Raw genomic sequence first — 144,179 nt, 5'->3', positions numbered from 1 at the left:
CGTACTATTCCAGACAATACTTTATCATTCTACCAAATTCATATATATATATATATATATATATATATATATATATATATATATATATATATATATATATATATATAAAGTAATACTTATATATATATATATATATATATATATATATATAAAGTAATACTTATATATATATATATATATATATATATATATATATATATATATAATTATATTATATTATTTTATATTATATTATATATTATATTATATTATACTATATTATATTACATTATATTAATTTGATATATTAATACGTTGTGGTAATACATAATTTAATATAATTGATATGTCATTTATCTAACAAATAAGATAACACACAATTTCTTTTAATCGATATTTATATAAATGTTTTAAAGTTAAAATGATAATGTTTTAATGACCGTGCCTGTACAATATCTGTCAATACCCAGTGTAAGGAGAAACCAAATTCAATGTATTCCTTCAGATTATGATTCAATTGAATTGTCAATGAATTAAAATTTATTCCACCAGAAAATGAAAACAAAATATATATTCTTTGAAAGTAATACAAAATATTGACCCGGGGGAAATTATACGTTATGACTAGAACTATGGTCTCAGGTCAAAAGAATTTGGAATTTACATCTTTTTGGAAGTGACTAATGAGTTTGTTTATTATTTGATACTGTGTTATTAATGTTGTTCTCAGAAAGTCACTGGTTGTGTTTATAAAGTGTAACTGAGTAAAGAGAGATATCGTTTTGGCACTACTTAATTGTTTTCCTCTTTGTGATGCTTCTTTAGTATTTCATTTGGTTTTTTTTAATTAGTTATTAATATTAGTGTGTTTTTCTGCTTAGGCACTTCTTCACACCATTTAATATTTTTAAGGTTATTGTTTTGTGTTCACGTACCCTGTGGCTGCTGTACCACTCGGACGAAGAATGACAGTTTCCTAAGAATGTTCGCACGCAATTTGAAACAGCACACGAAGATACAGATTACTGCACCGAGCTCAGTGCTCATCACTTCCTTGATAGCTAATTTGCATGAGTTCGATTGAGCATGATCGTTACTTTGCTTTATTATCATGTATTTTATATATTATATTATTTAAAGGGTTTCCACAGAGTGTCAATCAATCACCACAAGGACACAATTGTACATGTACTAATTTTCTTTTTATTTCTTTTGCTATTCTTAATTATTATTTTCATTTTTTTTGTTTTTTTTTGTTTGTTGTGTTTCATAACTATTCATTCTCAATTAACCCCTTCCAGAAGTAAGAATGGATTCCTTCGTTCAGAGGTAGAATTTTAAAGGTAAATATTCTCACTTGGTTGAACTTTGATTATCTTTTTTATGAATATATTTTCCTTCCTCTATGGTACCAGCCACCGCCACGCAAAGAAAAACCTGTGATAAAAGGTGGTGATGTCGGCGGTAAATTGGAGAAATTTGGTGCAACCGAATAATATACACAGTAAGCTATGTACATGGAAGGCCTAAGGTAGCAGTGGATTTTTATTTTACTTACTGGTTATCTTTTACTTTCAGCATTAGGGGAGAGCTGACAGGTGTAGTCTTGTCGTGACAGGGAGCTGCAGAGTTTTTAGTCATGGAAAATCTATTTCATTTATTTGAACGAAACCTGTAATGTCTTATAAAAATTGAATCCATAAAGATTCCCTGTAGCTTGTCAGCTTGTTTTCCCTGCATGAGTCGAACTTTTCCTGCTAGTGGAATCGTTGAATGTTTTCATATAGCATGCTGTTAGATGGAAGTTAGAACCCTCTCTCCCTGCCCCTATAGTCTCCTGACTCTTTGAGAATGTGAGTATGCACAAGCATTCTTTTGAGTTCTGGTGTTCATTAACAACAATATGTTCTACATATACCACGTACCTCTAATGTTTACCAAATATTTTCTAACAACTCAAGGTGAAATATCCAATCAAAATTATTCACATTTTCAGTGTGCGTATTACGTGAAGATACTGTGACTTCAAGATAGTTTGACTAACTTCGTAATTGAAATTTGTTCTCAAGTCGAATGGGAAAATGTTGAATGTTTGTTTTGTAGTTTTCGTCTAAATCGAGATTGTCACAAGACAAAGAGTATGCAAATATCGTATTCAAATGGTATTTTCATTTTATTTTCCTTAATTTCTAATACTGGTTGCTGTGCTCGTTTGTATGAATAAGACACGTTTGGAAATGTTCGTAATTGGCACATGTTATAAAGTACGAATTTGCGTAACGTATAAAAGTTTGTATTTATAAATACAAAAGTGACGTCACATCTTGAAGCGTGTTCTAACTTGTTAATCATAGCATGGACTCTCGTTTTATAACACTGATATTTTCATTTTCATTCACAGATACTGTCAATTTATTTCTGTTCTAGTTAAAAGAGTCATTGTTGCTTGTTCCCACCTCTCACTCCAACCTAGTTAATATCTGAACTGGCACCCAAATAAAGAGTAAAAACAAAACACGATGTCTGTACGATCAAAGCTATACGATACAAAACATTCTATATATAACAACCGCCTTATCTTATCTACTAGGCACAAAGATATGTTGATTATTCTGGAAATATTTATAGAGCCAAGATTAACTTTCTGTCTCAGTGTCTGTGTTGTATCTATTCACTGATAAAATGTATCTGCAAATGAAATTCCAGAAGTAAAGTTCGTATACACTACTACTAGGGATAATATGTTTTGTTTGAAGTTTGAGAAAGCCAATGGTGGCGATCCAGGAAATGCATTCGAGGTATTAACTGGCCATTTAATTTCTGTCAATTGCTTTAACGTCCTAAATTTAAGAACGAGTTACAAACATTTGAGAAAACTATGAAAGCATTAACGAAAATGTGTCACTAAAATACATTTGTCAAAGTCCAAGCAAGTTGTTCCCGGTTGTTTTAAGAATCGATATGCAGTGAATAAAAAGGCAAATTGTAACAGATAGTTTAAATGACTTGACTTGAGTGTTACGGTTGTATAAAATGAAAGTAAAATGTAACTGTGATGGATACCTGTTCAGATGTAACTGGGTCTATATATTAAACTTAGCAAAACAATCCAAAAGTATTAATACTCTTTATTTTCATTTTATATAATTTACAATAACTTAATTTCATTAATTTATTTATTTATTTATTTATTTATTTTTTCATTTATTTATTTTTATTTTTAGTGTCACACTGGTCCATTGTAATTTTTAATTAACTATACTTTCTTTCAGCTTTGGGTGGATTGAGATTGGCATTATTTAACCTACATATAATGACCACTGAGTGTATTGTTTGGACATCATCTAAATCTTGAAGCTTTATGTTCCTTTTGCAGGCTTAACGACAGTATTCTTCTGAAATCTCAACTAATTTGAAGCGAGCATCCAGGGCTTATTTCTGAAATCCAGGCAACATTTTCGTAGGAGAACAGAGGCCAGAGAAGATCTTGACGAATCCTACCCTGTGTAGATTAGATGGAAAAAAGCATTCAAAATGAAAAAGACAAAAACAAAGATTTCCTCCGACAAAACTGTTCAAAAGGGCTTGTTCATGTTACTAGTCTCCTTATTAGTCGGCATGGCTGACAAAGAGCAGGTTACCATGGTGATTATTAAGTTTGATTGTTTGTACTGCTTTCCTATTAGCCACCTATTTGATACCTATTTGATACATGATACTTGCTACCACCTGTCTTTCAGACTTCTTATCTTGCCCTATCACCAATAGAAGTTTGTTTTTCTGAGTTCCTTTCTTCAAGATTGCACAGGACCACATCTTAAGAAGCCAAAGCTTGTAAAATCAGTTCTTCTTGGGAGCATGTATAAAATGACAACTGTGGAATTTGTTTTCCGTGAAAAGTGGAACTTTTTGATAAACGTTAAACCATGAGAAGTCATACAATACACAGACCAGCTTGTGTTAATATCTTGTAAGACAATGCCCTCCCCGCTGCGAAAATAAGGTAGTCCAATATACTTCAGGAGATAAGTACTGGAAGGTTCCATATTTTCTGAAAAATGGGGAAAAAGCATTGCACTTTCCTATTGAGTCAGCTGTCCTTTCGAAAAGTTTTGTCATGAAGGGACACTATTTGAATCTTAAAGTGAAAGTACTCGAACCACTGCACGCAGGTTATATCAAATGCCAAGAGAGCAATTTTCAACTTTTTATTTATGTATGTTTACTTCAGAGAAAGTAGAGAAAACAAAGTTTGGATGAGGAAGTTTAGTACTAGTTATGTCTACTTTCTTGCTTTGTACAGTTTAGTGTAATGACATGTATAGTTTTTATAAAACCTTTGTAGAATGCTGCAACCAAGATATTAAGTTGACCAGTAAGTGATGTACAAGCTTACTAAGATACACATGCAATGAAGCCTTATTCAGTACCTTCAGTAGTTATTAGGTAAATTTAGACATTTGTGCATTTTTAATTTCATTGAATTAACCTATCATTATTTGTAGCATCTTCAATGAACTGGCCTGAGATATACTCATGTGTAACTGGTAATAAAGTTACATTTCTGCTAATTCACATAGTTTGTGTGTAATGTTTTTGTGAGTGAGTGAGTGAGTGAGTGAGTGAGTGAGTGAGTGAGTGAGTGAGTGAGTGCGTACGAGTGTGTGTATGTGTCTGTGTGTGTGTATGTACGTACGTACGTACGTATGTATGTATGTATGTATGTATGTATGTATGTATGTATGTACGTACACGTACGTACGTATGTATGTATGTATGTATGTATGTATGTATGTATGTATGAGTGTATGTATGTATGTATGTATGTATGTATGTATGTATGTATGTATGTATGTATGTATGTATGTGTGCATGTATGTATGTATGTATGTATGTATGTATGTACGTACGTACGTACGTACGTACGTACGTACGTACGTATGTATGTATGTATGTACGTACGTATGTATGTATGTATGTATGTGTGTGTGTGTGTATGTATGTAATTGTGAGTGCATGTGAGTGTGTATGTGAAGCTAAAGATGACATAAATACATTAAATATTCAGCCGAGTCACTACGTTTAACACCACTCCATGAAATAAAGGCAATTTCGCAATCGTTGGGTTCTGGAGAGTAATTTCATGATTTTAAATCACGTACAAATTTTTATGCGATTGCCAATAAACGACATATTGTAAATTGCTTCACATTCATTTTGTTAGCGGTGGTCCAGCATTGCCTTATGGTATTTAGCAGACATGCATAATGTATTTGATGAAAAAAGAAAATATATATATGACTGTATATCTGTGGTTAATGAACACTTAGGAGTGATAAATATGTATTGTTCATCGAATACACATGCATGTCTGCTGACTGCTATAAGGCAATGACGAATCACTGCTAAGAAAGTCACAGAGCAATGAATGTAATACAAGTTTCAATTTGGTGTTTCTGGGCAATTCCGCGAAAGACATGTGATGTAAAATTATGAAATGACTGGCCAGATCCCAAAGTTTATAAAAATGCCGTTACTATTTCATGGAAAGGTATTACCCTTTAAATGTATATCACAACTATGTCAATCATTCGCCGTTGCCATTGGCGAATATATTAGCAGCATAATGGTTAGCATCATAATGGTTTATGCATTAATGCTTTATCAATTAATGATTCAGAACAATGCCCCCACCCCACCCCACCCCACCCCAGCCCAGCCCCACCCCACCCCACCCCACCCCACCCCACCCCAGCCCCACCCCCACCCTGCCCGCAAAAAGCGTATTATGTTTGATGTGTAATTTCTTATATTGATACAAACTACTTATAAGAAGACAGGTAACGAGATTTGGCAATTCATGTACCATATTCCGTAACGCTTACTTGCTACTGATATGTGTTTGAGGGCGCATTTCACCATACGTGCGTAACACAGGTAGCAGTCTTGTTTGTCACTTTACTATAAAAAACATTCATATACCATACACTCGGAGTACATGATTAGTAAAGTACATTCACACTCAAAGTGACCAAGTGTGCTTTGGAAACTAGTATTTGCCGAAGAATGTTTGATACAGTCCTATATATATCACCACAGGTATTCCAGTCACCTGGAAAACTTCTGATGTGTTATCTAAAGAGTCGTTATCTGAAGTTCCAGTGTTTGGTTACACTGAATAGAACATCTATATGGTAGTGAGATGTGACATTCTCGTAACATAGTATGCCATACCTCCGGGATCCTCTACTCTAAGTTTTTGTTTATTCCTTCGATTTCTTCCCTCTTGTGTGTTTTGCATACCATTCTTACTTTAGGAGAAAATGAATTAACATGGGGAGGGGATAAGTTTAATGGGGTATAAAACTAAGTTTGCGTGGGGGATGGGGTGGTGGGAAGTTTTGCAACATTTTAAACGACATCTGTAGACTGTCAATATATCTAAGGATTCTCTAATACAACTTGCTAATGGCAAAACTCAAATCTGGTGTTCGTGAATACATGTACTACATGAACAGTTCGATTATATTATTTATCAGGTGATATTATAGAGTACATCATACAATCAACCATGCTAACAATGCAAGGAGATACATTCATCGAAATTAGCATTATAAGATTATCTTAATCGAGGTCTTATCTTGGGACACTTTAAATCATTTGGCCAATTACAAAACCATAGATGTATATATAAATGAGTGAGCACGGAACTGATCTATGTTTCACGTCTTGCTTTGGCTAAAGTCGGTTGTATTTGGAGTTCATATTGAATGCTCTCTGCTGAGTCCTCTTGATTACCTGAACCTCAGCATGTGCACAAATTAACGGGTCAAGAATTCCACCTCATAAACTATAAATCTGTTTTTTGAAAAGGTGATTAATACCGCTTTCCGCCCATTGCTCGGAGTCTAAATACTTTCGCTGCCGGTAATTTACATGACAATGTCTCAAGAACAATGAACCAATCAGAACGTCCGCGTTCCATAATACGTGACAGTGTGGCAGGGAAAGACGCCGTCAACTCAAAGGTCCCCGTCGATGCAAACACTGGTCACTGACGCTGCCTGAACAGTTTATAGGACAGTCACATCTTTGAAGAGAAACATTTCAGTGTCAAGTGTTGTGGTAAGTGCAACCTGTAATGTTTTCAAGTACCTGATATTGTTGTTAACAGGTATCATAGAGTGCTTCATGGAGAACGTACTGACTGGCTTAACACTACTGTTAAATAACATTACAGCACAACCCTACTACTAGCAGCTGTATACGTCAATGAAGTCGTTATAATACTAAAGGTGCTCAACAGCGTCAAGGTAAATTTATTCGGATGAAGAAAGTGTTGGTGTTGTCTTGGAGTTTGTTCTCAATGTAATTTCATTTATAATATAGTAGGATTGTGCTTCATGGCTATGCCATGAGGATGATGGTAACACCTTCAGACAGAACCCCAAGTCCCGGATGTCAGTACACCCCAGTTACCTACACAAATCAATTTTGACTGGGGAAAACGCTAAACATATGCAAATTATAGTGAAAGTCTTAAAGCGGCTTTCAATGTGGACTCAAGGAAAGTCATTACGATTCTACCATTGTTTGGCTTATATTGGGCATCCAGAAGCGTATTCATTAAGCTCAATATGCTATTCATAGGTCCTAGTGAAGACGTGAAGTTCTAAGGGTGTTTTGTTACAATGAAAAGGTGCACAGTGGATTTTAATTCGTCCGACTTACCATTGAAACACTTCGGAGTGCCTTGGAATGTGTGCACGTAATTCTTAAAAAGGTGGAGTTTTCTGTAATCCTGGTGTTGTGGGGCTATTAGCGTCATAAACACACCATATACATCCACGTAACAATCTCAGAGATTACGAAGAAGTTGGAGTTTTTACCTTGTTGAAAGTTCATAAATAAATGCACAACATGTAAGCAGACTCTCAAAATGGCGAAGTTTCGAAAATAACATGAACTAGACGATAATAATAAGAAAACTTAGAGTATCTCGACAACACCCATGACCTGACCCAAGGCCTTAAAATGTGTACTTTCCATTCCTTTAGATATACTAAGAGCAGTAATGATACGGTTTTAAATCTTTTGAAGGAGTGAGTCATGCGGAAATTTTGGAGGTTCGAGTTACACTTGTAGTGTCCTTTCGACGTTATTTTCCCTCCATGCAGTCCAAGTTTATCACAAAGTTTCTATCGTTCACCGGTCAAAGTATACAAGTGAGAATTAAAGTCATTTGCAATTAAATTAAAAACGGAATGGGATGATGCGCACCACCGTTGCCATGGGGATATGTAATAAGGTGTGCTGCAGTCTAGGTGTCGGAAGTGAACTATTTCGTGTCCTCGGCATTGCGCTCACACACAAATACCAATTGACTTTCGCGTGTCAATAAAAGTGTCCGTTCTATCACTTATAATGTTCACAAACGATATTCAAGAACGGTGGGCCATTACCTGACTGTCCTATTACTTTACTCTTATACCTGAGGGTGAAAATGTCGGCTGGCATTATGTTATGTGAACGTTTTTCAGCACTGGCATTTTAGGTGAGCACTTGTACTAGAATCGTGTTTAATTTGGTCGACAATGGACCTCGACAATAACGACAATAAATAGAGGGTATCATAATGACAAGTGATCGAAAGTGGTTCGTTGATTTGAAGTTTTGAGAGACATGCAGTGACAGAGTCTAGAACTTAGATAAAGCTTCAAGTACAGTATTAGCACCACTTCCAACGCGGAAGGTTCCATTTCAGACACTATCCTGGTAAAGATAACGCAGAGAAGATATGAGGGCATCGTCAGTACAACATGATGGACATTTTGTTATCAAGCTTGAAGTGTCCCTGTCACCCATTCTTCATTCTTGTAAACGTGTTTCCACTTGTCTGTCTGTCTGTCTGTCTGTCTGTCTGTCTGTCTGTATGTGTGTGTGTGTGTGTGTATGTATGTATGTATGTATGTATGTATGTATGTATGTATGTATGCATGTATATATTTTTTCCTCTTTCACAACGTCCAACGACAAAAACATCAACAAACCCAGGCCGCCTTGTTATTGAGTTTATGAGTTCAATAGAGTCAAATTATAGAGTAAGAATTAACTAGTTTATTTTCAATTTGCCATCGATTGGCTGTATTAATGATGTAGTTTCGCTGAATAGCATTGTCTCTTTGGTTTGGTTGTCTTCTTTCTTTCTGCTCAATTGTTACAATTGTAATGAGCCGTCTTCCAGACGAACATCCCAGACGAAATAGTTTTACAAATACATTGTATGACCTAGTGGTTACGTACAGTGACGTAACAGTATGTCCGAGCTGAGTAATGTATGCCCTGGGGTGTGTTTTCGTCCCTCACTTTTAAATGAAGACCGAATAGTTTGTTATACTGGCATAGCTCAATAACAAGGTCCGTGTCAGCTGATTCCCTCACGGTAGTGTATACTGAAATCATCTGACTACCTTAAAGTGACTTAAATCAACCTGTATGGATTAAAAAGAAATGTGTTAAAATTGTGTTGATTCAAGTACCAGGTGCTTTAAACCACATCACTGCCAATTTCAAATCTGCTGTGATGGGTTATGTTTTGTTTTTACTTATGATCGAAATATAAAACATAAATTTTCCACAGACTACAATATTACAAATTCACGATAACATCAGAGCTTCCTTTGAAAAGAGGTACTGAAAGACGCAAATGCTCCCTTAGACAACTGACACAACTGTATTGGTATGTGATTGAGATGACGAATACGTGTACTGTATCATCTTCAATCAAGAGTGATTAGTGTGTTCGTGACACGTGACCGCAACCCGTTTGATGACAGGAAATCTGAAGGCATCTAGCTATCAGGAAAAAAATAACGCAAATGTAGAATAAAGTAAATGAACCGTGATTACAGAATCTTGTAATATTGATATGTAACTGTTATGTAACTGTATAAGAAGGCAGATTATGTGGTGTATTAATTTGATGATTGAGTCAACCGCCTATGACATACCTGACACCGCTTTTAGGACAACATTTAGTCTGTCAGAAGAAACGGACAGTCTATGGATCGTACACTTTCTGATTTTCTACAAATTACAAAAGCATAATGAAAGACCTAGGAGCAATTTCAGTTAATATATCTCCAAATCATGTCAATATTATCGATCTACAAGAAATAGTACACATGATTCTATAAATAATCATTTCATATATTATATATATTTGTCCAGGTAGACTTCCGGGATTGAGGTGGACTTTGTCGGTGCTGACTAACTTCAGTTGTTGAGCAATATGTCTTCTGAAGCCGACTTGGAAAGAGAAAAATTAGAAAGACAAAGACGTCGGGAAGAAAGAAGAAGAAAACGTGAGGCAGAAAGGTACTCGGAGTCTTTAAGTTACTTGAAATCCTACAATACATTGGAATCTTAAGCTATACACGAGACTCACAAAGACATCCTATTGAATCACCTCCCTTTGGGCAGGGATTGTTACAGATAAATGGTGTAGGCTTGGTGTTTCGTCGCAAATTCGCCCATGTAAAAGTAACATTTACTCTATACTCTCGGACAACTTCTAATGCCAAGCAAACAATTACATAGGGGCTATGCACAGAGCGGATGTAGAAGTAGTAAAGAGGAAATGTTGATTGCCAGTTAGAAAACAAAGTTTAACCATTGCAGCCATTAAAATCATCAAGTCCATGTGTAACGTTTAGAGGCATGTTTTTAGTGCTCTTTGAAAGAATAGCAATGCTTATCAGTATTCCATGTGATGGGATGAAGGACCGCTGTGGTTGTTGTGTCTGTTATTGTTAGTCTAGAATTGAAATATGTCTATATTTGTGTCAAAATCGTAATGTCCCATGAGTGATGAAACACAAAATGCACATAATTTTAGCTGTACCGTGTATTGATTGCAAGACATTTGACAGATTTTGATGTTTGAACAAATTGATCGCTCATAGTACTACATCAATTACTAACTACTATACTATAATTATAGGTATTGTAGTCTCAACCTGATTATGCGTATTCAGAGCTTGATGACGTCACGGGGATGACGTATTTTTGTAGATCTAGTATTACATGTTTTTATCCTGCTACTGTTTGGTGGCATTTGACCGTGACATAATTAGATAGCAGTAATTGTTCACCACGAGTAATCTGTAATTCATTTATGCTTCTTGGCTGGCGGTATGTCTTCGACGAGAATGTTTTATTTACGTACGTGATCCATGAATGATAGTTGAAACAATTGTTTTCTCTGTTATGAATGAATAGAATTCAAGTTGTTTCAAGTTTGTTTTGTTATCCTAAAGAATGAGCTTAAGTTGTGTTATATTGAAAATTGGATAAGTGTTACAAGGGTAGTGTTAGTGTATTGTTTCCAACCAGAACAAGTATTTTCACTTACACTGGAAGACAAATACCATAAGATTAGTTTATTCTAAATTCACGAAACGGGTGAAATTAAAAAAACGACACTATATGCAGTAATTTCAGGACAAACTTAGATTTGTTTGAGATTTTAGACATGGTACAATAGTTATTGCATTTGACAAATTATCGAATTTTAGACACGATTCGGAAGTAAATATTCGCGAGTTCAAGCAATTATCCACCTGGCCTTCATAGCTCACTATAGCATTGCTATTCTCGGGCGTGTTTTGTTCAGTGACGTGTCTGACATATCCTGGTAATTTATTTGACGTCCAAAGACACGAGTCTATCGTTGCTGAATTATCGGAATTTAACGAGAATTTCAAATTACTTTAACCTTGGCTCGAGTCCAAATTACACAACCATTCATAAATTGATGGTTTTGTGTACTGGTCCACGCCATTGCACATCGATATCAAGATCAATCCAGGCAAAGCCTTCAACAGGTACTAAATAGGGCCCAGGCTTATATTTATCCACTATAATTAAGTTATATAAGCGAGTACACCGGGTATGATTGAAAACATTCATTATCGTAGACAGTCACATGAACTCAAATGCACGAATCTCTATCAAAAAACTTTCAAATCTTTGCTATACGCTCACAAAGTCTACTTCAGTGCCTATGTTTCAATTTGATAATCTATGATTGGTGTTGTCTAGTAAAATATCATTCACATTTACATATTCTGGATAAAAAACTATTGAGGAAAAATCTCATTATACATTACATCATTTTTTCCATCAAAACCTTGTGTCCTGCATTCGGATTGCTATTACCTTGGTCATGGGTGATTTTACTATCCCCGACCAATATCATATTCTACTCAATACATTGACTCAATTTAGTATGATGGCGCCATTTCGCTATTAGATGGCGATTGTATTTTTTGTGGCCGAACTTGATTTATAACAATTTCGTTTTTATCATTGTTACCAGCCAACCCATATTTCCATGGTCAACCTTAGCCTCGTTCAAAGACAAACGATCACCGTTTGTTTTTGTTTCTGACAAGTAACCGAACTTGATTTATAACAATTTCGTTTTTATCATTGTTACCAGCCAACCCATATTTCCATGGTCAACCTTAGCCTCGTTCAAAGACAAACGATCACCGTTTGTTTTTGTTTCTGACAAGTAAATTGTTATTTTGAATAACGGATTTTTCCTTATTTCAGGGCTGCACAACAGGCTGCAGAGGAAGCACAGGCTAATGGCGACGTCGATGTAACACCTTCATCAGCTGGTGAATCTGTAAGAAATCAGGAGGTGCCAATACAGAATAGTTTCACTACAACGCCTACGCGAGAAACACATCAGGTAAATGCCGGTCACATTACATACGAATCCATTCATCAGATTTCCATCCATTACGGGTAGCCATCTTTGATTTATGATGTCAAAGGTCACGAAAGGTCACGATTTATAAACGATCCAAAAGACATGGACATTGTATGTGCAGTGGTGTTACTGAATATGAAGTGATGTAACAATTTTGTTCGATTATTGACTTACAATGTAGTACACGTTACTATTGCCAACTTCGCTAGATGCTTTACTGGGACATTTCGCTGGGCATGTCGACAGTATTGCAATTGGTATTTAGTTGACCTTTGACCCAGCATACCTATTAAAAAGTTGGCTGTTTTGAGGGGCTTTCTTCATTGAACTATTCTGTGCTATGGACTTTACTATGGGTTATCACAACGGGAAAAACAATCGCTAATAATTCATGTTCACATAGATAAGGAAAACCTTCGATTATCCCAGCCTGTTAGCATGGTTAGTAAATATTTATTGATTAAAACGTCCATTGATGTGTCAAAATTGCAATGGAGATGATATGCCCGCCAATCAATAATCTTGTCTCTAACTGTACGTTTTTGTTTTGAATTATGTTTTATAAAAGAACTGTTAAGAAATCCTCATTATTAGTTTGATTATTTTCACCATACTATTTAAGGAATTACTTTCGAAAGTGCATGGATATCAAATCCTTCGAATCATACAATTCGATTTGGAGTTTGGGAGGGGGGGGGGACCTCACATATGAAGGGTATGTAGGTTACATATATACCAAGGGTTTGACCCCATTTGCGATTCAGGTAGAGATTTGACTTGATTTTTTAAAATTATGTATAGGTTTAACCCCATATATTTAGTTTCCAGGTTGCCAATGTTCACATTCTTCCGAGGCCTTCGACTCGTATATTATTTTTAGGCTCAATGTATATATTTGATCCTTTGTTTTGGGCTGACATGTAGACATTTGATCCCAAGTTGTTGATTTTTTGTAGCGTTTGCGTTATGCTTGTAATTTGAATCCACCAGGGTACACCTGTGCCCATTACCCATCAGAGTACCTCACCACCCTCGGGGAAGTGTTATTTGAAACTTAAGAAGACCGATTTTCTTTTTTGAAAAGAAGGAAGTACAATTTGTGACGTAGTTGCGAAACATCCTTGCCCTGAATTGGTACTTCATATTAAAACTAGCCACAGTTTTGTTTTGGCATCTCTCAAAAGAGTTGATACATTGAACTTTCACTTTGTATTCAGTTAAATGGTCGAAGCGAAACATTTGATGCTGAATCCAAGAAAGATGAACAGTACAAAGACACTCGACGACGTTCGTAAGTATAATTATCAAATTGAATGTTAACCTGGAGTATAACATTATCTGTTGATAGATTGGAGGATTTGTTGATTAACATATTTTATGATTCAAATGAAAGAAAGAAACAGGTATTCGACGACTACAGTTTATTTGTACCGAGGTGTTATTTGGATCGTAAGAGTTAATCATCGCATTTAGACTTTTGCTTGTGTGAATGTATACAATACTTACAAATACCTTTCATTTTTTGTTATTTTCTTCCATTTTATATATGCATGCTAAATTTAAGGAGTTCGAATTCAACCTTTGGTTTCAAAACACCTCCAAGAATAGTATGGTAAAATGTTGATATTTGCTTACTAGTGTCAAGCTTGTCATGGAGTGTAATTTTCCATTTTTAAATTAGTTTCTTTCTTGATAGTTTCTATTTCAAACATGTTTGCATTGATATTTTGTTTGCCTTTTTATATTTAATGTTTTTATCTATATCTCTATCATTCCTTATAGTACTGTCGTTTAGATATGTTTTCTAGTGGGTTTGATAGCGATTGGCATCCTGTCAATCAAGGGTATAGTTTGACAATGACAACTGGATTGTTATGCAGTGTGTCATAGACCCTCCACCAACGGAAGGTCTATGAATGAAAGTATTGTGGCTGGAATTTCGTTTATTTATGTTGTAATAGTGATTTCTCAGTTTTGAAGTGCGAATGACATGAGTTCGGGTATTAGGCGTACATAAATGCTACGTTCTCTGAAATCCCCTCGTTGTTTTGTATTCCAGGACTCAATCGTCAATAAAGCTAGGTGAGGAGGGTGACGCAAAAACTGAACTAGCAGTAAGTACATTCATTTTATTCAAAAGAAAAGTTATATATATGGTTATGTTACATTCACAAGCAGATATTGTTAACTCTGTGATCGTAAAAATATAATATAATGTTATGCTAGGTTTTTGGAACTGGTCTAGCTGCTAAACCTTCCGGCTTTATTTAAATATCATAAATGAAAGGTACAATCGAGGGCGTTTACGTGCGCCCCGAGTACTGTCACCCTTCGGCGTTTGTTCGGCAACCTTCGGAGCACAGACTCGAGATCTTATTATAAGACTATGGAACTGACGACTTTTAAATGATGCAAAGAACCGCCGTTAAAGAACAATATTAAGGAGTCAAATATTTGTGTTGCGTTTTCAGGAAATTACTGAGTGGAGAAAACAGGAACAAGAACGTAAAGAGAGACAATTAATTGAAGAAAGAGAAGCACAGCGACAGAAGGAGAAAGAAGAATGGGAAAAACTGAAACAGAGAAGGGTAAATCATATCATGATGAATACAAGTATACCATATCAAATTGAAACAGAGAAGGGTGAACCATGATATCATGATTAATAAATGTAGACTGTATCAAATTGAAACATAGTAGGGTGAACCACGATTAAATATTTAAAAAAAAATAGACTGCATCTGTGTTTACATGAACGAGAGAAGACTAAACCATAGAATGGTTACATATGAAAGTAGACTAATAGATGTAACTATATATGTTAATATTACAAGTACATAATTGTATTGGGGCAATTGATGATGTAAAGTAATCGAGTTAAAGTAAAAATAAAGAGTTAATTTATTACATGCATTTTACCTTTAGTCGCACTATCCAATGGGGCTACAATTTACCTATATGTAATGTACTAGGAGTCTGTGTTATCAGCGTGCATGTATTTTTATGGGCCTACCATGTGAGAGGATTTGTCAGTCTAACTCATATTGGAAGCATTATGACGTTACGTGGGTGTTTCCGTATTGTGATTCCGACCTCTGATCGCTAGCCAACCCCATATCATTGTAAAATATCGGGAGGGTGGGGGTTTAGTAAAATAAGGTCATTGTACACATACTATCATTCATAAACCATGACAGTCACCAATCATTATGGCCATGCATGTCTTTACACCATCTTAAGATTACTTTGTTCATATAAGTAATACTAATTTATAGTTGGCTTAAAATATTTGATGTACATTCTATCCACATCTATTGTACATGTAATATCTCACCTTTATCATTATTTATATCACAGGAACGTAGATTGCAGGAAAGGGAAGCTGATGAAAAAGCGAGACAAGAACGGGACACACAAATGAAAAAGAAAGCCGAGGTATTGTTTTCTGGTTTGTCAAGGAATATAAACTGATTCTAATATTTATAATAATTTACTCATTGCATTGGGGCCATGTTAACGTATAGCTAGCCATTGCGAATATATGACCATGGCACACAATATTAATTTCGATTCTTTCTGTACTTTCAGTACTATTTTGATCATAGCACGGTGAACGTTGCCTACAAGAAGAATTCTGTATTGATATAGTATGAACAAAACCAGTATTTTTGGCGAATGCTTCAGACTGGTTTAAATTTGATGTTTAATTTGTATAATCTTCATCATACTTGTTGCGGTTCAGGGTCTAATAGATCCGACACAAACTCGTTATGATGAGGAATGTGCAATCATTTACTTATTAATTCTGATTAATCGAGTCTGTCTGATTAATAATGCTGCAACTATGTTCTATCTGTAGGAGGAAGTGCGCTTACGTAAAGAGAGAGAAGAACGCCAAAAAGCCGAACTAGCCGAAAAAAGAAAGAACCAAGTGAATACTAACAAAGGAATCGCCCTATTGGCTGGTCACTTGAATCTCAAAGTATGTAATAACTTTCTTATTTTACTCTCTCTCTCTCTCTCTCTCTCTCTCTCTCTCTCTCTCTCTCTCTCTCTCTCTCTCTCTCTCTCTCTCTCTCTCTCTCTCTCTCTCTCGTCTTTATCAAATGAGAATGGCATACTATGTTTTCATATAATTTGTGCTAATTTATGACTTTAGTGTATACTTTAACATTGATTTGGTATTCGAGTACACATATTTAAAACAGCTCATCACCTGAAAAGAAGTGCCTATGATTGTACTTATGGTTACTTTTACATCCGAAACCACCAGGAAAACATCCGTCGTGCAAAGGAAGACGCAAGAATGAGCAGAGGTGAACTAGCAGATAAGAGAGCAAACGTATTGGCAGAAAGGATTCCACCACTGTTAACTGGAGGTTCCAAGCGAGAAATGAAAGATTATGCTGTTGAACTTCACAAACATCTGGAAGAGGTGCTCTGTGCAGTTTATGATCTACGTCAACGCAAAGAACGACAGGCTTATGATGTAAGGGTAACAACAATATTCCCTTTTTGTTACAAGTTTATTGTTTTTAACTTTTTTTTCTGTAGACACGTGAAGAATAACATGATGACAATTAAAAGGAATGTTAACCTAACTTTCAGAAGGTATTAAGTGGTATTATATACCACAGAAACTGGATATCGCTTGGTTGGTAGCGTTAATTATTTGTTAATTTCAGTTTCAACATCAATCGACTCGCTGAAAGATATGGAATATGTTTTCTATTATGCCGCATTTCGTTGTTAATACTGGTTAATGACAAACCCTTTAAAATATTGGAAACTCATATGTTCTGTTCTTTTTTCACAGTTAAATGAACTGACGCAAAGACTGGGTGTCATGAGAAATGCGTAAGTACACATACCTTTATCTTGGTCACTCAATTGAACCATTTGACATGTTTTGTCGGGTACTATTATATAGGAACAAACAACGCGAATGCTTAGACGAGAGACTGAATATAAAACCAATTGGCCACGAAAGAAGAAAAAAGTAGTTTAGCCCAAAGCATTCCTTAAAAAAAATCTCGTTAAAATTAAAGTTCTTCAATTCAATCAAAAACGTTGTCATAAAGCTTGTTCCTGGTCCTTTCGAAGTAATAAAAGAAATTTTCGGTCCACCGTTTTGTTTTCAAGTAAATCGTCAATATTTTCTCATAGCGGTTATAAGTTATTACACAGTCGGCGGCCATATTGGATTCCAAAAATAAGTAAAAATTTTGAGATCACTTTGATCTCTATTTCTCAAATGTGTACGCCGACCCTTTGATTTTTTATAATAGTAATAAGTTTGTAAGTGAGAATAAGTGAATAAGATAACAACAAAAATTTAAAGAGTTTATTTCCTATGTTTTCTACGTTAATATTTTAAATGTCTTATTATATGCACTTTGTCATTTAAGTATAATTTCTTTTTATATAAGTGTTATCTTCATATTAATTAATTTCAATATTTGTCTGACTAAATCCACCTTGTCTGCCTTAGGTCAAACAAACCAAAAATCTTGGGTCAAGTCGGAAGAGTCAGCCGTTACAAAGACTTTATCTCAGAAGACCAGGTGAGTACAAATATTGTTTCATATACAATATTGACTACATATGACATGATATGAAGATTATTATAAGAATATATTTATATTGACTACATGTTCTAGCAACCGTGTTCATGTTTAGTTTTGAGACTGGTCATTGGCTTTTAAATCATTCTGAAGATACTGTGAATATGGACTTCAGATTTGTAGTCCTTGGGCTAGTTCACATTAGGATGTACATACATTTATGATATGATAATTCACGTTTCCAACAAATTTAAACTTAACTTAATATTTAATTCCACGATAATGACAAGGTCAAAAAGAATATAACAATGATTACACCACCACCACCACCACCACCACCACCACCACCACCACCACCACCACCAACAACAACAACAACAACAACAACAACAACAACAACATATACGACAAAGACAGCGACAACAAAATAGAGACAACAGTTTGTTGCAATGACAACGATTAATCATGTGTTGATGTTTGCGAAACTCGGACTAAATACATTTCCTGTTAAGGTCGAATGATTAATGTATGTCTTAATTCAACAAGCAAAATTTGAATTATCGATTTAATTTTTATCTCCTCAGAATTCAAATACTTTCTCTCCAAAGTCACGTATTCAACGAGACCGTGATGAAGGCAGCATTGGTAAAGGTGGGGTCAGGGGTCGCCTGGCTATGTTTGAAACATCTAAGCCAACCGATAACAACACTTCATCAAAGGTAAAACCAGTCAACTTTTTCGACAATATAAAGAACAAAAACACATCAAACCAACTAAGTTGTGTTTCATATCTTATTAAAAACTTATGCGATTACAATTACTTTGGCCGATGTTACTATGGTTACGTACTATCCAAGCTTATAAACCAACAGAGCAACTGGACACACTTTTGTCTGGTGGATGTTCATTGATGAAGCCCATCAAAGACCAACCCTGCCTCCTGTATACTTCGGCCCAACCTTGCCTCTCTCGATGCATCCTGATTTTCTTATCGGGTTATCATCAAATACACGTCTGTCTAAATGTTTCCTTAGTCGAACGTTCAACTTCCAGAGCTCTTAACTATGAACTTCTTTCCTCTTTGTTTCCAGCCACCACCTCTTGTGAAGCTGTACTAACAATTGTCGTCGACTCGAAGTCACTTATGTGGAAGGAGAAATTCTATCAGAAGATATATCACTATCAAAACAATTGTGCATGAACAATACATACTTTCAAAGCATTAAACAAAGTCGTGGTAACACTCAGATATCAATTGTAGATGAACAGTAATTTAGGTCTGTATGATAAGTTACTTCAACAGAAACCTGTGAATCTCTTTAGTTATTGTAATTCCATCTGGACCCAATATATACGTCATATCCAGCTACCAACACTTCAGCCTCAAATTATGTGATTCTGTAACTTTATATTCAACGATTCAATGTTCATAGACAATGCTAAGTAAGGAACTATGTAGTAGATCCGTGCTGATAGCACATGACAGTTGTTTTACACTGAAGTGTAATGCATTTTTGTACTCATGAATATTATAGTGTTCAACCATTGAATACACGATTTCTGATGACTCCCATGATGCAATAACCCATTGAAAAGATACCCTATAAAAGCATACGATTAACTACTTCTTGTTTCTCTGAAATCGCAAGTAATTGTTGGTGATGTGAAATTTTGACACGACTCTCTAAAACCCAAAGTTTATGAAAATGTCTCATTTCCTGGAGTGGCGTTCCCCATTAATGCACGTGGCATATCATCTTTCTGAATGATCATCGAAATCATGCTTAGATGATCCAAATCGTGTATATATACCAGCTGTAGTTGAATAATAGTAGTAATAAATGTGGGACCCTATTGCCTATCAGACAATGCTTAAAACTTAAGGTCCGTGTTGGATTAGGGGTAAACTAGAGACATAATTATAATTAGCAGAGCTATAGAAAGAGTTGGTCCTAAACAAAACATGGATTTTACCTAGTTATTGATTCACTGATAAGATAACACTAATATGAGAACCTGGGATTGAATGATGGGGCTTTAAGTATAAACCAAGCAGAGTATTAGTTAATAGGTTACTTTTAAGCAAATTGAATGTTCATGTAAACAATTACATTTAGATATCAAACATCTGATACCTAAATTGTACATATTTTATAGTATTATTTTTACTTCTTTTGCACCAGTCGCACTATGATAATTATAGACCTGCCGTGTTTTCATTTGACATATTAGATTTAGATATTCCTTGATTCTATATTTTATAGTTTTAGAATTGATAGAATATTAATTTGATATACATGTACATGTACACTCTTCATTAGTCTATAAGTTATTATTATCCAATGAAACTGCCGTATAAATGAATTTGTAAGTGAACTACAACCTGATAAGCCCTCATGTCATTTCAATTTATAGTTTTGCATTGTTATTGTATTATCATTATTATTATCATTAGCTTTATTTAAGGAGAAAGTGAACAAAATTAGTATCATTGTACTGAACTATAGTATACTGTTTTACAAATTTTGGTACCTAAATTTATACAAAAAATTGTATGTCTGCGAAATTGCATATTTCCCAACAGAAGCATGTCATAGCGAACAGTTTTAAAAGTGGAGTCCTAAAACATAGGGATAAAAGATAATAGCGAATGGAGATCGTTGTAGATTATGCATGAATGTGTTGTGGTGAAGGGAAAGGCCCAATCAAACATATTTGCACTTTTAGATATAGCTTTTCTTTGTATGTATGTCAATTTTAGAAATACAACGTAACATATGAAAGTTATACAACTTTAGATATGTTAAAATTCTATCACTGAACTTTTTCCGCAAAGGATACTGGGAAAACTTCCTGCTTGAGATGGACGCCATGCAAAACTCCACTGGTATCTAAAGCTATAGGGTATCCTTTTAGATTCCTAAATATCTTTCTTTCAAATTGTAGTGCTCGTCAAAGAGGAATAAGATATAGAGATATTTTAGTAGATTTTAAATATATCTGTCAATTTTATGAAAGTTGTGTCCATTATCCAAACAAATACAGAAGGGATCAAAGGTTTTGGGCACAAATAAACTTTTTATGTCTAAATAAACGATATATATGACTCTGATTCCATTAGGCCAACAGTTGTGTTTCCGATACCTCGCCCTAAGAACACAGGGTAGCTAGGTAAGTCGGGAATTTATTTTATTAATATTGTTTTTTGTTTTTTTTCGAAAACATTGCAGACTCAAAGATAGATGAATTGTCGGTCTAAATACCCCTTCGACCAGTCTGTGATAGTTTGATCAAATATCACGGAGCTGGCATCACTGGGGAAAGAAAATAGATGTATTTGAAGGTCAGGACAACAAAGATGTCCTCAGCATTTTTTGTTAAGATGTTAACAAATGTTTAGGGACGGCGGATTATCGGAAACACATTTTTTTTTAAATTTGGCCATTATAGTAATAATTGTCTGAGAGAGAGAGAGAGAGAGAGAGAGAGAGAGAGAGAGAGAGAGAGAGAGAGAGAGAGAGAGAGAGAGAGAGAGAGAGAGAGAGAGAGGAGCACAACCTTTGTACACCAAATGGCTGCTATTGTATCTTTTCATTCTGAAAGCCTGTTGTTCTGTCTGGTTCTATGACAGAGTTGGTGTAATTTATTCAATATCATGGTTGACACTTCTGCATTCAGAGAAGCTTATGAGAATTATCTCGTGAGTACATCACCACCGTGCTACACGCCATCATGGACGTCACACATTGTGACCAAATGTTTTCTCCAAGTTTTAAAATTTGCAGTCATTGTAAAATCACCAGCCATTTTTGTTTCATTTATTTAGAAAAGAATGCTCTTGCTTGTGAGAATGGTTGCAATCACCACATTCATATTGTGGAAGTGAACAGAAATAGAGTTCTAAGATAAATATTTCTTCTCTTCCTCCTCCACCTTTTCATTTTTCTTTCTAAGTGCAGTTTAGAATATGATTTACAAAGTAGTGTAGTTCTTGTAGAGGGTAAGATCACGCATTGACCAACCAATCAGCCAAGTGATAAATTTTAACCACATCACATCAGGCACACATGGATTCAATCATCTCATTGGTTAACATGCTGGCACAGTGCCAGTATAAAGGAATTCGTGATCACCATCACAAGACAGTCAAAACCACAGATTCTTGTCAATTGCTTGATTTTCTTTATTGACTTGGGCAGTTGAAATAAAAAATATTATGCTGCAGTGATACAGTAAGTTAGGTTTGTTGATTCTCAAGTATGATTAATCAAAAACGCTCAAATTCTCATAAAAATACCCTTTCCAGATACAGTACCATGGGTGACTGTTGAGTTCCTCAAAATGTCCATCAGTAAAGAACCCATTTTGATGTGGGTACAGAGTTTCGTTTTTGATCTTCTCAAAACACACGACAAACTGTAACTGTATGGGTATCTAGCTTTAAAGATATCACTGCTGGACAGACTTGTATGACTAATGCATACACAAACGACACTGTGTCTGGAAAGGGTTATTCTAAATCACATGGTCCTTGGCTGTATAGAGTTCTTATGTCTAATGACTACTGCCTCAGTAGCGTGTATTTGTGTTTACATTGGAAGCCCCATGTTATTTCTGATGGTGTGCTGGTGTGCTTTTGCTTTGCATACAGTACACCAATTCCAATAAGAGACATTCCATTTACTTTGGTAGTTTCTTATAATGTTTAATACTCATTGTTGTCACAGAGGAAAGCATTTGTGACTTGCCGACATGTGTAATAATATTTCATGGAATTACACAGTTTTATGTGAGTTTCTGGTGTTTTTAAGCTTAGCTACTGAGGGTGTAGTCAGTGACTAGGTTCAAGTCACTTGGTCATTGTATATACCCGATATGTCAGTTAAGCTCTTTACTAAAACTCCTTACAGCCTTTTAGAAATGTATTACAATTATTTCAAAAAAGCTATTTAGCACTGACTGGACAGTAACTAATATTAGACTATTCCTTTTTTTACCAAGCAGTAGTTAAAATGTTATTGCCAAGACTAATGTATGGTTGGAGAATTGCAAACATTTACAGAAAAAAAAATTGTTGTTAGTCTACAAAAAATATTTGACTTGTCTGTACAATGGGCGAGTTAGATTAGTTATGCTGTTAAAATTATAAAATGGCCATATGGATGAGGATTGGGTATTTAGTTTGGATTTTTAATTTATAAAACAATTTAATCAGGACTTCCTACTTGAAGAAATTAATGTGAAACAACATATACAAAGTCTTTGTTTGCAGCTCAATACATTGCAAAATCAAAAATGTGTAAAAAGTTTGTTACTGCATGTACCGTATCAAATATTTTACACATTTATTAATCTTTTGCAATGTAGCGAGTTACAAAGACTTGGTCAATGCTGTTTCACATTGATTTTCAAGTAGGAAGTCATTTTAAAATTGTATTACAAATTAAAAATCCAAATAAACACCCAATCCTCATCCATTTGGCTGCTTTAACGATACTATAAACATTAAATGAGGTCAAAAATCTAAATATTTCACTTGTAGAAAAATAGTTACGACCTGATATGCAGTCATATGTATCTATATGTGGGTTAAAGGTGAAGTGAGACTCCTGAGAAAAAATATTGATGCAATATTTGGAGTCAATATTCCAGAATAACATTCCCCTGATAGACTGGTGAGAAAATTCGGATATCACCATAGCAACATGGCCCAGTAATACTACAATGTGCCTGAAGTGTGAAATATTCAAACATTGATTTAACTGTCATAGTATGCCAGCAGCCATTTTGTTTTTGACCTTTGAACTTGGATTAAAAACATTTTTATTTAACTTTCTGAGAAGCAGCAGTTATATTAAAATGTCAAATTGATTGATGGCATAGGTTTTAAAATGCATGACATCAATATTTTTTAAAAATAATAATTTTTGAATAAAAAGCACTTTGTAGTATTACTGGGTGATCAAACCTGGTTAAGTACAATTTTGATGATGAAATGACATCTATTAATTAATTATGTTAGATTTTGATATTAGGAAAGAGAATGCAAATGCAGGCAATGGTTCTAGATGGGAACATGCATTTTATAACACCCCCAACATAACCACTCGCACATATATCGAACAAAATTGAATAAAAATCACATTGAAGACGGCAGCACAAAATTGGTTTTTGCATTTTACAGCTATTTATTCAGTATGTGGAATTAGGAGAGACAGCAACTGATGACATATGCTCATCTAAAACCATTGAAAATATTGTCAAAATGGAATAAAAAAATTCTCTAGTAACTGGCAAGACATATTTATGTAGATGTGCTGAATCTGTGTCTAAAAATTCATCTAATGTCGTTTTGAATGGACGAATCCTTGATTACAAAAGGTGGGTTACTTTCAGAGTTACAATCTTTGGTTTGAACAAATCATCTACTTTAGACTGCATATTTAAAAAAAATGCATAAAAATTCTACAGTTTTAAAAAATTCTACTTTTAAATATTTGGGAGCTGCATTTTTTTTTGCTGCAGGTGAACTACCAAGTTCTGTCCTCCTTGTCAGAATATGTATTGCAATGTACTGCCTAAATTCTACATCTACTATGAACTCCCTAAGCTCATAAAATGTTGTACAGTGATCCGTCTTCTTCTTGGTGAATAAAGCTGGGTCACCACAGGTGTCTTTTTTCATGGATTTGATAAATATTGCAGAGTTAAGTAGCTGTTGACTGGATGGACGACAAAGTAGTAAGATGCCCCAGAAATGCACAGAAAGCTGAAAAAAGCAACAAAAATAATCTGTTAATTAAACAAGGAACTTTGTGTTTTCATTGAAAAACTGTAATGGCTGTGAGTAGTTGTATGAAGAGTTCCAAATACCGACAACAAAAGATTTTACACAATTAATTCAACACTGTCAGAAGTTTGAGATAATTTTGGAAGAATATGAAAGGTTGCAAAAATAGTCATAAGAAATATACTGTACAATCAATGAAAAATTGTTGTAAGTAGTCAAATTTAGTGAATGTAATACATCCGAGGAAAATCATTCCCAGATTACTATATGGCAGGATACAAACACATTGTATAGATTTTCATTGGTGCCCCTTTTTGTTCAACTTGAGGACATAATGTATTCAGAGAAAAATCTAAGGCAATATGATGGTAGAAATAACAAATACTACTGTATTACTACCAGCACATACCCTCCAATATCCACTCTCCATTCCTGTACATGACTCTATATTTGCACCTACATTATTATTGCTCACTTCATTTTTATTCAAAATAATTTTAGCCAGAATGGCCAATATTTCAACTATTCAAAATATACTAGTATCAGTGTTTTTGCTAAGGTTGGGGAACCTTGGTAACAGAAATGGAGAAAGGGGTAAAATTGGCAGTGTTTCCCCTTAGAATCTATGGTAATTTTGTTTGGGAACCCTGGCAAAATGACACTGGAACTCCAGTAGATTTAACTGTCCTAACAAAAACACTGAGTTTACTGTGTATGTTGCACAAGTGTGGTTGTATGTTCATGATGTCATAAATTTAACAGCATATGTTCTGAATAACAGACAGAAACAGTAATGGTACATCTCTTAAGAAATTGTGGTATACAAATGATTATCAAGATGAATTTTAAAGAATTATCTAAAGACAAATTATCCTCCAAATGTAAACATGTATGAATTATCTGGGGTTTTTATAAGCACATATTTTCTTAAATTATAATCAATCAGAATTCTTACAAGGAACATATTAAAAGAAACTTACTATAGATACATATAACAGATTTTATTTTTCAACTTTCTTCAGTTGTGCACGGAGATCAACTTTGTCCTGTAAAGGAGAGCAGAAAAACCCATTAAACGTTGAACAATTAAATAGACAAAGTGAAATACATTAAATTAGCATATGAACTGAATCTGGCAGTTTGTTAGTTTATAGTTTTTCTTTCTCATTTTAGTGTATGAAACTTTCAAATGAAGAATTATCATGTTATTCTGCTTCGTGAAAACATACTTTCCTCTAGGACAGTAAAATATAGTTACTTTGATATTGTAATTTAGAAATGAATGTGATATTACAATCTGTCTGCTATGGACCTGGATCAGGCAATGATTGCATGTCACATTCGTTTTTAAATTACCATTCTAAAGTAACCATATGTTACAGTCGTACTGATTCTTGGAAACATGTACAATATATTCTACATATCTCATCGTCACTGGTGATGGGATGAGCTGCAGCTTTGCTCTTTGACAAACTAAACAAATAATTTGATGACATAACGTGTAGCTACTTTCCAATATACTTTTGTACATATGTTCTACTGCTTGGCAAATGGTTTGCTCAACTTGCAAAGGAGTACAAACGTTAAGATACATGTATAGTGGCAGTCATCAAATATAACAAGGACATGAATTTCTCTTGTAAAATCGACTTGCTCTCTTGATAATATCAAAATCTTACTCTAAATTACTTCATTTTCTGTGGAAATGTTACCAGATTAGCCTCCAGATTCTCCTTTCTGGTCTCTAACTAGCTAGTATATGAGGTATTATCATCTTTGAAACCTTCTGATGAAAACAATTCTTGACATAACACTGTATTGATAACTGGGCAGGAGAAACTTAAATGGCTAGTACAAAAGGTGTTTTCGGTTTGTGAAACACTATAATGTGTGAGTAGTGGGTAAGAGTAACTTAAAATGCTATTACAAAACATATTTTTGGTCTCTGAAACCATTTCATGAAAGAACACTATAATATGAGTTGTCAGTAGAAGTAACTTACATCGGCTTCTTCCTCTCCTAATTCAGCAGAGGCTGATTTCCTTTCAACTCTCTTGAGTTGAACATCAATGCCTTTCTTTTCTTCTGTCTTTTCGACTAATTTGTCCGTACGACTAACTTTCTTCAAAGTAGGTTTGATGCTGTGGGGAACATTACATAATATCATTAATATACATACACCAAGTCGGCACTACCTTTCTAAACACTGTAGTAATATGGTTCACTTGTTGAAATACATACAAACTTCTGCAAATCCTTGCAATACTCTATGTTTGGCTAATATTTCACAGGTCTTCTACGTTAACAGAATGGTTCTGATTCTGGAGATGTGACTTGTCACACCAACTCATGAATAAATCTGAGGCTGGAAATGTGACTGTTATCACACCTACACATACTATATAATAACATAACATATTCATAACTATGAATATGACACTAGAGTGACTGATTTTCTCAAGACCAGACATTGTGACACTAGAGGGCATCAATATAAACTGTACAAAGTCCATACTAGGCTGGATATTAGGAAATTTTCTTTTGTACATAGAAGTATAAACCAATGGAATAGTCTTCCCAATCATGTGGTTGATGCACCAAATGTATATAATTTTGAGAGACGTTTAGATAGACACTGGGAAGGACTTGCAAATGAAATTTAAATTTGAAGACTATGCTAGCATACGCACTGACAAGACTTTAATTTAACATGATCTGATATCAGAGGCCTAAATAAGGCCTATAATCAGAATTGTACCTGTATACCTGTATACCTGTATAACACTAGCTCCTTTCTTCTATGTTTGTCAACACATATTATGGTACTGCATACACATGCTAAAAGCCATTTATAAGGGAATACTTACAATTTTCCTCTGGCTTCATTTACTCTAGATTTAAGGTCTTCAATCTACAAGGATAACATGAGCAGGAGGACATTATATTATTAACATGTCCATTATTGAATGGATATACTTATTATGTATGTATATATTTATGCTCTGCAAAAAGGGTGAAACATTGTCAGAGCTTTTTTTAAAGTAAGAATTTTGTTAAGGTGGCCATATGGATGAAAAATAGTTATTTATCTTGGCATTTTAATTGATAAAACATCTCTTCTATAATTCTCTACCTGGAAACACAATGTGAAAGAACATATATCAAGTCCTTCTTTGTCACTAAATAAATTGCAAAACATTGAAAAATGTGTAAAATGGTTGTTATTGTACATACAACAACAAACTTTCCACACACTTTGTAGCTTTTTGCAATCAATTGAGTTTCAAACACAAAAACTTAGTATATGTTCTTTGACATTGTATTTCCAAGTCAAAAAATATAGTAATATAGTATAGGAAAGGGTTTTCTCACTAGTAGTCTAGCTACTCATAGTGACAAGGATCCCTTAGGTCACTTGTATTTTCATTGGCTGAACAAAGGAAAATATTGGGGAATCACCTCTAATCAAACCCTATATTTTGGTATGACAATTTTATGACTATAAGATTTTGAGAAGTACACATCAAAAGACGACAAACCTGCAGGTCGTTTTTACTAATGACAAGTTGTAGATCATATTTATCTCCTTCAAACTTGGATATCTTCTCGTGAAGCTTCTTGACAAATTCCATGAGTTCATCTCTGTCCTTATATTCAAGATCGTCTATTGAGTCCAGATTGTCTTCAAGGAATTTCTTCTTTTCAGCTTCACGCTCCTCAGCTTCTTGCTGTAGGCCTTCCTGTGCTTTTTTCATCATTTGTTTCTAAATAAAAGAGTAAATCATACTTGAATAAGCCTTTGCCTCTGTGATATCTTGACCGAAGGTCAAAGGTTAGACCAGAGGTCAAAGGTTAGATCAGAGATACAAGGTCATTCACAAAGAAACCACTTCATCTTGAGATATCACCCAAACCCTTGAATGTTTGTTTGTTTGTAAATTGTATGTTACGATATAGCTTATCTTGTAAAAGGAGGAAGGGAGGTCCACAGCCAAAATTTGCAGAAGGGAAAATACTTGTACAGTAGGCTTCTTATGTGAATGACTTTGTCCACTGTCGAAATTCAGTTCAAAATTCTTGAACAAGCCAAAAAAATGGTTTGGAAGATATAGCAAAAATGCAGCAAAAAAGGGAAGTTACCATCTTTTGAATGTTAGAAATTTGGAAAGCCCACACACACAGAAATGGATGTCTTGACAGAATGAAAGAATTTCTTTGAACTTGAAACAATTTTACAGTGCTTGCCAGGAAAACAAACTTGGAAAGCAATCATTGGTGAAAAATGAATAATTTACTGATAAAAATTTTGAAAAAGAGAAAACTGCTAGAAGCAACCATTTTCCAACCAACCAACCACTGAACTCGCACAATAGGAGGGAGGGAGGTAGGGGAGGTATGAAGGATTTATTTTCACTATGGGAACAAGGTTTGCACTGGGTTATAGGCATGCATGTTTTTCGTCTTTTGTATAGGTATGAGTAATGAGTAGGTTAGCATATCTTGTATATTAACCAGTACAGTTAAGGGCTAGTGCAACGGGAATACAAAAAAGTTTGAATCAGGAGGAAACTTAAATAGTATGATGTTTTGTGGAGAGGGAAATTTCAAATTTCTGATTATGAAAATACAGTGCGTGTGTTTGAATTACTAAATAAATGGTGGACCTCCCTCCCTTAAACAAAAGAAACAAACAATGCAAGAGTGTGGGAACTAAAATCAGAAAGACGGAATGGTTTTATGTGACTACAAATTGTTTCATCTACATCTGACCTCGTGATCACCATATTTATGACTTTCGGTTTATGCGAGTGATGGGGATTGATAGAGACTTAGTCGCCAAGGTAACGCAGAGTAGAGTAGGCAGTGTTGGAAGAAGCAACTGCCAACAGTGACGTGGAGCTACAACACCAACCTTAATGTCAAGCCTACGCAGTTTTCCTATTTTCTTTTTAGGACCACCTTCATCTCCTGCTGATGCTGCCGCTTTTGCCTTTGCCTCGGCCTCCTTCTTCTTTCTCTGCATAAAGAAATCAAGAAATTATGACACAAGACATCGGCCTGTCTTACTTTGTAAGACAAACTAGAGAGAAAGAAAAGAATAAAGAGATGAATGTGTTCGTGTAAGCAGTGTTCTCCTCTAGACTTGCTCTTTACTAATAGACAGTCCAGAAATTTGCATTACCGTTTACTTTTAGATAACTTTGTCGACACATGGAAATCTTCTCAAATTATTTCACTTGACAAGCTGTCACATTATCATGAGTAACTGACTGAGCTCTGTACTTAAACAATATGCACAAATGATTCACAGATGTCTTCTTTATCATCCACAGGGACACTTTAAAGAAAAGATGACACTGAACCATTAAACTATCCAATATTATCTACCATCGTAGCTCTGTCATTCACTATGATAACCATGACTGAGAAATGAATCAAGTTACTTTCCACATGGCACAAATAATTCTACAGAAAACTGAACTCCAAACTAATTTTTGTCTTCCAATTAACGGAAGTACAAAACCTGTAAATTTTCAACTGATTTCTCACTGAATAGATGTGACAGGAATTGTATTATTTCAACTCTGATTTGCCACTTTGATTTCATTATGCAACAATCTATTTTTAGTGATCAAACACCACCAAGGACTGATATATTTCCTATTGTCTGGGAGAACACTGTATGGTAAGTACGTGGATCCCTGTCTCTGTGGTCAATATTTTAGTTTTGGTTTAATATACAATTGTAAAACTTCAAGAGTCTATTGATGTTAGCATACATGAAGTTATTATTTCTAGATACTTAGGGAAACCTGTTATTTTGTTTGGGTACATGATTTCTGTTAGTCTATAAGTGAAACTGTTCACTTTCCTTACACTTAATAAACTTTGACTTCACAAATTAAAAGCTATACAACCAGAACTCTCTATCTATATATGGCAAAATAATACTTTAAGTGGACACATTTTTAAAAAAAGACTACGCATATGTTATATCTTTAGAAACTGGGAACAAAATGGCAGAAACTTCCGAATAGTATGTAAGCTTTTTTGAAGAAACTAGATTTAAACAAGTTATATCTTGTAATAATACAGGCCTACTGATACTTTTAATTGGATTGATAATGCTTTATAGTGAAATTGAAATTCAACAAAAATGCATGCAATGATAAATTTGAAATTTTGCAAAGTACAGTTCAAAGCCAGTGAAAATTACTGAGTGAACTATGGTGCTTTGGAGGGTATTTGGCTGATAAGCAAATAGATAGACAGATAGCTAGCTAGATAGATGGGTTGACAGACAGATAGATAGTTAGAGAGATAGATAGATAGATAGAGGAAAGGACAGGCACCCCATGTAAGGTGTCATGAAAGTGATGTACAGTGTAATGGACAGTGGCTTGAGTAGTGGGTACGAGTAGTTGGCAAAGTTTAAGCTGTTAGGAAACAAAACAGAAACTGAAAGAAAAGGTTGTGAGACTAAAGTGACAAGAAACTTATACAAAGAAAAGCACCTGCAATAAAGCCAGAAAAATGATGCTAGTGGGCAGAAGAGAAAAGAATACAAAACAAAGAATGAATAACGAAGGCAGGCATCCTGCCCAGTAAAAGTGCTGAGTCATGCTAACACATAATAGAAACTAGTACCAGCTCTGTCATGCATTGTAATATGTTGAAAGCTGCATGGCAGCATCAGTTAATGGCAGAACATTGTGATTTAAACAAAGCAGTGTCCCTAACCAATCATTGCCACACCCCCTTCATAGTGTTAACTGTTCTACAGTTATTGGCTTACACACAGAGATGCCACATGATCATAATTATGTTGGTTATATAATAATTTGCTGGTAGTTATCATTTGGAATGTAAACTTCTCAGAAATACATAGCATTTATTTGAATATATGATGCCATCAACACTGTTACTATGAGAAAATGTCTCCTGGAGTTTGACCTCTAAAAATCCAGGAGTCTGTGTAATTTCATGGACATTTACATGTAGTTATACTGGTGAAAGTAAAACCACAACAAGGTAAAAGTGGGGTCATATGGCTAGGAAGTAAAACTGCGGCATAACAACTCTGTGGATTATGTGACTATAGGAAGTATAACCACAACTTGTGTGAAATGTTTGGGTCACATGACTTTAGGAAGTAAAATTGCGGCAACATGTGAAATGTTTGGGTCACATGACCGGGATGTAAAACCATGACATAAAAGATGTATGTGGGGATTCAGATGGTAGCTATGTACTAATTGGAAATTTACATTCATATTCAACTTTAATCTGTTATCAATCTTTCAAAGATGTGAAGCATGGTCAATACTTTTTTATGTAAACTAGTAAAAACTTATTATAATGGGAATCAATTCAGTTAATGTGAAAATTTGTCAACAGGTTTCCCCTGAATCTTGACATTCACACATTAGAATACACACAGAGATTGTTACAGACTCTTGGTCAAAACATTAAAATGATTAACCACAGAAAAGGTATGGCTAAATCTAGAATAAAGGAAGGGAAGATGAAGGAAGGAGCAACTTACCACTGTAGGAACAAATGGAACAGAACTCCATGATCAACAATGCAGTTAGTAATAAAGGGTAGAAATGTATTAGAAGGAAGAAAGAATTCCACACATACATACAAACAAACAAACATCTAAAGGAAGGAGTTATATATTCACTCTATAGTTTAGTTTTTCAACGAGCTAGGCTGTTCAGAAAGTTGTTTGAGGGGCATAAGCTGAGTTTATACATTTTGGTGAGTTATTTTTTGCTGTAGATTAAAATGAACTTGTGGTATGCAACTAACTGAATTATATTATATCATCATTTGCGACGTGAAGAATGCAAACTTGGTATTTTATGGGGCATAGGTGGGATTCAATGTTATAATTTAGTATATGAATGCTAAAACGTCAAGGAACCTGCTATTATGCCATCAACTGTACTCATAATGCCAGCAGACAATTTTAAACAGTAGTAAGACAGTATGAAAATTACATGAATCATTGACTTTTTTTGCATCTGAGTAGGTTTTTTCAAGAAGTTGAAAAATGCCATTGAAAGCATACTTCAACATTATATTAACATTATTTGAAGTCTGAACAAGGTTATACAAGTATTTCACTTCAAGGGATAAAGCTTATCACTCAGCTTTTGCCATTTTTAACTCTGGTAGATTAATCTCACAGCAGAATTGTTACAAAATGAATTTGAGAACTTAACAAAAACACTGAAAGATAACTGGTAATGATACATGTACTGGAGTATTGTGCAAAACAAACTTTAATATTTACTATTTCTTACAATTACTGACTCTATACCAGTCATTTGCCCAAATTACTGACTTAGTACCAGTCATTTGCCAAAATCACTGACTCAGTACCAGTCATTTGCCCAAAATACTGATTCAGTACCAGTTATTTGCTCAAATTACTGACTCAATATCAGTTATTTGCTCAAATTACTGACTTAATACCAGTCATTTGCCCAAATTACTGACGTAGACCCAGTTATTTGCTTAAATTACTGACTCAATACCATTCATTTGCCCAAATTACTTACTCAGTACCAGTCATTTGCCCAAATTACTGACTCAATACTAGTCATTTGCCCAAAATGCTGATTCAATACCAGTTATTTATTCAAATTACTGACTCAATACCAGTCATTTGCCCAAATTACTGACTTAGTACCAGTCATTTGCTAAAATTACTGACTCAATATCAATTATTGCCCAAATTCCTGACTTAGTACCAGCTATTTCCCCAAATTGCAGACTTGGTACCAGTTATTTCTCCATATTACTAACTCGGTACCAGCTATTTGCCCAAATAACTGACTTAGTACCAGTTATTTTCCCAAAGTACTGACTTAGTACCAGTTAGTTATTTTCCCATAGTATTGACTTAGTACCTCATATTTCCAAAAATTACAAAGTTATATCACAACACCTTTACATGCTTAATCCATACTTTTGTTCTCAAATTCATTTTTTGTGGATAAGGTCATTTGAAACTCAAGACTTACAGGTATAAGAGAGAACTACACCACCTCCCTAACGGAGCAAATTTTCAATAGTACACATTATAGCACACTTTTTATTACATGCATATATACTGGTTTTGGACCAAGTTTTTGAACCAAATTTAAAACATGGCTATTGAAGCCACATGCATCTATCTCCGAAATTATGAATACTTATCTGTACAAAAGGTTTACTAGTTATGTCTGACTTTGTAGGGATAGGTTTATAAAATAATATTCATGGTTTTCTGTCCCCATGTAAAAAATGATAACCACATACTGTTTTGTAAGAACAAAGGCCTAAAATCAGATTTTTAAAACTTCAAACTCATGGCTAGACATGGCTGAAAAACCTAATAATTTGAACATCTCAATTTTACACGCTTTATTTTAACTGAACAAAATATTTGCACACACATAGCGTGTCATGTAATACATACACAACTTGCCTATTTACCCCCCCCCCCCCCCCTTTCATTCGTCAAACTGGGAGCAACAGTTTGTTAAGAGTGACGAGAAATGACATATGAAATATGGTTACAGTTATCAATACAAATTTCATGATGGGGATTTTGACAATGAATAATAGGGGAGCAAAATTTTACAATTTAGAGAAATTTCGGAGATAGGTAAGAACTAAAAGGTTAACAAAAAACAGTTACAGCAACAGGATGAGCTTGCCAGAAGACTGTACATAATATACATGATCAAAGCTGATTATTTGGCAAGTTGAGGCTGCCGTTCTCCTTGCTAGAGAAGAGCAATTTACTGTTGAACACAGGATTGCGATTCGGAAGGAGTACTGTCTTTAGCAGTAAAAGTGTTGTTATCTGTCAAATCTAACAACATCAACTTGTCAAATGATCAATGATGATGTAAATGTATATGTTACAGACAGTCTGCAGGTGAATCTTTCCTGTTTTAGCTGCAGTTACATTAGAAAAGGTAAGCTATAGTTACCTCTTCTTCTGCTGCAGCTGCTGCTGCTGCTGCCGCTTCTGCTTCTTCCTTCTGTCTTTGTTCCTGAAAGAGATGAAGTTGTCAGTAATCAAGGGGTCAGAATAAACCACCTGTGGTAGTACCCTTGGTAAGGGCTGCAATACAGTTGATGACAGTTACATTGCACAACTTTATGGTCTAATATAAAATAATGTACACCATGAATCTGTGCGTGTGTGAAGCCCATCGGAATACATCTGACCAGAAGTGCGGTATCGAACTTTCAGCTAACATTATTTCTATCGGCTTCACATGAATACAGTGAAATTCACAATGGCATATTGCCTTAGCTTGGTGTGAACGCTAGAACAGAGGTGTTACAAACATGAAGCCTTTTAAAAGTCTAATCCAAGCGGCCATGAGAATAAAAATTGCTAGAAAATGGCATCATTTATCTGCTTTTTTAACTGACTACATTGAAACATATGGTTTTGAATACTGGTGTCTGACTCGTGTTTGTAAACATGCCAAAACATATGCACACCAGAGGATATGCAGCACATGACCACTGAGCTTTAAAGTTTATTCATATCTTATAATTTCAACAAAAGTTTTTCATGTTGATGCTTTCAAATTAGAGTTTTAACACACTGCACTATGTTGCCATGGAAACTTAATTGTTATTACCTCTGCTGCTGCTGCCTCTGCTGCAGCAGTATCTTGTGCAGCCTGTTCCTAAAGAAAAACAAAACAAAACATACAACTTCAAGTCAGAAAAAATCTTATAAAGCAGATGACACATCAGCACAAGGGAAGACAATATTTAACCTTTGACACAGTAGTTTTTGGAAGTTCATGAACTGACTGATATAGTGACAGCATGATCCTTCACATATTTAGTCATGTTATTACCAAAGTCAATGGATACAAAGATTTGACCTTTGACATACCAATTTCATGAAGGTCGTGACCTGATAAGAAATTGGCGAGAGGAGACCTTTTACACACTTCTGTATGAAGATCATAGCCACTTGAAACATGTTAAGATCATTGACCTTTGATAAATTTCAAAGGTCATGACTTATTTGGAAATGTGCAAAGGTCGTGTCCTTACATGAATATTGCAAGGTCATGACCATTAACAAATTTCATGAAGGTCATGATTTGAGACAAAATGACTTGAGATCATGACCATCTTCAACATGTGTCATGGTCTTGTCTTGTGGTAGGGTCATGACCAGTGACCTTTTAATACCTTATATGACCTGACATGACCAATGACCTATATCAAAAGGTTATAACTTTGCTTTCCACTTGCAATGACCTGGTGAGACGACCTTTTTATTACCATTATTGCTACACAGAATTCATTATAATTGACACCGGTTTAAAACTTAAAAGCACATTTCGTTTATAACATTTTTATGCTGACAGTCCTAGACAGTGGAATTTTGTCTAACGTTAGCGGTGCAAATATCTAAAGGTACTTTAAATAACTGGACACCAAGCAGTGTGTTGTTGATGGTGTATTTGCTGAATCTTATCTGCTAGCAGTGAACAATTTGTACACAGGTGATGTTGCTTGGAAATATTTGGAAATGAGCCTGTGCTGATTGGTCAATGGTCATCTCACCAGGTGCATGTAAAATCAGGATTCTCATTGGTTGCACAAACTGTGAATGCACAATCTTACTTTAACACTACTTAGGGTAGCTTAAGTGGACATGGTATATTACAACTAGGTGAGGAAAAAGAAATCAAACAATCAACAAACAAGTTAGCCACATCAATCATGGGGAAGGCGAGGCGAGCGGTCAAATGAACCATTCACCAACATCGACAAAACAGTCGCACTGTGGTTGCGATGCAAGGTTTGCGGACACGCCACACTCCTACTTACGTCTACCGCCGCAGGGGCCTCCTCCTCAGGGGCCTCTGCAGGGGCTTCCTCTGCAGCTTCCTCCTATTCAGAGGATGAGATTAGGTTGCCATGGATACACAAGCAGACGATTGCCATTTATACAACACAACATAGCGTTGATAAAAATTTTGACAGAAATTGTGGTGTGATGAGAATGATGGAAGAACATACACAAAGAGGAGAAAATAGGATAATAAACAAGACATGACAAACAGAGAAAGGAAATTATAGAATAACAAAAACAATGGGACAAAGACAGGGATAAAGAACAGAAGTAACACAAAGAAAAATAAATGAAGATTATTAATAAACAATAAAGCAAACTTAGAAAAAATGTTTAAATTAAATAATCATGAAAGCGAAAATAAAAGAATTATACGATAAAGAAATTAAAATGCATTGTTTGACAGCAAAAGATTGTAAGCTATGTTGAACGATAACACAAGTGAGGCATTTCGAGAGTGTTACACATCAACGTTCTCATACATACATCGTACAATACGTATGTCATGATATTACGACGTGTTACAAAGCATGAGAAAAAGTAAAAGATCTCCCTTAAATTAATAGGGAGTTAACCTCCCTTACTTGTAAATGGAATAACCATATCATTTATCATAATCATAGGTAAGGTGATAGAAAGTTGAAGGAGATACACAATGCAGAATGGTTGAAGCATGTTGTAATATGACATGAGGGTGGGTTGGAGGTTATGTGAAATGATCACAAATTAATACCTCAAAGTAGAAAAAAAACTGAACTTTTAAAAACGCTCAAGTGGTGTGAAGACAATATTCATCACCTGCATTAATGTTCTATATATTGGACAGTTATTGCTAAAATGCTGCACTTTAAAAATGCTTGGCTTAAATGCTTGATTTGAAATGTAAATGAATGAATATGCCATCTGAACTTTATCGTGACTGTGATATAATTGAGAATCACGGCTACTTATTTGGTTATTCTTAGAGAACTACAGCTAATTTGATATATTTGAAAATCATTATTACCTGTGTTATTCTCTGAGCATTTCTGTTAATGTCATATTGAGAATTACTAATAGCTATCCTGTACTCAGTTTGAAATCTATTGCCGATAAAGAATGATATTTGGCGCTAATGTGCTTTATTTGCGAATCACTAATAGCTATCATGTACTCAGTTTAAACTTTATTGGCAATAAAGAATAGGAATTGCTGCTAATGTGCTTTATTTGCGAATCACTAATAGCTATCCTGTACTCATTTTGAAATGAATTGCTATCATATTTCAGAATCAGAATTACTTATAATTATCTGAGAATTACTGCTAATGTAATATTGAGAATCACTAATAGCTATCCTGAACTCAGTTTGAAATTTATTGTTGACATATTGAGAATCACAATTACTTACTGGTTATCATATAATTGCTGATAATGTGCTTTCTATAGCAATCACACAATGCACTAGCTTTTACATGAACAGAACATTGCTATACTGGAGTGCCTGTTCTTAAACATGTACTATGTGAAAATTAAAGCTAAAGTGTATACAATATGTCTAACTTTCACAGACATAAACAAACTGATAAAAGCATCGCATACATCTACATCTGAGGTACCCGCTTTTGTTTTTGTATCTGTATGTTTGATATTCTGATAAGGATAAGAGTTTTAGGCACTTTCAAAGCCAGTTTTAATAGTCCACCACTGATAAAATGATGTTCTGATCAGCAGTATTTCTAGACAACTAGTGCAAAGGTAGTATGAAAATATCAAGTGTCGACTAAACTGAAATAATAGGTATAATTTTCTTGACAACATAAAGTTTGTTCTAAAATGATTTGATACAAGTTTTTGTATCGCAGAAGTTTATAAAACTTGTGATATTTTGATATTTTTGAGCACTGGCTCTCAAAATGCCATTTTCTTTGAAATAGTAAGTTAACAAATGAAAATGATAGTACCACTTAATGTACATGTAACAATATTTTTAACAGGCAGCAGTTTAACTAAAATGCTCTCATCATTTCCTGTAAGAACAATTTTTAACGGACAAAAAGTTAACACCAAACAGCAACAACTTACAACTAGCATGGCTTTAATATGTTATAATATATCATTTAATTATATTATAAATTACTGAAAAATATGACAGCGAAATAGAGATGACAGACGAAGGATTGTAGAGAAAGGAGACAGAGGATACCATGTGCGAGAAAATCTTTATTTGAAAAAAAAGATGTTGTGACGTTGATGTGGCGTTGATGATGAAAAAAGATGACAGGATAGATGTATGGGTGACCAAAGTAGAAATTTGTCATCAACTTTGCTACCTCAGCCTGTTGCCGTTCTTCTTCCTCGTTTCTACGAGCTTCTTCTTCCTCCTCCTCTCTCTTACGGGCTTCCTCCTCCTCTCTTCTACGAGCCTCCTCCTCCTCCTCCCTTTTACGGGCTTCTTCCTCCTCTCTTTGACGAGCTTCCTCGGCTTCCCGTTCTTTGCGCCGTCTTCGCCGAGTGCTATAGTCTTCTACAGGCTAGTTGGTTAGTGCAAACACAGGTTAGTTTAACGGTTAGTTGAACAACAAAATAAAAGAAAACATAAAATCATGTACATTCCAACCTAGAACCATTTATGTCCTATCTCATCAAATAATGGTAAATGGCACAGTTAGCAGTACAATTATTAAGTCAGAGTTTTGAAAACAACAGGCAAATTGTCCATACTGTTATGAAAATATTCAAGACTCGGATGTTATTTACAAGTAGCTGTGACCAAAGTGATGAAAATTTCTTTCTTAGCTTGAGCCAGGAAAATGGACCCATATGATTCTATTTCAGATTAATATTATTATAAAATTTTTCTTTGAAATAGCATCAAATACTGCAGTGTATTAAAATCAGATGATGGCTCATAAATTCCTCAATAAATGGTCATCAAGTCTGTGACAATATTTTAATGAAAAGATTAAGACTTTTTGTCTCAAATCATTGCAATTTTTTTCTGATTGTACATTTCCTTCATAGCTGACTATAAAATGGACTTGAAGCTCTTAAGTTTATGTTCATCAAATTACCTGTTCTTATATTCTTTAGAAATCTTAATTTCCGAAATTTTGATGAATCTGAGTTTCATTATCACAAAATTTGTACTTCCCTATGACTTGATATTCATTTCAAAGAAACATGATTTTCTGATGTCTGTTTTGAATTACTATCTAACGACATTTGTCAAATGCTGAAAAAGTTATTTTGTCTTTCTGACGTTCACACAAACAAATGCAAAATCTGTCTTGTCGTACTCATCAAGCGTTGCTTAAAAACATAACAATAATCTGCATTCCAGAAACTGTCACATTCAAATACTACAAACATGCGATTGGTTGGCTCATATCATGTGATTACAATCAAACATCTCATTGGCTAACTACCAGCATTGATTTGAATATTCAAATTTGGTTGCAGTTATAGCAAGACTATATTTGGACATGCTGTATGTTTTGTGAGTAACTAAAAATATCACCAGGCAATCAAAATGACTTCAAATGTTACATCATTCCATTTTTATTTTTATTTGAATTTTGTGACAATCTTCAAAAATCGCGAGATGTACAATGTCTGATGCGTAACCAGCTTGCAAATCATCCTCAAGTACATGGCGTTTTGCAGAAGTGCGTGACGGAACTCTTGGACATGTTTCTCCTTCATACCGGATGAACAGTGAATGTGGTGTCATACATAATGCTAAATATATTACAAATAACACCCTAATGCATACATCAGAATCCTTACATTGTGTTAAAAAATGTAAAATCTCATATGTAATGTAAAATGTTTTCTTAACTCTGTAAAAAAGTTAGTTAGAAAGAAAAATTCAAAATATGTGTAACAGTGGATTTCGGTAATGTTTCATTTGGAGGTTTACACAGGAAAACATTGCAAGTTTGGAAGCAGTGATGTTCATCAAATGAAATGTTACAGCTGAGAAGATTAAGTGGAGTACTTTTGAGTTTTATGTGGAGCATTTTAGATGTTTCTTCACCTGATATTCTGCACAGTTTACGACAACCTTAGAAGTGAGAACATTTGCAAATACATACAAGCAATTGAAATCACAACTTCATGGTTAACTATCAAACCAAAACTGAAAAATACACTGTTACACTTGGACTGAAAACTTCATCATTGTTGGTCCTCCTGTTAACCCAGTAACAAGTGATAAAAACAATGTATACAATGACAAATTTTTCAGTTAACATTATACTTCGGAGAATAGAAATTGACACTGGACTCCTTAGTAGAATAGAAATTCATACTGGACTCCTTAGTAGAATAGAAATTTACACTGGACTCCTTAGTAGAATAGTTTTATAGTAGTAATAGTGAGGTTACCTCATTGGAATCTACTATGCTTCAAAAACTAGATTCCAATAAAGGTAACTTCTCTATTACTAACAGTATACGTAATAAAAACTGGACATGACAACAAATATGGAATCTTGAAGTCTTACCTCAGCAGGACCATTCTCCTCAGCTGCCCTATAAGTCAAACAGAATTATTCCACTTTTAATTGGAATCTTATCCCGGGAATCTTGGATTAGTCAAAACCAAGTTTGACACAGGATTAATATATGTTCAATCAATAATCTTCAGCATTTTGATAAATTTATTCACTTTTAGGACTTCAATTAACTGCAACACAATTAACTGCATAATTTATAATGACAAACACTGAGTCCATGTTGTAGTGTTTGCCATTATGTGGCAGTTAATTGTGTTTTGAAGTCACTTTAATGCAAAAACCTGGATACATGTTAACAACTAATTTTGTGATCAGTTACTGCAGATATATTGAAATTTCAAACTTTTGTGACAAAAGCCCTCTGAGGTGTGAAACTACAGGTTGTTTAAAGATTAAAGCTGATTTTGTACTCCTGATATAAACTGAATGGGTATGTGACATCTTTTCAATTCTTTACACTATCTGTCTTAAGAAGTTATTTCTGCACAAATAATTTGAAAAGAATCGAAAAGTACGAAAATTGACAGAAATTAAAGGACAAGGGTTAAGAAAATGATAGTAACAGATTGAAAGACAGTAGAGCAATGAAAAGAACAGAAACAGTAAGTCAGATAACAAAAAGATGAGTAAATCATGGAAAAAACAGAGAAAGACAAAGTTAGGACAAAACAGAGCTAGAGATTAATTTAGAAAACTCTCTACAAACTGTATTGTGGGTTAACAAAATCTCATGCACGCACAATTCTCGCTGTCGTCGTCGTTCTTCTCGTCGTAGCCTCAAGGCTTCGAGATCTGCATCTAACGAGGCATTATCGTTTTGTGCTGCTGCCGCCCTGGAGTAAACAAACAACCATGCCACAAACATGCAATGTCAATTCCACCAGTTTGTAAGTATTTTAGATAAACACACACTTCTACAATATTTTAATCACAAAAAAACTCGGTAGTAAAAAACATGACAATATCTAAAGTACTAAAAACACACATTATTACATTAATTTCAAAACTACATGTAGTTCATTGGTGGTTTCATTTCTACAGTCAAACAGTAATGAAGTGCATCTCACATGGTTACCATGGTGATATTAGTCATAAACAAACAAGTACTGATTAGAAACAAAAAAACAAAACAAGGGTACTACACATAAGCACAGGTTGCATTTCTCTACAATTTGAATTTGTCTTTCACTTCCATTTTTCACCATCCCTGAAACGATGGAATAGTTCCCTCCAAAACTTCACCATTATAATAAACATTTGTATTGTGTTTCTAAAACTATGGATACCAAAAGTTACAAAAAACAATTACTACATACAAGTACTTTTACTTCTCTCCAAGAAATTCTAAATATTTGTCGATACAATTGTAAACATTTTGTTATCAAATCTGAATCCTGTACACTTACTTTTCAGCTTCTCTCCTTTTCCTGCGTTCTTCACGACGGCGTGCTCTTTCTTCTTCATCACCCATGGTTGCTACTTAGAAATCTGTAATTCAAATAAAACATCAAAATATTAGCCATCAAATCTCTAAGAACACAAATAACAATAACTTTATGTCTAACTTCTCAGGGCTCGAAATTAGTTTTTTTTCTTGGTAGCCCAGGTGGGCTACCATCTTTTAAATTTGGTAGCCCGAGAGCAATGACTGGTAGCCCATATGCATTCATTCCTAAATTAATGGTGGTGTCTGTGTATATATGTAACTATATGATGTATTGAATTCGATGATTGATTGAATAACTTAAGAGTCACGTTAACACGTTATTTGTGTGTATTTCATGCCATATTTGACATTGGGGACGCAATTTTTTGCATGTATGTATCTCTGGGGACGTGTCATAAAGAGGGACCGTATGAGGCTTACTGTTACAACGTACAGTTATCATTGCAATGAAGAAAAAACAAGTAGTCGCAGTTCGTACTTGTAACTATTGTCGGTGGCCAAGTGGTTAAAACCACTTGCCTCTTACCACTGCAGTCGGGGTTCGAACCCCATCCAGGGTTCGATTAAATTTACCCCGCTGTAAGTAAGAAGAGTGTCGTTCAGTTTGACTCTACCGAACAACGCAGGTTTTCCCCGGGTACTCCGGTTTCCTCCTGCATTAACACTGAACCCATGAGGGATGGCCCCCACTGGACTTCTTGGGAGACAAGTGTTTAAATGCTTAAAGAACTATCCAGTATAAATAAAGATTATTATTATTATATTATTATTATCTAAATCTCTTGGTGCAGTGAGACCTGTAAAATTTGAATATGATTCAACGTATGGAAAACGTATAAACAGTTTCATAAGCCCCATGGCCATTTCCTGATGTGGAGACTACGTCTTGGGTAGTTTAGAAACTATGTGCTGTTATCATTATCTATCCACGTGATTGGTTACTTATTAACAGACGGGTTAGACAGGATTTGTATCAATACATGACGGCCATTACGGCAAAACCCCTTCCATTCATGGGCGAAGAGATAATCAAATAGAGTCTAAGACCACATCAGCAGACGGTCCATGCTGAAAACTTCACTCAGATAAATTCAAATCATCATGTCACCATTTCATTCTCACTAAAACTTCAACTTTCTTTTTAGCTTTGCTACTACTACTAGATCGAATGCATTACGTGAATTTACCATTCACCACTGCATGCTCTCAGGGGTTGCGTGAGCGTGGTTTACACACGGAATGTTTTAGGCATCATTCAAGAATAAACGAATCTGTAGGTGTATACCAAGTTAACAGTTCTCATCAGCATAAAATTTTATCAACACCATTACAACTGTGTCTCTGTCAAGTTGAAAGTTAAAGCTGTCATTAATGTTATGGAATTTAGTTACTGCAGCAGTGCTGTACCGAGAGTGTACTGTACTCCGACTCCGAGAAGAACCGGAAGGGCCCGGGCCGGAGAGCAGATTTCCAGAGAGTGATAACCATGGGAAATTGAAAGTACAGAAAGATAACATTAAATCGCTATACAGAATATTGTTGCATATAAATGTTTTGTTGTGACATTTTGGAAGTACAAGCTGTGTATACGATGAACGGAAGAATGACGTGTACAGTGTACATGTATTTCGTGTACATTTGATATACATGTAGTGTGGATGCAAATTTGGAAAAGACGCACAGATTTTGACGCTAATTTTGGCGAGAACACGTCCCACAGGACTGCGACCTAGGAGGCCCCCGGCCCGGGAAGGTGTCGGAGTCAGGGTGTCACAGTTTCATTCAAAACTTAGTAGCCCAATTGGGCTACCACTCACATAATTTGGTAGCCCAGAGACAGACATTGGTAGCCAAATGACACGGGGCTACCGTTAATTTCGAGCCCTGCTTCTAGTGTAGACTCTTATACTGACAAGTTAGACAGGAAATTATTTTAAATGGGAGCAATTCTCCAGGATTTAGAGACATTTTCATACTATTTGTTCTTTTGAGTTATTTTATGACTCATAAGTGCCTATTCCCTTCAATGTAAAACATATCTCATGAATATTCATTGTTCAACCATGAATAAATTATTTCTGCTGACTCCCATAATGCATTGGCCCACAGCAAAGCACCCTACATGTATTATTAAACGCACACAAGATCAACTTTGATGTTTCTCTGAAATTGTAAGTAATTGCAGGTGATGTAAAAAAAGATCATGTAATAACTCTCCAGTACCTATCGTTTATGAAAATGCCTTTACTCGGCTGGAAAAGCTATTCAAGTAAGTTGCTTGAAACAATAGAACAATTAGATATTACTGCCCAATATTTTCCTTGTTTAGTCAAAGAAATACTACTTTTATATGTACCTGTTTATACATTAAACTTCATTCCATGAATTGTGATTTGCCCCTTTTAGAATCATATGAAATTGAGGCCATGTTCTTTGTAAGAAAATTGTCGTAGTTAGTTTGTCATTATTAAAATCATTTGGAAGGAAATAAACAAGATCAATTGTGCTTGCATGATTTCAGCATACGTGTATTCTGTTGTTGCCATAGGAACAGATTAATCAGTGTATTTAACAATAGGACGTTGACATGGGAACAACATTGATGCAGAAAATAACCAACATAAGTAATGACAAGGACATGTGGTGTATTCAAGCTGAAAAAAGTTTTTACTGATGAGTGATACAAAAATGAGCCTGAATCACAACTTCCAGATAGAATACCCCTATCATAAATCTCACTGTACGCACATGAAGCCTACATGTAGAGAAGTAACACTGGCTGGAAATATGATTTCATAGTTTTACCTTACTTCTGGGTAAATGTTATTCCAATGTGTGTACAGTGAGATTTGCAATACGTGCATTGGTTTATCATACTTTTCCATATTTCACTACTATTTCACTTCTGTGACTGAAATGTTCCACATCACTAAACAACCAACAGACTTCTGAATGTAAACTATCAGGACATTGGTACCACACTATTGTCTGTTGTCTGAATTTACACTGAGGTTGCCATGGTGATAAGGTAAACTATTCTTGCTACAAATTGGTTTGTAATAGTTGTCAATGGTCGTTTAGAACATCAAGCAAGAGACAGCATAATGTATATACAATGCAACTAACTTCACAGCAACATATAACAAATATATACGTCTTCAAACTTGGTCAAAAGTTTTACCAGGAACAGACAATTTTGCTTTGCACTGGTGATAAATATATGTTTCTTGATGTCTTAGTTTAGTATTAGTTTGTTTCAGATAAGGACAAGATATTCATTCCTACTTGGAGAGGTCACACATTGCAAAGTTGGCAAAAATGAAATTTTTTTTTGTCCTCCAAAACATCAAGAACATGGTTGAAGTTAGACTCTCACAGAGCCCTCACTGGCTTTCACCAAATTGTTTGCAGTGGGACTCTCTCACATCCTTCACTGTTTCTTTAGTAGAACGGCTTGTCCATTCCCCAGGTACCATGTTCTCTCATCTTTTTAAAAGACAATATACCCAACATGTCAGGCAAACTGACAAAGCCAGTCACTTCACCAATTTACCCAGCATGTTGAGCAGTTTGTCCATTGTTGCTAGTCTTAGTAGAGGCTAAGTATTGGGTTGAATCTGAAGATGATTCGATACCACATTGGCATCTAGACTAAGCCAGTGTACTGATGCAATGCATAATGCTACCGTAAAGAGGGTAGTGGTTTACATGATGGGTTTGTCTTGATTGAGGAGCGTCAGCACCATATTAGGGAACTGAACTAGCTGTTCAACTGATGTCCAAAGTAAGACAAGTATTGAAGCTACAAAGGGCTGTGAAAGAGTCTACATGTAGGTTGTATCTCGCTTCCAATCCAAGTCAATATTGTGATGTGTAAGTTAACAAAGACACTTCAGGTGTACAATATGTTTATGAGACACTTCAATGTTAGCTTGGACTACAGGGATAGGTATCTCCCAAGGTTGTAGGATTTTATAGCGACTACAAAAATAACTTTATGTCTACGTTTAGCTACTTCACTTTTATACTTTGTGTGTTAGCCTTATCTGCACCATGTTTTATAGTCTAGATTTATCTGTGTCTAGACATTAACAGATACATAACAATGTCAGGCCATGAAGCTGTATCATTACAAATACTCTATATGTTTCTGTCAAGTGTGGGCCAATTCTGTGGTTATGCATGTTGCTATCTGCATGTACAAGTAACACATTAAAAGGTCCAATTTCAATTAGGATTAAAATCAAGGTATATAAAACAGCTGTCTGGCAGTGCTACTTGTATGAAAAAAGCTGTCCTAAACAAAAGAACGATCCTTTTGTAATCTTCATGACACTAATGCTAGAACCTGGAATTGTCAACCTGGCCATCAAAAAGTTATACGAGCTCCCTTATACAACCTCAAATCATGGTTCATTTCATTTTTTATACTAGATGAACACAGACTTATAGTTTGTATATGACCTTATTGGCCAGCTTAGGATGGAAGGGGTGGAGGGGTTAACTATGTTTTCAAAGGGGGTGGAGGGTTGGGGTGCAGAAGGGATAACTATGTTTCCAACTGGGAGATGGGGTTAGCTATGCTTCTAAATGAGGAGAGGGTAACTATGTTTCCAACTGGAGGGGGCAGGACTTAACTATATTATTAACTGTGGGTGGCTGGGGGTAACTATGTTTCCAACTGATGGGGGTTAACTATATACATGTATTATTAACTATGGGTGGTGGTGGTGGTGGTGGTGGTGGGGGGGGGGGGGGTAACTATGCTTCAAACTATGAGAGATTAACAGATAAGACACCTACTATATTTTACAGAGTATACACGGTATGAACACACCTAGCTATACTAACTTGACTGAATTACTAACTGTCCACTCTAGTTACACACAACAAACAAAGCATGTAGTGTGGTAATGCTAGCATTGGAAAGCAAGTCACACTCTTAAGCTGTTTGGTAAATGTAACATGATACAGCAGTGTACGTGTACTTCCACAGCTAAAATCTTCATAGAATACATAAATATCAAGAAATATCGAGAAAGTGACACTTGAAAGGTTTTATTTAGAATTATCATTATCATTAATGTGAGGATGTGGTATTTATTTTGGATTTTTAATTTAAAACAATTTTATCATGGCTTCCCACTTGAAAAATCAATGTGAAATTACATTGACAAAGTCTGTGTTTGTAACTCAATATCTTGCAAACAGCTAAGAAATATGTAAAAATATTTATTATTGTATGTACAATAACAAATCTTTTACATATTTATTAATATGGCATGGCATGGTGTTATTTCATACTGATTTTTCAAGTAGGAAGCCATGATAAAATTGTATAAATTCAAAATCCAAAATAAATACCAAATCCTCATCCATATGGCCACGTTATCATTGTTCAGAAACATACTTACTTATAAAAGACATGTGTCTAGATAACTAGAAACTGGGATAAAAATATTGACATTCCAACCTATACTTTAAGTAACAATACACTTTTAGTTCAATAACTTCCTACAATATCCCGAGGCAAGTTTGGAAGTTTCCCGTGGTTTTTTATAACTTTGTAATCTATACTACGGCTCAAGAAATTCTTTCTAACTTGGCTAGCATTGGGATAGCACAGCTGGGCTTGTTCAGTGCGTATAAAGAGGGGTGACAGTAACCCCTCATCAACTCCTCACCAGTAAGTGTTAGCAACTGCACTGGAAGGTTAATGCCTGCACCAGCAGTATAACACTAGACTTGCTCAGTGCTAACACCAGGCTGGCAGTAACTCCTTACCAGTATGTCTTAGCAACTGGAAGGTTTAATGCCTGCATCAGCAGCATAACACCAGGCTAAGCTCAGTGCTGCTAACACACAGCTGGCAGTAGTCCATATATGTAGCCAATCAGAAGTGTAAATGAGTGCACACAGGTCCATGTTTAGTGAGATTGAAACCTGGGCTTTTAAAATTCCTCAAGGAACCGCAGGACATGACTAGCAGTGCAGTGTACAATATTACAGTTACAGGTACCCATGAACTACAGAATAGGCAAACACCCTACACTGTAGATTTAATCTTATCTGATATCTCAGTCAAGTACACTGCAGTTGATCTAGAGTTGATAATTCTCCTTCAAAGGTCAGAGGTCAAGCCAAGGTTAACTAATTTGACTACCTGTCATTCATGTATGTACTCAGGCACCACAACATTGTGAAGGGTCATAGGTCAAGTCCAGGTTGACTTATTTGCCTACCTGTGTGTACACTATTGACCACAAAGTTGCAGTGTACAGGTTTTGTTTATACACAGAGAGTCTCACCTCATAAAATCCTTGAATTTTAACTCAAGTTGGATATTACAAGTAGTTTATATTGACACATGCTTTCCTCCAGAATGACTATAAACTGCTCTCGAGCATAAAAAAAGATCACATTTTCCACGCTCTTAAAATGAAAGTATTCTAAATGTGTGCAAGCTGACATTCCAGCTAAAACGACTAGTAGTGTAAATGACAATAAAACGTTAATTTTCAAAACTATGAAAATATGAATTTTTAAATTACAAATAATTTAATGACTACTTATTTCTACAATACACCAGGTAAAACTATAAAGGAACCATATCAAAGATATTCACAGACATTTATTATGAGTAACCAAACGAACACATTTTCTTTACAGTGAAATTTTAGGGGCTATATTTCCTCTTGAAAGTCTTTTACTGCAGTTCCTCACTAGAATGCTAATTAGTATTCAAAGTTATGTACTAATTTGCATATGCTAATTTTACCAGCAATTCCAAATCTTTTCAAACACACTGTTATTTGAGGCCTATGTTGTGAAAGGACACTATCATTTCATATATGAAATACTAATGTACAAGCTCATGTATGTAACTTTGATTACGATTCAATAAGTAATTTGATATCCGTTTTTTTAAATATTTGATGAAATCTCATCTGTGTCTACCATGTTTTCGATACTAAATTCCAAAACATGGCTACTGGTGAAATAAAAACTTGAAAATGCTAACTTATTCCGACAATAATGTTGATATTTTGCAGAGGATTCTGGGAATGAATAACAATTTGCCTTTACTTCCAAATATGGAAAGTGAATTCAGGGACTATGAATAAAAGAATGAATAAATGAAACAGAAAAGGTCAAATCTTTGTCTAGGTCACAGAACCCCTTCCTACTGTGATGGTAAATTATTCAATGCCAGCTGGAATCCTACTCTGTGAAAAGCTTCATTCCGGAATTAAACAATTCATTTTTCAAGAAAAAGAATTTTTAAGCTAGGATTTGTCAATATCAGAAGTTTGAGTCTAGTGAAAATATATCATAATTTAAACCATCCACAGATAGCATTTCCTCTGGCATATAATCTAATAGCTCACTGGCTGTGACCTCAAATGTTTCATGTCACAAGTACGACACCATATTGCACATAGATTGGAATCTCCGATACTCACTATGTTCACCAAATTACTGATAAACTCTTTCAATAGAGCTAAATTCTTCCAATCCACCAAATTATTTTTTTCCTTCATAACTTTCTGAATTTTTATCTTCAAACTTACATTGAAATCTTGGCTCTAACTTTACTACAACAAATTAAACTCATTCAACAAAGCTACATATTTTAAATTCACTCTATCGCCTTTCCCTTTTCTGCTTCATAACTTTCACAATACTTATCTGTAGCCTTACGACAGGATTTTCCTGTAAGGAGTGCTGGAAGACATTTAGTACATACTTATGACACATACATTCTGACGTTAACATATATAACTGCACATATCATATCATGTTCACATCGCATAAACAAAACTAAATTTTCACACCCTTCCCTTCCCATTTTACTTCTCTGTTTCAAAACTTTCTAAACTATTCTCTTGAAACTGCACATAGGTTATTTTTGTAGTGTGTGGGTCACTGTACTGCTTGGTGATCAAGTGACCTTCTGCAGGCCCCTACATCCACAAATCCAACAGATTTTCATCAAAAATATCAAGAATATTCCTTTTAACAACGGAGGAATTAAGATACCAGCAGCTTTTATCACATAATCCAAGATATGGGAGAGAAACCCACTGAGTTTATCGACAAATTGGCATGATAGCCGTTGATGAAAACTAACGACCCATGGAATGTTACATGTACAGGAAAACTCATGATTCGCATTCCAGAACCAAATATGGAGAAGACGTCGAAAAATGCAACATACTGAGAAAAAACATGAAAATATTACACCAAATAAGAAACCAGAAGAGACTGTAAACTTGGAACAATTTTTTTGAAATCAGAAAACTGAAGACTTACGGTTTGAGACTGGAGTAAGGAGGAGAAGCCAGGAACTGGAATGTCTGTTGCTCTGTGAAAGCTGGGATGCTCACAGACAAGATTCATCCAACGCTTCTCAAATTTCAGCCCCTAGCGCTAGCTGTTACCTCGAATCCTATTGGCTGACCTTACTCACATGACCTACACCAAACTATTTTTTTTTCAGAAGTATTACTTTTTTTCTGATTTTGGATCTAAAATTTTCTGAATTACATGAGTAACAAGTATTATGATGTTTTATTAAAAAATATTCATGCTCTTCTGTGTATTATTTGTAAGTAGCACTGTGTATATTTGGTTTGGCAGACAACCTAACAAGTGCAAAGTTCACATTCCAGACATACTTGGAGGGCCCACTCTTTAAATATGGCTGCCTTTGACGTCACCTAACCTTTGGTGTAAACCACTCACTGGGCCACTCAGACTATTTTTATTGCTTCTCAAGAACTCTTCAATGTCTACATCACACAAAAAGTAACAATTTATACAGTTTCTGTCATATTTTGGGTTAAGTCTACGACAGCAAATGAAACATACTTGGCATACCAGAATAGGATATTCTAATCTATGTTGATATTTAAAGGCTGGGGTAGAGTTGAAATTTGCACTGCTTTCAAAGCACTTCAATGTGTTGCAGGACAACCCTAGACACGATAACAAAAAGGACTGCCATGATGGCCAAATATCTTTTTTCACACATTACATAATTTACTACCTTACCAGGGTATATCCAACTGCCAAACCTGTTTTTCAGTATATTCTATACTCTACATGTAGTGCCATCCCTGACATCGAATCGACACAACTCTCAGAGATGATTCGATACCACATTATCATCTAGACTATGTATCGTATGGTCAAATTCACACTATTATATACATTTTTGTATTTTTCAGTCAAATACTGGCCAAATATCATTTTTGTACATCACATAATTTACTAGATGTAAGATACATCATGTTGTTCAGTTCTAGTCTAGTTCCTATACAGTATCGTTACCATTTACACATCCACTCACTAGTCTAGTTCCCATACAGTATCGTTACCATTTACACCTTAGTTAGAAACCCCATTGGCATCAAAACTAATTCAGTCCTATCAGGCTTTGTAACCACTGGCTGATACTGTGATAGCATATGCATGAACCATGTCTGTATCTTGCAGACTAATAATTGACTATTTGACCAGCGTATATTCAACAATCAAACCTCCATACATGTATGTAATATTCTACAGTCAAAATTTACAAATGATATATTTTACAGTCAAACTTAATACAGTATACATAAAGTACATTTGTACAAGTGAACTTGTCTCATCATGAACATAATAATAGCTGGTATAATCAGAACAATTCTGTTTGGATACCACCATCACCCTAGAAAACTTGGTAATTCAAGTACTGATATGTTTAGAATAACTGACTTATTTAGTCTATCTATCTATCTATCTGGGTAACAGGGTTACAGTGCAACAGTGCTCAAAGAATTTCTTTGCATTCATATAATGTATCTTGAAAATTTATTCATTTTAAAATGTAGTCTGGGTTTGCAATAATCTAGTTCCTGTACTGTATCGTTATGATTTATACCATAATCTAGTTCCTGTACGGTATCGTTATGATTTATTCCATAGTCATAGTCTTTATACCTATACGGTATCGTTGATTTATATCATAGTCTAGTTACTATACAGCATCATTACGATATCATTACGATTTATATCATAGTCTAGTTACTATACAGCATCATTACGATATCATTACGATTTATATCATAGTCTAGTTACTATACAGCATCATTACGATATCATTACGATTTATATCATAGTCTAGTTCCTATACAGCATCATTACGATATCATTACGATTTATATCATAGTCTAGTTCCTATACCGTATATGGTATCATTACAATTTACACCATAGTTTAGTTCCTATATGGTATCATTATGATTTACACCAGTCTAATTCCTATATCATGGTATCGCTACGGTTTACACCATAGTCTAGTTCCTGTACACCATCATTACGATTTACATTCCCACTCACAGTTAGAGACCATGTTGGCATCCACACTAGGTTTGCAATTAATGTGGTACTATCAGAAATAATTATGGGATAGTTGGTCAAGAACTAAAGTTACTTGATGAAGACTAACCATAGAAAGGGTCTGTGGACTAACATGTGGACAAGTCATCTACCCAACACATCTGTACATCCAATCATTGTCATCAACCTTCACATCCTCTGTCATCTTATCTCTAAACACTACTTCTGTATTTTCTTAGGAACAACAGTTTATTGTCCAATCTACTGGTATTTATCTATTTCCTTCTTACAACCACAAAAGTAGAATACAAACAAATTATTCCACCAATTCATTGATGGAGCTGAAATTTCCTTTTCATTTCCTTTCCTTTTTTTATTTTATTTTTATTTAATTTTTATTTCATTTCATTTCATTTCATTTCATTTTGTTTTAACATGTGTGTATCCTGTTTTTACAGTAATTAATCTGCTGAGTTGCAGTGAACCATTACTTGAATAGCTAGCCAGATTTTCTTGTTAGTCTTCCTGGTGCAACTATTGTTCACATTTGAAAATGCATTGTAGATACACAACAAAATTCCCCGATTTGAAATTAAATTCAAATTTGTTGGTGTCACTTAGTCTAAAGTTACAGAATACCAGTGAAAACTATTCGGCCTTTGATGTGTCCTGGTTGACAAACTTCACCAACAAGAAGTGTTGACAAGCTGGTGACAATAGGTCGTGTTGGATTTAATTGACCAAAACAAGTGTTTTTATTATTTTTATTTCAATAGAGTTCTCACCAGTAAACAAAACATTCTTTACTGATTACGACAAAACAATAGTGTTTTTTTTTGTCTAACAAAATGGTGTGGATGAACCATTGTCTCTCAAGAACAGCAAGGTCTTGGTCATTATTGGCCTTAAAGTAGGAGGAATAATTCCACTATCTCATTTGATCACAGCTCTATACAACACTCCTCACCCCTTAATCTGTCTAAAACAATATATTGTTATATCTCTATGGGGATGAACCATTGTTCTAGCCAAGAACAACAAAGTCTTGTCTTTTCTTTGGTCTAAGCATCAAGAACAACCCCATTATCACATGTGATCACAGTTCCATACATTAACACTCCTCACCCCATTAATCTGTGGAAAACAATCTATTGTTACATACATAGTCTAACAAACCTGTATGGATGAACCTTTGCTAGAAAAGAACAACAACGTCTTGTCTATTCTTTAGGAAGAACAACACAACTTTCAAATTTGATCACAGTTCCACGCACTCCTCATCCCGTAACCTGTGCAAAACAATATATTGTTATAATATAGGCTTACAAAGCTGTTTGAATGAACCCATTATCCAGTCAAGACCAACAAATTATTCTCTAGTCTTGGTTAAAAGCCTGCAGTACCTCCAGTACCCTACACTATCAAATCTGATCACATTCACAGCTCTATGTAATACTCCTCACTCCCTACTCAGTGTAAAACAATACCATGTGTAAAACCATAGAAGTTCATGAAGAAACCAATGTATATGGTAAAACTGAGTGAATGAACCCGGTACCATTATTGTCTTACATCTTCTCTATTCTTGGTTGGAAGCAGGAGGAACAACCCTACAATCAAATCTGATGACCACTTCATACAACACTCTTTACACCCACAATCAGTGTAAAACAACACATTGTAAAACAGAGTGAATGAACCCATTATTGCGTTAAACCTTGTCTATTCTTGGCTGTAAGCGGGAAGAACAACCCTACTATCAAATCTGATCACAGCTCCATACAACACAGCTTTACCTTCTAAAACAATACAACATTATGAAGTCTAACAAAACTATGTGAATAAACCCTTTGTGCTAGTTAACAACTTAGCTTTCAGAGCTGACTGAGTCCATTCATGCTGACTTTAATTACAACCAATTACGGTCCAGGTGAATTCTTTTAACTGACAAGATTAAATGCACACAAAGAATTTACTTTTGGAGATTGTGTGATACTTCTATCTAAGGACTTAATAACAATTACTTCCTAAGATATCTAAAGTCAGTACTCCTCAAGTGAGTGTAAAAGTACCACTTTAGTGTGCCACTTAAACTCAATATACATCATGATGTTTTCACCATAACAAACTTTTCTCTACCATTCTAGGGAATACATGGTTTAATCCTGTTTTTTTCAACTTGTTTTTTTGTGTATAAACAAATATCCCAGGTAGAAAGATGATTAACTGTGTTAGAATTGAAATAAACTTTACACTTTTTTGTTTCCATATTTCTTCATGTTCATTTTCCTGATCAAACCATTTCATAGTTTCCTTTATATTAAACCCACTCTGCTTCAAGTTTTAAACATAACACAAATTTATTGAATGGTCACCTGCTTTAGAAAACCCACTGGCTACCTTAACAGGACAAACCAGAACTGGACTGTTGAGGTCATTTCTTTAAACTTTTGTCAATTACTGCTACATTTCATTTTAAATTCTAGAGAATCACCATATAAGATAACTAAATGCATTGACCTTTGACCTAGTATGGGCGTGGCTGATGCATCTATGTATCCAACTGAGATAGGTGTGTTAACAGTTAAGTAAGGTCCTGTGTTGCTATGTAATCTGAATGAGTTGCCATAGCAACACATACACCCATTACAGTAATTGTATTCAAGCCAAGACTAGACAATTACATGTTGTTCGTTTCACCGATGGCAGTTTTCATTACTCCAAATATGTTACTACTAGTAGTACTACTAAGGGCTTCCTTGATCACTTAATTCCTACAAAGTTACCGATTAATGCTCTGAGTTAGGCATATTAGTAATACATACATGTAATAAGTTCTACTAGACAGTTCTACATAATAAACACTTGGGAATAGCCATGGACAGTACAGTACCACCCTGGAACAGTGTCTATTTCAACCCTATGATTATATGAACAGTTTTTAATAGAGTCCGGAATCTTGTCCATTTCAAGATATATTCCGGAATCAGATTTTCCCATGGGACAGCAAAATATGAACACAAAACTAGAACAGTCCTTGTAACTTGATGAAAGTGGACCCTGAAACTGTTTTGAATAGGTTAAAGGTCAAAGATGAGCCTCTTTCAGCGTACTAGATATATTTGGTATACAGTAATATCATATGTATTGTCATACATTGCATTGGAGTGCTATACACTACAAATCACAGTTCATATTGAGTCAACTTGTCATCAGCCTAGAATCTAGTCTGTAAAGTATGCCATGACGGGGCACCCTCACACATTGGTCAACCCCTCTATGGAGGCCAGTGTGGGAGGAAAGCAACACAACGTATCTTACAGTCTACCTTAGTATACAGTCATGTGGGGATTTTGAGCTGTCATCATACCAAACCTGGCATTTGGTTAGCAGCTGTTTACTTTATTGAAGCTTCTGCCTGAAGTCACGCAAAAATTCTTATTGGATTTTACAATTTTTACCATTGTGAGCAGTTTGCCCTCTAAGCCAATTTGACGTACCACTGACACACACAATTGCTAGTTACGCACCAAAATGTGGTGTTCCATTATCTCTTACTATGTGCTGACTCACAAGAAATGCCAGTTTTTTAACATTTTGACTCATAACAACAAAATTTGAGGCATCAATCTCAGGTTCTTGAGTTTACTAGTTAGTGTTTAACCTTTCAATAGAACTCTAAGGATGATATCATCATACTATTTTTCTGGACCAACTATTTCTATACCTCTGCCAGAATCCCCCCCAGTTTAATCCAAATTGGAGCTTTAATATTGCTACATTTGTAGTTAGCTGCCATGGCTTCTAATCTCAGGATCTCTTCACTCTATCTAGCTCAATGAGAAATCATGAACCATAAGTTGTTCATGCAAATGAGTAAACCTCTAACTATTAGAATGATGTAAAAAAATGTATAAGTAGCATTCTGAGCTGACAAATGCACCAAATTTGCAAATTATGTAACTGTCCCCAATAAACACTAACTTATATTACTGGCCAAAATTCTTGGATTGATTAACAAGGGCATGATGACTATGGTGTAGGCTTTGTTTGAATTTGACATGTCATCTCAGGACCTCATTTAGCTAGATGTGAGACAAGAATTGAAGCCACAGCTAGTCTCTAGACTATAGCGTTACACACCCAAAGTACAATTTTCCCAACAGTTATAAATGTGTAATTTACATAGAGCTAAGTTCCTGGATCAACATTTTCACCCTGATTGTACAACTCAGTACAATACACTACACATTACCCCTGAGTGCCTTGGTCTACCCTTTCACACTGGATACCGTAATACACTCTTGTCACTATCTCAATAATGACATATCAATCCAGTTTTAGTGAATACAAAGACAGCCAACCCTACACAGTAGTTAAGACTCCAACCCTGAAGAGGATGTTGTCTGTATTGTCTGTGGAAACATTTGGTGCCATTCATGAATTGTGACCTTTGACCTGTACAGCCACACTAACTATTTAGGAGGGACCTATTCACAGAATGACAATAGGTAAACTGTATGCTATAAAGAGAAATACTAAATCTTGTAGTTAACTTTGTGAGCGTTTAAAATTTCAGTACATTTTTTTCAATTTGTTCAACAAATCATGGACACCTGTAGTACTCTGAATTCAAACTTGTTACTACAAGTTCTGATTTGGAAGTTACCTATCTTATTGTATTTTTTATAAAAGTTAAAGGCACCATGTGAACCTGCAGTTCATACAATATCATTATTAGGGAGGGGGAGGGGGGGGGGCAGATTAAGTTGACTAATCCTCGATTGGGGCCATATCCATTTTCGCAAATCTTAGGTCTTCATTGCTTTTCAGTAGAACATGACAACAGACTATGATGTACATAAACAGTTTACCATGGCAAATTTAAATTTGGTACAAATGTATTTCATTGTTGTCCTAACAGCTTGTTGGAGTGCCCATCCAACATTTCATGTCTGACCAACCATGTTATTAGCAATCTTAGTCGGACCAACAGCCACATTGTGAAAAAAAACCCAGAGTACCCATTCTAGTAGGACTGAGGTGACATCTTGAATTCATTACAATGCAACATACATCATGCATATATATCCTTATAGCAAAACAGCCGGAACTTGTTTTGAAAAGTTAAAGGCCCGGGTTTCAATCCCACGTTCTTTAACTAGTATTATCTTATCAGTTAAAGGCCTGGGTTTCAATCCCAGGCTCGTTCACTAATGTTATCTTATCAGTTAAAGGCCCGGGTTTCAATCCCAGGCTCGTTCACTAATGTTATCTTATCAGTTAAAGGCCCGGGTTTCAATCCCAGGCTCGTTCACTAGTGTTATCTTATCAGTGTAACCATAAGGATTACATAGGATTATTATTTTATTCAGGACTAACTTTTTTCTACAGGTCTACCAGAATAACTGCTTTACATACCTAAAGAAATGATAATTCTCATCTGACCTTTGTCTTTATAATTATTCATAACTGTTCCCAATATAACTAGCACTTAGGGGGCAGCAAACACATCCTGAACTTACCCTAATAATATAAGTTAATTGGTTTATAGTGACATGAGGTTTTAAAAAGTAAATTACAATATTAAACTAGATGAAAATAGAAAACACAACCTCCTAGCTCAATAAGTCAACTATGAAATACATGTATTTACAAAGTGATGAAAAAAAAAATACAAATAATCTCAATCGTAAAATAACTAATGATAACTGTTTTTTCATCTGAGAAATGCAGCTTCAATACGACACTGGTAATCCAGCCTTCAGTTTACTAAGATAGATGTAAACTGAATCTATTGTTTTTCAATGTGGTAGATTACACAAGTGGGTAATTGTGGTTCTTCTGTTGTGCTGATTCTAATCACCCTGTGATCAAGATAGTGTAAACATTGGAAGTTCCAAAACAGCACTGCAAGTTTATGGAACTCTAAACAAACTGAGTTTTCAATAGGTTATCACTGTTGTATCAACATGTTGCAGACAATAGTTTTAGTTTGTGTCTATCTTAGTAAACTGAAGGCTCAATTACCAGGGTAATAACATTAACCCAAGTCGTAGGTAACTGTTCTTTCACATTACTGGCAGTACTGCTATAATAACAACCGGTTTAGGGATGCAATATGAAAAACAAGGAGTCCTATTATTGTACATGAACACTGTCTGAAACAAGTGCTGAACTTATATTGAAAAGTTTAAACTGCTCCACACCCTAAGTGTTAACATTAGGAACAAACTACATGCAGTTAGGGAATACCAAACACAAAACTGAACTTACGTGAAAAGTTAATTTAAACTGATTCACACCCTAAGTGTCTATTCATTACAACCCACACAATCATTACAAAAACATCTGTCATTGTCCGGGCTAGAGTAAATGTCCTAAAACATTTTTAAAATGAGACTAGGTATGAAGCGAGAGTAGAGGGCAGACAATTATGGTGACATTCGTATACCAATCATGTTATTTCAGTTCATCATTTACCCATTACAACATGCATTTACTGTTCTCTGGGTCTTGCTTTGCATTCAAATAAGGGATAAGTAGTCTTACAAGACTGCGGTGTTTAAATGAAACCTTTTGTTATGCTTTACTTGGCTAACACATCACACTCTACAACATTAGGCCATTCTGTGTGTCTGTGTGTCTCTCTCAGTGGTTTTGCAAAGCATTTAGGATCCCAGTGGTAATTGAAGAGGGGAAAGCTGGTAAATTTGAATTTCTTGCATATGTACCATAATTTGGGTAAGTAAATCTGGTAAAATTTGCATAGATTTGCATACCCTTTAGGCTTGTACTACGATTTTGATGGAAAAATTTGGAAAACTTACATAGATATCTTTAGTTTGTACCATAATAAAGTTTGTAAACTCTGGTATGACATCTGGGAAGTACGAGTATATTAATTCTACCCCCCCCCCCCCCTCCTTCCCCTCTGTACATTTTACCTAACAATACTCTCTTTAACAATAACACTGTTTTTGTACACACCATGTATAACTTAATACATTGTACACTGTCTCTCACAACTTAACTCACGAAATTCATGTTATGATATATCACTTTACCAACGACCGTGAAATTCTATAAGTTAGAAAAAGGAAAAAGGTACCTACATGTACAAGTAGGTAATTTACCTACAAAAAAAATAAATAAGTAAAATAGATTGTTTATGCAAATATTTCAAAATGACACCCTATATTCATAATTCATGTATACAATGCACATGTGCTATATTATACAGATTATGGAACCATACTTGAATTCATCTTTGAAACACTAAAATATAGTGGTTTCATTGGATGGTCAATGTAGGTCACCAGAGGTCATGGTTGACCATATTGTAAATCCATAAATACCATACTTTGATTGGATGGTCAGTGCAGGTCAGCAGAGGTCATCAACTTCATGATTAGTCAATCATGTTTGAAATACATAAACATTGTACTTTGATTGGATGGTTACTGCAGATCAGCATAAGTCATAGCCTATCATTGGAAAAATCAATACATAAATACCGTATTTTGATTGGATAGCCAATGAAGGTCAGCAGAGGTCATGGCTTATCATTGGTTAATCATTTTCAAACAATCAAACATCATACTTTGATTGGCTGTTAGAAGCAGGTTAGCAGAGGTCACAGTCCATTGATGACATGACCCCTTACAGGTCACAATATTTCAGCCTGGCTTTGTTTGTAGAAGTTGTTGAGAGTTACACAACAAACATCAAATATATGATAAGTTTAAAGTAATGTTGACTCTGGTTTGACTCTAAGGTAATAATGTACTCTAATAGTTAAGTATAACCGGAAAGACTTGAAGTATCGTTTTGAAAGCTCTGACAACATGTCCCGTCATCTGTCTCTCAAATATGCAATTTGTTTATTTAACCTGCCTGTAAAGCTCTAAAATCATGACCTTTAGTTTTCTCTAAATCTCTGATATTTATGTGGGATGCAAGTGTTTATGTAGATATGGTGGAACAACATATATTTATGTTAAAGTTGGCTGTGGTGGATAATACATACAAAAGTACCCCTCCTATTACCACACCCCCACTGGTGCCCCCCCCCCCCCCCCACACTCACACACACATTGTACATTTATGTTGTGTATCAAATAATACAGGGCTACAAGCTGTGTTTTCTATGTCTTTGGGATGTAATTTTTTTCTGCAAATTGAAAGGTACTCACAGTATTCTACTTATTGATTTATACTTAACCACCACTTACAATTAACTGAACTCAAACCAGGTATTAGGATATAACTTATAAATGATCCAATGACCACAAAATGTACAGGAACTCCCTACAATACTATCAACAGTTCTAGAACACAGCATGCATCAATATTAACATTTCTACTGGTTTGGAGTAATTTATTTGTAAATATTTTCACTTGAGTAAAGTTTATATATTCAGCTTGTGCCACTTTAAAATATAAGTTTTCTTGTGAGTCACTGTATACATGTCATATAGACCAGGGAAACATAAGTTACAGGGACACCAAAAATATTTGTTCATTTGTAACAATGTAAGTATTAAATGCACCTAACTGATTTAAACACAAGAGGACTGAATCATCATCACCCCATTCAGAAGACTATTTCAGTCACCCCCCTCCTCACACTCTTATGCTCCCCTCCCTGCACTCTTACCTCCCTGCGCTCTTACGCATCAAAACTTTGACAATTCTCTAGGTATGAGGAAAAGGAATTGCACATTATCATATACATGTATATGTATGTAACCTCCCCTCCCTTGCACTCAAGCTTTCATTAAGTTTGTAAATTGACTGTGTTATAACTTATACTATGTATCCTCAAGGTACACACAAAAGTACATGTACCCCCCCCCCCACCCCACCCCACCCCACCCAACCATCCTGCTCTTTCCTACAACTTTGTAAATAAGAGGATACTACGTATCTATAATACTAAGCGGGAGTTTTTCCCAGGGATATATTCTGATTTGGCCAAATGAATTAGTAAAATATTAGCCGAGTTATGTTCACAAAACAGTTCTACATGAAATTGTTGGCATTTGTTGCTTTGATGACACCTGTCGAGTGCTACTCACAGGAGGAAGTGATTGGACTTAGTGTGTATTAGAGTTTTGGTTATGCCATATACCAGTTTTTTACCAAACAAAATATGTATATCCCATGTGAAGCACAGGGTTATTTTCTAGTATTATATACAAACAAAATGCCCTCTAGCGTAAATATAGTTATATTAAGTAAACAAACTGAAACGTATACACGGTATGTTGTGATATTAAAGTATAGATATCTGATATGTAATTCTATCTAAGTCCTGGACAAACATTCATGCATCTATCTCACACAGTTACCAAAACTTGGTTCGGTTTACTGTTACATATACATGTATACATTTTTGCTAAGCTTGTGAACTAAAATGAGGTGACACTGATCTGATTCTCACAGACAGGGCATTTCATTACTTTATATTCTAAACTGAGTGATGGGTAGGTTAAATCTACAGGTATATGTATCTACAATTCCCTGGTCTTTTACCATTCTCCAATCTGAATAACTTGACCTGAAGAGGGTTTTTAGAGTTAACACCATGTTCAGATTAGCATCAAAATTTAGGAGCAAAAAACAGTTGTCCAGCACATCAATGAGTTGGTCCATGACCAAACGAATAATCCTATGTAATTCTCATAGGCGCTACTGATAAGTTTAATACTAATGTGAGACCTGGGATTGAAACTTTGGCCTTTAATCAAAATAAGTTAAGTTTTAATTAGTTACATAATTTTTTCTTTCAAATTAACTCCAGGACAGTTTTTTATTCTGTAAATGGACAACACACAAGGTCACCTTACCAATCTCTGCAGACTAAGCAGACATACCTACTTCTAATACAGTCTGGTTGCTAAGTAAGATCTGAAGTGTTTTTTACCACCAATAAAGCTATGAAAATGTTGAGCTTAATTTTATTACTTGACAATACAGTATGGTGATGTAGACAATAAATTTTGTAACTTGAGGACTAGGACCTGACAAAAAAAAATAATATCGATTGCATAAATTAATGTCGGTATTATTTATATAGAACACTGGGGGGTCCAGCTGGGGGGGGGGGGGGGGGGGGTTCAAACTCTGACATAGTTACTATGAGTAATGCTGTCCTAATTTTGACATTTGTGATCTAATAAATCTATTATCAATTGTTAGAAAACTATTAAAGTTTAAAATGTCAATATATTACATTCTAACCACAAAATAGTATTGAAGAGTATCGGGTGTCAGGATGAACCAGGACGTATCAATTACACTTTTAGACAACTTTTTATCAATTTTGAATGAAATACAAGTAACATGGGGGGGGGGGGGGGGGGGGGGGTGTCAACATCAGTCAGTGATAAACAGTGTCCGGACATTTGTGTGTCAAAGTACATGTAAGTGTATGGTGAATTAGAGTGAAAATACATATGATAGATTATGATACATTTACCTACCCAATCTAATACTTAATTTTAATGAAATATACAACAAAAATCACAAAGTTTCATCACCTCAACCTTAGTCTGGAATCTATGCTGTCCCGTTCAATGTAAAAGATGCATGTTATGTTTCAGAAGATACATAGGACAAAATTATTATACATCTACCCAGTCTCAGACTCTAATGCTTAATGTTTTATATTTACAGGAAATATAATTCAAATATTCTGTACAAAGTTCGGACACCTTAATCCAACTCTGGAATTTATGCTATCCTGTTTAATGTAAAAGATATGTGTAAATGTTCTAAGATATCGCATTTGTAAGTTTAACTTGTGTAGCATCCTAGCTATTGGATAACTTTCACAGTATCGTCTCATCCAACATGATAATTGATATGTTGTGTGTGAGAAGTGACAGTTGACTCTGTCTGGATCATTCTATAACTAAACATACTATGCTCAGTATTACAATGCTAACAGAGCAAGAACAAACAAGAAAAATACTTAAAATTAAAAACTTTGTATATTTGTGGTTTAGCAATAATATATACTGGTCTATAATATTTGTGTTAATGGTGGTAAGTACTTGTAATCCCATGAGTTACTCAGTTACTGTAAAGGGTATCTCATCCAAATGTTGTTCTCACAGGTATTGCAATTAAATATATAACTATGCACACACCACACACACAAACACACATGCACATGCACACACACACACACACACACACACACACACACACACGCATGCACACACACGCACACACACACACAAAGTGACATACACAAAGTGACACACACACAGCAACACACATATGGACATGTACCATATGTGCATACCTGTGTGTCTCTCTAGATATGTGAGTACATGCCTGTGTGTGTCTCTAGATGTGTGTGTACATGCCTGTGTCTCTCTAGATGTGTGTGTACATGCCTGTGTGTGTCTCTAGATGTATGTGTGTACATGCCTGTATGTCTCTCTAGATGTATGTGTGTACATGCCTGTGTGTCTCTCTAGATGTATGTGTGTACATGCCTGTGTGTGTCTCTCTAGATGTGTGTGTACATGCCTGTGTGTGTCTCTAGATGTATGTGTGTACATGCCAGTGTGTGTCTCTCTAGATGTGTGTGTACATGCCTGTGTGTGTCTCTAGATGTATGTGTGTACATGCCTGTGTGTCTCTCTAGATGTGTGTGTACATGCCTGTGTGTGTCTCTAGATGTGTGTGTACATGCCTGTGTGTGTCTCTAGATGTATGTGTGTACATGCCTGTGTGTGTCTCTAGATGTATGTGTGTACATGCCTGTGTGTCTCTCTAGATGTATGTGTGTACATGCCTGTGTGTGTCTCTAGATGTGTGTGTACATGCCTGTGTCTCTCTGATGTATGTGTGTACATGCCTGTGTGTGTCTCTAGATGTGTGTGTACGTATCTGTCTCTCTAGATGTACATGTGTGTATGCCTGTGTGTCTCTATATGTCTGTCTCTGTGTCTATTACAACATTTTTAAAATCCAGGCAAGCCTATGTGTATTGTTATTATAATGAGAGTTTAGTAATCTACAAAAGACCGCAGACCAAGCATAGACTATTAGACCAGTGTATGATTCAACATATAGGAATGTCTATTGAGTCTTTGAAAATTTCAATTATTATGGTTCACTTGGTCAGTTTAACTTAGTAATCTTTTAATATCTATCAACAGATGGAGGAAGACATATGTAACAATTTTAACCATGTAACCACTTCCTTTCAAGGCTTTTATTTATACTTCCTAGACCACCAAGTTTGTAATCTTTCATCATCACTTTTTTTCTCTTGATCTCCCCCCCCCCCTCAAAATTTGGTCAAGAAAAACCAACAAACACAGAGATCAAAATAGTGGTAATCTATTTCAACCCCCCCCCCCCCCCCCAAAAAAAAAAAAAAAAAAAAAAAATTATGTTGTTGATGTTTCTACATGCATGTTATCATAAGAATTATAAATTGGTTCATCATATATGGTTCAAATTTACTGGTTAAAAAATAATACTTTTTAGAAAAAATAAAATTTGCCCCTTCCAAAGAGTATGTTGTTGTGGTAATGGTTCTGCTATGTATGACAGTATTACTGTATAGCATGATCTTACATGTAAGGCAGAGAGATTGGTCAAACCTGTATGACAAACAGTGTATGAGTAACACAGATTTAAACAAATTCTCACTCCCCTCCCTCCACCCTCTTAAATGCTATGCTCATTTGTTGGTGAGGTTCTTACAGGGGGGGGGGGGGTATTATTTTAATATGGTAAGGCATAGATTGCATACTTGAAATCCTAAAAGTGCCTACAAGTGCACTTTTGGGCAGATCTAGGAATTGATTATTTACATACACATACTCTAAGCTCAACGTCAGTCATCACATTCTTCTCATATTTGTCTGAGGACTGCCAGGGAGTTTAAAGCTTGGTGTGAAATTTCCTAACTTGAAGAACTTGTAGGACCACTCCCCTGACATTATACTACTCTATTTAAATACTACCCCTTCTAATACCAGCTTTACTCAGTAAACCCATGGTTTCCACTATTGTGAGGAATAAATGCTCAAACATGTGAAAAAACTAAACACGCATATTTACATCACAAAAGAACTATGAATGCTGTCAGACAGAAAACAAAGTAAAGAACAATTCTCTAGTTAAAAATACTGAACTAGATAGCAATGATGATAAACCAAGACTTTGCATGGTTCAGGTAAACTCGCACCTGTTCACAACTGTGCACACACTATACAAACTTTGCGACTTTTGTATGCATGAATGGTTTGGTACAATACTCTTTTCAGACATGGTATAGTTTCACACTCTATGAGATCCTACCAAGTCCAACTGTGAACAGTGAGCTTACTGAATGAGTGAAAGTAATGCATATATATGTCGGCAACAAAAATTTATAAATGCAAATGAAGTTGGAAATAACTTTTTTTTTCAACCCCTAAAAGAAGCCCCACAAATTCCCCAAATGGTTCTACAACTTGAAAATATGCAAGCAATTCACAAATGCTTGGGCAATGAACAGCATTCTAAAATGGAAAATTTTGCAGACAAAATATGTATCATTTTAACAAGAAAATAAATGTGTTCTCACAGATGAGGTAATATACAAAACCCGGTGTGACATTTTTGTTGATAAATTGTGCAAATTAGTTAATTCAACTATGACCTTTTATGGATAGCTTTTTACGCTAGATTATCAACACCCTGTTTGGGCACAACTATTTCTTACGAGGGGGTTCGTCGACCGTCCTAGTCGAACTGTACACCAGTATGTACCAAAATACCTTCATAAAAATACAAGTACCGCTATTCTGCTAACGATGTCTTGGGTAAATTTTGACACCACTATAAACCTGTCTCCTTTACGGTGCAAATAACACTTGTTATAATGTACTAAAACATCGGCCGATGACCTCTGCTTTTTGTGAATGATGCGACCCCGACACGAAAACAAGCTAGCATTCCAACACATACACGGTGTAAACTCCAACTTAAGTTTTACAATCATGATAATAAAAAATAACGAATATCACCCTGCTCTGATACTGACGTGTACATTGACAGTGTGTGGGTTACTTAGGAAAGTTTCATACGGGTTTAGATTACTTCATAGCAAAGTATTTACGTAGGCTTCCCGGTGTAGACCTCACAGGAGTGACTCGCTTCGATAACGTTACTAGTATATCATTGATACTGTACATACAGCATAGCAGTGCTTAGACGTCGAAATCTCGGCAACGCAAGCATGATCATAAAATCGGACACGACAGTAAGACTTCATACATACTCCAGTGTCTTAGTCTGAAATATATTTGACATTCCTACCTGAAAACACAGGAAAATCCGGCTGAAAGACAAGGCAACTTCGGCAGCACCTTCGAGTCTGCAAGCGAGATGGGCAGATGCACTTAGCTGAATCACGTGATCAAATTGTCAAATCGTTATTGGATAACAAAAGATTGATTGGCATGATGCGTTCACCACAAGTTTAAAAGTTTAGTGGCGGTAGGGGGTTGGTTAACATTTCTAATATTTCTGTCGTGCTCAGACACAGTGGCCGTATTATTGAATCATGTGGACATTAAGACGTTTCCAACATGTTTACGAATATGCAATGAAGCTTTTAGCAAGCTTAAAATATCTTCTTAAAGACAAAACTTTATTTTTGGAAAGATTTCTTGGGACAAATCCAGTCGTTTGTTGGAGAGTACTGCATTAACCAACAAACCAACACGAAATTTGTGTTTTGCAGTATTTTACTTTGCAACGACACACTTGCCCCTTTTGTTCATTTCAAAAGGGGAGCCTATAACTTTTAACTATTTTCAAATAAAGTGAGAATATGGTACAAATACAGACTGTATGTAGGTCTCAACTGTGGAGTGAAAACACAAAACTTCAAAATGTAGGACAAGAATGGAATGTTGACTATCGTTGCAAACCACAGCCTCTTTTACGACATCGTCAAAACGTGCTGTTTCGAAATGTAGCAGAAGAAATAACAGCTCTGGTTTGTGAGAATGAAAGTTGACGTTCAAAACTTAAGGACAGAAAAGTTTGTCAATAGGTAGTAAAAGTTATAATTAACATAGAATGGACTTTGGAATTAAACTCTTAAAAAACTTTTGCTGTTACCCATTCAAGAAAACTACAACCTACTCTCAGTTAGAATCAATAAAATCTTGGGTTACTCTACAATGTCTTGAAATAGAGATCAAAATGATATCAAAATTTAGTCATTTTAGAATCCAATATGGCCACCATCCAATATGGCCATCATCCAATATGGCCACTGTGTTCACTCTAACGGTAAATAAAAGATGGAAGAGTTTCTTGAAAACAAGACAGATGTCATAAATTTTATTATTTCAAAAGAACTGGGAATGAGCTTTCATACAGCTAAGTTTTGATAGAACTAAAGAGCTTCTATTCTTAAGATAATTTGTCCCCAAGGAATATTCCACCTAATGAAAATTGGTAAAAGAGGAAAAAATAATTATGAGTGCAGTAAAGGAATCATATATTCTCAGTTATATGTATTGAAACAGAAATAATAAGACAATTATCATAATTTGCCTGTTGGATGGTAAATAAATAAATAGATAAATAAATAAACAAATTAGTATAGTTTATGAAAAAACTAATAAATAACAGGATGAGGGTCCAGTGTTTAGTGCAGGGGGAAACCAAAGTACCTGAGTACCTGGGGAAAACCTGCGTTGTTCGGTAGAGTCAAACTGAAAGACACTCTTCTTACTTACAGTACGGTAAATTTAATCAAACCTAGAATGGGTTTGACCCTGCAGGTAACAGGCAAGTGGTTTAACCACTCCACCACAAACAAGTTTATTCAAAGCAATCAGGTATAATAATAAATGTATTCATATAGCCTATATATAATAACATTCTAAGATATTCACACTTCTCAATGTAACCTTAGGTGATGCCATATTAATCTCTGACCTCAGATGACCTGATTTGAAGTACTCTAACAGACCTTGAAATCCGATAAACCCCATTTCATTGAGACCATCATAACATGAATGTTGAGTTGAGTGAACACAAAGTGCTATTTTTAATTGAAAAAAACACAATTTTCCTTTATTTTCACAGAAGAAGAATGTTAGAGTTAAAAGCATCAATATACTTAACCACAGCTGAAAGGACAATGTCAATGGTTACTTATATCTCATGTAAATATTTAGATATTTTTTAAAACCTACCACAATAGATTCTTTATAGTCAGTAATTACCTATTTAGTTCTGTGTATAATCTAAAGTTGGCCATAAGATGAAAATGTTGACTCGATATGGACATGTAGTATTTGTTGGTGTTTACATTACTAGCATAAGCAATTCTATGCATTGAAGGTGAAACTGTTGTGGGAATGTTGACATTTCAGCCGAGATATATATGCCTCATTGTCGATTGAGGGCGCTCTTCTGAATTTAACTGAAGTCAGCCCAATGAAAGAATGTGAATCTTTAGGAACAAATTGATTGGCTGAGCTTGAACTATTTCATTTCAATGATATTTAAATATGCTAAATATATATAGAGAGATTGTAGTATATATTTCATTGATTCAATTTGATACAAACTTTTGAACCAAGTTCACCAAACAATAGAAACAATAGAAAAGGGAGGTGGTGGTGTGTGTGTATGTGTGTGTGTGTGTGTGTGTGTGTGTGTATGTGTGTGTGTGTGTGTGTGTATGTGTGTGTGTGTGTGAGGGGGGGGGGGGTGTAAGGACAAACCGTTACACAGCTGCAGTATAATGACTTGGCATCCCAAGAAAGTGTAAATGATAAATAACATAGTAGGCTAAAAAAACACAAAATTTCAATACATGTCTATCAAACAGTATGATAAAAAAAAAATTGTGATTTTTTAATGTCAGCCAAGTTAGTACGTGGCTATTTCATATCCATCTTGTAATACCAATGAGTGTGACCTACTGTTACACTACAAATAAAAATCTTGTCATTTGTAGCATTAGAGATTTATCTACCACTGTGAACATACTTTCAAATTCTCTAAACAAATATTTCATTTTGTGTTCTGTTAGAGTAAAAAAATCTAAAGTGCATTTTATTCAGAAACCCTTGCCTCCAAAACATCCAGCTGTTTTATTTTCCAGATCACTTGAGGTTTCAATTTTGCCATCTTGCAAATAGTTTACATTGCAGGCCAAGTCACTCTGATCTCTGCTGGCCCGTTTCTCTGTGATCTGATTCAGTTCATAGGAATGTGTTGATGGCTCACACCAGCCTGACTCCATTAAAACACTATCCTTTACTAGAAAATGATATTTCCAAAACACAAGTGGAAAAGGTCGCCTGAGATATATTGCATATTGCAAATTCTTTACACACAGAACCGTACCAATTGATACTATTTTTGATCTTTTATTGGCCTGTCCTCTTAAAAACCTAGTTCCGTTTTTTTTTACTACGTGTCATTAGTCAAGTAAATATCCCATAACCATTGGTCTAATTATCTGTGATGATCGACTTATGGTATTTTCATTATTATTTTTTTCAAAAACTTAGTTGCTTGTTTTACCCTAGTGTCATAGTCAAATGAGTACTCCTAAACACAGGTCTCAGTACATCTTTGATAATTTCTGGTGCTATTTTCATTTTTATTCGCCTGTCCTTTTTTAAAAAAAATATAGTTTCTTTTCCCTTTTTTGTTTTACCATTATTAGTAAATACACCAATCCGATTAAAGTCTGATGTGGTGAAATCAGTTCAATTTCTTTATTTCACTGTATTTTCATTGTTTAGTATCCTTTGTTTTGAATATGTTTTCAATTCTAAAAACTTTGAACTGAAATCAATTAAAATTATTCTACAGAGTCAAAATGGCAAAATATCAAAATTTAAGTACAGCCACAAAAGTATACATATATGTTACTAAATATAGTATACACATAATTAAATATATATTTATTGAAATGACACTCATATCAGATATGATACAGCTGAAACTGCTAAATACTGAAACTTAAACCAACTAACTAGAGCTTGACAGAAAGTGTACATGTAATAGTATACCATACTCATATCAGTATTTCAATTTAGATATATGTTTGTTGCCTATATCAAATACACCTGAAATGGCAGAATAGTATCAAGTATAAAGTCATTCTTAAATGGATTAAATGTTCATTTATCCCCAGAGGAGGATACAGACATACATAGAATAAATAAAGGGGAATATGTGAGCCAAAACCCAAAATATGCATTGGCGTAAACCACAACCTCTTTTATGACAACATCTAAGATGCATCACCAAGAGGTTGTTTGTTATTTCGCTGTGTCGCGGTAGAAATAACAGCTGTAGTTTGCAAGAATGAAAATACACTATAGACTACAAAGCAAAAAAGAATATCAGGCATTGTCCGTTATCTTGAAACTATCTATTATGAATTTCACAGTCGCTACAATAGTTTTTATCTACACTTGATATAATTACGGTAAACTTTGTCTGTCATCTTTATCTATAATAGTAAGTTGAGTTGCAAACAAGAACTTGGCATATGGAAATTGTTCCAATTTGATTTTTTTTCAAGTAGGAAATTACGCCTGATAAAATTGTTTTATGAATTAAAAAAATTCCAAAATAAATACCCAATCCTTGTCTATATGGGCACTATTAACTATTATAGGGCTTGAAACAAAAGTTCCACTTTATGTGTCATAAATATATTATTTGACATAATTAGACATATACTTATTGAAATGAAATCTAGCATCAGATGTTAACTAGCAGTATGTAAGTACTAGATACATGTCATACTAACATGTCACGTATAACTCACAATGTTTGTGTATCATTTCTCAATACTATTATACTGTCACAGGTTCAGAGATCGTGACACATTTTTCATTATTTGTCATGGCTCAATAAATCACAACAAACTTCAAAACTGAATAGATCAAAATTTCTGACTCACATTGGTCTAGGAAGGTCAAAGGTCAACAAATGTATGATCTCTAATTATAAATTATAAATCATTCAGAGCAAAGTTCTTTTTGTATATTTTTTACAACAGAAACTATACATTGAAACAGCATTCTTCATATTGTTTTTGTCCTTCATAGAACATTTTGAACGTTACATTTCTTGCTGGCAATATTTGAAGGGTATGCAAATTGTGGATATCAACTATTAATATGAAGAAAAAAACATTTCTAAAATTTCACTTTTTTTCAGGAAATCAGTTTTCAACAGTTTTGAGAGTAAAAATTGTCTGTTCTACATGCCTTTATGGGGTATATTGAAATTAACCCTGTTTTGCCTGACTAGTAGTTAGATGTGTAGAAATACCACTTGGGAGAAAGAGGATACAATAAACATTGCTGACTTGATATAAAAGATGTATGGTACATAATCAGCAAATTGTGAAAGTCACATAATTAATATCAAAATAAAGGGAAAAGACATGTCTAATATTGCAAGAATGAATGTTCACGGACTCTGGGCTCATTGTTACTTATGAAAATTTGTACTCAAGAGTCAAATAATAAAATTTTAAAGTAAATCCCAAATATCTAATATTGTTTCAGTTCTTTAAAAATCAGATTTCACCAAGGTCTACGTACTTGATCTGTGACTCAGCCTGCTACACTCATTCATATAGACAATGAACACCAATGAACGACTGTAGCAGAGTCACAGACCAATTGAGTAAACAAACTGTTTTTAGAGCAAAGACTGGACTGCTAGGTTCATACCTTTATGGACCATGAATTTAAGAACTAATGTATGGTATGTATAAATATACACAGTTGTGACACCAGATGTTACAAACAAACATTTTATTCCCTGGAGTTGTACTCATTCCATAAACAGTGAATCATGGCTTGGTACTAAAATACTTTTTATGTTCTCTGGATATGACTCAATGCTACATATGGAAGGCAACATTGATACAATTAAAATGGTATCACACTTTGACAAATGAGATACTTCTACACTTCTCTATGATTTCCTGGACCTTCAATAATAGTTATTCATATATTTGATGTGGAAAAATTACATGATGCATGAATGCATGCACACACACACATACATACATACATACATACATACATACATACATGCATGCATGCATGCATGCATGCATGCATACATACATACATACATACATACATACATACATACATACATACATACATACATAAATACATACATACATACATACATACATACATACATACATACATACATACATACAGACAGACATACCTACATACAGACAGACAGACAGACATACATACATACATACATACATACATACATACATACATACATACATAGACATACATACCTACATACATACATACATACATACATACATACATACATACATACATACACACACATAAATACACACACAGACAAAAACACAGACAGACAGACAGACACACAGACAGACAGACAGACAGACAGACAGACAGACAGACAGACAGACAGACAGACAGACACAGTATCCACTTACATCATTCACAATGTACAGTCTATCTCAAAGCACTTGACAACAATCACAACTGAGAGACAAAATCCAGATTTTTAGTTTCTCCGGAAGTAGAGGATCCCAAAATAAGATTAAATTTTGAAATAAACGGAATGTTTAAACTAAAGGTCAATATTAGAAGAAAACAGCTGCCTTAGCATGACCTGTAACGTGATCTAGACTGAGTAGTCAGATGACTGGGAAGACAATTTACAATCATGCAGTCAATGGTATTTATAGAATTCCATATTAGTACATCTGGCTCAGGTCACGGCAAGTCATCCTACCCAGGGTCCTGATAATGTCATCAAATAAGGGAAAAGAGAAACACCACTTTCTAAACACTATAAATGGAATGACCCATGGGAAATATAAAGAGATGTAATAATTTTGTTTATTTGGGTACATCTGTAGATTTAGCTACTGTTTATAATACTCAATAGCCTCTCCATGCATGCATAGTATACAAGATTCGGAATGCCACACTCCCACAGATCACAATACCCAGATATCACAATGTAAACATGACTGAATACTGGACTGGACACAACATGTGTAAAAAAAGAGAGCGAGTTGTATGTTACATTTCCTACTTTACACAAGTTATATTTAGAGATACTGAATAAAAAGTTGTCCTAAATGTTGTGTTCAGTCCATAAAAACAATTAGAAATTGGAGATTGTGAATCATATTACATATATTCATATAGAGTTTACACTGCAGTGATATTAAGCCACCCAAGTTTCTAGTATATGAATTTTATTTATTGATGAGGGAATTGTGAAATTCATCACACAGATCATGTAAGTGAAGTGATACTATCGTACTGTGTGGTTGTTCATGTGTGTCCTTTAATAACTGTAACATAGTCCTTGAGTGCCAGCAATGGATATTAGTCTATAAGTGCAAGTGCTAACAGACACAACATGATCACTTTGATCACCATATACTATAACAACATTCCTTTGGACTATGAAGTTCTTTATTTTGAACATTTTAATAAATGACTGGTTCCAGATTCAAGTTCTTGCTGTCTGACAGCCAGCTGCTAATGTACTTGTGGTTGAGTCACTCCCTTACCCTTTAACCAAAACAAGAAACCATCACTAAAGATTTGTTTTCCTGTATCACGTTCCTTCCTAGGAGTGCTTTCCTGCATCACCCTGTTTTGATTCCTTCCTAAGACTGTTTTCCCAAGTCATCTTGTTTGATTCCTTCCTGACAGGAAAGTTGACCTTGCAGTATTACTTCAACCATGAGTGTTATTCAAGAGATGTTTGGAATGTGATATCATCTGAAACTCTATAACACCCCGCTATTTGCCTAACTCAGCTGTCCTCTGCGAGATATACTGGTCAACCAATTTTGCCTAACTCTACTGTAATTGCCTAACTTCACTCATACATCAATTGTAATAATAATAATGTTGGGTTCTTATATAGCGCTTTCCCAACTCCGTGCTCAAAGCGTTTTACAATTATTACCCCTGGCTCGGATCAGACCGGCACAACGGCCACGGCCCTTTAGTCTTCCTCAACTCCCCGGGGAGCATACAATCCATTGCAGCCGTTTAAGCGCATAGGATTAAAGCCTTCACATTGCAACCTACATCCTACCAGGTCCCCAATTGGGTTGACTGAAGCACAGTCATGGTTCAAATCTTGCCCAAGGACTTTAGCCACTCAGAAACAACGGGGCTCGAACCTGCAACCTGTAGATTCCAAGCCGGTCACGCTAGCCATTGACCCATCATGACTCCACAAATGACCCACAATCTGCTATCCCAGCAATAAAGGTTTTCATGACACACTTCTTAATTTTGCTATTTTCTACGGAAATACAATCGGTTCAAATCAATGCTTAATTTTTTGTAGTTGTACTGCCTGTAAACTAAAAGGGGACATGGACTTACTTGCCTCTAAAAACCCAATATTTTAATCTCACATTCTCGCATTAATACTACTATCATATCAGCAGTCGGAAGGATTTGACATGATCATTCTTTTATAGAGGACCAACTTTTTCTACAGCTCTGTCAGACAACTGTTTCTCTCATCCAATTAATCTAACATGGACATTAATGTGTTTTACCAATCAATCATTATCAGCCATTTACATGACGCGATTTCAAATGAAACAACTATTTTGTTGCATCAACTGTCTACACAGAGAGCATGCACGAAAATACAATGATTTCAAAATGCTGCTGAAGATGGATCATTTTGGAAAACGGCCTGTTTTCATTCGAAAATGAAGTCTGAGTAAACGGGAGAACTCGAAAAGATTCATTCATTCAATATTCACTCATTACGAAAACAATTTCTTGGACATACAATTTACGAATTCTTAAAAAAAGAAAAGGTTTTATTTTCCACACAAGCATAGTCATTTTAAACATATCACATCAGAATCCTCCTGTTACAAAACAAAATGATTGGAAAAATCAGTTTCATATATATGATCTAAATCACATCTTTGATAAACAAAAGGTAATACTTTTTTTCTCTTGGGTCGAGACTTGGGTTTAGATCTATTAAGTATATATACAGAAAATGGAATAGAAAGTGATATATATCTTTAGGGTAGTACAGTTTGAGAATTTCTGTCTGACTTTGCCAAGTTAATAGCTAGCTTAGAGCTGGCCAAGGGTAAGTGTGGTGTACATGTACACAAGCCAAGCTGGCACTAACGCTTCACCAGCATGTGATAGTACATGGAAGGATTGATGCCTGTACCAGCTTGGCAAGGCTGGATCTGAGCTAATGTTGCTGGGCTGGTATTAACACCTCACCAGTTTGCGTTCACAACAAGGATGAATGCCTGCACAAACCCTATGTTACCAACAGACTACTAGCTCAGAGCTAACACCTGGCTAGCACTTAGAACTTCATCAGTAAGTGTTAGCAACTGGAGAGTTTAACAGCCTGTATCAGCCCTATGTTAACACCAGTAGAGCTATCCCCCGATTGGCAGTAACACCTCATCAACTAGACTGTAAGATACGTCGTGATGTTTTGCCCTCACCAGGTTGGCCGATGTTTGAGGGCACCCCGTCACGGCGTACCTTACAGACTACTCATCAACATGCGTTAGCAACAAGAAGAATGAATGCCTGCAACAGCTCTATGTGAACATCAGGCTGAAAATAGGCTAGCAAGTCATGAAGGGATTCTTAAACTGTGTACTGTATATCTAATAGTGAATAAAGAAGAGTAAGTTTTCGTAGTCAAAGTTTCAGTTACAATGCATTATGTCATCTCACTGGATAGCAGTAATGCTGATGACATCTGAGATTATTCAGAAAAGCACCCAATACACAATGAGAGGCTCAGTAGTATTTATTCATGCAAATTTCAATGGTGACAGCTGTCCTGGTATGCAAATTTCAATGGTGACATTTATCAAATCTGAATATTTAACAGCCTCATATTGTGAACTGTATTATGACAAAGGCTTATTTTTAATTAAAACTTTGTTTCTCACAAAAGTAACTTATCTATTTTCACTACTTATACAGACTGAAGGGTTTGTAATTGTATTCATAGTTTACAATGAGTGACTCCAAATCTTGCAGGAATCCATTCCAAATCTTTTAATCCAAATATAAACCAAAATCTTGCAGGAATTCGTTCCAAGTCTTTTAATCCAAACATAAACCCAGGTCTTCAGGTATCCGTTCCAAATCTTTTGTTCCAAACATAAACCCAAGTCTTATATGTACTATAACTGTTATGATTCCATTGCTTCATCTTCTTTGTCTGTAAGATATAATTGAGAATGTTTGTATGTCAATCATGATGTGACTAGGGACTAGGGTAACACTCTGTATGTGCTGTTTTGTATATCTGAATTATCCCTAGGGTAAAATATTTCTAGAAGTACTCTATATAAAAATAGGTGGATTTATTTTTTTTTTTTTTAAATATTCCCAGAATTAAGTATTAAATATTGCACATTTAAGAACAAAAATCTTTAGAGAGAAAAGGCATAGAAATGTTATGAATGGATTAAGGTTTAGGTATTCATGTTTTCAAAGATAATTAAATTTGGGAGAGAAAAGTGACACACGTAGAAGTCAAACCAATGTTCTGTGAAAATTCTAGTCAAAGTATTCTGACAACTGAGCTATATGTAACACATCAATTGATAGATTTTGTGTGTTGTACTGTTTTGTCTTTTCTTGACAGATGAGATATCAACCCATTAACCCTAAGAGTTGTAACACAACGATCAAATTGATTCACTGAGTGAAGTTGACAATTGAAGAATCGCTGTGTTTATAGGAATGAGGAACATACAATGATCATTGATGCAATGGCTCTGTCACCAATATTTAACAAATCACATGATCATATTGTGAGGAGATAATTCAAGAAAATAACATTAATAATAATAATTTAGTACTGTGATCAATGATTTTACAATTACCTGGAGCCTCATTAAACATAAATTCTTGCTGGTATTCCTTTAAGAATTGTGTAGATCTGGACTCATCCAGGAAAAGAGAATAGACTCGTTTGATATCATCTACAGCAACCTCTGTACCCTGTGAAATTAAACAAATATTAATTTTAGAAATGTGTACATCTTGAGTTGTCACAGTGAAGACAATACTATAAACTTGATATTTTCAACACTTGAAAATTTTGCAATTTTACAGTCTTCATCTGGTTCTCAAAGACTATTTTTTGCAAATTACTAGGAGTAGTTTATTTGTGTTCATGGACAAGAAGACATTTTAATAGTAGTTTTTTTTCCCCCAGCAAAATATGCAAAAATAAGTCTTCGGCAAATATTTCCATGTTTACAGTAACATATGTTTTGTTAGGGTAGCAAGTAGTCTTATCTATAAACAAAGATGAAAATGATAAACTCAAACCAATCTTGTATTTACCAATTTTAACTTACCTTTCTCTTCCTACATACAAGATTAGCAGCAGTAATTAGCTGTATTGCATATCGAAGTGATGTTTCTTTACCAATTTTTGTTAAAACAGTGATGGCATCCTCTGACATTTCTACATCCTCCTCTTCACATCTACACAACACATAAAAAGACAGAACCTTTCTTAAGCAAGTTTTATCACACAGAATTATTGTAAGCTTTACACATTTTTTTTTCAACAAAAACAGAATTCTGCCACAGAGGCCTATCAAAGGCCATTGACTCAATCCAACATTCTCATATTAGTACATATGATTAGAGAGATCCATTCTTTCTGTTCAGGACCAACTTTTCCCAGATCTGTCAGATAACATATTTTCTCACCTAGAGTTAGACTCACTGTAAGTGTAAGATACGCCATGTTTTTTTAGCCATATCATGCTTCTATGATAGTTGATAGCATGGTTTGAATGTCATATTTTACAGACTAACCTACATTTTAGTTCTAATCTGACATCAAAGTTGGGAAAATAATAATAATTATAACTGTCTTACATCAATCACTGATTTCATTTGAGCAAACTTATAGGAGTTTGGTATAGTGAGGGTAATGATGTGTACATATAAATACAACTTTCTAATAATGTGACAGAGACATACAAAAGTGATCTAAATATTTTGCATATTAAAACACATTACAGGTGCAAACTGTGACAAGCCATGGCAACCAAGCCACTGCAACAGAAGCAAGCGTAAATGCAAAGCACACATTAGAAGTGTGGTATAACTTTAACTACAAAGATGATTAATAATTATTTCATCCTTCCCTACTAGGTTTGTACTATAGCAGGTATAGTTAATATTATTGTTTTTTCCAAAACATTTACAAACTTCCCATCTCCTGGTCAGACTTTTACAATTCTTTTCATCTAAAGCACTCGTTTTCTGTCTTTGAAAACACTTACCGAATTGTTAATATTTGTTTAGTTTCTTTTTCATTGTACGGTGTGGTGGAAATAATCAGCAAACGATCTAACAAATCAATGGGTACACCATGTGGACTTGTATAATTTGTACCTCGGATTCTGTAATAAGGAGAGAAATGGTACATGATGATCAATTATTATTTTGCTCATGAGCAACAATGTTTACATTTCAGTGTAATAATTTTTATACTCTGCGATATTGCTTATAAAATCAATGGGTGTGCTATGTGGATTTGTATACCTTGGATTAAGTGATGAGGGGAGAAATGATACATGCCGTCATTTTATAATATGCTTATGAACAATGTCCAATTTTAAAGTGATGTATATTACGCCCCATATTTACCAGATTCACTAAATACTTGTATACCATTATCAAAGTCCTATTCATTTACAGTCTTTATCTTTGTTGATTTCATTTTTGACCTTTTTTCCCCATTTTTTAACACTTTAATATTTCAAGTCACAAAACTGAATCTGTATACTTCATACTTACTTTGTAATACCTCTATTTGTGGCCATAATAAGTATCGGCGCCATGTCATCTTCTAATGCTCTGTTAAGGAATGAAAAACATTCAATATCTAACATGTGAACTTCATCCACAAATAATACACCCGGTACAATGTCAGCTTTTCCTTCTTCTCTCCATTCAGCAACTTTAGCATTGATCTGTTCCCGTACTTCAGGTTTGATTTCTCCAGTATCACCTGTCAGAAAAAAACAAAACAATATCATAATGTCAAAATCAGAAAATCAGAAAAATAAATGCAGATCTTTTCTCAATTGCCAACACCAAATGTTTCATGGTTACTGTGAGTATACCACTATCTCATAGTGAATCCTTGTAATGAGTTTACATTTACAATATCTATTTCATGCGAAGTTACTATGTGTACAAAATCCTTACAAGAGAACAGAGCTATGAATCTCTGTCTGCAACTGTTTTGTAACATCTATTTTATGGTAGTAGTGAAGTTACCTTATTGGTATCTAGTTTTTAAAAAAGTTACGTAGCTTTCGTCTGAATCACTCAGATGTCATCAGTGTAATGATGTTATGTCATCTGGTCAGAAGTCTAAGTATCAATATCTATTCTTTATCTAATTTATGGTTACTGAGAATACAATGTACCTTTACATACCAGAGAATAGGGCTAAAAACTATGTACGACACATCTATTTTATATGAAGTTACTGCTTCACAGTGTGTTTACCACAACTTACCAGAGAATAGAGCTAAGAATCCCTGTGTGCGACTGTTTATTACATCTATTTCATGCAAAGTTACTGTGTGTACAACTTCTTTTCTTTTCTGCAGCTCTCCTTCTGGACACTGTACAAATTTGGTCTGTGTTGAAAAAAAGTAGACGTGTACATATTAGTGTACATATTAATTCCTATTAAATACTACTAACATCACACTGATTAATATCTCAATTCAAAGTTTATAACAATCTGAGGTCACAACTAAAACACAACTGTGTTACCATGCATTGTACAATGTAGATACCTACTTCTATTTGACACTTAGGTCTAAAAAAATGTTTGTGGTTCCGATTACACTAAATTTTAAATAGGTGGGGTAGGTAGATCATTATTTTTTTCATTTTTGTTTTCATGTGCGAGTGTCTAGTTCAGGTATAGTTATGTTTTCTGTTGTTTTCCATATGGTCTCTCTGTAACGATTTAAATACATTACGTAGGCATATGTATTTATTGTAGGGAGTTATGGCTAAGTTTTGTTGAAGGATAGGAAAAGGCAAGACACCCTTACATTGGTATTAAACTTTCCTTATATGGTAATTGAATCTTCCTTATATGGTAATTGAATCTTCCTTATATGGTTATTCAACCTTCCTTATATGGTAATGTTGCATTGAATTCCCTTATTTGGTAATTTTACTGATGTAAGGCTTACCTGTGGTCCCATGGCATCATAATCTCTTGCCCTTGTAAACGATCTCCCTAGCTTGGTGATCTTACCAGTGGCTTTATCTATTGTAATGATGTCACTGGAAGAACAAGACCATTGATAAAATTATCTTATTGCTAGAATTTCACAGAGTCTTCAGTATTTGGAATGCTGTGTCTTGGGTCAGTGTAGAACAATTGCTTTTGAATTTCTGTGAATGCCTGCAATAAATCCCAACATTCTCTTTGCTGAAGCTAAACATATTGCTATATTGTGACTTAGGGTAAACACAAGTACATAGACTTCATAATCTTAGCTGCAAGAGGCTTTGATAATTGTTAATAGTACAAAAATCTAGTTTAGGAAAAGCTCAGCGATTTTTAAACTTTTGCAAACACTTGTTTTAACAGAATTCATGGGTCCAAATTAATTCTGAAATCTGTTGAGTAGTCACCACTGAGCAATGACACTAGTCCATCTTTTAAAGAGTGTATATTTATTTCAGCTTTTACTTACCCAGCTTGTACTTTTTCCTTTGTAAGTGATTCAATCATTTTGCTTCCTAAATCATAAATAGTTTCCATCTCTGTTGTCTTCAATGTCAATTTACCAACCTTAGCACCCTGGTAAGGAAGAAAATATACAAAAAATAGTTATTACTGACTGACAGAGAAGTGTAAACTGATACAAAGGACCTTCTCCCAGCCCATCACTGTCACCTGGAAACTTACTTCTAAGTTGAAAGGACCTTCTCCCAGCCCATCACTGTCACCTGTAAACTTACTTCTAAGTTGAAAGGACCTTCTCCCAGCCCATCACTGTCACCTGTAAACTTACTTCTAAGTTGAAAGGACCTTTTCCCATCCCATCCCATCACTGTCACCTGTAAACTTACTTCTAAGTTGAAAGGACCTTTTCCCATCCCATCCCATCACTGTCACCTGTAAACTTACTTCTAAGTTGAAAGGACCTTTTCCCATCCCATCCCATCACTGTCACCTGTAAACTTACTTCTAAGTTGAAAGGACCTTTTCCCATCCCATCCCATCACTGTCACCTGTAAACTTACTTCTAAGTTGAAAGGACCTTTTCCCATCCCATCCCATCACTGTCACCTGTAAACTTTCTTCTAAGTTGAAAGGACCTTTTCCCATCCCATCCCATCACTGTCACCTGTAAACTTACTTCTGAGTTGAAAGGACCTTCTCCCAGCCCATCACTGTCACCTGTAAACTTACTTCTAAGTTGAAAGGACCTTTTCCTAGCTTGGAACTGTCACCTGTAAACTTACTTACTAGTTAAGATGGCTAAATTTTGAACATTTGTTTTTTAGATTTCCTTATCTAGTACTGTGTATAATTTTGTGTCATTTTGAAATAAATAGTTTTGTTTATATATCCGAATTACTTTCCTTCATTGTGAGTAGAAACTGATAGTAACCATGTACTAGGCCAGACAAAGCACTCAACACTTCCTGGTCACAACATAATGACAAATAAAAACTTGTACATGGAAATACCAAAGACCTCAGAGATGTTTGGCTGGAGGCGGGTCTAATTTGTCGGTCATTGTTACAGAAGCAAAGAAGTAGCCAGGGATTTGGTTACTTGGCAATCAAAGCATGGAAGGAGGAAGCCAGGAAGACAAAAGCTGATGTACCCGACACTACTTGCCGCTGAATTCGGGATAACTATTGCTGAACTTGAAAAAGTTATGCAGCACAGATATCAATAGAGAAATATTGTGAACTACTTCTATGGGACCCGTCCTCCGGATGACTAGATAGGTAGGCCAGACAATGCATCCAGGGAAAGAAACACACAACCTATCAACAATTTATCAAAATAGAAGACAGAAAAATATCACACAGCTAACTACCCGGTACTAACTTTTGATATCACACAGTTGTTACTTACAGTTCCAGTGGCCGGTCTGTCTATTTGGATTTCTACAACTTCACCTTCAATAATTTCTGTTTCTTCTCTGAAAAGAACATATTGTAAAGAAGGGTCAAAGTCACATAGACTGGTATTTGTACTTACAGCCACTAAGGCAAGTTACAGGTAGGAGTATCTAATTAGATGTTATTCCTCAATATTTTTCATTGTTCAGCCAAGGAAAATATAAATGACCTAAGGGGCCTCTGTAACAACGAGTGGTGACAATTCTTTAGTGAAACTTTCAAGTATTTGAAAATGACAAAGTTGAAATAAGTCTTTCAAACAAGACTGCAGCCCTTTACTCTATTACTTACAGATATAATTAGCCATTAATTAATGGTACGGTGTCTTCTTATAAAACGTAACAGAATACTCATCAGTGAACGTATTGTTTGTTCTATGATATAAATTGTTGAAGTTACAGTTATTGCAGCTTTATCTAAATGAGTATATGAAATGAAGAGGCACCATTAGCACCAAGTTCCATTCATACTAACGCTACAATGTATGGCGCCCTCTGTGGTGATGACTTGACGATTTCATTATCAAACTGTACCCTCATCTCTTATTTTCACATACACACCCACATTCAAACCGTGTCAGAGAGGTCAGACACTTGTAGTACATACTATACTGGTAAAGAAAATTGTAATGGGTCATTAACTCAACAGTTATGTCTACTTACTTAATTCTGATTCCAATTGATCGTCGGAAAGCTTGTGTCAAGGCTTCGGTCTTACTCATTTCTAAGGAGAATATTTCACTACCAGCTATACTGGTGAAAGGAGTGTCTTGTCCTAAAGCTTGGGCCATTCCTACAGCAAAATGAAAGAAATAAAATTTTCACTACATCAGTCTGTGATAGCAAATTGAATGTACAACTATTGCAATTTCTTACAGAAACACATTTACATCTGACTGATATAATGTAGTGTTCTACAAAGTGTGTGAATGTACAATTGTATAGTCATCCGAACAACAAACAATGCACAAAAGAGAGTATGTAAATGTATCCTGCCAACCAACAAATGACACAGGGAGGGAGGGAGGGAGAGAGAGAGAGAGAGAGAGAGAGAGAGAGAGAGAGAGAGAGAGAGAGAGAGAGAGAGAGAGAGAGAGAGAGAAAGACAGACAGAGAGCGAGCGAGCGAGAGAGAGAGAGACACACACACACACACACACACAGAGAGACAGAGAGAGACAGGCAAAAACACATATTATTGTGATACCAATATTCTTACATGTAATCCTCAATGTAAGATTTTCTACCTACCCATAGCAATTGCAGTTTTACCAGTGCCTGGATGACCAGCTATAAGAACTGCACGTCCAGCTATTTTCCCATCCTGTAGAGACAATATCATCATAAATTTGAAAATGTACTAACTTTGACAAGATAAATGCTTTAAGGGACAAGTCAGATATCCTGGAATAAAAATTATGTTTAACGGAAATATCCGAAATTAATCTAATGTTTTTAGAATGCCGAGTATAATTCACACACATTGTATCAAGTAACCCCATCTCTGGCTTGCTGTCTTACAAAAAGTACAGTACTTTAACGGCTACATCTTTTTAGCTCACAATTTAAATTTCAACAAATGATATACAGCTTATATCATACTTTCCTGAATTTGCTAAATGAATAATGAAAAATTTACCTTAATCATTTCTAAAATGACACCAGCAGCTCTTCTGGCAGAAGACTGTCCTACCATCCCCTGTGATACTTGTCTTGGTTCCAATGCATCATCTAAACCTAGACCACGGATATGTGAATGTGCACCAATTCTCTCAATACGTGTTACTTCACGTACTTCCTGTACTTTCTGTGCTGTGGACTGTATGGAAAGTAAAAGAAGTGTTTTGTTAGTGAGACATCTAATATTTTGAGAGGTGACATTAACAAGTTATTTGTGCATATTTGAAGCTACAATGTATATTTGACAAGTGACTGGGGACAGAATTTGGGGGATGCAGGATCATGCAGGTGTCTCTGGGGATGAGGAACTGAGCAATCAACTTTTTTTCTTTGGTAGTCCTAATGGGCTACCAATTTCAGAAAGTGGTACAATGGTAGCCCAAGGATGGTTGGTAACCAAGAGTCTAATATTCCCGAACTGAAAACAGAGTTTCTCTATGTGTGCTATTACAATATTTTATGTCTGTAAATCTTCCATCCTTTAAATCATCACATAATCAGAAGTAGCTTGAGCAAGCTACCACCTACAAATTATGGCAGTCCCATGACATGAATAGGTAGTCTGTGGACATGGGACTCATAATACTAGGTAAGAGGAGCTTAAATGAGGCTTTTTAGAAAATATACATGTTACTGTACATGTATATCGTTGCATAGTAAGACTACAATACAATGTATTTCACAGCAACCTTATTTTGTGAAGTGGATATATTATTGGCAGGATTTTGAGGGGAAGAAAGCATTCCTCTCAATTTCTGATACTACTTTCATTCTGTCATCTTTCATTTTATCGTCTTTCATTCTGTCGTCTGCAACCAAATGTTTTCACTCATTTCTAGCAGTCCATGTCATACAAACTTAAATGTACGAAAGTGAAGATGATTGTAGCTGTAACTACCACATTAATCCCACAACTCAACTTCTGAACATCACTAGTCTATCTCTTTGACAGAAAATACAGAGCAAGGGATGAGTGCATTAATTCCATGTACATGTTGTACCAATAACAGCTGCAGTGACCACATAATTCTTCACTCTCAGTTGAGATTAAGTAAAAATTTGATGAGTTGAAGTAATTTTACTGTCCTAGCCTACGTTAGTGCCTACTGATTGAATCTGTGACTCCACTCAGTACACTTGTTAACGATAGCTTGTCTACAACTCAAGTCAAAAGTACTTGTAATGCTACAATTATTGCAGCTAAGTTAGGCCATGATACACAAAGTGCTGTCTGATATTGTTGGTACATGTATACGCTCCTAAATCACCATTTTCAGAGTACCTAGTTTTAGAAGCTACTAATAAGTAAATTCTTAATAACAATTATTCTTAAGACTATGTACACTCTGATGAGACACACATGCAGCTCCACACATGCATCATTTGCTGTATGTAAAGCCATGTGGAAGTATAACCCATGGGTTTTAGCTTATAGTACATGTACTTAGTTATACTTCCATGGTCAAGCTATCGACTCAAGAAATGCCAACGTCAACAAAATGGTGAAAACAAAAGGTTACTAAGCAACAGTATGGCATCAAACTTTCATATTTCTACATACTATGAACTAGTTTTCGTCCACACTGGTCTTTCACTAAACAGTTAAACACTTGCCCCTGGTCCATGCATATAGTGAATGAGTGATACATGTCATGTACACAGCTACACCAAGCTTGGTGACAATGTGAAACGAGACATGTGGTTTCGAACAGATCTGTCAAGTACCCCTGCCACGGAAGTATGGACAGAATCGCCGAGGGAACACATAAGGCTATGTGTTTCTGTTTATGTTTCCGTTTTTCAAACGTTCAATTGATGCAAGTGTAAATATAAACGTAATTTTCAGCCGAACATTTGAAAAGTTTAACACTTACCGCGGCCGCCATTTTGGAATGCAGCAGAGTGTTGTGGGATAGGTTGAGTTATATCACTCCGCCAACGATGTGTCCAAGGATGATTACTGATTGAAAAAAATAACACTAATCAAAATTGAGAAAGATAGCAAAAAAGCGATGATATGTCTTATGTAATTCAATATTATGGTCGCAAGTTCTGCTTATTGGAATATAATCGCACTATGTTTTACAATTGTAAGGATAAATCCATCTGCGTTGTCATTAGGTCGAAAAGAAGAAAGTATTTCTGGTTAATATTGTGAGGGCGCTCTAAAATAGAAATACGTACATGCACTTTTACGCAACGTACTTCGCAACGGTTACTAATACTAGCAGTAAATTGTACTTGATCTCTTACCATATTCACAACAATTTGTACTTACTGTATTGTGTTTGCTGAGGTGTTTTTCTTTCTTTGTAAAGTTATGCTTTTGTAACCTTATGTTTTTGTATCTTCTAGCTTTTCCCGGAATTATTACATGTTGTGAATAAATGTCTATCATTCTTGATAAAATATGTCACCAAATTCCACTTAAATTTGTTTGAAAGATATGGCCACAAATTTATATACTTTGTTTGATAGGTTTGTCGATTTCTTTATCAATATGTTTATATCTAAGTTATCTTTCTCTGATTTAGCATAGATTATGAACTATTCGACGAGATCATTGAAATACTGAGTCTTTGGTTCTGATATTGTAAAGTGCCAATGAGTATGGATACTAGATGCTATATATAAATATCTTTATTTATTTATAATCTTACCTCACCACCACCACCACCACCACCACCACCACCACCACCACCCATCTCCCTTTACCCCTCCCCCGTCCCAATCAATTTCTTAAATACGATTTTTGATTCAGTAAGTCTTTAGACACATGTGATAGACAGACAGACAGACAGACAGGCAGGCAGGCAGGCAGGCAGGCAGGCAGGCAGGCAGGCAGACAGGCAGGCAGGCAGGCAGGCAGGCAGGCAGGCAGGCAGACAGACAGACAGACAGACAGACAGACAGACAGACAGACAGACAGACAGACAGACAGACAGACAAAGTGACATAGGCAGAGAGGAAGAGACAAATAGAGGTGGACATAGACTAGAGAAACAGTCAGAAATTATGTACATGGGATTTATTACATCTGTGAAATACATCTTTTGAGCAAAAGTCGTTCATATCAGGAAAAATACATTTATGAATTTGAAAGGTTGCCAGTAACTTACATAAGATTATATCATATGTCTGATACGTGTCGATGGTGAAAATTACACATTTAGTGACAAAAACTTTGGCATGTATTAAAAGTGTGTAATATATCGACTGCAAAAACGTATTACGTTATGCAGAGACGTCCCCGGTTTTCCAGTGCCTGCCTCATGTGCCTGCCTGCTGCAGGCTGACGAGAAGACTGTCATAGCGCCCTCAGTCGTTTGTACACAGCCAGTTCTCATTCAAAAGATGGCTTCGATTCAGTGAAGACGTGTTTCTATGTACGTTTTTTTTTATCATAACATTTGAAGTCATCCGTCCTTACGAATTGGATAAAATTTACAACAGACATTCTATAAACGTCAAAGTATTTACAGGTAAAGTTTTAAAAATTATTCTGCACACACAAATAGTTTAATAGCTAATGAATGTCAGCTGAAAATAGTATGTGTTGATGTGTGAACGATTTGACACATCAACATGTATTTCTCCAAAAATACCAAAATAATGTCACAAAACATTCTCGGATCTACCCAAAAATGTTTTAGTGTACATCAGTACATCTAGCGACACCTGTGTAGTGTCATTTCGATTCACAATTTTTTCATAAAATATGAAAATCTGGACCAACTTTTATGTTGACCATCAGAAGTAGTATGTATTCAGTTGTGACGTCACGACAAGCAAATCTGTCAGAAATCAAATTCTCTCAAAAAATAGCACCAAAACTTTCTGCAAACATTTCAAAAATGTTATAACATACATCAGAGAATATAGCGACACACCTGTAGAGTGTTTTTTATTCACAAATATTTCTGAAAATATGAAAACTAGAGGAAATTTTTGTGCAGACAATGTTGTTTACATTTATTTACAACATTAAAGTGATGACGTCACATCTCTTTGTTATCTTAAATTCCATAAAATTCTCTGAGAATTTCACTAAAATAATTTTTATTTCTTGTAAAATGTACACCGTACTACCCATAGTGTAGAGTAGATTTCTTTATTTGGTGTAAACTTGGATACGGTTGGAGCGTGGCTGTGAAACTATAATCCTAGGATCATTGTGATGCTTACAAACAGCAATGTAACCCCTCCAGCCTAGGTCATCTCCAACTACTTCAACTTCTTCTCCATTCTTTGTATATTTCACAATGTACCCCCTAGGTGACTCCCAAAGTGACCTGTACTGAATACTATAAACATTATCCCATAAATCTACACTTAGCCCATAGGGATAGTACAGACCATCAACCAATGAGAATAGAAAGTGTAGTTGGTCATTGTATACTTTGATACTACCATCACCCTCACCCCAACCACTACCCTGGTCAGACACAAGGACATTATTCACAGAATTGACAACAACACCCCAAGGGTTAATGATTTGTCCTTTCTGACCTTGACCTTTGACCTCTGCTACACTTTCACCATTCATGTCATACTTGACCACTCTCTTCCCTTTACTATCTGTGACAACAAATCCTTCATGTAGTAAAGCAATACGCTCAGGATTTATGTTGTCATGTTGACAAAATATTTGTGTAGTTTTAGAATTTTGTTGATAAACAACGACTTGGTGATTAGCAGTATCACTCATGAAATATTTATTGGATTTATTGGTGGTTGTCACGGCAACATCCAATGGTGTGAATTCTTTGGGAAATTTACCATCAAATCTGATCTCAGAGTCCAGGTCATATTTAGAATTGAAAGTAAGAACTGAATGGCTCTCTGTAGCTGCAATGACCACTTGACCAAGGTGAGTTGTGGTCACTCCATGCACACCTTTGAACTTTACTGGACCACTTGCACCATTTAATGTCATGGTTACTTTCCAGTGACCTGTAATGTAAACAAAGGTCAAAGGTCAACAAGCAGACTACAAGCACAATCCAATTTAAAATGTTTATTTTTTGAAATTTTAAATGTTATATGTACTGATTCCGATTTCTATGGCAACATACAAAATTTTGTCAAGTGATTTTTAAGAGTAACCACAAGTTACCATGGCAACGAGGAGATTTTTAAAATAAAAATTAGATTTATTATGTAACCGGTATTGTATTTAAAGTACATCTAAATATATATCAAACTTAAATGACATTGTAAAAATTGATGTTGCAAATGTTTTTGTCACCTTGATTATTTTCATTAGTAACAGTAACCATAGCAACAATATTTATTGATTTTGTTCAAAATTATTGTTTTTATTATATCTTAAGAATTAGTTGAGATAGAAACTTAAAATTTTCAATTTTTTTGTTCGTATCATAATATCTTTAAATCTTAGCTACATACATAATAATACATACACAAGTACATTAAGATTTCCATGGTAACAGTGATGTGGAAATGTAGATTTCCATTGGATTTGCAAAATCATGTTAATCATTCCATTTTGTTTTATAACTTGCTTCATAGCATTATGCTAGACTGTCAAGGATTTCTTATTTTTAATCTGTTCAAAATTTGTTTTTTCATATTTCCATGAAAATACTGTTGTTGCCATAGTGATCAACTTGCAATCAACTGGTTTTTATTCAAATGTGGTAATTTCTTGTGGCAGAATTATGTAAAATAGATATTGCATGCCAAATTTATTGAACTGTATCAGTGTATGTTAAAAAGTCAAAAAATTAAGCTTAACATTAACTTTGTTTTCCTCTCAATTTTCTCTTTAATATCCATGGCAACTGATTAGTGTTTTAAATTGATCCAATATTTTATTTACTGTTTTGACACCAAGATCATGTTAAAAAATTAGCCAAATTTGGTCTATAATTTGGTGGAAAATATTGCAAAGATAACAATAATTTCTGACATCACATCCAGAATAAATTATGGCTTTGCCCTTTGCTATACAATCAAATGTTATTATCTATTGTAAAAATAACAGTAATTACTCTATATGACCACATCCTTAGTAACAATCAAATGCCATTATCTATTGTAAAAATAACAATAATTACTTTATATGGCCACACGCTTAGTAATAGTAACAATCAAATGCCATTATATATTGTAAAAAATAACAATAATTACTCCATATGACCACATCCTCAGTAACAATCAAATGTTATTATCTATTACAAAAATAACAATAATTACTCCATATGGCCACATCCTTAGTAACAATCAAATGCCATTATCTATTGTAAAAATAACAATAATTACTTTATATGGCCACACGCTTAGCAACAATCAAATATTTATTATCTCTTGCAAAGATAGCAATATTGATGGACACTTTATTCAGTATTCTAAAATAAATATGAACATCCAGAACTATGGTCTGCACACCCTTAGCAACAATCAAGAGGTAGTGTCTTGTTGTGCAACTTATATTTAGAACAACTATGGAATCAAATGCTGACAATGTTCCACCAATCAAAACTTACAGTAACTGTTCTGCTATAACCCCAACTTTTTATTCCAAATTCCAAATCTGTTTGTATTTTCAATTTTCAGATGTTTGCGGAGCAGATTTTGTGAAGTCAATAGTACCTGGGCTGAAGTTCATTATTATTATATCATATGCATTCCTGTATAAAGCCAGTAACCATGTTATGATGGTATCTGTACGAGATAACTCATTGGATGAAGATAAGAGTGCATTTGGATACTGTGTCATTCTAATGTTCAGTAAGGCACACAAACCAAAAGGCTCTTTTCAGAGCCAATACATCCTCCAAAAAGAGATACCATAACCACATCATAGATAATATGTCTTCAGAGAGGCTAGTTCCCACTTAGATTTATGTAGACCAGATGTAGTCCACTCTAGGATATTACCAACTAGAAGACTATAGTCCCCACCTAGACATGTAGTAAAATGTCACACACTAGAAGACTATAGTCCCCACCTAGACATGCAGTAAAATATCACACACTAGAAGACTGTAGTCCCCACCTAGACATGTAGTAAAATATCACATACTAGAAGACTGTAGTTCCCACCTAGACGTGTAGTAAAATATCACACACTAGAAGACTGTAGTCCCCACCTAGACATGTAGTAAAATATCACACACTAGAAGACTACTACCCACCTAGACATGAAGTAAAATATCACACACTAAAAGACTGTAGTCCCCACCTAGACATGTAGTAAAATATCACACACTAGAAGACTATAGTCAACACCTAGACATGTAGTAAAATATCACACACTAGAAGACTGTAGTTCCCACCTAGACATGTAGTAAAATATCACACACTAGATGACTGTAGTCCCCACCTAGACATGTAGTAAAATATCACACACTAGAAGACTATAGTCAACACCTAGACATGTAGTAAAATATCACACACTAGAAGACTGTAGTTCCCACCTAGACATGTAGTAAAATATCACACACTAGAAGACTGTAGTCCCCACCTAGACATGTAGTAACATATCACACACTAGAAGACTACTACCCACCTAGACATGAAGTAAAATATCACACACTAAAAGACTGTAGTCCCCACCTAGACATGTAGTAAAATATCACACACTAGAAGACTGTAGTCCTCACCTAGACATGAAGTAAAATATCACACACTAAAAGACTGTAGTCCCCACCTAGACATGTAGTAAAATATCACACACTAAAAGACTGTAGTTCCCACCTAGACGTGTAGTAAAATATCACACACTAGAAGACTGTAGTCCCCACCTAGACATGTAGTAAAATATCACATACTAGAAGACTGTAGTTCCCACCTAGACGTGTAGTAAAATATCACACACTAGAAGACTGTAGTCCCCACCTAGACATGTAGTAACATATCACACACTAGAAGACTACTACCCACCTAGACATGAAGTAAAATATCACACACTAAAAGACTGTAGTCCCCACCTAGACATGTAGTAAAATATCACACACTAGAAGACTATAGTCCATACCTAGACATGTAGTAAAATATCACACACTAGAAGACTGTAGTTCCCACCTAGACGTGTAGTAAAATATCACACACTAGAAGACTGTAGTCCCCACCTAGACATGTAGTAACATATCACACACTAGAAGACTACTACCCACCTAGACATGAAGTAAAATATCACACACTAAAAGACTGTAGTCCCCACCTAGACATGTAGTAAAATATCACACACTAGAAGACTATAGTCAACACCTAGACATGTAGTAACATATCACACACTAGAAGACTGTAGTCTCCACCTAGACATGTAGTAAAATATCACACACTAGAAGACTGTAGTCAACACCTAGACATGTAGTAACATATCACACACTAGAAGACTGTAGTCCCCACCTAGACATGTAGCAAAATATCACACACTAGAAGACTATAGTCCCCACCTAGACATGTAGTAAAATATCACACACTAGAAGACTGTAGTCCCCACCTAGACATGTAGTAACATATCACACACTAGAAGACTGTATTCCCCACCTAGACATGTAGTAAAATATCACACACTAGAAGACTGTAGTCCACACCTAGACATGTAGTAAAATATCACACAATAGAAGACTGTAGTCCCCACCTAGACATGTAGTAACATATCACACACTAGAAGACTACTACCCACCTAGACATGAAGTAAAATATCACACACTAAAAGACTGTAGTCCCCACCTAGACATGTAGTAACATATCACACACTAGAAGACTATACTACCCACCTAGACATGAAGTAAAATATCACACACTAAAAGACTATAGTCCCCACCTAGACATGTAGTAAGATATCACACACTAGAAGACTGTACTCCCCACCTAGACATGTAGTAAAATATCACACACTAGAAGACTGTAGTCCACACCTAGACATGTAGTAAAATATCACACAATAGAAGACTGTAGTCCCCATCTAGACATGTAGTAAAATATCACACACTAGAAGACTGTAGTCCCCACCTAGACATGTAGTAAAATATCACACACTAGAAGACTGTAGTTCCCACCTAGACATGTAGTAAAATATCACACACTAGAAGACTGTAGTTCCCACCTAGACATGTAGTAAAATATCACACACTAGAAGACTATAGTCCTCACCTAGACATGTAGTAAAATATCACACACTAGAAGACTGTAGTCGCCATCTAGACATGTAGTAAAATATCACACACTAGAAGACTATAGTCCTCACCTAGACATGTAGTAAAATATCACACACTAGAAGACTATAGTCCTCACCTAGACATGTAGTAAAATATCACACACTAGAAGACTATAGTTGCCATCTAGACATGTAGTAAAATATCACACACTAGAAGACTATAGTCCTCACCTAGACATGTAGTAAAATATCACACACTAGAAGACTATAGTCGCCATCTAGACATGTAGTAAAATATCACACACTAGAAGACTATAGTCCTCACCTAGACATGTAGTAAAATATCACACACTAGAAGACTATAGTCGCCATCTAGACATGTAGTAAAATATCACACACTAGAAGACTATAGTCCTCACCTAGACATGTAGTAAAATATCACACACTAGAAGACTATAGTCGCCATCTAGACATGTAGTAAAATATCACACACTAGAAGACTATAGTCCTCACCTAGACATGTAGTAAAATATCACACACTAGAAGACTATAGTCCACACCTAGACATGTAGTAAAATATCACACACTAGAAGACTATAGTCCCCATCTAGACATGTAGTAAAATATCACACACTAGAAGACTATAGTCCTCACCTAGACATGTAGTAAAATATCACACACTAGAAGACTATAGTCGCCATCTAGACATGTAGTAAAATATCACACACTAGAAGACTGTAGTCCCCACCTAGACATGTAGTAAAATATCACACACTAGAAGACTATAGTCCACACCTAGACATGTAGTAAAATATCACACACTAGAAGACTGTATTCCCCACCTAGACATGTAGTAAAATATCACACACTAGAAGACTATAGTCCACACCTAGACATGATGTAGTAAAATATCACACACTAGAAGACTGTACTCCCCACCTAGACATGTAGTAAAATATCACACACTAGAAGACTATAGTCCCCACCTAGACATGTAGTAAAATATCACACACTAGAAGACTGTACTCCCCACCTAGACATGTAGTAAAATATCACACACTAGAAGACTGTACTCCCCACCTAGACATGTAGTAAAATATCACACACTAGAAGACTGTAGTCCACACCTAGACATGTAATAAAATATCACACACTAGAAGACTATAGTCCACACCTATAGACATGTAGTAAAATATTACACACTAGAAGGCTGTAGTCCACATCTATAGACATGTAGTAAAATATCACATACTAGAAGACTATAGTCCCCACCTAGACATGTAGTAAAATATCACTTACTAGAAGACTGTAGTCCCCACCTAGACATGTAGTAAAATATAACACACTTACTAGAAGACTGTAGTCCCCACCTAGACATGTAGTAAAATATCACACACTAGAAGACTATAGTCCCCATCTAGACATGTAGTAAAATATCACACACTAGAAGACTATAGTCCTCACCTAGACATGTAGTAAAATATCACACACTAGAAGACTATATATAGTCCCCATCTAGACATGTAGTAAAATATCACACACTAGAAGACTGTAGTCCACACCTAGACATGTAGTAAAATATCACACACTAGAAGACTATAGTCCACACCTATAGACATGTAGTAAAATATCACACACTAGAAGACTGTATTCCCCACCTAGACATGTAGTAAAATATCACACACTAGAAGACTATAGTCCCCACCTAGACATGTAGTAAAATATCACACACTAGAAGACTGTTGTCCACACCTAGACATGTAGTAAAATATCACACACTAGAAGACTGTATTCCACACCTAGACATGTAGTAAAATATCACACACTAGAAGACTATAGTCCCCACCTATACATGTAGTAAAACTATCACACACTAGAAGACTATACTCCCCACCTAGACATGTAGTAAAATATCACACACTAGAAGACTATAGTCCCCACCTAGACATGTAGTAAAATATCACATACTAGAAGACTATAGTCCTCACCTAGACATGTAGTAAAATATCACACACTAAAAGACTGTAGTCCCCACCTAGACATGTAGTAAAATATCACATACTAGAAGACTATAGTCCACACCTAGACATGTAATAAAATATCACACACTAGAAGACTATAGTCCACACCTAGACATGTAGCAAAATATCACACACTAGAAGACTATAGTCCCCACCTAGACATGTAGTAAAATATTACACACTAGAAGGCTGTAGTCCACATCTATAGACATGTAGTAAAATATCACATACTAGAAGACTATAGTCCCCACCTAGACATGTAGTAAAATATCACACACTAGAAGACTATAGTCCACACCTAGACATGTAATAAAATATCACACACTAGAAGACTATAGTCCCCACCTAGACATGTAGTAAAATATTACACACTAGAAGGCTGTAGTCCACATCTATAGACATGTAGTAAAATATCACATACTAGAAGACTATAGTCCCCACCTAGACATGTAGTAAAATATCACACACTAGAAGACTATAGTCCCCACCTAGACATGTAGTAACATATCACACACTAGAAGACTACTACCCACCTAGACATGAAGTAAAATATCACACACTAGAAGACTATAGTCCCCATCTAGACATGTAGTAAAATATCACATACTAGAAGACTGTAGTCAACATCTAGACATGTAGTAAAATATCACACACTAGAAGACTATAGTCCACACCTAGACATGTAGTAACATATCACACACTAGAAGACTGTAGTCCCCACCTAGACATGTAGTAAAATATCACATACTAGAAGACTGTAGTCAACATCTAGACATGTAGTAAAATATCACACACTAGAAGACTGTAGTCCCCACCTAGACGTGTAGTAAAATATCACACACTAGAAGACTGTAGTCCCCACCTAGACATGTAGTAACATATCACACACTAGAAGACTGTAGTCCCCACCTAGACGTGTAGTAAAATATCACACACTAGAAGACTGTAGTCCCCACCTAGACATGTAGTAAAATATCACACACTAGAAGACTATAGTCCCCACCTAGACATGTAGTAAAATATCACACACTAGAAGACTATAGTCCACACCTAGACATGTAGTAAATTATCACACACTAGAAGACTATAGTCCACACCTATAGACATGTAGTAAAATATCACACACTAGAAGACTATAGTCCCCACCTAGACATGTAGTAAAATATCACACACTAGAAGACTATAGTCCCCACCTAGACATGTAGTAACATATCACACACTAGAAGACTATAGTCCCCACCTAGACATGTAGTAAAATATCACACACTAGAAGACTATAGTCCACACCTAGACATGTAGTAAAATATCACATACTAGAAGACTATAGTCCCCACCTAGACATGTAGTAAAATATCACACACTAGAAGACTATAGTCCACACCTAGACATGTACTAAAATATCACACACTAGAAAACTATAGTCCACACCTAGACATGTAGTAAAATATCACACACTAGAAGACTGTAGTCAACATCTAGACATGTAGTAAAATATCACACACTAGAAGACTATAGTCCACACCTAGACATGTAGTAAAATATCACACACTAGAAGACTATAGTCCACACCTAGACATGTAGTAAAATATCACACACTAGAAGACTGTAGTCAACATCTAGACATGTAGTAAAATATCACACACTAGAAGACTATAGTCCCCACCTAGACATGTAGTAAAATATCACATACTAGAAGACTGTAGTCAACATCTAGACATGTAGTAAAATATCACACACTAGAAGACTGTATTCCCCACCTAGACATGTAGTAAAATATCACACACTAGAAGACTATAGTCCCCACCTAGACATGTAGTAAAATATCACACACTAGAAGACTATAGTCCCCACCTAGACATGTAGTAAAATATCACACACTAGAAAACTATAGTTCCCACCTAGACATGTAGTAAAATATCACACACTAGAAGACTATAGTTCCCACCAAGACATGTAGTAACATATCACACACTAGAAGACTGTAGTCCACACCTAGACATGTAGTAAAATATCACACACTAGAAGACTGTAGTCCACACCTAGACATGTAGTAAAATATCACACACTAAAAGACTATAGTTCCCACCTAGACATGTAGTAAAATATCACACGCTAGAAGACTGTAGTCCCCACCTAGACATGTAGTAAAATATCACACACTAGAAGACTGTACTCCCCACCTAGACATGTAGTAAAATATCACACACTAGAAGACTGTACTCCCCACCTAGACATGTAGTAAAATATCACACACTAGAAGACTGTAGTCCACACCTAGACATGTAATAAAATATCACACACTAGAAGACTATAGTCCACACCTATAGACATGTAGTAAAATATTACACACTAGAAGGCTGTAGTCCACATCTATAGACATGTAGTAAAATATCACATACTAGAAGACTATAGTCCCCACCTAGACATGTAGTAAAATATCACTTACTAGAAGACTGTAGTCCCCACCTAGACATGTAGTAAAATATAACACACTTACTAGAAGACTGTAGTCCCCACCTAGACATGTAGTAAAATATCACACACTAGAAGACTTAAGTCCCCATCTAGACATGTAGTAAAATATCACACACTAGAAGACTATAGTCCTCACCTAGACATGTAGTAAAATATCACACACTAGAAGACTATATATAGTCCCCATCTAGACATGTAGTAAAATATCACACACTAGAAGACTGTAGTCCACACCTAGACATGTAGTAAAATATCACACACTAGAAGACTATAGTCCCCACCTAGACATGTAGTAAAATATCACACACTAGAAGACTGTTGTCCACACCTAGACATGTAGTAAAATATCACACACTAGAAGACTGTAGTCCACACCTAGACATGTAGTAAAATATCACACACTAGAAGACTGTATTCCCCACCTAGACATGTAGTAAAATATCACACACTAGAAGACTATAGTCCCCACCTATACATGTAGTAAAACTATCACACACTAGAAGACTATACTCCCCACCTAGACATGTAGTAAAATATCACACACTAGAAGACTATAGTCCCCACCTAGACATGTAGTAAAATATCACATACTAGAAGACTATAGTCCTCACCTAGACATGTAGTAAAATATCACACACTAGAAGACTGTATAGTCCCCACCTAGACATGTAGTAAAATATCACATACTAGAAGACTATAGTCCACACCTAGACATGTAATAAAATATCACACACTAGAAGACTATAGTCCACACCTAGACATGTAGCAAAATATCACACACTAGAAGACTATAGTCCCCACCTAGACATGTAGTAAAATATTACACACTAGAAGGCTGTAGTCCACATCTATAGACATGTAGTAAAATATCACATACTAGAAGACTATAGTCCCCACCTAGACATGTAGTAAAATATCACACACTAGAAGACTATAGTCCACACCTAGACATGTAATAAAATATCACACACTAGAAGACTATAGTCCCCACCTAGACATGTAGTAAAATATTACACACTAGAAGGCTGTAGTCCACATCTATAGACATGTAGTAAAATATCACATACTAGAAGACTATAGTCCCCACCTAGACATGTAGTAAAATATCACACACTAGAAGACTAGTCCACACCTATAGACATGTAGTAAAATATCACACACTAGAAGGCTGTAGTCCACACCTATAGACATGTAGTAAAATATCACACACTAGAAGGCTGTAGTCCACACCTAGACATGTAGTAAAATATCACACACTAGAAGACTGTAGTCCCCACCTAGACATGTAGTAAAATATCACACACTAGAAGACTGTAGTCCCCACCTAGACATGTAGTAAGATATCACACACTAGAAGACTGTAGTCCACACCTAGACATGTAGTAAAATATCACACACTAGAAGACTATAGTCCCCACCTAGACATGTAGTAAGATATCACACACTAGAAGACTGTACTCCCCACCTAGACATGTAGTAAAATATCACACACTAGAAGACTGTACTCCCCACCTAGACATGTAGTAAAATATCACATACTAGAAGACTGTAGTCCCCACCTAGACATGTAGTAAAATAATATCACACACTAGAAGACTGTACTCCCCACCTAGACATGTAGTAAAATATCACATACTAGAAGACTATAGTCCCCACCTAGACATGTAGTAAAATATCACACACTAGAAGACTATAGTCCCCACCTATAGACATGTAGTAACATATCACACACTAGAAGACTACTACCCACCTAGACATGAAGTAAAATATCACACACTAGAAGACTATAGTCCCCATCTAGACATGTAGTAAAATATCACATACTAGAAGACTGTAGTCAACATCTAGACATGTAGTAAAATATCACACACTAGAAGACTATAGTCCACACCTAGACATGTAGTAAAATATCACACACTAGAAGACTGTAGTCCCCACCTAGACATGTAGTAAAATATCACATACTAGAAGACTGTAGTCAACATCTAGACATGTAGTAAAATATCACATACTAGAAGACTGTAGTCCCCACCTAGACATGTAGTAAAATATCACATACTAGAAGACTGTAGTCAACATCTAGACATGTAGTAAAATATCACACACTAGAAGACTGTAGTCCCCACCTAGACGTGTAGTAAAATATCACACACTAGAAGACTGTAGTCCCCACCTAGACATGTAGTAACATATCACACACTAGAAGACTGTAGTCCCCACCTAGACGTGTAGTAAAATATCACACACTAGAAGACTGTAGTCCCCACCTAGACATGTAGTAAAATATCACACACTAGAAAACTATAGTCCCCACCTAGACATGTAGTAAAATATCACACACTAGAAGACTATAGTCCACACCTAGACATGTAGTAAATTATCACACACTAGAAGACTATAGTCCACACCTATAGACATGTAGTAAAATATCACACACTAGAAGACTATAGTCCCCACCTAGACATGTAGTAAAATATCACACACTAGAAGACTATAGTCCCCACCTAGACATGTAGTAACATATCACACACTAGAAGACTATAGTCCCCACCTAGACATGTAGTAAAATATCACATACTAGAAGACTATAGTCCACACCTAGACATGTAGTAAAATATCACATACTAGAAGACTGTAGTCAACATCTAGACATGTAGTAAAATATCACACACTAGAAGACTATAGTCCCCACCTAGACATGTAGTAAAATATCACATACTAGAAGACTGTAGTCAACATCTAGACATGTAGTAAAATATCACACACTAGAAGACTGTATTCCCCACCTAGACATGTAGTAAAATATCACACACTAGAAGACTATAGTCCCCACCTAGACATGTAGTAAAATATCACACACTAGAAGACTATAGTCCCCACCTAGACATGTAGTAAAATATCACACACTAGAAAACTATAGTTCCCACCTAGACATATAGTAAAATATCACACACTAGAAGACTATAGTTCCCACCAAGACATGTAGTAACATATCACACACTAGAAGAATGTAGTCCCCACCTAGACATGTAGTAAAATATCACACACTAGAAGACTGTAGTCCACACCTAGACATGTAGTAAAATATCACACACTAAAAGACTATAGTTCCCACCTAGACATGTAGTAAAATATCACACGCTAGAAGACTGTAGTCCCCACCTAGACATGTAGTAAAATATCACACACTAGAAGACTGTACTCCCCACCTAGACATGTAGTAAAATATCACACACTAGAAGACTGTACTCCCCACCTAGACATGTAGTAAAATATCACACACTAGAAGACTGTAGTCCACACCTAGACATGTAATAAAATATCACACACTAGAAGACTATAGTCCACACCTATAGACATGTAGTAAAATATTACACACTAGAAGGCTGTAGTCCACATCTATAGACATGTAGTAAAATATCACATACTAGAAGACTATAGTCCCCACCTAGACATGTAGTAAAATATCACTTACTAGAAGACTGTAGTCCCCACCTAGACATGTAGTAAAATATAACACACTTACTAGAAGACTGTAGTCCCCACCTAGACATGTAGTAAAATATCACACACTAGAAGACTATAGTCCACACCTAGACATGTAGTAACATATCACACACTAGAAGACTGTAGTCCCCACCTAGACATGTAGTAAAATATCACATACTAGAAGACTGTAGTCAACATCTAGACATGTAGTAAAATATCACACACTAGAAGACTATAGTTCCCACCTAGACATGTAGTAAAATATCACACACTAGAAGACTGTAGTCCCCACCTAGACATGTAGTAACATATCACACACATAGAAGACTATAGTCCCCACCTAGACATGTAGTAAAATATCACATACTAGAAGACTATAGTCCTCACCTAGACATGTAGTAAAATATCACACACTAGAAGACTGTATTCCCCACCTAGACATGTAGTAAAATATCACACACTAGAAGACTGTAGTCCCCACCTAGACATGTAGTAAAATATCACATACTAGAAGACTATAGTCCTCACCTAGACATGTAGTAAAATATCACACACTAGAAGACTATAGTCCCCACCTAGACATGTAGTAACATATCACACACTAGAAGACGTAGTATAGTCCCCATCTAGACATGTAGTAAAATATCACACATTAGAAGACTGTAGTCCCCACCTAGACATGTAGTAAAATATCACACACTAGAAGACTGTAGTCCACACCTAGACATGTAGTAAGATATCACACACTAGAATTCTGTCTACTGACTGAATCTGTGACTCCACTACACTCTTTCACTATAGCCTGTCTACTAACAATCTATGACTCCACTACACACATTCACTATAGCCTGTCTACTGACTGAATCTGTGACTCCACTACACACATTCACTATAGCCTGTCTACTGACTGAATCTGTGACTCGACTACACTCATTCACTATAGCCTGTCTACTGACTGAATCTGTGACTCCACTACACTCATTCACTATAGCCTACATGTATCTACTGACTGAATCTGTGACTCCACTACACTCATTCACTATAGCCTGTCTACTGACTGAATCTGTGACTCCACTACACTCATTCACTATAGCCTACATGTATCTACTGACTGAATCTGTGACTCCACTACACTCATTCACTATAGCCTGTCTACTGGCTGAATCTGTGACTCCACTACACTCATTCACTATAGCCTACATGTATCTACTGACTGAATCTGTGACTCCACTACACTCATTCACTATAGCCTGTCTACTGACTGAATCTGTGACTCCACTACACTCATTCACTATAGCCTGTCTACTGACTGAATCTGTGACTCCACTACACTCATTCACTATAGCCTGTCTACTGACTAAATCTGTGACTCCACTACACTCATTCACTATAGCCTGTCTACTGACTAAATCTGTGACTCTACTACACTCTATCACTATAGCCTGTACACTGACTGAATCTGTGACTCCACTACACTCATTCACTATAGCCTGTCTACTGACTGAATCCGTGACTCTACTACACTCATTCACTATAGCCTGTCTACTGACTGAATCTGTAACTCTACTACACTCATTCACTATAGCCTGTCTACTGACTGAATCTGTGACTCTACTACACTCATTCACTATAGCCTGTCTACTGACTAAATCTATGGCTCCACTACACTCATTCACTATAGCCTGTCTACTGACTGAATCTGTGACTCCACTACACTCATTCACTATAGCCTGTCTACTGACTGAATCTGTGATTCCACTACACTCACTCACTATAGCCTGTCTACTGACTGAATCTGTGACTCTACTACACTAATTCACTACAGCCTGTGTACTGACAATCTGACTCTACTACACTCATTCACTATTTATTTATTTATTTATTTATTTATTTTCTGTATCCCTGTTATATTAGGGGCTCACTAAAAACATTAGGAGCAGCATTTACATAGAAGTCAAATACATACAAAATATCATGTTGAAATAGCAAGTTGAACTAATAACTTCAAAGAAATAATAAGAGAGAAAGAAAGAGAAATAAAAAATTACAATTCTCCATCATGTTAAACATGTTTTTCTATGTTCCACTATAGCCTGCCTACTGACAGAATCTGTGACTCCACTACACTCATTCACTATAGCCTGTCTATTGACTGAATCTGTGACTCCACTACACTCGACTATAGCCTGTCTACTGACTGAATCTGTGAATCTACTAAACACATTCACTATAGCATGTGTACTGACTGAATCTGTGACTCCACTACACTCATTCACTATAGTCTGTCTGCTGACTAAATCTGTGACTCAAGTACACTCATTCACTGTACCCTGTCTACTGACTGAAATTGAGAGCAGTTAGCAGATTGAGTCACATATTCAGTGGTTACTAGTGTGCCTGAAATTAACTTCAATCTTTTGTAATGATAAGTTCATCTGTGCTCAACACAGCACGAAGTGACAAACTTAACATTCATTAGATGGGTTACACTGTGTGAAATGTTCCATATCCAGCAGAATCCAGTGGTATCTAACATGCTGGATTCTAGCGGTATCTAGCAGAATCTAGTGAGAATCCATTGATATCCAGTGTTGAGGTATCCATCACTGTTATCCATAATGGATTCTTCGAGAATCCACCATGACCCCTATCTGTTCACAATCCATTGTTTTATCATGCTGGATTCCATAATGTTATGCATGTCGGGAGGGAACAGGTCATGAACTCGACAGAAACATGTTTTATTCATGAACAGATTAAACATTATTACTCTACATTCTACATTCTGTCCTTGTCAAATATACATTTCCAAAGTGTGCCTTTTTCGTCCATGTTCAAGATATAGGACATTCCGCCATGATTACTTGAAAAGCCTTTTCTATCAACCGTGATTAAAGGTTCAAAGCAGGAGTCAAACTACAAATGAAAATGTTACATGTTGTAAATGTTACTACATAACTATGACTGGACCGTTATAAGGAATACTTCATTAATTTGTACTTATACGAATCATTAAACACATCACAGTCCCTCTATCACTGTGCCATGTGCTCCAGCCTCTCTCCTCCAGCACTCACACACCCGTATTATCACACGTAAGTAACGAGATTGACTTGGTCCGAACTCGTGAATTACAACTGAGAAAAGATTTCCGCTTGCCCGGATCACATACCCGAATGTTTGCCAGATGGTTTAATTCTTATTGTTTTTTATATGATTCTAATCACAGTCCCTCTGTTCGAATACATTGGGATTTACACAAAAACTAAAATTAGAAATCTCGCCATAAAATCACGTCATCTCTGACACTGCTCGTTTTACTTGTCATATGAATCTGCTGACATCACGTTTGCCCAGTTATATAATTGCAAGTTTATTCCTGGCCTATGGTCCGCAATGCCGGGACTGTTCCCAAAATTCCGAAATACGATGTTTGGATTATAACCTCACTTGATGAAACCGTTAAACCGTATTAACCACAGACAGTCTGATGTGGAATGTCCCATATTTTTCATTTTATTGCACCCAACGACGAAATAGTGTATATAGTTTTTTCTTTTAAAATATTCTCGTTTTGAATGAGTAATATTCTGTTGTTTATCTGAACGGTGTTTCTGAATATTTGCTTACACACTGAGCTAGTATTAGTAAGTAAAAGAAGTGGCGGGAATCTTTAATCACACCCAGCTTGGTAGTCTATCTGCCAGACCTCGAATGTTCTTCCGATACAATACGACACACGACCGAACATCGCTATGGGGTAAAAATGGAACTCGGCCGAAAAGGTTTCCATTCTGTGACGTATTGCCAGACATTCCTTTGAATCAATCAATGGTCAATATTCCCACCTTTATTGGTAGGGAGCGGTTAGAGGCAACGAGGGAGGTGACCTCATGTCGCTTACTAGCCTTTACTGCTGAACGGTTGGCATGTCCACGATCACAGTCCCTCTATCACAGAGAGTCTGTGGTACGATGTAACCGGTAAAACCGCTACAGTCGTACCGGTTGCTCCGTAGTTTATATGAAAACACAGTAGAGTTACTGTGATGAAAATAAAACGTACTTGGTTATCATCAATTAAGTATGAAACAAATTCCCGATTTGTGTGTGTGTATATATATATATATATATATATATATATATATATATATATATATATATATATATATATATATATATATATATGTACGTCGCCTCCATAGTCATGGATACTGTCAGTATAATTCCTCCAAGGTCACACGACCTCTGGGAGAGACAAGAAGCCGAGACGTTGCACATAAATTAAAACGTAATGCCCTTCTGTTCTGTTTGATTATTTAATTAGACAGTAATCTCACTTCTCCTGAATTATAAGCTTCACAAAACTTGGCTGTTCATCCGATTAGCTGTTAAAACACCTCTTCCTTTCTTTTGATAGCCAGATCTAGAGACAATAAGATGCACTCAAGTCTAATCGCTTGACACCTTTACAGTTTCGAAAACATTTATACAGATTGTCAGAAATTTAAGGTGTCAAAGGAAGTTAGACCCGTGTGAATAGTGAAGGTACAGCTGTTTTCGCATTGTTTGGTATTATAAACTCATCCCGATAGTGAATCATATCACAGTCCCAAATCACTGTCCCAGAGGATCAACTCAACCCCGGTTGCTCCGTAGTTTATATGAAAACACAGTAGAGTTACTGTGATGAAAATAAAACGTACTTCGATATCATCAATAAAGTATGACACAAATTCCCGATTTGTGTATATATGTGTAGGTTGCCTAAATCGGATCACTATCGATACGACTTTAACCTGTGCGTTTGGCCTTTTTCTTTTGCTCCATACAGGTATACTCTATACCATTTCGCATGGAATGAAACAAAATAGCCAAATACACCGTAGATAGGGTATTAAATCTAAAGTTTTCCATATCCTGTTATGTATTACATCAACTATCTGTTTGAGAAAATCATTGTAGTCGTACTTGTGGCTGTGTGTAGTTGAGCATGTATTATGAATGTGATGCAGTATTTTGACCTCGTCCACGACATAAGACAGTATACCAGTTATAACCAATCTGGAATCCATTCATACAACTTTACAAGTAATTCATCCACTCATTTCAATAGCCATAATTACTGATACTCGACCAGGGCTGACATTTCTTGTACATTACTGCCATAGTAACTGGCCGGCCCACCCTACAAATAATAAAATGTGCGGGTGACCAGTGTCCAAACTAATACGAACGCACGCACACGGGCCGTTTCAGTACGGGGAGATAACAACAACAACTTTATTATAAGTATATTAGTAAATTGGCGTGTATGCATGACATGTCTATGTTAACGGTTATTGATCGATGTCTTACAAACATTTGTTTCTGCTGATCAATAACACCACAGGAATAAAAAAAATTGCATGGCTGCTACCACATATTCAACGGAAGGGAGATCATTGCATCATATTTCCTTGATTATGTACATCAATACTTTAAAAACTAGTGTACCAAATTAATGCTCCTGAGCATCTTGATTTGTGTAGGTAACTATAACGGACTGTAAGCTACAAACACATCAAGCAGCTTGAGCAAAGCACTGACTCTTTGCAGTGATCAGACTGGACTTATAATTGACATGCACAAAACGAAAGACCCACTTTCGTTTATACCAGGTTTTTATATTTTGACAAATACATGTACAACTCCATGATATATTTATTCAATGCGTCGCCGGTGTATCAAAAAGAGACAGTCCGATGTCGTCCATTTCTCGTATAATAGTAATAATACCATTGTTTCGTGGTGTGATTAATTCATATCACCTAGAATATCCATACGTACACATTTAGATTGGCTCTCATGGGAGAGTTTGTGCGACGATACCAAAATGTTCTGTTGTTTCTGGAGGTATATTTAACTTAAGTCAATTCTATGAATTTTCTGGCACAATTATAAGTTGTTTTCTTTTTTGCACTCGTTTCCGTGACATAATCGATTACGCTATGCTTCGCAAAGTTGCATATATAAATATGTCATGTTATTCAATTTATCAATTTATTTGACGGGGGTGGGTGGGGTGGGGGTTACACAAAGAAACTCCCATGCTTGAGCCGGCTCAATTCATACTGTACCCATAGGCCCTTCACCAATGTATGTTGGTAGAGGGTCTATGCTATAACTGAATAATCCATACATTATATGAGGCAACAACGACTATAATTATGTGTAAGATAAGCCATGCCGTTTGGAAACCACGGATATATCTGTGTGAAACCGTAACTGGGCGCTTACTGCTATTTAACTGATTTTGTGTGAGTCGTTTTCGGTCAGTCGAATGATCATGTTAGAAGAAAGTTTTAACTGTCACAAACATGATTAACAAATATACATGAATATATAGAAGTTGCGTTTGTGAGTATTGTTTCAGTATTATAAGTTGCGCACAACATGAAAGATGCAGTCGATCAGGTAAATTCGTAAGAAAAGGCGATGATATCACAAAGGTGCAGCCAACGAGACATTTCTGAAATTATTACAGCGAGTCAAAAGAAAATAATAAACACCATTTACACTGTTTGTATCAAGATTAAAGGGGAAAGTGGAACTTGCTTGCATTTGCCCTCCAACTGCAGTGTTACATCCCGGTGTTACATGTATGATCTACCCTTTCTCCCCTCTCCGCTGCTCTCGTGGATAAAAACGAACCCAGACCGCAAATATCTTTTATGATATTTGGTTATCCTGTGTAGCACAAAGGCACCAGGTTTTGTAACAAATGAGGACAAAAAGCACTGGTATAACACCATTGATTTATATCTTGTGAAGTTTATATATAACAAAAATAACAAAATGTAATAACTTCTGGGAAAAAAACACACCGAGACCGCCTGCTCCCAACTACCTTTTCCCATTCCCTTGCAGCTTATATACGTTGCCCGGTGAAGTATCGGGTCGGCCCCCAGCTCTAGCCAATCCTTCCCTGACAATAGAAAAGACAAAGGGCCGGTGTACGAACAGCTTTTCGCACAAACAGCTTCGTTGGCTGCACATGCGATATGAACAATACCATGCACAGTACCAATACCATGTTTGAATGTCAAGCTACGTACTCAAATATGCGAATTTATTCCTTCGAACATCAGTATTTATAACTGATGAAATTGATTGTAGACGGCATGCTTGTGAAACCAGTCTATGCCATATTACAATGTACCGCAATGTCTGAAAGCTAATAGCGTGATATTTATGTATTCTCAGAGTTGGAGAGTACCTGTACGTTGGGTCACTTGTTTTGAAAGCACTTGGGTTATCTATGCTTATTGCAATGGAAAATAATAATTATACGGTAAAACTGACCCTTTCTTTTTGATTCTGGTTTAGGATCAACGTCGATGTTGACTTATATTATCCTAGCAAAGCGAGCAACGCAGCTCTTTGCCATATCCAACATCTAAGTTCGGTTCGCATTTGAGTTTTGACTTGATATTATATTTTATCATACATTGACCGTCATTGTCCGATGAAAGGTACCCTTGTGGTATCTTGCAAAGGCTGAAGAGGCGAGGGCAACGTCATAGAGTTATTGACATGTTTAATACTAGTACACTGTATTAGATTGTAACCTCCTAGAGGTTATCCAGGGAAAATACCAAATTGAGGTCATTACGAGACGGACGGTATTATGTTTCATAATATTATACATACTCTAACTTATAGTTTATGTCAAATATTAGACAGCAAATGATATTATCAGACAACAAACAGCCAAGTGTTCGAAATCTACTGTTTATTGTGAAAAAAATGAGTGTGACAACAAGAACTAAGGACAAAGCTGCGCGAGGAAAACGTAGTAGCTGCTACATTGGGGTAAAGCCAAATGTTCGCTAATTTGATATTCATTGAACAAAGAAATACTCATAGTTGCTTTTGAATTACTTAGTTGTTACTGAATGGCAGTGGAACGAACCCCAGGCTTATAGCTGAAACTAGTATCGCAGGTTGGCATATGTGCATGCGAAACTGTTCACATAAACGAAAACATTGATTGCGAACTACTCATATTTAATTTCATCAACCACCCACACTCACATATACTAATACTGGGTATATGCACACACATGCATATCTGTATATACATTACACGAATCTATATATCTCTATCTGAAACTATATATTAGTTTCATTCAAATTTAGGTCAAATGCTCGTGAGTCGATCGTGAATGATGGGGCAACAACCATGGAGTCATGATGGGTGAATGGTTAGGGAGCCGTCAGTATTTACAGGAGGGGGAGGGCCGGAGGAAATCACACGTGTTCTGTTAAGTAAAACGTGACCCTCCCCATTCTCCATTTGTAAAAAGTGACCCGCCCCTTTGTCCAATATTGTAAAACATTACCCTCCCTATGACAACTGCATACAGTGGGGGTTGTGTATTACACGGGGTCAGATGTGTGATGGCGGCGATCACCCGGAACAAAACAAATGTCACAACATGATGGAAATATAGATAAAGACAAGTAGTCGCTTTTTGGTAAAAAAAACCCACGGATTGTAAAATGTGACCCTCCCCCAAATATTATAATGCAAAATATGACCCTCCCCAAGAACAGGTGTGTAGAATGTGACCCACCCCCTAATTCAATATCAATCTGTTCTTACAATTGGAAATTTCCACTCACAGAGTCAAAAAATACAACTTAAAAGTAAATTTTGGATTCACAACCAAATACTTTTTGACTCTGTGAGTAGTGATTTTCCTTTGTAACTATGAACCCAGAGACTGAATATTCATTCTCGCATAATCTGTTCCTATAGACTATAGTGGCCCGAGACTGAATGTATTCATTCCACCATAGAAATACAGATCCATAGATTGTAGATAATATTGGTGAATGAATCAATAAATCTACATTATCTGCAATCTCAAAGAAGTGACAGTCCTCTCCTTCCTCTCTGTACGATTCACTAAATTCTGAATCACACAATCCAAAGTCGTCTGTATCAACAGCTAATGACAATGTAGCTTTCCCACCCTTAGCGAACTTAGACCACAAATTCATCATAGCAGAAAACTGTGTATTCGCTTTATTTCAATTTCCATCCACACAGTGACACGGCCCGGTTTCGTCTTCCTTCAGTCTCATATGTAATGAAGCCCCCCTCCCATGAAGCCCTACCCGTATACCCTACCGTGCACGGTGTATTGAGTATCGTCTCTCACTGTTTGTGTAAGAAATCTGACCATGATGAAGAGAACTATGGCTAAGCATGTCTTACAGTGCGAGTTTTTTTGATGTGGGATTGTGATATGGTAACTGTACTGTAATGTGTCATCCACTATGTACCCGTGTTTGGCATGATGCAGTATTTTTCCAGATACAACAATGGCAACAAAAATGCAACATTTCTAAGTTTATACGTTGATTACAACATAGCAGGACATACATTATCATATGCATCAAATTGAAAGCAATCAGACTACGCATTTTTTTTACTGTTTTTACAAAAAAGACCAATCGTACTGAAGATATCTTACGAAGTGTACCTGCCTTCTTTATCAGTTAAAACGCCATTTTCAGAGTAGTTTATATGTTTTCCGTCAGTTTGTTTTGATCATGGCCACACACATGGGGAACTCCGGTAAATTGATCGGGAAACCCGCTAACATTTACCAGCTTTAATACCATCCTTTAAAAAAACAGTGTCTGTTTCGTATTCTTCTTCGGAAGCTCATTTCCGCCTTCTAAATATCGCCACATACTTTATAAATACAACGTGGAACTCAAACACGTTAAAAGTTTCATACACTTCGAACAGTAAACTTTACAACAGTGATTACTGTATGGCGAAAAGTAGACGCATGTGCTGAATGCGTAAATTGAGTCTGAATGTCTATGACGTTCTGATTAGTCAGACACAAATAATTAGAGAAATTCAGCCAATCATGTGTTTGCTAACATAATTTCATAAAGTAAATGCTGTATGCTACGTCATATGTAGACATGATATCAACATTGACAACAGCACATAGCGAGCTAGCTCTGTGTCGCTTGACTTGAACGAGATGTCGAGAGTAAAATAGGTAACACAAGATTAGATCCATAGTTGAAATTGAATCTATCTTTGAATAAATGATATTATTTACTCCAAATTTCAATTGGTCATAAGGACTGATAAGGTAATTCTGAAAAACTGTCGGTCCGAACGGAAATCTGTTGGTCTCGGGCCGAAGGACCGGCGTTAATTTCGCACACTGGTTCGAGCCCCGTCGCTGCTTGCTGTTTGATTCTGAGTGGCTCCTTGGGCATGGATTTGAACCATGACTGTGCATCAGTCAACCCAGCTGTATAAGTGGGGACCTGGTTGGGTGTAGGTTGCAATGTGGAGGCTTTAATCGGGTGCGCTCGAATGGCTGCACGGATTGTATGCTCTCCGGGGAGTTGAGGGAGTTTAAAGGGTCGCGTTGTGCCGTTCTGATCCGATGCCAGGTAATAATTGTAAAGCGCTTTTATAACGGAGTGGAAGAAAGCGCTATATAAGAACTAAACATACATGGCAATACGGGGAAGGTCCGCACAAAGGGTGTTTTTTGATGTTTCTTATCCTGATTGGTATGAGGAAAGGCATACTTTTCATGAGGTTTTGGTATGATCGGGTGAATCGAAACTGATGTTAATTAACAGAAACTTGCAGCTAACACTGGAATCTGGCGTATGTCTACCTTCAAAATTTCCGAACTAACGTCATTTATGCCACACTAGATCTGAGCTCCTCGATCCTTGGAACCCCAGTTGTGAGCTCGAGTGACGTACGGTGTATGCTCCCTGTAAATATTCTTTTAACAGTGTAAGCTGAGTAAAACGCCCTAAAACAGTCAAAATGTACAAATTAACTGATAAGGTAGCATGATATCAGAAAGGATATTTTTTGCCTAAAATATTGGTTTTGGTTATTCCCCGGGCGGAGTAACTCCAAGATTGCAACCCTACAGTTTGCATGTAAAAGCAGCCTGAACCAACACTGACATCCATGTTTAAATTCAAACTGATTGTTACGTTGTTCCTACTTTAGAGCAGATCGGTTGTTTTGGAAAGCTACCACATTTCTCATCATGAATGAGCGCAAGAGCTCGAGTTCTCTGACGATTATGGCCATTACACATTTCGATTGATATTGTCCATCTTGCTAAGTCGGGAACTCCGATCAAAGTCCCAGACTGAAGGGACAGTGTCAAAATCGAGTAAGACAGATGGTAATATGCGCGACTAGTATCGATAGGCATAGCAGTATTTACAACACATATATAGATCGATTTTTACCGACGTTGTAACTGAACATAAGGCCACAGCCGCGAGTAACTGTACATGCATGTACTCGTATTGTACAAACTAGCCAGTTTATTACAATGTGACAATTATAATTAATGGAAGAAATGTACATTGTTTTGCATCCAATTTGTCGACATGATTCTCAAAATGCTTCAATTGAAAAAATTGCAATGTGTATTTCATTCATTCTTGGAAGTCGAAATTTATTAGAATCTAGGACAACAAACAATGCAAGGAAAACATGTTCAGAATAAGACTAGTGTAGTGTAGTGTAGAGATGAAGTACGCTAGTCTATCAGCTAGCCCTCGGATGTTCTTCCGATAAAATACGACACACAGCCGAACAACGCTATCGAGGATGGAACATCGGGCAGGCCCTCACATGCGAACTTCGTTCGCTTATAGTTTTAGCATCGAAAGAAAGCCCGAACGTCTAGCAGCAAGACTAATTAAAGGCTGGATACTAGTTTTAATTCAATTATTTTTTCAATTTTAAAAAAATTTAGTTTGTAATTTTTGCATAGATTGTCGTGATTCTTGTCAATTTGGCTAAGAAATGCATTACTATAAAATTAACTTAATTAATAAATGTAATGAATAAATTCTTGTTTAATTAGCTACATCTTTTGCATAGAAGTATGTGACCTAAAGTTGACTGTTTAATTTTTAGACATTTTGAGAAAATTTTCAACTTTCATCGCTGAGGGGCAATGTAATATTGTCAAAACCTATAGTTACAACAATCGTTGGGTTCCGGTGAGATATATCAACCAACGGTTCAAACGCAAATTTGCCAGAGCTGCAGATCTGCAGATAGTCTATCAGCTAGCCCTCGGATGTTCTTCCGATAAAATACGACACACAGCCGAACAACGCTATCGAGGATGGAACATCCGAGGTCTAGCGAATGTCATCAGGATATAAATAACTGCCAATCAGAGAACCGTATTAGCGACAAGCACAAACAGAGGACAATAGCTAAATTTTCATGCATATTCATCTTAAGGAGGGGCTTGTATAAATAACCACCAATGCGTTAACTGAAATGTGTGAATGACAACGTCTACACACTCATCAAACTCACAATTACCATAAACCGATAAGCCATAGTAATGACGTAAATGTGTTTGTCAACACTTGCATGCAGAGATTCCCCGAGGTCATAGGTTATTGAATATATTAAAGTATATATATGCATAGATGGCCCAACCCACCACTCAATGTAATCTCAATGGAATGTCCGGTCTGAAAATGACATTCGCTAGACTGTTCGGGCAGGCCCTCACATGCGAACTTCGTTCGCTTATAGTTATAGCATCGAAAGAAAGCCCGAACGTCTAACAGCAAGACTAATCTGCAGAGTGCCATTACCACCGCTACACGGTTATACCCACAATTCCATGCGCTGATCCGCGTAACTTCAGCACTTCCTGCAGCTGATTCAGTTGGTCAGTTCCAGGTCAGTTGTGCGTATGCTTGCACCATCGCGACCATGGAAAGAAACAAACGGCGTACGTTGAGCTTTAGTACCGGAGAGGTGATCGGCGCTGTCTTCTCAGCCCACATACTTCACCCATAGATGAAACGTCCTCTACAACAAGTTCAGTTGAACCGCTGTCAGACTATTCTACTAGTGATGTGAACAAGAGACAACATGGTCGTCAACTAGTCAGATCCCCACCATCAGCAGCAGCATCAGACAGATATTCAGAATCAAGTTCCAACACTAGTATCCAAACACCACTCAACCGCTTCAGGTATTTGCAGGGTCGCCAACAAACCGAAACAGGTATTTATTTACGGTGTACTGATTTATTGTTTTGTTTTTCACGTTGTCCGGTTTAGCATCTTAGCATTTGCAGATAATAAAACAATCATTTGAGTCTTAACAGTGACTTTACGATACTAGTAACACTGACAAAAATCCAAACCGCAATAGATGCAAAATGTATCTATAGACAGATAGTCGAATGCGTCATTATGGAATTATCATACCGAGAAAGATATTTTCACACAAAAAATTACCACTAACATTCCATGCAGTGTTTTGTATCAATGTATCAGTAAGTTCAGTCTGTTCACATATGACTGTACTCTGTGTCAAGTCGATATTTACAACAACGACTATCCTTTCCCATTGAAAGTTCTTTGGTTTGAGAAAAAGTAAATGGAGAGCTATGTGACAATGATTTAGTTGCTTTCCCACGCTTGAAGTTTCCCCGAGATGACTTCGAGACAGTTTGGCTGCATCCTGTGTGTCGAAGGTGGGAATGAGTTTAGGGGACGACAAAGGGTTGTTAATCTGTTGATTCGCACCAAAGATTAACAACGATTTACTGCACAGACGAACGACAAACAACTATAATCATGCTTTTTGTTTTTCAACATTTTGTCTTAGACGCTGTGAGAAGAATATGTTCCAGTATGGAGACAAAAATAGACGGCTGGGGCGAATAAATCATAAGCAATCAACAGATGTTTATTGAACACTTGGACACCAACATACTAGATTCATTAATTTCAGAAAAATTAAAGAAACACATCAGTGAGGAAAAGAGTGTTAAAACACCAGCAGAGCTAAGTGTAAGTACTACATTCATATCACAGGTTGTCATTTACTGAGTTACTGTTCCCTACTGACACATCACTCTCCTTATACACAACAAAGGCATTGCAGTGTTGCTATACACTTGTATATACTCTTAGTTTTATCATGGATGTATTAGCCTCACTAATAACTCAACCTGACAGGTATGTCTTGTGAAGAATTTTGCAATTGATACTTAAGGGAACAAGCAGCAAATATTGTTTTTTACAGTCTTTTTTTTAGTACAAAATTAAATAAGACAGCCTCCTTTAAGTAAACAACAAGATTTGTACAGGGTCATCTTACTTTTGTATGCTGTTAAATAAACAATTACATCATTTAGATAGGAGATAAGAAAAAAATAGTGACCACTTGTAATTCTTGTTTTCAGTGGCTGTTAAAAACCGCTATGAGTGAAATTTCGAGAGAATGAGAATGCTGAATATGGAAAGAAACAGAAAGAAAGGAGGAAGATGAGGAGTAGACAGTACAAGGTAAATAATTGTCATGAATAACTTAAAATTAGCATTCATAGTGATTATTAATATATAGAGGATTATGGTGCTAATCTGTGCATTTGTGGGGAAATAATTCAAACTGCTGTATGGATCATCAGCTTCTGGGTATAGTTTTCAACATTTGTCTGTACCCTGAGAAACACTCGGGTCATGAAGCATGTATGAATTGTTTGTGAATGTCGTAGGATGGTAACTTGGTACAAAAGTTAGTTGAAAATCAATCTGTTTGTTTCATAGAGTGTAAAACCTTTCAAAATGAGACAAATTCTCCTGCAAACAGCTGTTTAGATTGTGTGTCACTCAGGATTATGTGTGTACAACCCAAACAGGGAATGTTTGGGTAAAGGCATGACTGTCTGGTCCTATTTTTGCATACTAGTATGAATGTCTGTATCTTTTGGGGTGGAGATTTTGTGATGACTCACTGGCAAGTACTCACCAAAACATAAACATTCCCTATCTGGGTTCTTCACATATAATCGTGAGTGACACACAATCTAAACAGCTGTTTAAGGAGAAGTTGTCTCATTTTGAAAGGTTTTTATGTTCTGTGAAACAAACATTGATTTTCAACTGATTTGTGTACCAAGTTACCATCCAACGACCATAGGTTGCAACAGGCATGTAAAACTTGTAATTGATTGAGTGGTTGATTTATCATTTAATTGATTGAATGATTATTTTTTGTGGTGAAATCTTATTTTGTGTGGATGTTTACACTCACTGCATAATGCGATAATTGGGCAAATAACCAGTGAGTTTGTACTGGATAAACAAGCCACTAATTAATGTAAAGCTGATAATCTCTGATAAGACATTGCATGATAGGAAAGAAGAAAAAAACAGTAAGAGGAAAGAATAATCATAACTTTATTTGAAATGTAAAGAAATAATATTAGAAATACAGAAAATCATGAGAACAAAACCCTGTGTAGGTACATAAACTTTGATAAAGCATATTTTCACAGCAACCCATTTGTAGGTATTTATGAGATTGGGGTTGGATTTAGATAAGAGGAAGATAATAGACAATATGTCTTTATTTAGGCAGTAAAGAGATATACAGTTGAAAGAGAGAAAATGAAAAAAAAGTTTCGCCACATTTTACCACAAGGTTTATATCGTCACAAATCAATGAGTTACTTTATCAATATCATATACAAGGTAAGATTCATTTCGCCACAGAAAAATAAACAATCAATCAGTTACATGGTCACAGGTCCCTGTGCTATGACATACACAAATATGTGCTTCATGACCCGAGCATTTCTCAGAGTACAGAAAAAATACTGAAAACAATAACCAGAAGCTTGTGCTGTGTACAGCAGTTTGAATTTCCCACATTTGCAAAGATTAGCCATATTCCTCTTTATATGTCGGATTGCTCTTTCTCTCTCTACTCAAGATGATCATGTGTCTTTTCTATTGTTGACTGTGCCTTTGCCTTATTCAATCACCAGAAGTTTGTATATATACATACGAAAAATACCGCTAATCACACTAAAGGGCAATATCAATTATCACTATTAATACCACTATTAATATTTATTTCTGATAACAATATTAGTAATCTAAACTATACCAAATGCTCTCAATATACAAATAAAGTAATCAAATTGACATTTATCTTGATTTTCAAAGATTGTAATGATTCAGTTTTTGACTGGTATTTAATATATCAATCATGATGATGAGCCATGTCATCTTAAAAAATCAAGATAACTTTCTTTTTCAGTTAAAGCAGCTTAGAATTTTGACTATGTTGATAGTAAGCTCTGTCTTGTGTGTGAAGTATTTTTCATTTTAATGAACTTGTAACTCACTAAAACATTATCTTTTCAAACAGATGATGAAAAGACGAGAGGCAAAACTGATTGAGGAGGAAAGGACTGTGTGGAAGGACGTTAGAGCTAAACTGATGAGCGATGAAGAAGTAGAGGAGGATGGTACAGTGAATGTGTGGCGGCCGAAATGGCGTACACGTGAATTAAATGCCATTATAGACAGACTGAATGCACGTTTGAAAGAGTGTCCAAAAACTTCAAAGTTAATGAAAAGGCGAACATATGTTGGAACTTCAACGAGAGAAAGGCCTTCGAGGCCGTATCCCATCGCTCTAGTTAGTCATGCCTGAGTATAGAGTATAGACGTATAGGTGAATCATAGGTGTCTGTCAACTTTTTTTATTTTCACCATCTTCTCCGAAAGTAACGGCCAGAATACTTCGATATTTGGTGTGCATGTTCCCTGGGATGAGGCTATTCAGATTTGTTCATGCCAAGTTGATTTTTTATGATTTTTTTTCAAAAATGATATTTTCATCATCTCCTCAAATACTACTTGTCAGATTGCTTTGATAACTGGTGTGTTGATGCACAGAGGGTAGCTTACTCAGATTTGTTAATTTCAAGTCAGCACGTCTTCTTTTCTATTTTTGATGATTTTTTTTTGTAATTTGTAAAAAAGATTAATATGTTAATGAGCATTATGACTGACACCATATTGGAAATCAGTCCACAAGACTTTAAGTAAACTGCCACTTTTCAAAAGACACTATTGACGTCAAACAAGCAATATAAAAAAAGACATGAACGTGTCTTGCCATTTCCAAAATGCAAATATTTGGCAAGTAAAAATAATTAAAATAATTACAACTTTGCATTATGTTTTTCGTATCTTTCCCCGTTTTACATGTAAATCCGCAAAGGTTCTCTCTGGTCATGCCAGTGGTTAGCCCTGCTTACATACGATAGGCGGTGCACGAGTCTATATTGCTGACTTGACTCTAAACAAATAGTAGGGACAATTGTCAGAATCGAGTCCCAGATTACTCTGTATTCAAGCACGACTAGTCAGTGATCATACCAGGACTGCTTTGAGTACGAGCGGGGTGAGGCATGTTGAGGTATTTTGTTCAGAATTATAAATATTGCGAAATGTCAAGTACAAGGTTTAAATACAATGGACTGATGAAAAAAAATTGGTCGAGCTCTTTTGATTGTGTAATGTCTTTTGCTATTTTTAATTTTTTTGTAATAAATATAATTCAATTTAACTTACCTGTGTTTATCAAGTTTTTGTAAATTTGTGATATTGTGTGAGTGTTGTTATAGTTGATTGCATTGAGTGTGAGCTACAAACATACAGAGAATAAAATAGTTGTAAAAGAGTTACCTGCAGGATAAAGGAACTCGCTGTCATTGATTACCATTTGGAAAGAATATGGTGATAAAAACTAGATCTAAAGAAGAGTGAGAATGAACCCAATATTTTATCATTCAAATGTCAAGCAGACCGTCGACGTGCCTATGCACATAACCATGAAAGAGACCCCTTGCCATCCATGACAGAAATGAGACTCTTAATATGAATATTGATGAATATAGGGATAATATTTAATTGCCAGAATCCAGTAGTGGATATTGAGAAGGATTCTCATTTAGATATGAATATTCATTAATTTAATATTGATTTTAAGGATTGACCTCCATTTCTATTCATTCATGACTTTCTTCGGAATCCAGCAGAATCCAGTACTGGATAGAACAATGGATTCTAAATGTTCCATATCCAAGGGAATCCACCATTGGATAGTTGATGGATTCTCTACAGAATCCATAACATATACCACAGGATTCTGCTGGATTCTTACAGTATCCAGCATAGAATCTAAAGGAATCCATGATGGATTCAGCCCTTTTCACACAGTGTTATGTAAAATCAACAGCAACAAACAAACAGAGCACCTTGGCGTTCTTATACAAGCTGATGTTTGTCAGAATTGAATCACATAACTTTCTTTAGACTTGCCCACACATGAAGAGGCTATTGCCCAGCACTATTGCCTGTGCATTGGAGTTATGTTGACTGTTGCACATCTATTCTGTGCATCAAAACACTGAATCAGATGCTTTCTAGTGTTGCGTCACCCCCTCTGCTGGCTGTGTATATTCATGTTAAAAGCACTGTGACAGTATTTTTAATAACAAAACGGTGAAGCCGAGGGGGCTACTAGTACTACCTTGGGTCCTATTTTTCCGTGCATGTCAAATAGGCAATACCTATATATTATAGGTGACGTAAATGGGCTGATTTGTACTAAACCTTGTTTAAAAATCGGGTATTAGTTCAAATGAGCACAATCCGGCACTCTTTTCATTCTATTACATTTGCTGTAATGTCTTGATGGCAGTCATTTTTGTTGCAAAGAATCACTTTGACATCTATTACATGTACATTGGAACACAGTACATTGTAGGCCTCATGTGAGTACATCTATGCACCAATGTTTCCCAATCAACAGCTTTCTAATGAGACTCTGACCTTTGACCACGACCTTTAAGTGTGAGGTCAAATAGCTAAAACTTGTCAAAGTGTGTGTATGCACCTACATTCACTGCCTGATATCAAACAAATCAGGTACTAATGTGAGAGACTGAGGTCAGCATTATCACATTTGCTCTTTGGTATTAACACTATTGGTCAAATGGTGGCGATTTTTAGCACACAAATTCAAAAAAATTTCCATTTACTCTGGAAGCTTTGTAGTAAGCCCTCATTTGAATGTCGCCATGATATCCAACGTGATGACTTTTCAGGTAACAATGGATTCTTTGACCATAACCACTGATTTCAAGGTCAAAAGACCCAAAATGTTCAATTTGCTATAGCTTAATAATGCATGGATTTTTAAAACTAAACCTTACACATACAACTATCAGATACTGTATTCTAACAATGCACATCACTGTAGGGTCCTTCATGATAAAGACCAAGTGGGGTCATATTTTATCATAAAGATTCAAATCAAAGCATGAATTGGTAAGTTTAAATTTTGGACCGATGTCTTCAATGATGAATTGTTGAATATTCATAAATACATTGTGTATTAAGACCATCCTTGAATAGAATATTTGTTTACAACTGATTGAGACCACAGTGTTACCATATGACAACAGTGAAGCATATGGTTTCAGTGATATAGCTTAGTGTGAGACAGGAAAATTCAAGGGGAAAAAAGAAAAAATAATGGCAAATAACAGAGGATACACTAATTTACCTTAGAGGTAGAAAATACAATGCACAAAGAGGTCTATTCAAATTGCATGGCTCCTAGTCACTATACTGCCCATGTCTCATATTCAAAGTGACTCAGATACGTCACAATATGAATAGCCAATCATTACGACCTACAAAATAAGTCCTGCTACATTCTTGACCAAAATAGTTGACCGATAAAAATTTGGATTGAACAGTGCATAAATTCTACATACCGCGTGACCACGTATTGACTAATCACAACATAGGACATGGAATAGGTGTGTTACATGAGTCTCAAATGAAACGTGGACACATTAACATCTGGTAATGCTTCAATTCACTCAATGACATTTTATTCTTTGCAAAATATTTACACATACCTTTGTCCCATCGTTTTTTCTGTTTTTCAGTAACCACTATCTCCTTTGCAGCACCTTTCTGTTGTTTGCCTATAACAAAATACATATGGTCAATATGTAACACATTCTATACACAAGGCTTGAATTTATTAAGTCCTGTCATATACATTGATGGACTTAATTTATCTCTAACATGGCTATAAACATACTCTATAGTGAGGAAATGTATTTTGCAAAATATGCAAGCCTTACAAAGTTATTGCCATGTTACCTGTCAAACAGTGTGCCATGTAGCACAAAATGGGGTAGTGAGTATGCAACATATTTCAGCAACATGATTGCATATCTCGAATTTTGTTGTCCATCAATCAGTATAATATGTTGTACATCACTATGTTCTCACAAAACTACAAAACAACTATACTTCAATAACAGTCTTGTTTAGTAGATTTCAAATTATCAATAATTAATGTGCAGAAGATACTGATCAAAGTTAGGGGTATTTACATTTGTGTGTACAGTATTCTTTGCTGCACTTTCACTTGTGAAAGTGCTGCTGCAGAAAATACATACCCGTATACCACACATGCACTCACACATCATGGGGTTCTGTCAAGGTTTATTTTATTAATTTGATGTAATTTTGAACTTTTGAATGAAAAACTATGATGATATGCTTGATGCAATTAACATAACTTTTATCTACATTTTTAAAGCCACTTGTTTTCAAATCACCACTTTCTCATGTGTAAAGTGCTCGTGATTCTTTATAGAAAACGTAATCAAATTTTTGTCAGTGAGAGCCTAATACACTGATATATAGACAGGCAGGAAGAAACTATATGTAGAATAACGACATGCTATTACCAAAGGGGGGGGGGGGTAAAAATAGAAATTTGCTGTGAAGATATTGTTTGCTATTAAAACATACCACCATGATGGTAGGGTCTTGCACTTGCACTGGCTCCTTTTTCACCAAGCTCTTGCTCCTGCAATGATATGTAAGCAAATATAAGTTCCTGAAAAATAATGACGTGGATACCAGTATCATCAATGTAACAGTGTGTGTGTCTGTCTGTGTGCCTGTGTGTCAGTGTGTGTGTGTCTGTCTGTCTGTCTCTCTCTCTCTCTGTCTCTCTCTCTGTGTGTGTGTGTGTGTGTGTGTGTGTGTGGTTATCAAGATTATGTCATCCTCCCACCCCACTCTCACCCCTGCAAGAAATTTATTTCTTCCAGGTTTGATATGATAATTCTATTTTACTCTTTATCTGCAGTCTGCAAGAAACAAGTTCACAGGATACTGAAAGGGAAGAGATAAACTTGATAATTCCCACATAATGCAAACAAGCATAAGTTACTACTTTAAATTTATCATAAACACAAAAATCTATTTTAACATTATTACTGTCTTACCTCTTTGAGAGTTTGTAAAACATCAGCCACTATCTGTAGGATATTTTCATCAAAATGCTTCATTAGTCCGTTTAGTATTGGTACAATTCCTATGAGTAGTTAATAATCATGTATTCAACACAATACATTTTTAAAGTTACTAGAAAATGAGTGTTTTACACAATTGTACAAACAACTCTATATTTCCCTGGACACCGTATACACATCAAATTGTTTTCAGATATTGTTTACTCCTAATGTATCAAAAAGTTTACATAATTAGCACACCTTTGATTATTATTATTATGGATGATTAGGGAGCCTTCAGTACAGGGGGCAGGGCATGGTGAAATCGGGCTCAAGCTGTCGTGCAAAATGTGAACCTCCCTGATTATATTCCGTTGTTTTAAAAAGGAGCTCCCTCAACTTTCTTTCTCCAAAACACGACCCTCTCCCAGTAAATACTAGTAGTTAAAGCGACGGGTTATAATGGATTTCAATTGTTGAGGGCGCTAGGCCGTCTCAGGCCAATAGCGGATCTCAATTGGTGGGGAAATGGCGGCAGTTTCATTCCGAATTGAGTGTCAAAGGGATAATTATAGTAAGGAAATAGTCTAGCAAAGATTTTAAGAGTAAGACATACAATTATCAACTATATGGGACCAATGTTTCGAATGCATCATTACCTTTCAACAGAAAGCTATTGGCAATGACGTACTACAGTGAAAACCACAAGGTGTGAATGACAATACCTTTAAAGTTATGTCGCTTCTCTGGGTCTTGGTCCCAACACTCCTTCATCAATGACACAAGATGGCGGTTAACATGATAATCTGTAACCGTCGTTATGCTCTTCATGTTTGGACGTTTTTCTAAATTCAATACTGAATGGTGGATTTGTGCAGAATTGATGGCTTCTGTAAATGGATGTATGCATAAATTGGTCACAATACAAGAATATAACTACAAAACATTGATAACTTACAGCAACAAACTGTTATCTCACAAAACTATACCTCTACTTTCAAAGAATGTCACTATACACATATAGGAATATTTTCATATTTACCTCCATATGGCTCCTCCCTTGTAATTACTTCCCATATAACAATAGCAAAGCTGATGAAAGAAGATAAAAAAAAATGTAATTCCAAGTACACCTTAGTGAGCGAAAGCATTAGATAACACTTCTAGCAAATTATGTATATAATGATATGCACTTGATTAATTTTTCTAATTGATTTTCAGAGAATTTAATTACTGTATTACCTGTATACATCATATTTGTCTGTTATGGGTGTGTTGACTTCAGCTAAATACTCTGGTGGAGTGTGACTTAATGTTCCAGTTCGACCAGCTGATATGATTTCGGTACCTCCTAGGGTTTTTACGATTGATAGACCTAAATCAGAGATCTGTGATGAAACGTAGGAATTTTTAAATGATGACAATATGTAAGCTTAATTCCTGAAATAGACTTATCTGATACATTGTTATCGTTAGTAATAAAATGCATAGATACGGGATACGGGATAGTTACAATTCTTTTGTGTGGTAAGATGGACATGTTACACACACACACACACACACACACACACACACACACACACACACACACACACACAAAACACACACACACAAAACACACACACATACACACACACAAAACACGCACAAAACACACACACATACACGCACTATTACACACACACACACACACACACACACACACACACACACACATGCCAGGCAGAGTATATTTGTTATATTCGCTTTCATTAATTGTTATCTCGGTCTAAGCGAAGATGAAGTTTCTTGGGCTCACCTTTATGGTTAGATTTTCATCAACAAGCAGATTTGATGTTTTCAAATCCAGATGAAATAGTTGGATTGGGTCTAAATTGTGTAGGAAATTCATACCAAGACTAGTTTCATATAGAAATCGATATCTCAATAGCCAGGGGAGGTCTAACCATTTTTTTCGTAATAGCTTTTTTAGAGAACCATGTGGTATATCCTCCATCACAAGACCATAAAAGTTTGGTTCCATGCATACACCATACAGCCGAACAATATGTTTGAAGTTTGCAGATGCAACCTTCCTCGCTTCTTCAAAAATGTCTCTCTTTTTGCTGTGAAAGACAATGAACAATTATTTAAGCCCTGTTAGCGAATTATTCTACTGTGTTTGCGTTTACTCTCTACGGACTCAAATAACATATATACATAGACCCTCACATTCCCTGGGTGTGACGTCAAAGTATAGTAATATGAAATCCATTCATTTCATATTACTATACTTTGACATCACACTATAGTAATAAGGCTGGAGTCAGAATTTATGGAGGGGGGTTGGGTTGGGGGAAATTATTTTGGTCAAAATAATTTGCAGCGGCGCCCCACCCCAACTGCATATATTTTAATGATTATTGTGTAATTATACATCACCCCCCCCCCCACACACACACACACACACACACACACACTTCAGAGAGGTATAGTATGGTACACTACTAGTCCTGCTTGCAGACGATGCACTGGTCTATATTACTGACACGACCCTCAATGACGGACAATTGTCAGAATCGAGTCCCGGATTACTCTGTATGCAAGCAGGGACTAGGCACACTACATAACACACTGTAAACTAACTAAGAAAGCTGGAATTCTGTTTAAATTAAGGCATTTTGTTCCACAACATATTTTGTTGTTACTGTATAAATCTTTTATCCAACCTAACCTAACTTACGGTCTAGAAGTATGGGCAAGTACCTTCCCAACTTACCTTCAGCCCATTTTAAAAACACAGAAAATGTGTCTTCGTTGCATTTCATTTTCTGGCTTCAGGGAACCATCGTCACCTCTATTTGAATGTTTAAATATCCTCAATATTTTTAAACTTCACCAACTTGGTATATTAAGTTTTATTTATGATCTGTACAATGGTAATCTTCCACATACTCTAGGCGATTATTTTCAGACTGTTGGCCATAGCCAAAATACCAGGTTTAAGCTCCAACAAAACTTAGTAATTCCAAACACACATACAGCTGCTGGTCAATTTGCAATATCATTTGAAGGCGTTAAATTATGGAACAATTTACCTACGGAAATTAAATGCTTAAAATCGAAACACCTGTTTCGAAATTCTTTAAAGTTATACTTGAAATACAATACATGTACATAGTAAGTCACTGTCATGCGATATTTACTCCCCTCCACCGTTGCACAGTCTGTTTTAAATACACAACAATTTCTTTAGAATTTGCCCTTTAACTGTTAATATTAACATATAATTTGAGGAGGAACCAAACTCGATTAGCGGAAAGCTATTTTTTTGGTCTCCTAAATTGCCAAAATTTATAAATAAGCTGCCATGAATTATATATATTTATTGATATTTTTTTTCTTTATTTTGATGGCAATAAAGATTGATTGATTGATTGATTGAGTGGAAATCATCTTCAGCGTCCATACATAACATGCGGAGAGAATTCTTTACAAACAGATGTGATCTTTGTGAAAAAGGTCTCTCATTGGACTGTAACCTGTACTTGGAAAAACTTAGCCAGAAGAGTTTTCTTTTTCAATCTTAATTCTGGGCAGAAATAGGTTCACGATCAAAGTTAGTGGGTCAATGTATATAATGAATAAATAATCTGGTATTTCTCACTCTCTGTATGGCTAACATTAGGGAAAATCATTCGTCCTCGATGACGTCATACTCGTTCGAAATATCGGAAGCTTATATATAAGGGAGCAATCAGTTTTTACGACCGGGGGCGCACCTCAATTTGGGACTCAAAGAAGGAGGAGGGGTCACCATTTTTACAAAGTGAATAAGGGTGCCGGTGGGGAATGGGGATCACCTTATTTTCAACAACTGAACGAAATCATGAACCCCCTTTATGTGCATACAATAAACAATAAACAATGGCTATGAAATAAATATACGTTCAAATATAACATAAACTCTTTCCCTCTTGATACATTCCGAGCATATGACATGGAGTCATAATATTGCACCTTTTAAGCAGTAGTTTTGTTAGAAATGACTTTTTAATACTTCAGGCCATTAGTTGCATTGTGTCATCATGTGGTATAAAAACTTACATGTGTAGCTGTACACATAACACATAAGAAATGAAATACCTTGAAATTCACTGGATGGACTGACTCTTAAATCTGTGCCTCTATTGACCTGAACATGGTGAAATGCACACAAACATAGCTAATAGACACACACTTTCAATTTGTATCTGTAAATGGTGGCTGACCTCCACTGTGCATGTTTTCCCCAAATTTACTCACTTTCTACTTGATCTTTATTTATTATTTATGTCAATATGACTTGAAATGATTTAAACTTTTGAAACCCTAAAATTCGTGATACTTTTATGATATAACTAAGTTGTGTTGTGTTTCTGAATGGTGCTCTAAATGGAATTCAAAGCGTGTTCATTTTTCAAAAAGCTCTTACCATGGGAGAGGCGACACCCCTCCCAAACCCTCCCCCTACCCCGCGCTTGTATAGCAGTTCTACAGTTCTCTCCCTACTTTGCAACTTACTGAAACCCCTAGGTTTACAATTATATTAACTCCATTCTAATAATGTACTTTACAATTAGCTGAATTAATCTATAATGGTAATAGTTCACTTAATCTAAGAGATATCCTAGAACATTTGGTTAAACCATAAATAATTTGCATGTCCATGAACAGACAATCATACTTCTCATAGCGTTCCTGTCTAAAGAGTTTATTCATGTGAAGCAATGGACTTGGGATAGCCATTTACCAGATACATTTAAAATTACTTTAAATGTAACAAGTAAAGTTAACTATGCAGTGTGCTGTATTGTGCTTTAAGAATCTAGATTGCTTTTGCAAGAACAAGATGAATGTTTCTTGCCAACAGATGTCGGGGGTGGGGGGGGGGGTCAGTGTTTTTTTTATTGGATTGTCTTGTGGATGAATCGCAGGGGGGGGGGTCGCTACTTTTAAGTACAATACGAACAAGAAGTCATGATCACCGGCCCACCCCAGCCGTAAAAATTGATCGCTCCCTAAGTATTATTATCAGGGACGTCCAGTTATTAAAATATCTAAATATTAAGTACATATCCACTACAATGTCTTTCCAAAACCCTCTGTTTCTCTACAATAGTGCACTTGTCAAACGAACGAACAACATACATGCAAACATGATAACTGCTACTTCAGACTGACTGGATGAGCGCCTTGTTTACATGTATTTTGTACATAACATAGTTCTTCTCTATTGTCTTACCTTTCAGTGATGACTCTCCGAGAATGACAAATTTTAACAACTACACTTGTCTGCCAGTCCTTGTGTCTTGCACGGTGTACATACCCAAAGGCACCCTCTCCGATCAACTCACTTATTTCCAATTTATCCTTACGGATTTCTGTAATTGATGTCATTTCAAGATTCCTGTGGTACATAGGAAGTATACGACTTCTGTTAGTATAGCTGATACCCACAATATTGCAAGTATCCCCGTATTGTAATAATTGCCATTCATCTATAATTAGAGAAGCAATAAACCAACCCCTGGGGGTGGTATACCAAGAGGTTTTGACCAGTGAACGAAATATATGCACGAGCGATAGCGAGTGCATATATTGAGTTCACTGGTCATAACCGAGTGGTATACCTTCCCCAGGGGGTGGTTTATCGCTATTATATTATACTAGTATATTGAAAATATCGGAAACAAGATAAGAACTAACGTTTTCTCGTTTCATATGGCCTCTGTGACTAATTTGCATAACAATAACGCTGCTTTCAAGACAGCTGATCTTGGCCTCAACGTGAACGTCGTGCAGCGACTGGATTTATTTTATCTGCTCGTCGTTTCTATGGATAATCTGTACATTGATCGGCTCATTAAAAGTGCACAGTGATGAATAAACAACCTGTTTGACTCAAGGTATAAACGTGAAGTGGTTTATTGAATACAGCGTGCTTCGATCGCTCCCGGCCGAATTCGTGACTCGGTGAAGTGATAGACAGGTTGATATTTACAATGTATTTATATTACTGGAAGTTACCTCAGTAGATTTTCGGGTTTGAGGATTTCCCTCTCGGATTGATGACTGATACTCTAGGACAGGATCCCAGACAAATTTATATTTAGATTAATGGTAAGTCGGCCAGTGTAACCTCTTTCACTTGCTTCATTTTTATGACAGGACAGGACAGCTCACCAATGTTTCCACTCCAGCCGCGCCGAGGCTGGGACCGATCTCGTGCATGCCTAGCGCCTTGGCCTTAGTACATGTAGTAGGCGATGATTTGAACAAATACGCGATGACTGGGTTGCTTTCGAAATTTCCTTCATAATTTCTCATAAAATATTGTCTCATTGAGAGAAAATCCTCCTTTGACAATTCGAAGAGTTCACTATCAGTATCACGGCGGACTACAACTCAGCGCTCGTAGACGAACAAAATTTGGACGCGTGCCAGCAGTGCATTATCGTATACCAGCAGTGCATTATCACTCGTTTTAGACGCGTTAGTTCGATGTCTAGACCAATCAGATCCCTCGATTTCCACCATCAATATACTGGTATAATATAATACACACTTTTGGTTTTTAGCAATTTGAAAAATTAATGTATACTCGTATTAACCCACTCTTTAGTTTTCTGTATATATCTATCTACATGGATTTCAATTTACAAGAGCTAATTCTCGAACTCGAGACTATTGGTATAATCATAATTATGTCTACAATTTTCCTACTTGTGTTTTTATGCGTCCTTTTGACGTGCAACGAATATCAATTTCAACGTGATCCTGAAGTCAGCTTCATGTACATGACGTATCTATTCTAGATGTAGACATAGCCGAAATGTCAAAAATGCGCCAAAATAAGAACGCGTCGTCAATTTCATTTGAGATATCAACATTTGTCATCATAGCATACCAAGATGAGTTTGCGTCATTCCTGGATTCAAGGTACAGTATATATAGGAAAAACTGTTAATGTTTTAAAAATGCAAGTGTAATATCGCAGTAGAAACTGCAACCAGAAGAAATGAGATTTGCCATGAAAACCATTGCGAATAAAACAGATGACGGATCGTTCGATCCGAGTGTGAACCCAAAAATAACATTCTGTAGAAACCTGAGAGAGAGAGAGAGAGAGAGAGAGAGAGAGAGAGAGAGAGAGAGAGAGAGAGAGAGAGAGAGAGAGAGAGAGAGAGAGAGAGAGAGAGAGAGACAGAGACAGAGACAGAGACAGAGACAGACAGACAGAGACAGACAGACAGAGACAGAGACAGAGACAAAACAGAGTCAAAAACATAATTATTATTATTATATTAATGTAACATACATATTCTTACATGTAATCCTCAATGTAAGATTTTCTACCTACCCATAGCAATTGCAGTTTTACCAGTGCCTGGATGGCCAGCTATAAGAACTGCACGTCCAGCTATTTTCCCATCCTGTAGAGACAATATCATCATAAATTTGAAAATGTACTAACTTTGACAAGATAAATGCTTAAAGGGGCAAGTAAGGTATTCTGGAATAACAATTATGTTTAACAAAATATCGGAATTAATCTAATGTTTTTAGCATGCCGAGTGTAATTCACATACATTGTAGCAAGTAAACCCATCTCTGACTTGCTCTCTTACAAGAAGTTACAGTACTTTAACGGCTACATCTTTTTAGCTCACAATTTAAATTTCAACAAATGATATACAGCTTATATTATACTTTCCTGAATTTGAGAGAGGAGGGATGAAATTACAGTGATTAGTATGTAAATAACTCAGCTGTATTAGGTTAGCACACTTGCTCCGTTTTCGTGTTTATCTGTGACGTGCGCCATCAACGTTTCTTGTCGTTTTCCTGTAAACGTTCTCTCTCTCTCTCTCTCTCTCTCTCTCTCTCTCTCTCTCTCTCTCTCTCTCTCTCTCTCTCTCTCTCTCTCTCTCTCTCTCTCTCTCTCTCTCTCGCTCGCGTATGTCTGATTGCAAGACGAAAAAACAAATGAAACAGTGTTTGGTCTGTGCTGCTCTATAGAAAAACAAAAACACATACTACTATATAGACAAAAGCAAGTAATACATGTAATACAAGTTTATCACAGGACATGCCGGCCACAAGCTTAAGTACTAGTATTATCTTCTGTTTCTATCTATATCTATTATCGTGACTTTGACTTCGACTTATAACCTTATTTACATAATAAATGGTAGAATTGACAGACATTTTGAACCAAATGATACCATTTCGCAAAAAATTTAAATTATTTGTCCGTAGATTTATCGGCGATAGAATAAAACATGTCAAGTAACCGGTGCGCTTAGTCTTGGTTACCAAGACTGACACTCGTATGGCTCGTCCAGGTGATCTAGCAGTAGAGCCCTCAGCGGCGAGAGTCTAGGTAACCTATACTACGGTATCGTGAGATTCTGAACGTATCTCGTCGGAGATAGCGTAGAACGCCCTCGCCGATGAAAATAAACCCTCGCACACAAACTTCAGATTCTGTAAATGGGGAATTGACGTCACCACAATAGCACATTTAATTATAAGTGTTCCTGTATTGTGCAATTGCAATATGTAATCCATCGCCACAAAAACATATAGTTCTATTGATTGATAGCACTATGATATCGCAGACAGGCGCCACACCTAAATTTTGTCGCTTCCAAGATTTTACAGTGCCAAAATTTTAGCTTGCCAATCTTACAGTATTTTATATTACACGAGACACTGACACCGTGGGCATGTTTCAGAATGTAATGAATTTTTTGTAAATTATAATTGAACGCATATAGCCAATGATATAATTCACTAGCAATAACAAATCCTGTGATAGCTGTATTTGGCGGTCCTAAAACCCTTCCTTTCGTAGCTACAAACGTCAATTCTGAAAATATATCACAGGTCACAAGTGTCTGTGGTAAAGGTGATAAATGAAGGGCCGAGGTATAGCTTTGGAAGTATTAAATTGAGATACATTGTTTCTCCGCACAAATCTCCACAAAAGTAGTTTGTGAATCAACTACATTAGCATAGATCCAAAGAGATTCGTCAGCTTGGTTTCATGATATATATAAAGGTTATTTTTATCACAAACAGTGAATGTTACATTGTCTAAATATTTCGTCTAGATTCGATTGACTGCTTTGATATTGATGGGAACCAACTCATGCATAAAGAGACTAGGGATCTACACAGGAGGTGGCGGGAGAAACGAGAAACCTACAATGAACCGGGGGTTATAGCTGTCACACGCATACGACCAGGTCCTCAATCCCAAAACATTGGCCAATAATCATGTGATGCCATTAACACCTGGCGAAAACATTCAGTCCACTGAAGAAGTCAATCGAGTCTAGACGAAATATTTGGACAATGTACCATTTCCTGCTTGTGATAAAATAACCTTTATATATACATGAGTATACAGATTAAAAGCTGTCTTGTAATTTCTTCCGTACGATTTTCGTTTAATGTTGTTATAATGGTACATTTAATGGACAGACAGCACTATGGTAGTATATAAGGTTTTAATGGTATTTGACAATCTTGAACAAAAATGGCGTGCCTAAGTTACGAAATCGACTTAATTTTTTTTCGTCACGGCAATCTTTCAACTGTGTTATACACTACATCAGTCACAAATGGTTGTGTCAACTTCATAAAGTATATACCCGTCTTAATAAAAGTAAACCTACCTTGCGTTTCGTTTCGTTTCCAGCGGGAAAAAACGCGCCTTTTCTCTTCACATGAATTAACGGTTGTGACCTGTTCAAAATGTGCAACTGAACTACATACAAGCTTGTCATTACAAACTGGGAGTTGAAAGGTCATGCTATCATCATCATGCATATAGGTGCGGTACTTACTAATATACTTTTAAGCGTCCTTTTTATAATAGAAACTATCCAAAACATTGAAAACAAGTCTTAGTGAAGACATACAAGATAAACTGTCAGTCAAATGTTGCAAAATGTTCTCTACTACTAGCTACGAGGTAAGTGTTATATAGTGTATTTACACTAGCAGAAAATATCCATAATTTTTTCCACTCAAAAAACGGCTTGCTCATATCAAATTATAGCTGATGAATATATTTTTCTGGGGTAATGGCTCAAACTTTATAGTTTTTGAGCAAGTTCTGTACGAAGAAGTTAGTATGATGACTAAAACAATGTTTGGACAGTGGCTTGATCAAATTTCAGAAGTTCCGTCGTCAACATTTCCACATTGACCGTTGGGGACAGTCTTTCAAAGAGCTGTATAATATCTGTTTCCAACGACTAGCTAGGCGACGTCAACCTGTTTGCCTGTAACTATTTCTAGAAGCAACAGGCACTTTTTCAAAACCAATATTTACAATTAAAATGGCATAATATTATTTTTCGACTTCCGAGATCTCAATCTCTGGATTTCGACATGCTAACAAGTCCTTTGAAAATGATTTCTCCGCATATGAAATTCATACAACTATTGAAATCATGCAAGGCCCGCCTTTGATAATTCGTGTATATTAAACTATACTAGCTATGTGGTGATCGACAAGAGTTGGCTGGCCGCTTACTCAGTGCAATGTTCAGTCAAAGCTCATTTACCTAGCTGCCACTGCACCGCAGTAAGTAACACACTCGCACTGACAATAACGACAGTACACTCTCACACACAATTATAACTACATGAATCACATTCGAAAATTAACTTTATTGGTTTTAGAATATTAATTTCATTTTATTTTCATTTAGAAGTTGCAAATTGACAAGTGTCTCGTATTGGTTAATTTGATTTTGTAGATACACTGGAACAAAGCACACGAAAATGAGAGCATTGAATTTACGTCTGACAGCAACTCGCCTTGTTACTATACTGGTGTGTCTAATGCCCTCCCCATCGTAGCGCGTTGGCGACAGGCGCTTTTCAATAGACTTTTTTGTTCATCTGTCTACAAACGTCTACCTTGATATAGTTAACCTCAAGCAAGTACTTACTTATACATGTAATAATTCTCGTTACTCAAACTTATGGTTTGCATGGAAAACAAAGGCCAAAAAATGTATTTAAAAAAACGAGATGAACTGAATGCTTTCCATAAGAATATATTATCCTATATCCTTTGGTATTAGTAATGTATAAACCAAATTATGCAACTGTTACATTTAAAATGGGATTTTTTGTGTCATCATCAGTGTATGCATCAATTCATATGTGATTTGAGGCATGCTAAAGATCTTGATCAGTTACCAAATTTCATTAATTATGTAAATAGCACATATAGTAATTAAAGGTACATCATCTCGCGAAATCAGACATTTGTGCCTTGTTATCGATGCATGTACAAATCATATGAAATTTAAGGTTTGCATCCTTGAAGATACTGTCTAATTACCGGAAATAATTGATAATACAAACAATTCATTAGAACTGATGAAGTATACCAACAGGCTTTACAGAACATATGCAAGCTTGGTATTGTTCAAGCAATAAACCACACCCTCGGGGATGGTATACCTGAGGTTTTAATCAGTTGACAACATATACATGTACAAATGAGCATCAGTGAATGAGTATGCAGTCAATTGGCCAAAACTACCAAGGGATATACCATCCCCAGAGAGTATTTCATTGCTATTATATTATACCGGCATATTGAAATTTGCTACTAAACTTTGAAAAAAACAGGTAAACAAACTGCACTGAGCCGCTCTAAGGTGATGGTTTTGAGTAAACATTGAACAATTCTTGGGCTTTGGATATCTTATTCATTTCTCCCAGCTAGGGAAAATATTAGCGTCTGGCATGGACGACTTAGTGTTGTACAGGCAATGACGTTAGGATTCGGCGGCCATATATGCAGATGATAGCAATCATAAATACGTATACTATTCTTTGATGATTTGACCAATCAGATCTCTCGATTCGCACCATCAAAATATAATCAACCAGATTTAAACTGAATGCCTTCCGTAAGGGCAAAGTTTTGAGATTGTTGTTCCTGCAGACAATTTGTTGGAATACAGCAGAACACGTCATATGCAATAAGTTATTTATTTTCATTGATTGCTATTGCTGTTAGTGATCTCCTGGCCAACCACAACATGTAATGTGAAGCTTTATAGAATGTTGTAGTATAGCACTCGCTGTAGAAAGAGTTTTAAAGGCAAAAAAAAATGTTTCTGGTCAGCGCCCCCTTCTCGCATTATTTTTTTCTTCTGTAAGCCAATTCAGTCTGGAGATGAAAGGGAAAACACAAAAGTAACTCTCCTCACATTAATTGCTACCAGTGACAACTGCAAAACTAATCATGAACTAGCCTATGACATCTGCCCCCACATACACACTTGCTGTAAAGTACTAAATAAAAAGAACATTAACTGCAGTGATAAGTAGATTGATTAACAACAACAAAATAAGCGCCACCACTTTAAACAACATTTCCTGATGAGAAACTTTTTTAGTGGCCTACAAAAATAGGCCAATAATTTATTAAAACTAAAAGCTACATCAATAATATTTTCAGGACAAGTGCGCCTTGGTATCGAAAATGCATGTATCAAATTCTATTGCATTTGAAGTGTTCATTCTTGAGATATAGCCTAATTACCGAAAATAATTAAGTATGTAAATTGCTCATTAATATTCACGTGATTTTTGCCAAAACCTAATCAAGTCTTGCGAATTGCCATTACCCTACGGAATACGTCTTCAGAATTTTGTTTCAATTGAGCAAGCCGTTATGGAGAAAACGATAACACAGACAGACAGACAAACACAGACACACAGACACACACACAGACTTCCACCCACTAAATACATCTCTTCCTTACGGAAGAACAAATGGTATAATATAATAATGTATATATCATATTATATGGAATTGGAGGTTGCATTCTCATGATAAAGTTTACTTACTGAAAATCGTAATTATGCAAATAAACCATTAATATTCACAAAATGAAATCAGTCCTGTTACAGACATAAAAATAGTACTGCGCAGACCATTCATATAAACAACATGTCAATCTTACGCAACAAATGACAGAATCAAATTATTTGTCGCTCAGTTATCACGTTCAATTAACTCATCTCATCTAAAGTATGTAAGCAATGACAAACAGTTGTATGTATGTATGTATGTACGTACGTACGTACGTGTGTGTGTGTATGTATGTATGTATGTATGTATGTATGTATGTATGTATGTATTCAGAGGTAACTCACAATCGCGTATAAACATGTCAGAAGCGAGCTCCAAACCATGTTATAGTTACATTTAAATTCTATGTATACATAACACAAGTTTCTAAAAGTGATGCAGGTAATGCTACCATCAAAAGCGGAAACAATGTTACCATGGTAACGAAATAGTGAAATTTGGTAACTCGACCTTATTCCAAAATGTATCATGCATTTTGTATTCTGCGATGAAATGATAGCTGCATATGACTTCACCAAAAAGTATTGTTTTGTTGCTATGGTAACCCAAATGAGTGATAACTATTGCATTAACCTAACATAAACCTATTTACCAAAAACGTTGTATGGGCATTTAAGCTCCACATTTCCCTCACTACTCCAGGAAACTGACAATTATACATATATAAAAAATCAACGGTTGCTATGGTAACAAAATGTAAAGAATCACCCACTTCTACATATTCCAATTTGAGAAAATCTACTCAGTAGTGTTTCACTTTTAAGTTCTTGACAAAAATCACACAACGGTGGTGCGATTAGATTAACTTTGAACCTTGATTCAGTCGTGCTAACTAAATCAAAGCCACGTTCTTATAATCAACAATGGTAACTCAATCACAGCAGTACACATCGAGTAGAAGTAAATGAAAATCTACAGATTGGTAAAGAATTCCTATTCATTTGCCTGCCAATGTATATTTACTGCCTTTACGCAAAAAGGTCGCATCTGTAATAGATGTCTTGGTTCTGTCTGGCTTATTCACTCCTCCTATATATCCAGATCTTTAATTTTACTTTCTTGAAGCAGCTTTATGACCTCTGCAATGATAAGAAAACGTTTAATAGTTTACACGAATTCATAGAATCTGTAAATTGATGATGTCACTTTAGCCTTTGACCATTGGATTCTTGACTGAGTACAATTTTTGCGGGCTTTCAATATAGAAAATGTAATTAAATAATACCTCTATCATTTACAAATGCAGGATATTTTCAAAGAATGATTATACACATTATTATATTAGATTATATTAGATTGGTTTCTTTTATTTTAGATATTTTTTTTATTCGCATATAATACAAGAACTTATCCAAATAGATTTGTCCACCATTTGCCCAAGGTTATCAATTTACAATGATATAGATAGATAAAATATATATTCAAATTTATAAGATTAATGATAAATTCATATGAATACCCATCTTTTTTAATGCCAAAACAATAGCTTCAGTTGGATTGTTCCAGATCACAATGCGTACATAGCGTTGTACTTGCATTAACAATCCCATTTAACTTATATGATATTAATGAATGCAAATGCATCCAATAATGCGCAAAGCAATAATTCCCCATGTGAGAATATGTTTCAATTTCTCTGCAGAGATGGCACAGTATCCATTCCTTCATGCTTTTCTTGACCTATGAGGGGAATTGGGTTTTAAGCTGGTTCTAGAAATATATTACCCTTTATTTCTTTACGGTTCTCGGGATTTCGACTTCTGCAGACATTTGTGACTTCAGTGTAGACGTTTGGGCAATTATCAGGAAGTGATTCCAAGTGACCACCAAGCACCATGTTAGTTACAGTCTTGTCATCATATCCTTGGTAAACAGGAAAGGAAATACTAGCATTATAATTGAACACATGCAATATTATATTGCACACTCTATTGTAAATTAGAGTTTGAACCCTACTATTGATTTGATTAATTTGCCACTCTGTGGGTAAGTGGGTGTTGCTTAGCGTGACTCTACCGTACCGAACAGTGCAAGTTTTTTCCTTGGCTCTCTAGTTTCCTCCTGCACTAAAACTAAGAACCTGAGGAAATGTCCTGAATGATGTTCTTGGGAGACAAGCAATATGTATTGTTAGAGAACTATCAAGTATGAACAAAAGATTAGTAGTAGTGGTATTATCAGTATTTATTATTATTATTAGGGCTATTGTTATTTTGATATGGTGTATGATCCAATCTGTTATCTCACCTTCATAGGGTCGTTTCCCTCGAGCAATCTCTGCTAGTATTATACCAACACTGTAAATAACCAGATGTAAACTGAATGAATCCCGTAAGGGAGGCCCGTTTTTGTTCCTAGGCACAGTAATTGTTGGAATGCAATATTTCTAGCTATCACACATGATGTACCCCTTAATTAGCCAATTAATTAAACCAAACTATATGAAATTTGAGGCTTGCATTCTAAGAATGTTGCTTTTACCGAAAATCATTTTAATTATGCAAATGGTTCATTAAGATCTACATCATCTAGCATTATATGACACGTGCACTTTGTTATTACCAATGTATGTACCAAATTATAAGCAATTGTAAGCTTGCATACTTTAAATATTTTCTATTTGTCAAAAATCATTTATTATGCAAATGCTGATTACATTACAAACTACATGTGCGAACTATATCTTATTCGTGTGCTTCATTACCATCTATACATGTGCCAAATTATATGAAATTTGAATCTAGACTTGCCGAATTTCCGAAATAAATAATCATGCAAATGAACATTAAAATTAATAACTGCTTCAACAACCATTTTAGGATATAAAGGTTGCTGACGTAGCTATTAGTTTTAGTGTTCATTTGGCGGTATGTTTACTGTTGGCAATAGTATGTTATTACAGTTATAATGAGAATGTTTAACCTACAACTTACGCATAGGTCTCACTTAATACTGTGTATTCTTCATCGATGTCATAATTCTCCGGTGCAATATACTTCATGTTCGACTTTGGTTTAGAGTATCCCGATTTGGACCGTGAACTTTCCTTTCCTCCTGGGAATTGGTACAGCTTTGTAAGACAACATTGACATTTATTACAGCACAATTAGTGCTTCTCAATATCACCTTGTTTTATACGAGAGTGAATGTCACTCATAAAATGGGACAAGTAATAAGATTACGAATTCTATTATAATTTACCTTTACATTCTTAAACATAAACAATGTCTACAATTTATTGAACAAGTGGTTTGTCGCTTGTGGAAATCAGTATTGTAGAGGATGTTCAATTAATGCAACCTATTTTGATCATTTTATACGTCTGAAGAACAAGGCTACAATTGTCACCAATGAGTGTGATACAGTTTATAAAACATTTATGGAACGGAACACACCTTCACATTTAAGTGTTCATCAACAAGGAACTTTTCACTCGTTATATCGCGAATGAGAACTCCCCGGCCATGTAACTCCTCTACAGCTTTACAAACCCGTAATGCCAATAAGACTTTTTCAACCCAGGTAAGACTTGTCGCTCTGTGTGTTACGAATTCACCAAGTGTACCATTTGACAGATACTTCATGATTAAATAATACACAACGCCAGCTATAAAAAAAAAGAAAAAAAAAAGAAGAAAAAACTCACAAACAGAAACAAGTCATCCAAAATACCCAAATCCAACAAACTAAAAACTTAAAGGCAGTTACAGTCTGTAACTGTAACTCAGGTGAGGCCGAAACGCCTGTGGAATTAGAGGTAAGATTCCTACTTTCAGGCTACGATTTATTTTCATGCCAAATTAACATTATTCGATTTGGTTCTATGGTATTTACCTTTATCAGTGGCTGTATCAATCGCTTTAACAACATGTTCACATTCAGCATACTGCTGCATTGTATTGTATGCATTCTTCAACTGTCTTAACTTTCTGCGACTCCTACAAGCAAAATAAATGTAAAATTATAACAGGGTTGTCACTTTACTACTTTACTTTAGTAGTTACTACTACTTAGGATCGTAATGTGTCGTGTGATCGTATTCAAAGCTTTGAGTTGATACAAAATATATATGTCGCATGTTATGATCAGTTGGTGGAAGCACAGGTTTCATAATATTTGGAGTCAAAATTGAGGCGCTCGCTTCAGAAATATATTCAAAGTACAAGGTGAACATAAATGTATTTAAAATAAAATTTTATGCGCGTTCCTTGTAGACGTCACTTTTATCAGTTTCTCGGTAACATTGTTAACATGACATAAGCCACATTTGTCATTTAAGAAAGTTTAAGAAATTTATTCGACTATAACATGCGAAAGATTACTCGGAGGTAATGAGACCTCGCGGTTGTGTGAAGAGAATAATTATTACAAAGAGCCCACATCTGTAATTTTGATGATGCAAGGCACAAATGTTATGACGTTGTTGCAGTTAATTCATTTATATAAGTCTTGCTTAACTGAAATGCCAAGTCAAACTTTTTTTGCCTTTGGTGCAATAGTATTGATTAATGCTGTTTAATAACTTGAATAAGAATTTGATTATACAAGCGACCTATCGGTCAGAATAGCTCCGCTGTTTTTTTTTTTAATTTAATTTTTTATTTTGGTGACATGTAGAAGTGGTTCAGGTCTTCAGCTCTTCGAGTCACTATGCAGTTTTGTTTTAGCGATGCAATAAAGTGGTTAGTGGTTTCATATGATGTCTCACTATAAAACACATTTTACACAGAAGTTGGTAATGTATTGTACTTTTATACCATAGTCACCATTTTATAACAAAAATCTACTGTTATGAAAAATTGCACAAAATCTCAGAAAAAAATGACTGGGAAATGCACACAAGAAAAAGAAAAAAAGAGGATTTTGAGGTTGGCTATAAGTAATTCCAGTGTCTTACAGCTGTAACCCTGGAAAATTTTAATGAAGAATGAAATAAACTAGGGATCTAAAATAATTTTGAGGCAATTTCAATTTCAATTTTCTAACAAATTTACAAAGTCAACAACATTCAACTTGTTCTAGTTGTGGTAGATATATATAGGGAAGAAATGTATTAATCGCCATCTTAGTTTCCGTACGGCGACAATCTCAAGTACCCGGAAGAGAGTCATTCTCAGCCATACGTTACAGTGGTAACACTCGTTCATGTTCGGTTACCTTTCACAAAGAAAACACAACGAAATGGTTGAAATGATCTTTTTTTTATTTCTTTTCATCACAACAACAAAATCTGCGTGATCAAAAGTGTTGTAAACTAAACCAGAAAGAATTATCGGACTGGCTAAACTTCCCGATGAACTGGAAGGTCCTACTACTTCCAAGTAAGCTTCGATAGTACTATAGTACGTGAGAAAATCGCCTCAAACTAGCGATACAACTTTCAAAATATAACTTGACATGTCTTCATTTGTTAGAGTTATACAATTCAAGACGGGTTTTCACTCGAAAACAACAATTCTGTGAATAATGACAGTGACACTCTGAACGCAGCGATTTCTCGGACGATGTTACCACTGTAACGTATGGCTGACAACGACTTGCTTCCGGGTTAGTCCCTCGTGCATACGGGTGGATTGTCGGCGATTAATACATACATGTACATCGTCTGATATTTTAATTCACAGTGTTTTTTGTGACCGGCGCCTGTCAGCAGACTCTGCCATTTTTTTCATCATTCCATTGTATTTAAACCTTGTACTTGACATTTCGCAATATTTATAATTCTCAACAAAATACCTCAACATGCCTCACTTCGCTCGTACTCAAAGCAGCCCCGCACGTAGTCCTGCTTGCATACGGAGGAATTCGGGACTCGATTCTGACAATTGTCCCTCCCCCTCCGGTGTTTAGAGTCAAGTCAGTAATACAGACTCGTGCACCCGAGGACTACCCCGCCGCGGTATGATCACTGACCCTGATGACATGATGAGAGAGAACCTTTTCGGATTTACATGTAAAACGGGGAAAGATACGCAAAACCTAATGCAAAGTCTGAAGCCAAATTAAAGTTGTAATTATTTTAATTATTTTTACTTGCCAAATATTTGCATTTTGGAAAGGCAAGACACGTTCATGTCGTTTAACTTTACATGTGAACTGTCGGCCATATTTAAACTTCAACCGCATGCCTGGCATGCCCTTCCTTACGCAAGTTGTCTGAATTCTGGTTCACTGTCATTCCAAATTGCACGACAATATAGAATTAACCACAAGTTACATGTTATCTGAAAACATCACACTTTTATAGTGGGTCTGAAGTGTGATTTTAGTGAGTACTATTAAAGAACGTCCTGTGTTGATACTCAAGATACTTGCTGTGGAAAATCGCTCGGTCGAATGAGGTCACCTTCAGCTTCTGGTCGAATCAGGATAGAGTATGCAAATGAGGATGTTGCGGATTGGCTGATAATGTAGAAGGGTGCAGAATTGGATTTGAAGTTTACAACCCTGTTTCGAACAAACGCTTGTCATTTGGGCGCCCAATGCGTAGAATTATGACTATAGCACATATTACATTGCTTGTTTGACGTCAATAGTGTCTTTTGAAAAGTGGCAGTTTACTTAAAGTCTCGTCGACTGATTTCCAATATGGCGTCGGTCATTATGCTCATTAACATATTCATTTTTTTTTCAAATTACAGAAAAAAAATCATAAAAAATAAAAATGAGGATGTGCTGACTTGAAATTAACAAATCTGAGTAAGCTACCCCCTGCGCATCAACACGCCAGATATCAAAGCAATCTAATAAGAGGTTTTCAAGGAGTTGATGAAAATGACATTTTATGAAAAAAAATCATAAAAAATTGAAAATGGCACAGATCAACTTGGCATGAACAAATCTGAATAGCCTCCCCCCAGGGAACATGCACACCAAATATCGAAGAATTCCGACTGTCACTTATGGAGTAGATAGTAAAAATATAAAAGTTTGACGGACACCTATGATTCACTCTACTCTCTATACCTCAATACCCACCTATACCTAAAGCTACGCTTTCAGCTTTCGCTGACAGCGGAGCTAAAAATACGACCTTGGTAATTTATTCAACTTTAAGATCTTATAGAAAAGCCACACTGCACTTGTACGACAAAATATACCCTGCTGTTTTGAAGACTTTCTACAAGAGTTTATATAGGGCAACAACATGTGGTGACATTATAAATGACCCAGGCTTTTTGTCTTTGTGAAAGAGGTGTTTATGATGTAGGTTTCGGATAACCCCTTATAAGAAATCTCAAAATGACTGATTACAAGTCAAGTGCAGTTGTGATTTATCCTTTTGAACTTGTTGGTGTTGCTTATAATCTTAATGATTCAATTGAAGTTACTGAGGTGCTATTTTATCCAAAATCATAATTAACTTAATAGCAGTACTCAATCAGGTACGCGTAAGGGGAAATAGGCCTATAGGCCTGACTGGACTTATTATCTTAATCTCTCTGTATAGAAAGCCTTGAATGTTGCCTACCCAGTACAATTTGCGTTTGTCTTGACTGCAACTTCTTGGCCCTTGTACATTCCCTTGTACACAAGGTAATTACCATCATGTAGCTTCTGTGGTGGATGTTCCATTTGCATATGTTCTTGCAG

At 35.8% G+C, this 144,179-nt stretch overlaps 4 protein-coding genes across 18 annotated transcripts in view; 2 read left to right on the top strand and 2 right to left on the bottom strand.

Moving 5' to 3' along the window:
• LOC144447939 (uncharacterized) overlaps positions 1–4,554 on the top strand; it is a 21,767-nt gene extending 17,213 nt beyond the window's left edge. For 4 of the 6 annotated variants that reach the window (XM_078138052.1, XM_078138051.1, XM_078138048.1 and 1 more), the window contains 2 exons: positions 1,395–1,510; positions 3,356–4,554. In XM_078138052.1, coding sequence (XP_077994178.1) covers positions 1,395–1,475 — 81 coding nt within the window. In that variant the 3' untranslated portion in view covers positions 1,476–1,510; positions 3,356–4,554. Of the gene's footprint in view, positions 1–1,280; positions 1,323–1,394; positions 1,511–3,355 lie in introns of all 6 variants that reach the window. The other 2 variants (XM_078138049.1, XM_078138050.1) reach the window with 2 other exon arrangements.
• A 19,934-nt stretch (positions 4,555–24,488) lies between these two features.
• On the bottom strand, positions 24,489–67,781 carry LOC144448710 (troponin I 2-like). Of its 10 annotated transcripts, none has more exons than XM_078138999.1 (14): positions 67,672–67,781; positions 42,915–42,996; positions 42,249–42,341; positions 41,497–41,524; positions 39,322–39,522; positions 36,986–37,048; positions 35,773–35,820; positions 35,107–35,169; positions 30,027–30,131; positions 28,654–28,878; positions 27,982–28,025; positions 27,117–27,255; positions 26,095–26,160; positions 24,489–25,093 (listed from the first exon to the last, which is right to left on the bottom strand). In XM_078138999.1, exons 2-13 carry the CDS (start codon positions 42,977–42,979, stop codon positions 26,116–26,118), a joined length of 1,119 nt encoding a protein of 372 aa, XP_077995125.1. In that variant the 5' UTR covers positions 42,980–42,996; positions 67,672–67,781; the 3' UTR covers positions 24,489–25,093; positions 26,095–26,115. The 10 variants fall into 10 exon arrangements, with proteins under 10 accessions (XP_077995125.1, XP_077995126.1, XP_077995130.1 ...); XM_078139000.1 differs by lacking the exon at positions 67,672–67,781 and adding an exon at positions 51,269–51,399; XM_078139004.1 differs by lacking the exon at positions 30,027–30,131.
• Positions 67,782–76,246: 8,465 nt separating this feature from the next.
• Positions 76,247–87,260, bottom strand: LOC144447993 (ruvB-like 2). The gene is made up of 13 exons (XM_078138135.1): positions 87,171–87,260; positions 85,256–85,435; positions 84,868–84,940; positions 84,281–84,410; positions 83,572–83,638; positions 82,172–82,278; positions 81,662–81,755; positions 80,968–81,091; positions 80,238–80,451; positions 79,721–79,840; positions 78,779–78,908; positions 78,299–78,416; positions 76,247–77,628 (listed from the first exon to the last, which is right to left on the bottom strand). The coding sequence occupies exons 1-13, from the start codon at positions 87,180–87,182 to the stop codon at positions 77,600–77,602; spliced, it is 1,398 nt and encodes a 465-aa protein (XP_077994261.1). The 5' UTR covers positions 87,183–87,260; the 3' UTR covers positions 76,247–77,599.
• Positions 87,261–115,215: 27,955 nt separating this feature from the next.
• LOC144448561 (uncharacterized) lies at positions 115,216–119,076 on the top strand. The gene is made up of 4 exons (XM_078138836.1): positions 115,216–115,515; positions 116,125–116,309; positions 116,705–116,807; positions 118,678–119,076. The coding sequence occupies exons 3-4, from the start codon at positions 116,787–116,789 to the stop codon at positions 118,963–118,965; spliced, it is 309 nt and encodes a 102-aa protein (XP_077994962.1). The 5' UTR covers positions 115,216–115,515; positions 116,125–116,309; positions 116,705–116,786; the 3' UTR covers positions 118,966–119,076.
• The last annotated feature ends 25,103 nt before the right edge of the window (positions 119,077–144,179 follow it).

This window comes from Glandiceps talaboti, chromosome 17 (genome assembly GCF_964340395.1).
Source record: "Glandiceps talaboti chromosome 17, keGlaTala1.1, whole genome shotgun sequence".
NCBI classification, from domain to species: Eukaryota; Metazoa; Hemichordata; class Enteropneusta; family Spengelidae; genus Glandiceps; species Glandiceps talaboti.
This window is presented reverse-complemented; position numbering and strand designations above follow the sequence as displayed.

What these genes read in the sequence shown, in the direction of transcription:
- LOC144448710 (XM_078138999.1), bottom strand. Translation starts at nt 42,979, where the DNA reads ATGGGTGATGAAGAAGAAAGAGCACGCCGTCGTGAAGAACGCAGGAAA. An exon ending in AAAAGGAGAGAAGCTGAAAA is followed by an intron (nt 42,342 to 42,914) that starts GTAAGTGTACAG and finishes TGTTTACTCCAG; the next exon opens with GGCGGCAGCAGCACAAAACG. An exon ending in AGGAGAATGGTCCTGCTGAG is followed by an intron (nt 39,523 to 41,496) that starts GTAAGACTTCAA and finishes CTAACCAACTAG; the next exon opens with CCTGTAGAAGACTATAGCAC.
- LOC144447993 (XM_078138135.1), bottom strand. An exon ending in AAACAAATATTAACAATTCG is followed by an intron (nt 78,909 to 79,720) that starts GTAAGTGTTTTC and finishes TGTGTTGTGTAG; the next exon opens with ATGTGAAGAGGAGGATGTAG. An exon ending in TATGTTTAATGAGGCTCCAG is followed by an intron (nt 77,629 to 78,298) that starts GTAATTGTAAAA and finishes TATATCTTACAG; the next exon opens with ACAAAGAAGATGAAGCAATG.
- LOC144448561 (XM_078138836.1), top strand. Translation starts at nt 116,787, where the DNA reads ATGAGGAGTAGACAGTACAAG. An exon ending in TGAGGAGTAGACAGTACAAG is followed by an intron (nt 116,808 to 118,677) that starts GTAAATAATTGT and finishes CTTTTCAAACAG; the next exon opens with ATGATGAAAAGACGAGAGGC.